General features: G+C 39.0%; 3 protein-coding genes, 1 long non-coding RNA gene and 1 pseudogene across 11 annotated transcripts in view; 2 read left to right on the top strand and 3 right to left on the bottom strand.

The window, feature by feature from the left end:
* Positions 1-27,194, top strand: part of chsy1 (chondroitin sulfate synthase 1) — a 42,181-nt gene extending 14,987 nt beyond the window's left edge. The window contains exon 3 of the mRNA XM_067493959.1: positions 24,171-27,194. Within this exon, the coding sequence (XP_067350060.1) occupies positions 24,171-25,763 (1,593 nt within the window). The 3' untranslated portion in view covers positions 25,764-27,194. The remainder of the gene's footprint in view (positions 1-24,170) is intronic.
* A 9,735-nt stretch (positions 27,195-36,929) lies between these two features.
* Positions 36,930-113,926, bottom strand: lrrk1 (leucine-rich repeat kinase 1). 5 transcript variants are annotated; one of them, XM_067493937.1, is made up of 39 exons: positions 113,776-113,922; positions 109,558-109,669; positions 109,061-109,206; positions 96,775-96,965; positions 93,814-93,985; positions 92,350-92,529; positions 91,563-91,696; positions 90,981-91,207; positions 88,095-88,222; positions 86,812-86,975; positions 85,309-85,446; positions 84,892-85,004; positions 83,668-83,738; positions 82,418-82,547; positions 80,909-81,021; positions 79,026-79,240; positions 73,345-73,509; positions 71,602-71,774; positions 70,461-70,581; positions 70,200-70,359; positions 68,894-69,072; positions 68,646-68,743; positions 68,196-68,367; positions 67,930-68,099; positions 66,654-66,793; positions 65,864-66,164; positions 60,456-60,625; positions 58,429-58,632; positions 58,201-58,340; positions 57,847-57,984; positions 49,354-49,548; positions 48,480-48,631; positions 47,506-47,623; positions 47,150-47,266; positions 46,074-46,271; positions 45,748-45,962; positions 43,589-44,038; positions 42,931-43,032; positions 36,930-41,411 (listed from the first exon to the last, which is right to left on the bottom strand). In XM_067493937.1, the coding sequence occupies exons 3-39, from the start codon at positions 109,128-109,130 to the stop codon at positions 41,234-41,236; spliced, it is 6,102 nt and encodes a 2,033-aa protein (XP_067350038.1). In that variant the 5' UTR covers positions 109,131-109,206; positions 109,558-109,669; positions 113,776-113,922; the 3' UTR covers positions 36,930-41,233. The 5 variants fall into 5 exon arrangements, with proteins under 5 accessions (XP_067350038.1, XP_067350044.1, XP_067350031.1 ...); XM_067493943.1 differs by lacking the exon at positions 113,776-113,922 and adding an exon at positions 113,275-113,635; XM_067493930.1 differs by lacking the exon at positions 109,558-109,669 and having other exon boundaries at positions 109,061-109,205; positions 113,776-113,926.
* LOC137108918 (uncharacterized) lies at positions 74,502-79,180 on the top strand. The gene is made up of 3 exons (XR_010912253.1): positions 74,502-76,519; positions 78,426-78,517; positions 79,056-79,180. It is a non-coding gene; the product is annotated as an uncharacterized lncRNA (long non-coding RNA).
* A 2,424-nt stretch (positions 113,927-116,350) lies between the features above and the next one.
* Positions 116,351-135,549, bottom strand: aldh1a3 (aldehyde dehydrogenase 1 family, member A3). 4 transcript variants are annotated; one of them, XM_067493971.1, is made up of 13 exons: positions 135,317-135,543; positions 135,067-135,171; positions 134,344-134,484; positions 132,530-132,659; positions 129,051-129,112; positions 123,350-123,478; positions 122,072-122,185; positions 120,043-120,145; positions 119,600-119,784; positions 119,019-119,183; positions 117,975-118,132; positions 117,068-117,142; positions 116,354-116,967 (listed from the first exon to the last, which is right to left on the bottom strand). In XM_067493971.1, exons 1-13 carry the CDS (start codon positions 135,413-135,415, stop codon positions 116,898-116,900), a joined length of 1,536 nt encoding a protein of 511 aa, XP_067350072.1. In that variant the 5' UTR covers positions 135,416-135,543; the 3' UTR covers positions 116,354-116,897. The 4 variants fall into 4 exon arrangements, with proteins under 4 accessions (XP_067350099.1, XP_067350089.1, XP_067350072.1 ...); XM_067493998.1 differs by lacking the exon at positions 134,344-134,484 and having other exon boundaries at positions 116,351-116,967; positions 135,317-135,549; XM_067493988.1 differs by lacking the exon at positions 123,350-123,478 and having other exon boundaries at positions 116,353-116,967; positions 135,317-135,546.
* LOC137108269 (uncharacterized) lies at positions 123,487-125,881 on the bottom strand (annotated as a pseudogene).
* Positions 135,550-144,179: the final 8,630 nt, after the last annotated feature.

Genomic DNA, 144,179 nt, shown 5'->3' with positions numbered 1-144,179 from the left:
GCTCCCGGTGAGTGTTGGCCAGCTGAATAGCAGCTCCCCCATCGGTGTATGAGTGTGTGTGAATGGGTGAATAAGAAGCAGTGTTTATGCGCTTTGAGTGCCAATAGGTAGAATAGCACTATATAAGTGCAGAACATTTATCATTACCCTGCTTTATTTGATTGTATCTTATCTTATTCTAAAGATAAACACTGAACCCCATGTAAGTCGCTTTGGATAAAATCTTCTGCTAAATGACTTATTGGAATCGTACATAATTAAACTGATAGTAGATGCAAAAATTATGTAATTAATTCTTGTAGAGTCCTGATAGTTCACATAAGATTACATGCATGCATATATCATAATTCATGTTCCTTTCAAATTAAGTGTTTTATTTAACAATCAGGAGTATTTGGTCTGCATTAGTGTAACGTGTGTATCTCTGTTGTTGTGAAGGACTCACCAACTGGTGGAGAGGCTTGTGTATTTTTCAGACATTCTGTGGTCACCGCTTTGTGTGCTTCTACTCAGTCTGTCCCCACCAGTGACTTCGCATCATTCTAAATGTAAGCCCCAAAAGTAAGGACCTTTGCGCAAATGTTTACATTCACAATACAAAAATGAAGAGAAATGGAAGGCAAGAGTTCTGAATTAGCTGGAATTATAGTTCGGTATAGCTCAGTTGGTAAAGGCAGTTGCTTACGGACCACAGGGTGAGTGGTTCGATCCCTGGCTATATGTCGAAGTGTCCCTGGGCAAGACCCTGAACCCCTAACAGCCCATTCCCCCTCCCCAGCGATGCAGTGCCGGTCCAAGCCCGGTAGAAATTGGGGAGGGTTGTGTCAGGAAGGGCATCCGGCGTAAAAACTGTGCCAAATCAACATGCGGACAATGATCCGCTGTGGCGACCCCGAACTCACGGGATAAAGCCGAAAGGAGAGTAGTAGATAGTTCGGTATGAAGTGCTGGCTGTAGCAGGAGTCAGTGGGTATGCAGGAAGGTGACATTTTGAAAGGGTATTGCGGATCTAGCAACTTTGCATTGATTACTTTGGCTATTCTTTTCTAATCAAGATCTAATTTCTGTCATGATTTCTCATTCTGCAAAAGATTTGTCCTCTCTGAAGTCTAGAGAGGAGGTGTCTACTTTCTCTTACAGAGATGAAACAACAGTCCACATCACCTTCGTTGTCTAAATATTTCTCTTAATGGTCAAGCAAATGTTACATCAGGCCTCTTGTCAGAGCTCTGCTGCTGCACAGACCAGGTTCTGTTGATTTTTGCATCTACACTGATTTTCACTGGTGATGGTCAGATCAGCTGTCACTAACTAACCTTAATTCCACAACTGATGGCAAAACAAATAAAAATGTGCTGTTGTGGGTAGGTAAGTGTGTGCCCTCTTTGGGGAAACAGACTTCAACAGAAGACAGCTGTGTTTAAAGGTGAAGATTGTCACAGAGTCACAAGGCCTCTCTTTGTAACACAAATGGAAAATCCGAGTGGAGTCTTTTTGTAGTTATAACAAATAATGAGACATCTTTTCTATTAAAAAGATCAGCTGGTCTAACATCTGTTTGCCAGTTGTTGTTAAAATTTATTTTATTCTTATTATTTCATTAAATCCATCAGACAAACCTATTCTGAATCAGGACCTCTAGTATTTGAAACAAAAAGCTTTCGGAAAAAAAGATGTGGCAGAGTCTGTAGGGTGTTAATGTATAAACATTTATAATCAACATGTATATCCACTCTGCTGACACATATATACTAAGCATATTTGACACACAACATCTTTGAGTATGAATTAAGTTCAGGTTGGTCTAATGTCCAGGTTGTTCAGGTTTTGGAAAATCTGGCTGACTTTCCATATATTCTCTGTGACTGTCCCAATTTATTACATTATCAGATGAAATCATTAAATCACTTTTCTTTAAATAATTGGAGAACAGAGCGTTGGTGAATTGTTTTTGGACCTAACACTTCTCCAATCTAATGCAGCATTTAAAACTGAATATATATATTCTAGACTGTGAATATATCAGTAGAAGGATGCTGAGGTTGGAGCTGCCAGGCAGGAGGTCTAGAGGAAGAGCAAAGAGGAGATTTATGGATGTAGTGAGGGAGGACATGAAGTTAGTTGGTGTGAGAGAAGAGGATGCAGAGGACAGGGTTAGATGGAGGCACATGATTCACTGTGGAGACCCCTGAAAGGGAACAGCTGAAAGGAAAAGATGCATGTGCCTAGTTATACAAATCTGATTATTTTTGCAGAATGAATTTCTTGTTTTTAGTGTGCATGTAAACATTTGGTTTAAATGCACCAACAGAGTTTTTTAATTGAGGCCCCAGGTGGTGCATTAGTTTGGTCAAAATCAAAACCTTCTTTATATGGCCCCTTAATAAGAATTTGTGCAATCCAAATTAATTTTCAAATAATTAAAAAAGAAACAAAATACATGTGGACATGTGTACAAACTAAATTTAAAGCACTGTGAGAGAAATAGAGGCAAGGATCTGAAATTAACTTTATGACTGAAGGACTGAGGTGGGCTGTACCTGGAGCAGTAATTCACTGAAATAATTAAGTATTATGATAAATCCAAATGCAAAGTCACCACAGCAAAATATAACACAAAGCTATTTTTTATAAATTGTTCTGTGGTTAATAAAAGTATTAAATTTGGATGGAGTGGAGTATAAGTATATAAGAGGTGGGCACCTCAGTCATCTTCAATATGAATTATTTCCATACATTGATACTTGGTCATACTTTAATCAAACATATGGAGTCTTTGTTGGATTTTGACAACTGATATTTCAATGTTTCGTCTGGCATTGGGAAATTTTACTCTCACACCCCATTGTTTCAATATCAGGTTTCCATTGTGTTAAATAGTTGTTTAAAAAAGTTAAAAAGTGTCTTTAAACGTTGATCTTTGAGACTCAAAGCCAATTCTGTATTCATGCTGTCATGCATGTGTCTAACAGGACAGAAAGTTAAACATGCTACTGTAAATGAGGATCAACATCACTGCTACTTCCCCCGTCACCCAATTGTCAATCAGTAGTATTGTAGTTCACATTAAGCTGTGCTTGCTGGCTGGTTTGATGGTTAGTGGGTCTTTCCAACCCAGCACCAGCGTCTGGCTGTCTGATGTAGAGGAGTTCAATGTAGGAAAATATTTGGAAAGCATGAAGGCATTAACAGCTTTCCTTTGGCTTCATGCCAGAACAACTCCAACACAAATTTGTTCTTCAGTGGTAGATTGCAAAACTAGAAATTGTAGCATTTAAAACAAATTATAGCCTACTAAGAATTATGTATTATGAGTAACAGAAACTTACAAGGGGTCCTGACCTGTTTCACATGGCCTACAGATAACTTTGTTGTCACCTTGTACAAAACAAGCTATAGGTTTGCCTACAGTCATTATGGCTTAATTAAGCAAACCCACCGAACCAACATAAACAAACCAAATTAAATACAATAAACATAAACCTTTGATTAATAAAATGAATACTCTGTGAAAAAACTATTTCACTCTGGGTGTTAATGAAGGCCCCATTTTATTGTCTTACTTTATTGCAATAAAAAATTTAACATGACCTACTGTATGCTACAATCCATCTATAATCCATCTAATATCACTGCGATGGTCTAATATTAGTAGGAATTTGTCTCCTAATGTATTAAAACTACTACTCTTAACGATACTCATATGCAATCAAGTACTTTATTGACACTCTTATTTCCCCGGTTTTATTACTCTTTAGAAAAATAATCAATTTAGAAGAAGATTTAAATTATGCATATTTTTATATACTTTCAGTTTAGTAAATATGTGACTTAGTTTACCCTTGTGTCATTTCTCCTCCTTGGCCTCTTTGTTGTACTGTCCAGCCCCACATGAACTGTGAACGCTGATCTCCTAATTTCACTTACTAGGTCTTAAAAATACTCTGGGTTTTACATAGTTTACAATTGATTACAATTTTGTAGTAGCATTAGATTTAAAAATATGATTTTTTATTGTCAGACCCTTTATTTTTATTTCATGTGACAGTAAAGCTCTTTACAGCTTTAATATTAAAATTGTATAATTTGTCCTGCTCTTTAATTATGAGTATGGACACTTGCTTACCCTTATGTGGCAATTGTAGTTGCATCTATTGTACTATAGACAAGTCACATAGATAGTTATCTGGCTGAAACAGTTGATTGAAAAGTCAGTCTACTTTGATGAATCTGATACTTATCCTTTCAAACTTCACAGAAAAGTGAAAGTGAGTTTAAGAAAGAAGATCATTGTTTTTTTCATAAGGCCTAATGTCTCTGGTACTTCTTGAAAGGCCTTGCAGCAGTCCAGTTTGCCAGGCTCAGGTTAACCCTGCTGGGCTGGCCTGTCCCAGTCAATGCAGTCAAAGAGAGGGAGCTGCAGGCTCCTCCTCTGTGTCAGCCCACTGCCAACTCATGCTCCTGGTTTTACAACACCGCCTTTTTTTCTCTAATTATATGCTTACTAATTCTGCCAGGACTAAAGAAGCAAAAAGCTTTTTTTTAACTTGTGCACAAAGCTAACGTTTTTATAGTTCTGGTTAACTAATTTAGGGGGAAGTGGAATATAGCTGAGACATGTGGAAAACATGGAGACAGATTAAATGTGACTATTAAAAAACATTATTAAAATAGTGATGTGACACATGGAACAAATATGAATAGTGCCTTTGTCATATTTATATTCATGGGCTATTAGCATATATGCTCCCTCTAGGGGAGACTTTTGAAAGGTGTTCTAGACCACATTTAATGAATGTTGACCATTTATTCATTCATGTATTTATCCTTTCGGCTTAATCCATGAGTTCACGGTCGCCACAGCGGATCATTGTCCACATGTTGATTTGGTAGTTTTTATGCCGGATGCTCCAGACGCAACCCTCCCTAATTTCTACCAGGCTTGGACCAGCACTATACAGCTGGGGATGGTAAGGGGCTGCAGTGTCTTGCCCAGAGACACTTCGACATATAGCCGGGAATGGGGATCGAACCACTGACCCTGTGGTCCGTGGACAGTCAGACTGCCTTACCAACTGATATTCATTTATATTATTCAATATTGATTTTAAATTATATGCAGCAGTGTTGGAACATCCTTTTACACCCCGTTTATACATCCCTCTTTCCGCGAGACCTTTGTTCTCTTCCAGGGTATTGTCTGCTCTCTCCTCCTGCTCTTTTGTAGTCTGTCTTGCAAGCAGCCTCTTCTCCCGTCTGTTTGGCCAAAGCTGCTGGCATTTTCAGGCACTCTGAAGCTCTCCAAAGCTCTAAATGTAAAACTAACTGTAAGCCTTTGTCATAGGCCTGGCCTCCTCTCATCCTTCCAAATATTTTCCTTTCTGCCTTCTTCAACCATAGGGAAAGCACTGACTGCTGGGAAACCTAGGAGAATGATGGATAATGTAAAGACAACAGACGTGAAATTGTGACTCTATAGTCCATAGTTTAATTCTAAACATTACTATTATTATTAGTATTAGGATTAGTGTTATTGCTATTATTATAATTATTATTATAATTATTATTATGTTTAGAACAGTAGACAGAATGGAGACATTTGGAGTAATATGCATTTCGCTCATCACAACATCAGCAAGTTTAGCTCAGGATCAAGTTGCACTCTGGTAAATTAGCTTGTTAAAACCCTGGCCAGTAGCCCAGTTGGAGGGCCAGCCATCTGCTGACTGCATAGTCATTCTGTGCCCAGAGCCAGGTTTGTTGCAAGGGTGGAGAGTGTATGTGCTCTGTTCTTTCCATATTCCTGTATTCAAAATGAAGATGAAGAAAGTAAGAAAGTTGTGTTTGAATAGGGCTGAAATTTTTAGTAAAATTATTATGTTGCCTTTTTTTATGAGTAATAATGCATTTGTAATTTAACATGCTTATTCAGGCACTGAGGGAGAGATCTTCATATGTAAAGTTATTATTGTGATGTAAAAAGAACATTTTATTCCCAGCTTTTGTGATTTTAAAGTTGCATTCTGTTAAATTGCAGCTGTAAATCAATTTAAAAATAATCAATTTAATAAACGATTTCCTACATTAAGCAGGGGATAAAAGATTAAAAGATAATACTGGTTATTTTAGCAATCGGTCACTATAGTTGGTATAGTCTAGTTGTTGCACTAGTAGAAAAGCAAGAAAACCCTGCCGAAAAATCCCCTTCAACAAACACTAGGCAACAGTGGAGAGGAAAAACTGCCCTCATGGAAGAATCTACTGACAGAACCAGGCTCAAGATGGGCGTCCATCTGCCTTAAGCGCTTGGTGAAGCAACAGAAAATATCGTGGGCAGGTTAAGAGAGCCACTAACAGCACATTAGAAACACACAGCTTCAAAATGAGGATGGCTGCTGCAGGACGGTACACAGAGAGGAAGAAGCACTTGTTAATCAAATGTATGTTTTAACGTACTTTGCAGACTTGTTAGTCACAGCTGGTTATCAATTATCATTTACATACACTAGTTGTTGGTCATGATAATACTAACTGTGGCATTGGAAAAAGATCCCTAGCATGTGCCACTCATGTTTTACTTACACTTCAATCACAGCCCTCACAGTTGTTGGTTCAATCCCCGGCTCCTCCGGTCACATGCTGAAGTGTCCTTGAATAAGACACTGAACGCCAACTTAGTTGCTCCCAGTGAGTGTTGGCCAGCTGCATAGCAGCTCCCCCATTGGTGTGTGAGTGATTGTGAGTGTGAATGGGTGAATAAGAAGCAGTGTAAAGTGCTTTGAGTGCCAATAGGTAGAAAAGTGCTATATAAGTGCTGAACATTAACCATTTACCTCTGGTGTGTAGGGGACAATTAGCCCATTCAGTTTGGTTAATTGGGCTGAGCAGCTAACAGCTTCCTGTTGGCTTAGCCTGGCTATCATTACTTCTCATCATGTGTTTTTCATTCTTTTAATGACCATGGCTAAAAGAATATAGAGCACCCACAGCAAGAACCAAACCACATCCAAAGCCAAACTTTTTTTAACAGAATATTTTTTATTGAACGAATCCAGAAATAGTATAAATACATATGTACATACAATATCATCACCCCCAGTGCCACATTCTCCGTATCAAGAAAATATTAGCCAGAGAATAGAGTACAGAATAGGTAGCATAATAAACAATATCATAATCACCATAAGGTAAATGAAATAGAAGAATGAAAAGAATAGAGAATAGAATTTTAGCACAAGCTTGTGGATATTATAATAATAACAATAATAATAATAGCTTTACTTATAAAGCACTTATCAAACAAAGTACAAAGTGCTGTACAGTAAAAGGGAAAATAAATAAAATCAGGTTAAATATAATATTAACACCTGCATGAGTCCTGCTTGCCACGGAAGTTGAAGAGATTTGTTGCTGATGCAGTTTGGTTAAGGTACACATCCGGTCTCTGCTGGTGTTAATAGCTGTTTTTAACACTTACTTATAGTTCTTTTTTTTAACTGAGGCAGGAAGCTTGATGGTTACTGAATGACATCAAAGGATGTTGGACTGTTAATCGATATTGTGTGGGAAAGCTTCCAGGTGTCAGCAATGAGAAGTCACCCCCACCTCCCTGTCCTAATGGGGGAAAAACAAAGTAAAAGTAAAAAAAGTATAATTTAAGGAGTGTGCAGCTGGGGTAATGTTCTGTAAGGGAAATCAAAGGTTTCAGTGTCAGTAGCTATCAAGCCACTTGCTCCCACTACCACAGACGTTTAGGAAAAAAGCACTGCTCAGGTTCAGATTGGGAAGCCCATTCCTACCAGTCACTACCCTTGAGCGCTTTCCATCATTGCCATTTCTTTAACAATTCACTAGCAGAACTACGGAGTCTCCAGATGTGTCTTTTCCAGGGCTCCACTTAGAATCTCTGGATGTTCTGAATTGCTTTTTTGCACATAAGCACAGACAACAGTAAGAACCTTATTTCCAGCAACGTTTAGTTGCAGTGAGGTAACACTCAACAATGTACAGCACAGTATATATGAGCCATTGCTTCCTGTCATCCTCCATGTTTCTTCTTCTTGTTTTTCTTCTGCTAGCCAAAAGCTTACGTTAGCACTAACCTCACCACCTCACACCTTTCAGGTGTGAGAAGCCTAATAAGCATCATTAATATATAAATAAATATATTGCATATATTTTAAATGCAGCATTGGAGCTTTGGATATAAACTTAAGTCGTTTTTAAGATTTATACCAGCAGCCTCCTAGAGCCTGCGGCAGGATCACTGGAAACTTGCCAGTTTGAATTCTGTCTGGAATATCTGGCCAAGGAAAGTGAAACAAAATACTCCCGCTCCTACAAGTAGTGGAACAAGCTTTAGATCAAAGCAGGATGTGTATAGTTGTCCTGGCTGTGTGGAGGTGAGGTACAGATAGGCACATTAGTGGTGGCAGCATCACACTTAGGGCACACTTCTCTGCAGCTTTCCCTGGAAGGCTTGTAAAGGTAGAGGGTAAAATTGATAGCAGCCAAAATAAGAAGAATTTCTGGAAGAAAACCCAATGCAGTCTGCAAATTATCTGTGAGTTGGGAAACAATTTGTTTTCCTGCAAGACATTGACCCCAAGCATAGAGTAGAAGCGCCACAGAAATGGTTTAAAGACAACAAGGTCAATGTTGTTCAATGGCAGATTCAGAGTCCAAAACGCAATGTAAATTGCTATTTACCAATTATTATTATTATTACTTTTCTACCTATTGGCAACAACACAACAAAAACAACAACAATTGGCACCAATGGGGGAGCTGCTATGCAGCTGCCCAACAGCAGCTAAGTTGGGCTTCAGTGTCTTGCTCAAGGACACTTTGACATGTGACTGGAGGAGCCAGGGATTGAACCAACCACTGCACAATTGGTGGATGACTGCGCTACCTTTCTGTGCCACAGTTTTGCAAAAAATCATTTGGAAAAATTGCAGTGTGCAGACGTTCAAAGCAGATTGAGACCAGCATTTTGTTATTTTTGCCAAAGGTGATTTAATGTAGTGATTTTTAAAATTAATGTACATTACTTAGGTTACTTCCAAATTTTTTAATTGTTGAATGAAGGAGACATTTTATGTATATTTTTCCAACAAGTCAAGGTTTTTAAGCAAGTACTTTGGAGGGGAATGAATACTTGAATTTATAGGCACATATTTTTTTCTTCCTATTAGAGGAGCAGCTACCCATCTTCGCAGCAGATAACGCAGATTTAGGCCCTGCTCCTGATGTTGGTCTACAGTGGGCCACTCAGCAGCAAGCCATAATGTTTAATCCTCCATGCCAGGATGTATTTGTATTAAAAATTTAAAGTAAACCTAAGGGTCAAAGACCGGCTTTTAACAACCTTAAGTGCTGATAATGATATATTTTTGATTTCATAATATATTTTTCAAAAACATATCATGGATTTAGATTAATCCACCATTTGTTGATGAAATTGTGGCTGATCGCTGTACATGTACTTAAGTTAGCCTACATGATAACAATACATCTGTTTTGTAAAGAAATGCATTATAAGCATAGACAGCTGTCAAACTGCATTAAAACCTAAAACTGATTGTCTGCATGGAAGGACAACAAGTGTTCTGTGTCCTGTGAAAACCTGTGCACAACTAGTAGAAATTACTTGTTTTCTCAAAATTTGTAAGAGTATCAGCTTTAATTTTAATATATGTATTTAAAAATAGCGTACTGTGTGTGTTATACACAATTTTTGTATTTAGATTTGCCTTGCTGACTGATGCTTCTGCCACATGAGCTCTAGTATTCTCCTGTATTCCTTTAGCAGCCTGAAATTCTACTTTCACAGGTGAATCTCTCACAGCAGATTTGAGTTCATTTTGTTTCTCTCCCTTACGTAAATACCTGTGTTGGTTGAGGTTGCGGTGCAGGCTTGTTTTTGTTGTCTTCAAACTGGGATGAACATTAGTGCATGTTAGTTGTGTGGCCAGGATTTCAAGTTTTTGTTTCTGCGATGTCTTAGTCTCATCAACGTAAAATTTAAAATAAATCCAAACTTGCAGAATTAGCAAACTTATGAAGATGATCTCTCTCTTTTTTTGTTCTGCCATTTTTTAGTATTTCTTCTTTGCTGGCATTTGCAATTAACATTCATCTGACAGTCTATATTAATTTAAGCACCTCCAAAAGGCTCCATGGATAGTGACCACTTTGGTTTGGCACAATGCTTAGTAGTCTTTGCTTTACTTTGGATCAGTTGTATGCTCAAATAAAATTGATAGCTGATGGCAGCGTAATTGATGTCATAAAAGTAGGAACATATTGATCAACATATTGATTTCGTGTCCCACTCCAAATGATAATGTTACAGTAAATGATAATGTTGATATTTAACAAGTCACTAACTGAATCCCCAAAACTCTGGATTCAACTTCAGGTTAGTGGTGCGATATGCATGTATGTGTATATGCGACGACTGTGGCGCAGGAGGTAGCGCGGTCGTCCACCAATCCCGCACTTGTTGGTTCAATCCCCGGCTCCTCCGGTCACATGTTGAAGTGTCCTTGAGCAAGACACTGAACCCCAACTTAGCTGCTACCGGTGAGTGTTGGCATAGCAGCTCCACCATCGGGGTGTGAGTTTGTGTGATTGTGAGTGTGAATGGGTGAATAAGAAGCAGTGTAAAGTGCCAATAGGTAGAAAAGTGCTATATAGGTGCAGAGCATTTACCATTGTGGCTGCTTAATTAAGTAAAAATAATAAGTAGTATTATCTGCTGAAACGTCATTTGCAGTACAACATAGATTGTGTCACTAACGTGTGCTTTTATTTCAGAGGAGACTTCTAGATTTTGTTGGGTTGCTTAGGAACAGGTCCTCTTACAGGAAATCAGAGACATAACCTTGTCAGATGTTTATTTTATTATACCAAATACACCAGTTAAAAAAATAAAAAGAAACGTTGCAGACTCACTGACTCTCTCACTGTTAGTCCCTTTGACTTTTCACTGCTTTATACACGAAAGCAGCTTTATATTAACTCTGACTCACTGTGAAAAGGTTTAAGTTACTACAATGAGGATGATTTAAGTATAGTTCTTATCGTTTACATAAGTAGTTTTTTCCATCAAATAACTTCACACAGAATTGAACAGAAAACGTTTATTCAGCGGTACAATTGCAAAAACATTTTCAAGCCACTAGGAACAGACTTTGTTGAACTGCTGCTGTCCTAAGCATCTTAAAAAACCACAGTTCTTGTGTAGATTTAGTCCTCCGCGTCTTCTTCATGTAATCTCAGACTGACTTGAGATCAGGGCTCTGTGGGGGGGCTACCATATGTTGTGGGACTGTTTTTTCTGGTTGTCTCTGAATATAGTTCTATACCTTTGCACAGAACTGTGCATTTTAAATAGTATTCAACATAAAGGAACGTTTTGGTTTAACGTGTAAAAATTCCTTTTTAGTGGTGCTATTTTCTGCTCTGCTTGGGTCCATTAGATTGGCTCTATTTTTTCTAGGATTAGTTTGGACAAGCTGCAACTGTCTGCCTTTATAAGGGTTTATAACCCTTTATTAGGGTTTTTAATAGTTCATGGGCATCAGATAAGAGTAAAAATTTTTACATTCTGTGTGAGAACATTGCTATTTTAAGTTGAATTGAGAAATTAAACAATAAAAAGGACTTGCTGCATCTTCTCAGTATTCGAACAATGTTACATGCAGAAAGCAAGCAGCTGGAGGCCTGAGGCTGGTTCATTCACCATGCTCAATCCATCATGGCACCCATCACAGTCAATCACATTTGTGCTGTTAAGCCTCAAGCATCCAATTAGAGGTGATTAGTTTCTAATAACCCTACAATGGCCGTGCAGATCCTCACCACGTGTTTCTTCCTATTACATGGATCACAGAGGAGCTGGCACAGGTACTATTTATGTTATTTATGTTAACATCACTCTGTCCTTTTTGCCTGCGTGCTATTTCGCTAACTTGGATGTTTAATGCAGAGAGGATTAAACATGGATTTAGCATGGATGATGTATCAGACATGTTTGATCTAATGGTCATGTCCGTATGGGTAAAAAAATCTCTAACATATTTCACAAGCATAAACTTGCAACCAGTAGTAATTATTAAAGCTTTATCAACAGTTTTCCATTTTTAGCCAGTATGTGTGCATTTAGTACATGGTTTCAGGAACCCATACCAATAAATGGTGAAAATGTGAATTGAATGTGTTCCACCAACTTCAACACAACTGTCTAGACAAGTAGGCAGGTAATCATGATGGGCTAGATTTGCTCTTGAATCTAAAGATGACTGGAATAGTTCCAGAATATTTTCAATATAGCCTTTAATAGGTTTAGGTTAAAAATTGTAATTTTGCTGTATGGGAGCAAAACTGTGAGTGAGTACTAAGTGATGCTCAGGATGAGTCTGTAAACATAGGCTATTGACCACCTATGCTAAAGAAACCAATACTGGCAAATCGAGTGCTCTGCAGAGCAGCATCAACACATTTAAATCATTTTTTCGGTCACTTATGTTGAGTTTTATATTTTATTAATTTAGACAACTTTGTAGAGATCTGTTTTCACTTTGACGTGAGTGTTTTTGAAGCCAAATTAAATCAACCATAAATCAATGTTGTAAAAGAATAAAAGGTGAAAAGTTCCAAGCATATCTGAACTTGTTTAATTCAGTTTTACTGTATTTTGGTTTGTTTGTTTGTTTTTTTTTCGAAAATGACTAAGTTTGGAACTTGGCAATGGCAAAGACAATGCGAATGGGAAAGAAACTCGTGCACTAACCATACTTCAATAAATTAAAACAGGTGAGGTGTTAATGGAAGGCACTTGAAGAAGAAGGAATTCCTGGCTACTTGTGCAGAGTGGTGTGTGCGCTGTGGCATTAGAAAGCAGCCTTTGTCTGATGGCTACACCAGGTTGGCTCAGGTTACTGTTGGAGAAAGGACTGGGAACTGGGGGAAGTCGAGGATGCCTCTGTAGGGGTGGGTTGGGGATCAGAGCCCACAGACAAGAGGATGATTGTCCAACATTATTAAGCAAGTTAGAAGATATGTACTGCTGTTTAAATTATAATGCATTATTTTATATTTCTGTGTTTCACTTTTCACTCTAAAACTACAAGTTATTTGGCTGTAGAGTGTGAGGCCATTTGAAAAAACTAGCCAATGCAGCAACAGTGGCAGCATATGGCCAAACATATTTTATTAGATTCATTACTTTGTTTTTGATGTGAAAGATATGAACACAAACATTGTGTAGCTGGAGTTGCAGGACTAAAGCTACCAAAGCTGCAGTTAGCTATAGAGGGAGAAAAAGGTGAGGCAGTGATCACTGGGACACAGCACCATGTTTTGCTGTCCCTCCCTGTTGTTTTTTGTCTTGCAGGCAGTCTCCCTGCCTTTTTTTAGCTCACTCCCTTTCTCTCTGTTGTTTCATATTTAGTTACAGGCTTAAAGCACAGTACTGTTACCTTCCTGCTATACCCAAATACTGCATACCCCATAAAGTCAATTATACCTTTTATGGGAACATTGTTGGGCAGAATTACAGCACACTTACAGTTGAAATGTGACATTGTGAACAAAAATCTATTAAAAATTAAAAACTTGAAATTATTATAGAATTAAATATATTAAAACAAATTAAATATAGATTCTTAGATATAACTGTCGAGTAATAGTAAGCCACATGACAAGAGGGACATGTAGACATGCCTGGAACTGTGTTATCTGTTTCCAATAGTTTCAATCCAAAATGTCTTAAAATTAGTGGAGGATTAGCTAGTGATCCTCCTCCAGCAATGATTGAAGTGACGAAATATGGCAATTAGCTCTGCTGCAGTTTAACATGGCTCATGTATTCAACAAATCTTCTCATATCTGGTGACTGTTTTTGTGGACTAGATCGCAATGTGAGTAAATGTGAATTTAGTGACTGTGGAGCTTTACTTTCTTTGTGCAGGGTTTTGAGAAAATCGTCGCTGTGGGCAGTGCATATTTTTCTACTAATCTCGTTCAAATCAAGATACTTTTAATTAGATGAGGAGATGAATATGATTGCCATGGGAGCAGAGGCCTTTTTTATTAGGAAACTGGCAACTAATTGACTAATCTGAACCATTCAAACATTGTTACCATTTAAGGTTTTTTCACATCAGGAAAAAGTGTTGGTAACAAAAACATCCAATTTATTTGGATGGATATTAGTTACTGGGGCTGGGACTTTGAGCAGCTTGTGCTCTAAAGCATGGACCAAAACCTGCAGTAAGATTGTTCCTATGTTGTGTTATTATCTTCTTCTTTTTGTAAGGCCTATTATTTATTTTCAAAGCCACAAGCACAAAACAGACTCCCCCTCTCGCTCTGTGCATGTTTCTGTGTGGGAGAGGCTTGAAAGAATTCATGCTTAACAGCAAAGGATATCACTTGAAATGCTGCTCACTGTAATTTGTACATTTTGAATGGACTACTTAAATTGACTGCTACCAAAACATATTTAAAAACAATATCCATACTTTCTCTTTCTCTTTCACACACACACACACACACACACACACACACACACACACACACACACACACACACACACACACACACACACGTCTGCACTCCTATGACATAATCTGGGAACAGAGTTTACATGACCTTAAGAAACCTAGATCCTGGAAATATACATTTACATGCAGCAGACAAGTGAACTCATTTCTCTCCAACCTGTGGAAGCATGACTTATACAATTTAACTGTATAATGACTTAAAATGCTCCTTCATGACGTTCTTTTTGTTTTTGCTGTGCTCATGCTGCTACAGAGTGACAGCACTGGGTAAAAGAGGAAAAGAAATGAAGGAGACACACACAGCTGATCCACAGCACAAACTGAAATTTTTAATTACCTGCAGGGGATAGTGATTTGTTTAGGCTTAGAAAATGTGAAAGAAAAAATGTCTTGTATGTCTGATTTTGTCTGAGGACAAAAGCGTATATTAGTGGCCATTTACATGCAGTGTTGGACAAATATGATTGGAAACGTGGTTCCACATATACATGGGAGATGAATTTGGTTCTCCAGGAGAAATTGTTCTAGGGAAATCAGGTTTCCCTAATCCTCTACCCTAATTTTGCAAATCAGCTTTTCCAAAAAGGCAGCTGTAACCTGGTTGCTTAAAACAATGTACAAACACTGCATGTAAATGCACTGAATATGGTTTCTTGTAGACTGTGTTCCATTGGCCCCATTTTACATATTGCGTCTCCCCCCTCTCTATGATCGCAGACATCAGTAAATCGTAAATAATCTGCACTTATAAAGCGCTTTTCTACCTATTGGTACTCAAAGCACTTTACACTGCTTCTTATTCACCCATTCGCACTAACAACCACACAACGGTGAGCTGCTTTGTAGCTTGCCTACACTTACCTGGAGCAACTAAGTTGGGGTTCAGTGTTTTGATTAAAGATACTTCAACGTGTGATAGGAGGAAGCAGTAATCAAAACAACAGTCCTGGGAGTGGTGGATGTTGGCTCTACCTTCTGAGCTACAGTAACCCACATGAGTAGCGATTGCACGTGTTTGGAATCAGGTGCCAGTTTGAGAGGCTTTCACAACAGGAATTATTACAGAGAGAGCTTATTGTCTTTTGAAATTCATAGGCTAGGACTTTAAACGTCTGCATGAAATGGATCTGGCTTGATTGGCTGTAGTTCTCACCTGAGTTTCTAGGAAAACAAAACTTTTTGTAATTTTGTTGAAAAAAATTAAACTTCTTGGTTAGGCACTAACCGCACTATTTAAGGCTATTTAAGACATTATCGAAATTACTGTATATCATTTACATTGTAGTAACAACTTGTCCTGAAAAACTTGACATTCAGATTCAGATGTAACCAAGAAGGCAAGACGCTGAGAACATGACAGTGATACCTGTTGGGTTATTTGACAGTGGTGGTTCGAGGACTTTAAAGTGATCTGAAATGTTTCCAGGCCTACTGTTTGTGTCAACAGTGACATCTGGATCATGAGCCATAACTATCAACATGCAGCTGTTACCCCATCTACCTGGGGGTCAAACGGACACATTAATTGTAGGATCAAACAGGGACAGTCTGTAATTAGTACACTTTTCAGGCCACCCCCTCCAGGGCAGGCTACAGGGTTTGGGAAACCCTCCTGGATCTCACAAACATCGATCATCACATTGCTCTGCAGTTTTACACGTCTGACATGTCTCCTGTGTTCATACTGAGAAGAAGCACAAAGCTGTTTGTACCTTGCTGCATAGAAACACTTTTGTGTGGCGAGACACACTGCTAACTTAACATCAGCTGTGAATGTGTGGGCATCTCATCATCAGTTACAGTCATTATGAAAAATCATTAGGAGTAGTGATATAAATATTTACCAGGGATTAGAATTAATAAACATTAGAAAAGCTATGATGATTGACAGATTGTATCTGCAGGATTTTGTTTTCTGATTAATCTATAATGCATTTAATGTCCTCCTTGTTATGATTAGAAGATAATTGTGACAGTTTCCAATAGTTAGACCATGTTTTATATTCTATCTACCACCAGCAGATAACCATGGCCATTATCCACCTCTAACTTCAATTTGAATTAATACGTTCTAGCATCCTTTCTATAACCAACAATTAGACAGTGCCATTTCCTGGTCTTCCTCACATCATGTCATAGGAGCTATAAATACGGCAGAGTAAGGAAAAAAGGAGTTTAGCTTTTAGAATTGTCTAGTGCAGGGACTGAGGTGCAGATTACATGCATGCGAAACCATATTCACTTTCAGTTGTCGACGTGTGTGGAGAAACACTTGTTTTCGAGCTTTTCTAAACCCACATCTCAGTTCCTGTTCTTCCTCCAGCTTCCTTGGGTGGTGCTCTCTAAATGCTAGCTTCATGGACCACCAGGACTCCACAACTATGTTGCTGCCCACTTCACAGCTACAATTACCTTCAACAATAAAAAAAAGACCAATATTTGGAAGTTTTTCCACTTCATTTTAATGGAAGGTTTTAATTTACCCTTTCGCCTTGATGTCAGAAAACAGTTCATGCTTTGGATCCACGCATGCTTCTCTGCTCTTCAGGCAGACGAACAGAAATTTAGAAGCTTTCAGTTGTTGCCTACTTGAACTGACTTTATCTGCTGTGGTCCTGAGGTAAAAGAACAAATTTTTCTTCAACTAGTGAGTAACTTAAATACTTTTAGGTGAGTAGTCAACTGGCAGCACTTTGTGTTTCACCCTGTATTGATGTCAGTTTTCTGGTCTGTTCAATATTACTTTCATTGACTAGTGACTGTGATTCATGCATATAGGAGAGCAGTCTCAGAAGGAGAATAATCATCTTCAAACCATTAACGAATTGAATGATCCTGGTGCCACAGTGCAGTCTCAAACATGCATATTCCAGTGGCTTCAGGCCAACCTGCCCTCTGCCACATGCTGTATAGCCTTTAGTCCTCAACATTACTGTCCACCATACTACACTTAAGACATATTCACTGAAATGATGGATTACACAATTGGTTGTGGAGGAAAGAACAGTGATTCCTACAGAATGTGACTATATTTACAGTGGTGTGTGGAGGAGGTCAGGCTGCTTACTTAGTCTGAGTTTATCAAGTATGTCTGCCAAAGATACCAAGGGTAAATTATACAAATATTGTTTCTGTGCTATTAATCTTTATTTATAGACTTAAGAGCTTACTGAGCTAGGAACACCGACCTAATTTAGAACCACGATTTGATTTATTATTTTTTTATTTATATATAAAATGTTCATTTTATATGTCATTTTATTAAACTGTACGTTTCTGAAACTGATCAGCTGATCTCAGTCAGATTTATAAGATTGGGCGAAAACAATGACATTTAGTTCACTCTGGATGTTCAGAGTCTCACTGCATATATAGAATCTTTCTGTTTGTCCTGAATGAGTGCAGCCTGTGCTATGGCAAGATAATACTCACTGTCCTATTAACACCCCCTCCTCCTTTTAGCATTTGGCTTTGCACGCAATGTTTTTTTTCTAATTCTTTAGTGTCACTTCTAACGCTGCCTAGTAACAAGATCATTAAGCAGACGTTTTCTGCTATACTGACTGCACACCTGTACAATGAGAAGCAGTAATTCTATATATCCCTATAGTATGTCATTTGACAGTGGTGATTAGACACTGGAATGGTTTTGTGTGGTTGACAGTAGTTGATTCTGGACAAAAGCATGTGAACACCGAACATTAAATATTAAACTATTTAATGTTCTTTACAAGTTGAATCTTCTTTGGTTGTTTAGTACAATTAATGTAGATTTAATCTTTTATTAAATTTTAGTTTAATGTGTGGTTAAAAGGTGATATGGGATGAGAGGAAAGAGGCTCAGTGACAAGATTTGCTCCAGTCCTTACGATCCTTGTCCTAATGCTAAATTCTGATTTTCCTGTCAGGTAAAATCTTTTGTGTTGATAGTTCACATTCGTGTTTGTATTGACATGTATCTAGCACCAGTGTGAACAATTATAACTGCCATATATGTGCAGATTAAATTTTTGTGACAGTCAAATCATATAATTTTCTATATAATAATTTAATTTTATAATATTCCTTCCCCCCCGAACACACACACACGCACACCACCCCCCTTGTTGTTATTTCCCTGTTTATTTGTACTTTGATGGCAACAGCCAATAATTTGCATATCCAATCTGACTTTTCTGATAGCAGTTGCACATCTAGGTCACTGGGTTGCAAAAATTGGGAATTGGGCTATTTCATCTGTACTTGAATGTAGCTGCAGTCAGTTGGACTAAGAGTATGAGGAATAGAAGCAGCTGTTGTTATTTAGAATTTTCTGTTTTGAACTTTTTAGTGCCATGTGATTTAGACTTCAGTCGCCATTAGTAATGGTGAATATTGTGGTAACAGATGGTAATTTAGATACCCTGCTAAGAGAACTGGGGTTCTGTCAAAATAAAGTCTTATCTAGATAGTGGTGAAGCAAACTACTAGTTCTGCTTTTGCCTATGGGTTTTACCAAACAGCTTTACACATCCTTGCTATGCTCAGCATGGAATATTAAATATGAGGTTTTAAAAAAGAAGCAGAACGCTTTCAATTTACATTCGACCATTTTAGTTTGAAGAGTGATTTGCACAAGTATGATGCAAACTGTGGCAACGTTTAAGGTTGTTTGCACAGAAGAAACTGAACTTTAAAAAGTTGTGTAAAAAATGAAAAAGACAGGACATAAGAAATGTTCAGACCAGGTCTCCTCCCTCAAGTCAGCACAGGTGAACAATTAAGGAGTCACATTTAGTATAGTATTAGTCACTATCACTCAATCATGCTCTGTCATCCTTTCTCTGAATGTTCAGAAAGTCCAAAAAAACTCAAGTGAACTCAAGTGTTAAGATACAGCATATTATATACACTAACCAGTTACAAAAGGCTAAACAAAGCCAGGGTTGTCTTTAGTGTCTTTGTCCATTAGTTAACAAGCTGGCTATAAAGAAAACATGCCGGTGGTGGATCGGACACTGCAAGCAAAGCTATACTTTTATCCTTATTTAACGTGTTTTTATTTACAAATTGCTTCTATTGGCTTTTTAGTGAGCTTTTATTTTACACATGGTAACAAGCAGAGCCTAATTTTTTTCACCTCACCTGCAACTAATTTCTCTTCTGTAAATTTTCAGAGGATAGAGCTCAGCTCCTCCGTTAATAGAGTGGACAGAGGACAAACACAGGCATAGACAGACCAATAGAAGACACGTTTAGGTTGCACCAGATCCCAGGCTCCTCCAGTATCCTTGAAAAAGAGACTCACCCCAATTGTTAGTCAGTTTGGATAAGAACATCTGGTAAATCACTAAAGTGTGAGGAATATATAGTGTTGGACATGTACATATATGGGAAGTAGGGTGCGGCAGCTTGCATAGTGCTGGATAATGTAATGGTGGTTTGTCAGATACTACTCAGATAATGCTGGTGGTGTTGCAGTGAACAGGAACAACTCAGTGCTTGTACTGGATCTCTGAGAACACAGGCTGCTTACTGTCACTCCTGCTAGGTTATGGAAAATTAGTATGGATGTGTGTATGTGTTAATCTCCAAATGAAAGAAAAGCAAAATAATTGTAAAAAATGTCTTTTTTAGCAGTTTGCAGCCAGTGACCCTGCTGATGTTATTCTAAGCATACAATAAAGAAAAGAATGCATTTGAACCAATGTTTTTTATTCATGTGTTAAATTAGTGAAACTGACTGGGTTAGGACAGCTCTAGAGCTGCTGGAGGAGGAAGAACATTAAAACTATGGAGAAACATTGAAATGTGGCAGCTATGAGCCCAGAATAAAGCTCTCTTGTCTGTGTTTGGCAGTGATGCCTCTCTTCTCTTATCATATCCTGCCTGCTGTCTTTCAATATCCTGGTCTGGTCCTGTTCAGACTGCACCTTTTCTTTGTCTGGCTTCTCATCAAATTAATTTAGGCTATAGCCTTCCGTTCATCTGTTGACCAATTCATTTCTACTGAATCTTTCCTCTTAATATATTTTAATAGTCAGATTTTGTTGCCTTGCTTAAACTAGTCTGACCCTCTTTATCTTTCTTGTTCGAACTGAATTTGTCATCACAGTTACTTGACATCTAAGGCATTTGTGTAGAATTCACAGCAACATCTGCTAGTCTAATTCCACAGTATTTATTTTTTATGTCAGTAAATGAATGCATCTGTAACGTATCTAGTTAGAAATATAAACACTTTATGATTGAAAAACAAACACATATGAAATAACACCTGCTAAAGTTCTCTAGTAAATAAGGTTTAAATGGTTTGTGCTGTAGCCACAGCTCTTCCAAAGCTCAGTATAAAAAATTACTGTATTTTTAGCATTATCATACTATTATAGAAAACACTGTCATAAAGTTAAATTGTTTTTACTTGGTGGTGAAAGTTTTTTCTTTCACCTAATTAGCAAACTTGATCTAGGATTTGTTTGTAATGTTGGTTTTCTATCATCTTTAGTCTTTCACTCTATGTGCATGCATTACTCCCCAGCTTGTAATATAAATAGTTTTATAATCATATGGAGTTGTGCTTTTTAACATTTACATGAACAGTAAAAATGGTAGGAGTGTAGATGTATAGATTTTTTTAGCTGAACGCTGGTATCATGCTGTGAATTGTATAACTGTTTTCTCATCACACAGGAGCTGTCTTAACTTTGGGAAGATTTTCCATTAGTTCATAAATTAGTTTGGACAGACCACCCTTGTTTATAAAAGACCAATTACAGCAGTATAATGCTGTCTCAAATTAGATTTGCATGGCCTCCTCATAGGCAGGCACTGCCTATTGTCCTGCAGATTAAACCTAACCAGAGCAGCAGCCACACTGCCTGCTTGGCCCCCTCACACTGATCTGCTACTTGAATACACACTTTACTGCACCGGGCCTTCCTGCATCACAATACCAAAGCTATAGGATGCATCTACATCTAAGCATGCAGTCTGTTGTACAGATAGGGGATACATTCACTCTGTTAACACCGTTTAGGAGCTTGCTAAAGATTTTCTTTTTCAGTAGAAGAAACATATGTAGTTTTCAACTTTAAACATCAGCAAATTAGTGACAGATGAATCACTTCAATGCAAAATGACTTGTCACCAATGTCCCAGGTCAAGTACTTCAAGTAAAGCACAGACCTTTCCTTATTCCTTGGTCTAATATACTGAGTTAATAGTGCTTTAAATGAATTCTGATGAGATCTTAGAGCAGTCATTCTGCTTTCCACCAGCTCCCAGAGTAGCTATGTCCTCAGCTTCCATCACTTAGGAAATACCTTTGCCTTCATTAGAGAATCCTTATAGTTGATTACTAGATGGGAATGTTGTGAGCTCAACGGCTGTGAAGAAATCCCACTAATAAGTCTTAAGTTGCAATTGTGAGCACAAAAGTGGAAGTCATGTAATTAGGAAGTGGGCTACTGAAAGTGAAGCCACGGGAGAGAGACATAACCACCCCGTCAAGTAGGCTGTCAGCTGATGACCACTGGTGTTACCCTGCTGGATACAGTCTGAGCCGACCAACCTCTGTCCTCCAGCCTCATTATCAAATGAACTACTGGGAAAAAGAAAAATACTAATCCCGAGGCTTGTCAGGGCCAATCTGGGCATATGTTAAAGCATCCATATTAATTTTTACTCTGCAGGTCAGGTACCTAACCTGTGGTTCTTCCTATTCATGTTCTGTAAAAAGAGTATGGGCAGCAGTCTAGTTGGTTCGCAAAACCTTTTGCAAGAATTGTATATTGGTAACCAGGGTTTCATGTTCTATGCAAACATAATGATCCTTGCCAGAATAAATCATTGTTCCAAATAGTATCTTAGTTTGTGTGCAGGTGTGTCAATAACTCCTCATGTAGTTACTGAATCAATAAAGAAGGTTTAATAAAACAAAGCCTACTATGACAAACACTAAGGTCACACTAGAATAATATAATGTTCTCCATTTCTTGAGCCAGTTGATGAAGGTGCAAGCTAAAAATCAAAGTGTTTGATTCTGGAATGATTTAAAAAAAAAAACCACACATTTGTTTAATTTCTTACAATAGCAGTGAGCAGCTGGTTATTTGCATCTGTTTCAGTGAATGGCAGTGAGACAACATCAATAGAGGTACATGAATAAATCTCTACATTTGGTTCACACTGCTGGTCTACTACTACTAATATGGGTAGTAACAAAGACAGTCTTTTTTTTTTTCGTTGGCTTTATGGTGCAACCAAGACAAATGTTTAAAACCCTTAAACAGCTATAATAACGATCTTTTTTATAATGAGTCTCTTCCTATAATGTCAGTGTTTAGTCATATCAGCTGACTTGGTCATTATGTTTTACATAGAAGATGTGTGTGAACAGGGATCAAAGAACTTGCATTCTACCGTTCACACCTGCACCGTGGAATAAAACTGGAAGCAGAATGTCTTGTTTAGAGTAATAACATTAAACCATGTGTCTTAATGTTGCAGAATTCTTGTCTGGAGAGGTATCTACATAAATATATATAATGGCACAAAATAATGTAGGAATACTACATACACTGGTTTGTAATATAGCAAAGTCATAGATTAGCTAAAAAATTGCATTAATGATCAGGATCAAGTGCATTTTGCTTAGCCGGCTTCCCTGTCTAAGGTGCAAAGGAAGACAAGGTGAAGCTATGGAAAAGTAAAAAGTTACTGTAAACATATTCAGCATCAGGTGTCATTTCCCACAGCTCTTAGGTCTGTCTTGTCTATATGGTTTTTCCCTAGGGATCAGGCTTGAGGCTCTTGGAGACATTCCACAGCCTTCCTCTCAAATTAGACTTTCTGGGGGCTGTAGCCATTCTGATGCTCCTTTCATTGGCAGTCAGTGACACAAACCCTGCCTTCTTGACCACAGTGGAGATCTTGCCAGTGGCTGCAAAACAGCTGTCCCAGTGTTTACACATTTAGCCTCCTGCAATTTGAGGAATAGTAGGTTTGTAAAGCCTTCGCAGGTCTGCAGTAAACACTTACCCACTTGACAGCAGGGGACTGTGCACTATGTGCTGTACAGCAAACTCTTTTAGGCCCATCTCTTGGATTTTGCATTAGCAGACACTCCACACTCCGGAAAACCCTGTAAGGGAGGGGGTCAAGTCTTTTAGGGAAAAAAAGGCTCACAGCCCTGGGTCACGATTCATCCTCATCTATGTTCTTCCTGTCTGCATGATATACTCTCTGCTGTTTCCTACTGTGTGTGTGTGTGTGTGTGTGTGTGTGTGTGTGTGTGTGTGTGTGTGTAATGAATGATTTCAGAGACACACAACAGAAGCACTGTGCAAAATTCGGTTGAGTTTGGTTCTAAGTTGCATCCTTATCTGGGTTAAGATGGGTTAACAATATTGAATGGAAATAGTGACTGAAGTTCATTAATCGACACCACAACAATAATCACCATTACGGGCCCTGAGGGCAGGTGAAAGAGAAACAGCCAGTCCACCCTGTATCTTACTGGTTCTTGTAGGCAGACATGGAAAATGTGATTTACATCTAATGCTCCACGTGTTTATAGTCTTAGTGGCACTAACACAAATCTGTCTCCTGTCTCTACAGATGCAGCAGCTCTTCTATGAAAACTATGAACCAAATAAGAAGGGCTACATACGAGATCTCCACAACAGCAAGATCCGCCGAGCCATCACTCTCCACCCCAATAAGAACCCTCCCTACCAGTATCGACTACACAGTTACATGCTGAGCCGCAAGATCGCAGACCTGCGCCACCGAACCATTCAGCTGCACCGTGAGATTGTTCAGATGGGACGCTATGGAGCTCCTGAACCCAGCCGAGAGGACCTCCAGCTCGGCATGCCACCCTCATTTATGCGATTCCACCCAAGGCAGAGAGAAGAGGTTCTGGAGTGGGAGTACTTAACAGGGAAGTACCTGTTCTCAGCATCTGATGGTCAGCCGCCTCGTCGCGGGATGGATTCCTCTCAGAGACAGGCCTTAGATGATATCATCATGCAAGTAATGGAAATGATCAACGCCAATGCCAAAACTAGGGGAAGAGTCATTGATTTCAAAGAAATCCAGTATGGCTACCGAAGAGTCAATCCCTTATATGGGGCAGAGTATGTTCTGGATCTGCTACTGCTCTATAAGAAGCACAAAGGTAAGACGATGACAGTTCCCGTGAGGAGGCATGCGTACCTGCAGCAGACTTTCAGCCAGATCCAGTTCAGAGAGGAGGAGGAGATGGATGCTAGAGTTCTGGCCAGCCACATCAACAAAGAGTCAGACTCCCTCTCATTTCTGTCCAACTCCCTCAAGATGCTGGTGCCCTTTAAACTGGCCACCTCTGGTCAGGACACAAGAGAACCAAAAGAGAAGAAAGTCAACATATTGGTACCTTTGTCAGGACGTTATGACAGTTTTGTGCGCTTCATGGCCAACTTTGAACGGGTTTGTCTGATCCCCAACCAGAACGTAAAACTGCTGATCCTGCTATTCAGCACAGACAACAACACAGAACGGGTCAAGCAGGTGGAGCTGATGAGGGAGTATCACATGAAGTATCCCCGGGCTGAGATGGAGATAAAGCCTGTTGCTGGTTCCTTTTCCAGGGCTCTGGCACTGGATGTGGGCTCCTTACACTTTTCTAATGATTCACTGCTCTTCTACTGTGATGTGGATCTGCTCTTTTCCAGCGACTTCCTCAAAAGATGTCGGACCAATACTGTCCTAGGGGAGCAGACCTACTTCCCCATCATCTTCAGCCAGTATGACCCTAAGGTGGTGTACGCTGGGAAGGTTCCTAGCAACAACCACTACGTCTTCACCTCCAAGACAGGTCTATGGAGAAACTATGGCTTTGGAATAGTCTGTGTCTACAAAGGAGACTTGGTCCGAGCTGGAGGCTTTGATACCTCCATAAAGGGATGGGGATCAGAGGATGTGGACCTTTTTAATAAATTTGTCCAGTCAGGAATGAAGTTGTTCAGAAGCACAGACACAGGGATAGTACATGTCCACCACACGGTCACATGCGATCCCACCCTGGAGGTAAAGCAATATAAGATGTGCCTGGGCTCCAAAGCCTCATCGCACGGCTCCACCCAGCAGCTGGCTGAGCTGTGGCTGGAGAAGAACGACCACAGCTTCAGGAGACTGGCCAGCAATAACGGCTCAGTTAGGACAGTGTGAAAAAAGCCAGGCTGCAGACTGTCAGAAACTAAACCTGCTCTGTGCTCACTTCCTCCTCTTAGTGGTCTTTTCACTACCTAATTTATTTTTTACTGAAATCGAAGACTTTACATGGATATATTTTGAAAATATGACTTTTTTTTTAAAAAAGTAAGTCTTAAGAAACAACATAATGAGCAATTCAGTGGCACAGCCTGGGCCCTAGTATGGACGTACATGCCTTGGTCCATGACGGAAAGAATATCGACCAATATTCTTTTGTGAGCCTGACTTTACCAGGTGCTCTTCTAGCCTGTTCCATGCTATCTGTCAGGAGAGTGGGAGGTAAGGCAGGGATTATTAATGTGTACCTCAGTGAAGTACATCGTCACAATCCGCAAATATTCCATTTGTCTTTTGTGCAGAAAACAGACTGGTGTCCATGTTCTGTCAGACCAACATTGCTCCAAACATAATTTAACTCTTGATTGTGAATGTTTACAACTGATTCAAAACATTTCATCGTTGAAACTGAAATTACTAAAGGCCATTTGATTAGATTTCTTTACCAGGCTTTCTTTTTTGCTTGCTTTTATGGTTTTGGTATTAAAATATAACACTGTTTTTTTTTTGTTTGTTTGTTTTTTGTTTTGTATTATTCTTTAGTTCTAATTTCTGTGAACTCAACTGCTGGATTTAATATCTTCAATTCATCTTTTGCTGTCTAATTTATTGAACTTGCAGGCTCCATTTTCTACTCTAAAATATGTATATTGAAAAGATTGTACAACCATGCCAGTCACGGGATGATATTTGTTTCACGTCCTTTTCCCTAAATTCATTATCACCAAAGAGTTTTGCACAGTCTGTTTAAGGTTATTGTGTTGCCTGGGTGCGTGCGTGTGTGTCTGTTTGTGTGTGTGCTTCTTCTATCTTGCAGGCACAAACATGAAACTAGCTGTATAATGAAAGTAAACATAAGTATTCCGTCTGTCCCAGGCCTTAAAGGGTGTAGTGAGAACCAGCCTGGCCTTTATTCCAGTGGGATGAACTAGAGCATCTCTCTAGTCAGACAGCGTTTCTTTTTTTTTTTTAAACTAACTTTCTTTAATGCTGAAATAAACCTGTTGTGGCTGGTCCCAGTCTGCAGAAGTGTGGTCTTTTGATCTGAGATATGAAAACCCACTTTGGCAGATCATATCCTCATATCAGGCCTGAATTAGTGCTCCTGCCTGTGCTGCCTGTATGAAGGTGCTGTATGCTGTAGCACTCCATTGGGTTAATGGTCCTCTGATTTTTTTAAGACTGTGCTGTCATAGTGTTTTCTTATTTTTCTTTGACTTTTTTTTGTAATTTTGGTTCTTTCAACTCTGTCTGGAAACGGTTTTCTATTTAAAAAGAAATAAAATTGAGCGAAAACGTAATCTACTGCACTTGTAGTATTATTTATATTCTTTGGTTCAGCGCATCAAATAAAGCTGTCTCACTAACAGTTATGAGAAAACCTGTCAATAAAGGTATGTGCTTCGCATCTGGGTCATCTCTGCGTCACAATAATCCTATTACAACTCAGCAACCTGGGTTACGTGGCTGACACATGAGGAAAACGCTCACATCACACAAGCTCACAAAGGGTTTGGTGCAGCATAATCTGCTGGAAGATATTCAGAAGGGCAACCTGACTCAAGACACGAACCCAGAGGACAGAAACTTAGTCTGCTAACAAACGAGAATCTTGTAAAGTTGCTACTGTGAGCATTTTCTTACTCAGTGTAGGAGCCTAAAGAGAAGTGGACGCTGTTGGATATTTTATAGTTAAAGACATGATAGCGGACAGTGGACCAACTGGGTTTTAAAAACTAATGAAAGGTAATGGACTTGCAAAATGCAGTAGAAACGCTGGAAGGGCAGCTACACATTTCCACCAATACTGACACGTAGCTTATGAGCTGTATAATCAGGGAAGTTACACCATGTTCATGCCAAGACTGTAGTTACTACAGAAACAACAGGTAAATGCCGGAGGCCTGTTGGTGCCTTAAGCATTTACATCTTTAACTGTAACCATGAGTAGAGTTAGGGGCCACTACTTTTCATGGGACCTGTGTCTGTTACTTTTCTAACTCTCCTTTCACTACGCCCATTAAAATGCTCTACATCCAGCTCTATCACATTTTATGGCATGAAGGACTTTGTACACTGGGTTAGAAATTCTTATGCTTACAGCTGATGACAAACCTAAAAGACTTTCAGTTTTTATCTGCATATTGGGACATATGGGGATAAAATACTGTGTATTCCACCTTTTCCCTCCCGCTGACTGTGTGGCTTCTCTAATAAACACTTCATATCCATTGTAGAACTTCCATTATAGTCCAGCACAATTCAGACTCTCCTGGTCTCTAAAGTGGTTTATCTGCCAAGCAAATGAGGGTGTGGGCCTTGGACTAATTGTCCAATATCCTTTGTTAGTAAGCCAGCCTTCGGGACATTCCTGTGCTGGCTGGAAAGAATCATTTCATAACACAACTAATTGCAAAGCCACTACACAAATTGGAATGAATTAATTGCAATTTATTTTTATGATTCAATAATTAAAACAATCATAAATAAATATGAAAAATACGTCTCTTCACTCAGTAGCTTTGAGTACATTCTGATATAAGCTGAAGCTTAGTGTTGTTCTGTGATCTCTGTTTGCAATCTCGTTCTTTAGAAGTGAGACACTTCTGCTGGACGCAGTGCTGAGGGAGAGGCTGAGGGCAGGACGGCGCTTGCAGTAGGACCACTATTAAAAAACCCCTGCAGGGGCAGTAAAGCAGGGCCTCTAAATGCATCTCCAGAGAGGTGGGGTTGGGGGATCAGTAGATCGTTAACTCGCAGCTTCAACTTATCTGATCAGCCACACATGTTTGTGATAACTGTGTTGGAGACTGAAGTCATCACTTGGTCATTTACTACATATGCACAGTGAGCACATTAGAAGCTGAAGATCACAGCCACATGTTTTCTGACTTCCGAGATGTCAAGCACAGTTTTATTATGTTTTATGATCTGTTAATTAGGGAACATGTAAAGAACAATTGGACAAATGTTTGTTAGTCAAAATATGATATTTAATTATATTTATTATTAAAAGTTTTTTACTAACTAAATACACTGTTATGCAAAACTAGTTCCAACTTAACCTATTAGAAGGTTTTTTAAATATTCATCCTACCTCATAGATGAAGGAGCAAATAAATTCAAACGCCTGTCAGACACTTGTCCAACATAGCCTCAATAATAATCTTAAATTATACGTTTGATGTAACCAGATTATGATTCTGTCTGAAATACCTTCAGTTACATTTCCTAGAAGTTCCTACTTTCCTGCTCACTCAGTGTATTATCAGCACATGTGGGCCAGGATAATAACTGGCACGTAATTTTAAAATGATTAACCACGTTATCTATTTAGCTTCAGTTTTCTATCTTTAACTTGAAAACAGCATAGACATCAGTTGTCATGTCAGTATAAAACAGATAATAACCAGCTCTGTAATAAACAACAAGCAACACAATAGTTCAGCGAACCCATGAAAATGTTCTCATTCTGCTGGATACTCACATAATGCAGCCCTGGTCTGTGGATATGTCTTGGCATTTTTTCTAAAGGCACACTAAGGAACAGCTGGGACCCTCTGACATTTTGCCTCCCGTAAGATGTGTGTTGGCAGTGGAGCCAACATGAGACTTTTACTATCGGTTTCCAGTTTAAAGCAGTCAGCAGGACTCTGTAGTCAGTAATGGATTTACTGACACATGCAGCATCACGTGGCACTGAACATCTATACATTATCTGTAACCATTTATCCTGTTTAGGGTCAAGGGGGGACTGGAGTCTGTCCCAGCAGTCATTGGACAAGAGGTGGGGTCCACCCTGGACAGGTCACCAAAGCACTTTACAACTTTGCTTCACATTCACTCATTTTCCACATACAATGATGATGGCAGCTGTAGCTCAGTTGGTAGTGAAGTTGCCCCTGAACCACCGGATCAGTGGTTTGACTCCAGGTCCAAGTGTCCATAGTGTCTGCTGCTTAGTTATGAGTTGCTTTGGAAATGACTAATTGTAATTGATGGTGGCTGCTATGAGAGATGCTCCATCTTGGCCTGTTAAAAGTCTCTGGATTATATGCAGTATAAAAACAGGTGAAGTCAGTTCTTATTTCTCTTTTATAAACTGAAAACACATAAAGCTACATACAGTGAGGGCACATTATTAACATCATTATTCACTGACCCCCACCTATAGAGCTATGGGGGTACTGGCATCCTGCATTTGAACTCATTTGTTTAGTCTTTTCTTTACTGTGCTTTGTGTGTGTGTGTGTGTGTGTGTGTGTGTGTGTGTGTGTGTGTGTGTGTGTGTGTGTGGCAAATGTGCTGTAATACATCAAATACATACAAGGTATGTATTTTAAGGTTTATGGCACCACGTGTTCTAAAGTACTTTATTACACATAGTTAAACCTTATTGGGTCATATTTATGCAGAAATACAGAATAATAATTGACAATAATTCACATGAATTTATATTTATATTTGAATTAAAGATTAAATTCTCATTGAGAGGTAAAAATTAAAGTTTGCCTTCAAATACATGTTTAATGATTTGATTTGATGACATGCAGGTATTATATAAAAAACATAACATAATATACAGTAATATTTATCCCAATATAAATGCATTGTGACACTTTAATAAGAGTTGGCCCTAAAAATGTTTTTTTTGTAGTTTTGATCAATTTTTCAATGAATACAAAATGAATAACTCAGACAAAACTGAAGTCATAGTATTTGTGCCCAAAAATCTCAGAGATATGATGTCCAACCATATTGTTACTCTAGATGGCATAAGTCTGGCCTCCAGTACTACTGCAAGGAACCTTGGAGTTATTTTTGACCAGGATTTGTCCTTTAACTCACATATACAACAAATCTCTAGAACCTTCTTCCACCTACGGAACATTGCCAAAATTAGAAGCATCCTGTCTCAAAGTGATGCCGAAAAACTGGTCCATGCATTTGTTACCTCTAGGTTGCACTACTGTAATTCCCTACTTTCAGGATGCCCCAGTAACTCCCTAAAGAGCCTGCAATTAATCCAAAATGCTGCAGCAAGAGTGCTGACTGGAACTAGCAAGAGAGATCATATTTCACCTTCACTAGCTTCTCTCCATTGGCTTCCCATTAAATCTAGAATAGAATTTAAAACCCTGGTTCTTACATATAAAGCTCTGAATGGTCAGGCTCCATCATATATAGAAGACCTCATAGCACCACATCATCCCAGTAGACCACTTCCATCTCAGAATGCAGGCCTACTTGTGGTTCCCAGAATCTCCAAAGGTAGAATGGGAGGCAGAGCCTTTAGCTATCAAGCTCCTCTCCTGTGGAACCAGCTCCCAGTTCAGATTCAGGAAGCAGACACCCTCTCTACTTTTAAGTCTAGGCTTAAAACCTTCCTCTTTAATAAAGCATATAGTTAGTTATAGTTATGCTGCCATAGGCTTAGACTGCTGGGGGACCCACCCCCCAATGCACTGAGCTCCTTTCCTCCTCTTGTCCCTCTCTCCTCTCACCCCACAATTGTCACCACTGTATGATATTAACTCTGTGTGTTCTCTCCCGTAGTTGTCTTTGTCCTCCTCTGTCCCCCATTCTCTGTCCCTTTCTGCAGGTGTCCCCAGCTTTGAAGCTGTGTGTCTTCCAGTGTGCAGCTACTGATCCTACCAATCTGCCCGATGTTTTGTTGTTGCTTTTTGTTGCTCTGTTCTTTTCTCTCTCCACTTTCCACTCACCCCAACCGGTCGAGGCAGATGGCCGTCCACCCTGAGCCTGGTTCTGCTGGAGGTTTCTTCCGTTAAAGGGAGTTTTTCCTCTCCACTGTTGCCTATGGCTTGCTCCAGGGGGAATTGTTGGGTTCTCTTTATATATCTTTATAATCTTGACTTTATTCTGTAAAGTGCCCTGAGATGACTTTGTTGTGAATTGGCGCTATATAAATAAAGTTGAATTGAATTGAATTGAATAATACAATATCACCATACTATATTTTGACACACTAATATTGTGTTAGTCATTTTATTGGGAAGTTTGTTCATTTTAAGGTAGAAATGTATTGCAGACATAGAACAATACCCCAGTGTTTCTTCATATGTGAACTAGATTAAAGAAAAGAGGAAATGATTTTTGTAACACTTCACAATGACAGTGGAGGTTGATTCTGCCTTTCTCAATTATTATAATATGGGTTCATGTGTTACATATTCACAGTTAAGGTTTTTTTGTGTTTTTAGTGTTTAAAGGAAAAGCTTTAATTTAATTCATCTATGTCTTACATTCTATATTGACTTGTAGGAATTTCACGACAATGCTTCCAAACTTTATTTGAAATGTAATGATGTTTTCTGAATAACTGACTATACAATGTAAGTTCCCCCTTTCATTTCTTCAAACCTGTACATTAGAATAGGACAGTTATAAACAAGAACCAAACTGTATTTTGAACTGTGCAACGGCATCATAACTGGTGAGGATACACTGATAAATAATAATTTAAATTTTTCGGCAAGCATTTATTAAAAGGGATTAATACATAAAGATATGCAAACTACAGTGTCCCTTGTAGTGCACCAATAGAAAACTTCAGACAACAAAAAAATCTGGCAACAAAGGCCCTGGACTGTTGAGCAGCTAAAATCCTGCATCAGACAAGAATGGGACAACATTCCTCTCCTAAAACTCTAGAAACTGGTCTCCTCACTTCTGAGTCATTAACAGACAGTTGTTAAAAGAAGAGGAGATGCTACACAATGGTAAACAAAACCCTTTTCAACTTTTTTGAGACGTGTTGCTGCCATTAAATTCAAAATGAGCTAATATTTTCAATGAAATGATACGTCTCAGTTTTAACATCTGATATTCTCTGATATGTTCTTTAGTCAACAAAATATTACTTTGCAAATCTTAACATTATGTTTTTATTTATATTTTACACACAACTTTTTCGAATTGGGGTTGTAAGAAAAGAAACCAATGAACAGCTTTGTCAGAGTCAAATCATGCCTGTCTGTTTACTTTACTTAAGCAAAAGTAATTGTGGCTACTTTGACTTTTACTCCACTCCATTGATGAACGAATATCTATACGTAGTACTCTATACTTTATACATTTCTAAGTAAAGTCGCATGAAACATTATAATCACATTACTTTATACATTTCACAATACAGCACTTTTTTTAATGCTGAGGGCTGCAGGTGATGATGATGATTCCTTGATTTATTGGATTGTTTCCGTGTGTGTGCTCTGAAAAGTGGAAATCTGTTTCAGTGTAAGAAGTCTTTCCAAACAGCAAAATGTTTTCATCTAACTGACAAGTTCCTAAAATCCCCCAGATTCCAATTAGAGCTTTGTCTTTTACAGAGCACAGCAGGGTGGGGAAGTGAAATCTAACTGATCAGACTGATCAGAAGCCAGATAAGATCACATGGTGCTTAGTGACCTTCCTGCAGATCACTTTCAGCTTTCATGCTTAGCTTCAGATTCACAGATGGGTTTGTCAAATATTATCAGGCCATATCGTTCTTTACACAGCAGAGTCTCACACATATTTTCAGGAAGTTATTGGTCAGAGTTAGATTTGATAGAATGGCTCTTTATGGCTCTAACAGACTGCAAGTACCAAACATGAACAGGTCAGCTGCTACACAATAACTTCAGTTCCTGTAGGTCAAAAGAATTCTGCAGAAAAGGACTTAGGTGCCATGTGACACTCCCAAACCCAGGCTGTGCCCTGGACAGACAAACGGCTGCATGGACCATGAGGTGACTGCTTTATCCATTCTTCCTGTGCTGCTCTGTCCAGCTACACACTGTTTTCATTAGGTGCAACTCTGCTGCTCCCTGAGGGCAAACGGAGCTGAAAACAATTTGGGGGCTCATGACAGAATGTGCGGGTTTGAATCTGTTGCAGAGTAGGTTCCTAAACCTTAAACCAATCTGTAGAAACACACACTCCTCATACTTATCCAGCTTTAAGAGTGTAGAGCTTATCACCTTCACTACAAAAGCATTTAGCCTAACTAAGGTTCAAGGCCCACTGTGCTCGCTCAGCCTGCTCCTGGCCTTTGGGAGCCACATGGACCTGGTAAAAAGTGGCCTGAGAGACTGAGGCTGATTTTGAAATCTATATTCATTAATAGATGCTGCTAAAACTCTTGAATCTCCATATTATGAAAAATGAACTAATGACTAACCAAAGAGAGGATCATAGATATCAAGTGAGAATCCTGGTTTCCTGGTTTGGACAGTGATACCAGTAAAATAAGCAAATTCTGTCGGCTCCCTTCACTGTGAAAAATGAGTATTAACTAGGTGGTCGTGCTATGTCTCCTTTAGAATGTTGGACGATCATTAACTTTAGTCAAATAGATAATTTGCTGGTTTTCTGTTCTGTAGTACTGTTATTTGATAAAGACGTGAAATATAAAGCTTCTAAAATTAAAATGAGATTTACAGACACAGCTTTAAGTTAAAAGTAAAAGCTAATATGTCGACTTTTTAAATTTGGAATGTGCTCAGTGACTGTGAACACCTCTTTTTGCGTACTGCTTGTTGGCTTAGCTACAGAAATGGCAAACGTCACTGTTACATAAAGTTCCATTCAGTAAAAGTCCGATGTTTGTACATGTTGGTGTAGCCAGCAGCTGTGAGTGACACACGCATATATTTATACTCAGCTGACTGGGCTATTGTATAGTCCTCCTCTCCGGCCTACTGGTTCTTCTTCTTGTGCATTACTACACAGGTGCTTTTAGCAATACAGCAAACTGGGTTTAAAGTTATGTTGTAATATTTACAGTACATTTATATTGTTTAAATGAAGTGCACACATTTTTACAGTGCAGGGCAGAAACAGCCAAGCACAAACTGATTATCCGCTGTGTCCAGTCAGCCATGAGCCATGAGCTGGAAGGTAAGTCTATAGTTTCTTTGTACTGATTTTTGTTTTTTTGGTAAAGTAAAACCCTCTTTAGTACAACTCTGGTCCCTATGGTCCCACAGCAGTGGTAGCCTCAGGCTCTGAGGCTGTTTTGTTGCCAGTGAACCTAGTACATTGGATATAGTTGGATGGAATAATAAAGGAGGATTATCTCCGAATTCTTATTCATAACCTCAAACTATTAGCTACTGAAATGGTTAAAACAATGAGTCCAAACACACATCAAAGCCAGTTATGGATCGGATAAAGCAGACTTACATTATGCATCTCAGAGTTCTGATTTCAACCTGATTGAAAATATCTGGACGTTTTCTCATGAATGTAAGTAAAATATATCAAAAATTATATAACAAATACATATACATATGCACATTAAGGGACATTTGGGGATGGGCTGAGTTTGTTTCCACCCTGTTTGTATTATGTTGTTCCTGTTCAATGTCAGAAAACCCCAAATAAATTAAAGCCTGTGTGGCAAATTATTTGGGTTTTTGTTTGTTAAGATATGAAAACAATTGTATCATTGATGATGGTTGTGGTTATAACAAATACATTTTCCTGGTTATTCATTTGTTCTTTTTCATACACCTACTTTTTTTTCTACATTCCACATACATGTGTTCTCTGCTGTTGTTTGTCATTAAAAAAAGAAAGAAAAACATCTAAGCTGCCCAACCTCCTCTCAACACTAACTTCCTTTTCTCTTTTTTGCAAGACAGTTTCACAGCAACATACTAAAAAAAGTACAGCAGTGAAACACCAGTGCCTAAGGATAACATATTTAAATTAATAGTATGTTTTGCTGTAGTAGCAGTAAAAATGTTACCAACAGCACATACTTAGTTGCAGCCTTCAATTTCAACTGTGACACACTAAGGTCTTTTTTTTCCTTCAGTTTTTGAACATATGAAACTCCTGTGAAACCTCTGTGCTGTGCTATCTTTGCAGTAAATTCACAAAAATATAGTAATTAGCAAGAAATGCTTTAAAAACATTGAAATATTAGCTATTAAGCCTAGAAACTCTTAGAGAGACGCTATGTTTAAAGGAAAAACAAAGACCCTGCTCGTATCAGTTCAAGTAAAAACAACAAAGCATCTTTAGTGTTGGTGTAAACTCAGAGCAGATTAAATGGCAGCGTCAGCAGATTCACATGCTTACACCTGCACTTTTTAATGTAAGTCAGAACACTGAGAACATTTATTTTCAGAATATTAATCCTCTTTCAGTTTGTTACATGTCAGGACTTATTGTTTAAATTCAGATTTAAAATACAAAGCTAAATGAATCTCCTTTCACTCCATGTGGTGCCAGACATTCAAAAGTATTTGAACACGTCATTACTTTATATACCTTATTATAATTTGGCTAAATATGGCGGCAGCAGAATGTGAAAGCTTGATGATCCAGGTAAGGAGCAACGTCACTATATTTGAAGGTTTGAGTCACTACTCTCTACACCACATCTGAAAAGTACTTTGGAGGAAGTAACAAGTCTTACATTAATTCACTTCCTGTTGTTTGGCTTCCTGTCAGATAAAGCAGAGGGAGTCATCGGCCTTCAGCCGTCCTGTTGAAATGTGTCTACACAGTCGGTGAAAATGAATTAAAATAATTCTGAGCAAGTTCTGAGGACCAGGAGGACGTCTATAACTTTTTAAAGTTGTCTATTATGACTTAATTTAATTACATTATAATAGTAAAAATCTTGAAATACTTCATTAATATTACATTAGCTGATTGATGATAATGGTAGAATTTTCAACAACAACAAAAAACAAATATGAATGGACATGACTCATGTTCACAGTTGTTGGTTCAATCCCCAGCTCCTCCAGGTACATGTCGAAGTGTCTTTGAGCAAGACACTGAACCCCAACTGCATAGCAGTTCCTCTATCGGTGTATGAATGTGTGTGTGATTGTGACTGTGAATGGGTGAATAAGAAGCAGTGTAAAGTGCTTTGAGTGCCAATAGGTAGAAAAGTGCTATATAAGTGCAGAACATTTACCATTAATCATTAAAGAGTAACAGATTCATGTGAAATGTAGAGAAAAAAACCTGCTCTCCAAACACACAGGTTTCACTGTATTTCTGCCCAGAGAAGACATGAGAGTGATAAAACAAGACACCATCCTTCATGGACTTTTTATTGGACAGTCACACTACCTCTATGATGGAACTATAATGGGATCAGAACAGCAACATCATTTGCATTGTTATGGCTGTTCATCAAATAAATGTGGGTTTCAGATAAAACAAATGGATACAATGTACACATAAATACATAAAAGATGAAGAGAGAGTAAGGCACAGAGGGAGAAAGTTGACAAAGTTGCAGAGGGAGAGGAGAGGAAAGAGGGGAGAAGCTCAGTGCATCATCATCACCTTTTAGCAGCATAAGTAAATCTGGTTGACTGAGTCAGCTCTAACTAAAAGCTTTATCAATAAGATATGTTTCGAGTCTTCTCTTGAAAGTAGAAAGCGTATCTGCCTCCTGATCTGAGCTGGTTCCACAGGAAAGGAGCTTGATAGCTAAAGGCTCTGCCTCCCATTCTACCTTTGGAAATTCTGGGAACCACAACTAGGCCTGCATTCTGAGATCAAGGTGGTCTATTGGGATGATATTGTGCTATGAGGTCTTCTATATATGATGGAGCCTGACCATTCAGAGCTTTATATGTAAGAAGCAGGGTTTTAAAAATATATTGTAGATTTAACGGGAAGCCAATGGAGAGAAGCTAGTGAAGGTGAAATATGATCTCTCTTGCTAATTTGTCAGCACTCTCTCTCCATCTTGGGCATCAAGGAACAGTTGTTCCAACACCTTTGCGCACTTTATTTACCATATGAAACTGATTTAGCCTTGCTGAGGGGACTTTATTCAACAAATGTATAATATCGCCACCAGGTTTTGATGTGTTTTTTTGACTTATAATTTGGGTTAAAAGATTGGATTCATGTAAACTGTAAGTCAGAATAAAATGAAGAGATAAATGATTTATTTTAATCTGCATAATTTGTCAGAGAATATAAGTTTACTTTCTTTTAGCAGGTAAAACACTGTAGTAGCTAAAAAAAAACCTCTTAGGTAGGAAGAAAAATATTTGTATTTGGGGTGTTTACAATAATTTGTACTTTCACTACCGGGCTGTTAAACCATTTCTAAAATTGTAAACAAACTTCCTCATAACCTGGATAATTACTGTGGATAATGGATTTACCATAATGTTAATAAATGATGAGGCAGCTAATTCCATAACTGTGTGTTATCAGTTCAAAATAAAGACAAGATACAATTTTTTATAAATGTTCAGCTGCTTGTCAAAGGGTTTATTTGAGAGCACACGTGCAGAAATAGTTCAAATTCACTTTTTGACATCACCAGACTGCTATGCTGGAAGTAGCTACTTTCTGGACATTATATCATGAGCAAAAACTAACAGCTGCAGATTGACATCTTATCCAGCTGTGTGTCATCACTTCATGTAACTGCTTGGAAGAAACAATGCCTCATTTTCAAAGTGTGTTTCCTCAAGTCTTCTCCACTCACTTCTTCTCCTTGCAAATTCTCGGACATGGGACAGACTTAGATACGAGGATAGGACACAGGTGAGGGGAATGAAGATATATTTTAGGCTAATGTGAATCAGTTCTGACAGCAGCAGTGCATAAAGACCATGTATCAAGTGTGACCTTCTCTACTGCCCTCTGCAGAAACTCCAAAGAAGAAACGTAAAAAAAAGTATTAATTTGACAAACGTAAAATGAGTCTAATCTGTCTGTTAGAAATGGTGAATTCCAGAGAATTAACGTGAAGAATAAACATTAACCTGAGTAGTGCTGGTTGAGTAAAGGAGCAGAGAGGCTGCTCGTCAGGTGTTCTACTGGGCCTAGAAGCCCAGACTGCTGTGGGGATTTTTTTCCTGAGCAGAAGTGAAATGAGAGTATCCGAGGACTAAGCATGATTTATTCATATCAGTCCAACAGAAGGCCGAGTCTTTTCAAATGACAAGAACATCATTCATGATATTTGCAGTGCCACCATGTTGACTGCTGAGTAAACTCCTGGCACCAACAGATGGTGTTTACACAGGTAAACCAAAGAAAATCTACATAGCCTCTGTCTTTTCAAGACTCTAAATAATTTAGGGTGAAATATATTACAACAGCACAGCTGAAAGATCAATATATCCAACCAGAAATTATTTTTCAATCCTCATTAAAAAACTCAAACTTGGAACAGAAACCTGTAAGTAGAACAGTTCCCATGCAACTATCTACTGATTTACCTGCACAATGATACTGTCATTGTCTAAGACTCAGTTTGTCAGTTCAAACAAAATCCAGTGTTTTATGTGATGGAGTCATACTGCTGGGTTTTCAACATGCTTAACAAAAGTCAACACCGATCTATGACATCTGCCATCTGTCATCATCACTTCATCAGAGGAGGAGGGATACTCTCCCTCCATGTCCAAGAATGTGTGGTTGATAAATGCAGGACAGATTTGTGCCTACACGAGTGAAGCTTTCATCTGGCTAGAAGAAAAATAATTTCCGAATATTTTTATTTTTTATTTATTTATTTTTTAAACGGGGCAACACGGCGGTGTAGTGATTAATATAGTTGCTTTATTCCAGTTTCCTGCCACATTTTAAAGACACTCATGTTCTTTAGTGATTTCAAAAGGTCTGTCAATGTTAATGTGAGTGTGAACTGTGCAGGGTGTAACTGGAGTATCGGGCCTCTTGACAGTGACAACGACAGAGAACTTTATCTCAACTCCCCAACAAAAGGAAGATATAGGTTAATGATACATTCGGATAAATTAGCTAAGACAGTTTATTGGTCACTTTTGAGCTGTGACTTAAAGGCATATTTGACTGGGAAAAAAAAACAAAAGTAAAACACTGTGAGACCAATGGTCCCCTGCAGTGTCCTTCACACTGACGGCTTTTCCTTTTAACCCCACAGGGTGCTTCGGTTAAGCCCCACGCTCAGTGGTACCCTGTATTTTAAAACCTTGATGAATTTGCCATGTCTGTACCCTGTCGTGTAATAATGAGCTTGCAAATGAAAATGAATCCTTCAGCAAATGGAATTCATCTAATAATCAGTCCTATGTGAGTCAGTATCTGACTCATTTAGCTTAATTCTACCTCACATTTTCACCTCTTCTTGCATTGCTTTCTTGCAGACAGGTTATGGGCCCAACGGAGTAAATATTTTAGTCATCTAAAAAATCTTTAGTCATCTTTGGTGAGAATCCTGGAGTTTCTGACATTAACAAGTGAATGAAACATCCCATGACAGGACATACATTGTGGTGCCCTTCTATGTGAATAGACCAGGGAGCGTGTGTACACACACTGAGGGCTGTGTGTGTACACATGAACTGAATTTTAACTCAGTGGGTTACATAGTTGGTCTATACTGGCCCAGGCCCCCAAACTCAATTTAGCGAAAAGCCATATCCCAGCATGGTTATACTGAACGTATGAGCCGATGCTGTTTTCACTTTTATGTAAAATATGCTTATTTCTGTACTTTGCCTCTGTATCCTGAGCAAACACAATATTTGCTGAAAATGATGCTAGAGAGTCCAAACCCGAGTTTCATGCGGACTTTTGTTTAAAAGAACCTGCCACAAACCTCAGGTTTCGACAGCAAAAGCTGAAAACAACTGGCCTGTTGCCTAATGTTGCAAAAGCACAGATGTTTGTTGCCTACATGCCGCTCTGGGAACAGTGGCAGCTGGGGCTGGCATGCAGGTTGCCATGGCATGACTCAGACTTCAAATGTACTGGAAAACAGAGGAACACAAAGCTCTGAGAGTGTGTAAGTGTCATTACCGTCCCACTCACTGCCACTCATCTACAATCTGAAGTGTGTTTTCTACACAAATGTTTCCCTGCAGCAAATGCAACCACAAGGGGGCACATGCCAGTGTCTTCCTGTGCCAGTTCCAAGTCTGGATAAATGCAGAGGGTTAAGTCAGGGAGGTTATCTTGACATACAACACATGTGAAATTAAACATGCAAATCATGACTTCCAAAAAAAAAAAGTTTCCCAGCAGTGTCAGTTTCACTCCAATAGCAACTCAGTCAATTCATACGGCACAAAATATGTAAATACAATCAACATTACAAGTAACATCAAATAGCAAATCTCAACCTTGATCTGTGACTCAGCTTCATGGCTTTACTGATATCTTAGATATCTTACACCTTATTATTAGTGCTACCATATGTAGTAAGGGGACATAACCGCTGAGCGTGCACAGCAGACCTCACCCCCTCCTACAGCATGGTACCCTGATGTCAATGTTCCGAACCCCCCCTCGCCGAACACTGGCAGTCTGTTAGTGGGTATTCACCTCTGGCTTACACTCCATACAGAGCTGTGATTCTGCACCCCACCATTGCAGCACAACAGCTACCTTCTTTTCCTCATGCTGGTCTCCAAGCGGCCCAACTCTTCGTAGGACTGGTAGAAGACTTCCAGTTCATGGGAGCCCCAGCCCCTCCAGACACACAGGCACCAGTCCATGTTTTTCTTATGAAAGCCACATACAACTGTGTCCTTTGCCACTAGTGCTGCCTCCTCAAGGATCCTGAGAGAAAGGGAGAGAAGAGGGAAGAGGGAGGGAGTGAGGGACACAAGAAAAAGATCGATCTGCGAGGAAAAGACAGGAATGTAGTGCCGGAAAAGAGCCAAAGTTGGTGGTACATCTCTGTGCACTGTAATTAGCTCTTCCTAGAAGCTAGTGGGCAGTCCTAGGAAGTGGTTCCTTGCAAAACTACTGAGGATACTGGATGCACTGTTAGCACAGAAGGAACTATTTGTCAAAGTTCTGGTAAGGAACTGGATTCCTGCACTTCTCTTTTCTAAAACTTCTTTCCAAAGCACAGTGTCTGATGAAAACTGATGAAAAGCCTTTTAGGAGGGATCGAAAGCTTCTCATGAGCATGTGTCCTGAGCCACCCATGTATCATGCAGAACAACCCCGAATTATCTTCTTCTATTGTTGTTTCATCTTCCTGACATGTATTATTATCCTCTCCTGATGTTAGTTTATATTCTGTGATGTGCAACCTCATGATTACAATAACAGGCTGCAGCAGTATGTGAGGCAGCAGGATCTATGAGGCCTTCATAGATCAATCATCACATGTGCAGTGAAGTGAAACCTCGGAGTGGCAGGCAGTGTTAGGTTTCTCCTCAGTACATCTAAAGAACACCGACAGCTACAGAACTGACAACTCCGCCCCTGACCTCAGCCATGACCTCCTAAAGTTACAGGTGCACCATATAATAACTGCTTATTAAGGATGCTGTTTTGAAAGGCCTTTTATTGCCTGTTGCTAAAATGCCAGGCCCCTTAATGGAAGCTCATACAGAAGCCCTTCTCTGCAAAGGACCAGCTGGTGGCTTCTTCACAGAAATAATTACAGACTCGGCCAACCACCATAAGTACATGATGAAGGATGTCACTAAGCTTTATTGAGGCTGCATCACTGAATTAATATATAGCCCTTCAGCTTGTCCTCCCCCAGGTTTCAATCATAGCTGAAAAACGGCTTAATGCAGTTGGAAAGAATCCCAAATAAAAACTTATGTGAGAAAGCATTTACTCCTGAGCCTGTTTAAATACACAAATAAGACAAGGCCTATTTAATATTAAACAACATATTTTTTTCATGAAAGAGAAAATAATTAAAGAAAAAAATAAAGCTTTCTTAAGGGATTTTTGATCCAGCCAAGTAAAGCACAGGCTTTTCACATAATTCCATGGAAACATTTTTAACAACTGTGGCGCCAATTGCCCCGAATCACCACAACTTTGTACAGCAGTCCGAAGTAAAGCTTTTAACATTTACAAAATTTCTGCCATAAAACTATGGAAGAATGGTCATGTGTTGCAAAAACGAAATAGAGAGAAAACAAAAGAGATTCTGCTCTGACAAGTAAAAAAGCTTTTTTTTTTCAATGTTTATAGCAGTTTGAACTGTTCATATTAGCTGAAAAGATGCAAGCCAAAGATTGTTTCAGTTGTTCACACTGTACAAGTTAGATGCTCACGGATCAATTTAGCCAAACGTTTTACAACAAAAACAGGAAAATGAACTCACCCCAGAGAAGAACATCCAGGCGGACTGAGGACAGCGATGACACGCCCCCTCAACTGACTTCCATGTGACTGCATGTCAATCACAAGCAGGTCTCCTCCACGCCTGCCAACAACACAACAAACACACCACCCACCCCATGTGATTCAGTCGATTTTTGGAGACAGGTGCCGGCAAGCTGGTATGGCTAAAGAGCACCATACCAGCAAGCTGTGATATGTTCAGACACCCAGCAATATGGACAGTGTTCTTTTTTTTTTTTTTTTGTACGAATGCCCACAGAGTGAGGTGCAGAGAATTACGGGTCTCCAAACATATCCATCAAAATCATAACACGCAATGCTGCTCTTCACCAACTGACCAAACTTTATTCCCCAGACATTTTTATCTGGCAGCTATCCCCAGGTTGTTTCTGGCATCCTTACCTGCTATCATGTGATCAACCTGTCATCATAGGTATCATTTCTTCAGATCATAAGGATCATCACAGCCTGGTAAGTAAAGTTTGGTACACTGGAAAAAGTGCTACAAGCTTAGATTTGGACAGCATGAAGTTTTTCCCCCACTGACCCTTGTCCACGAAAATGTTGAGGCTGATCAGTGTAGGTGTGACTACATGGACATAAATGTGGTGTTCAGTTGGTGTGTGCAGCATTTCTACCTGGGGATCCACAGAGTTTCATTCACTGGCAGCACAGTGAAGGCCTGCAGCTGTGGCACTGTGGAGTTCACAGTCCCTGCTGAGTGCAGAGCAGATTCCAGGTTGGTGGATGTGTGCTGGTCCTGGTCCTTGTTTGTTTCATTTTGGTGTGCTGGCGACCGGAAACTACTGTGGCTGTCTAATGAGCTGAGACCTTCAATGCTGGAACAGTGTGACTCCTGCGGCTCCAGGGAGTCGCTGGATGATATGGAGCAGTAGTCAGTTAGTGAATCCTGGTGCTGGATGATCTGAGTGCCTGCGTCCTCACTGTAGATCAGTGTCACTTCTGCATTAGTCCATTCCAGCTTCTCTTCAGGGTCACTGCTCTTAAGGTCCAGCGTTGTCACTTTGGTTACTCCTGCAGGACGCTGCACAGTGAAGACGTCCCGTAGAGGATTGCTGTCTCCACAGCTGAAACCATAACATGAACTGAAAACCAACTACTGAAATCAAAATTCAAATACGTTTTATGTTTGACACCAGCAACTCTGCATTGTGAGTGTCTCACAATGTGGAACTAATTTGCATTAGTTGAAATAACAAAGTTGTAATGCTGCCTCAAATAATCAAGTGCAGGAAGATCGGAGGAAGCTAAGAGCAGGTTAACCATGTCAAACAACAGGTCTGATCAGCTCTCGCTAACTAGTATTAATTTAATGGCAGGACTTAAACTGATGACAGTCAAAACTGAAACTGTGGTTGGGTGTGTTTTCTCTTTGCAAGGAGGTGGTGGTAAAAAAAATTCTATTTATGCAGCTTTGGTACAAAAATCTAATGGATTAAATTTAACAATCCAGTGCTTCAGGCTGAATAAATAAATTAACATTTACTAAGTTGCCCAAAATGTGGGAAAAACTGTCCCCCACACCATTACACCACCACCAGCCTCAACCAGTGATACAGGATGGATTCATACTTTTATATTGTTTACACCAAATTCTGACCACAAATGTTGCAGCAGAAATCAAGACTTATCAGACCAGACAAGGTTTTTCTTCCGTTAATCTTGTCCAAGTTTGGAGAGTCTTTGCAAATTTCCTCACTTTACAGTTTTTTTGTCAGGAGTGACATCTGCCTCACAGTTTGACATGTGCATTCAGAGATCGTTTCATCGTAACGACTCATTGTATCAGCTCAAACCAGTCCAGCCCAACAAATATGCCACATTCAAAGCAATTTAAATCACCTTTCTGCACTATTCTGATGCAGGGTTTGAATTTCAGCAGATTGTAGGAACATGCTACACCACATTTCATGACCATGTCAGTGATGTTACATAAAGTTAGTGTAGTGTTTCTCCTCTTTAAGGATGCAGTGTCCATAATTTCATAAAAGAATGGCTTGTTTAAAATTGTGTGTAATAATAGTAATGGTGTCTACACAATAAAGTCAGTCACTGCTATAAAAACCTATAAACAGGTTAGTGAATGAAAAGAGGGAGCAGCGTTAGTTAGAACACATACCTAAGTCAGAGAAATCTAGTCTTTTACACAAAGGCTATGTTCTAAAACACAAACAAACATGGTCTCACTGCTATACAACCATGCAGAAAGGACTTTGAAACACAACTAAAGTGTGTGCGACCTGAAACTGGATGCAAGTTTACAATGCAGAGGAGTGACATTAAGTCAGACAATATGATTTTGTGGGGATGTTTATGTTTAAATCTGATTTATCACACTACCCTAGTTTAAGTTCTAGTTTGTTGGCCTCATAAGGATAAAACAAAGTTTTAAATAGAAAAGTGTTAAACTTAAAAAGCAATATTTATGAAAATAGCCCACTTAAACATTGTATTTCATAACTGGCAGGACTGAGCGTGTTAGAAAAACATCCCCCATAATTGATGCCCCCAGTGAGACAGGAGAAATTATTTGCATGCAATAAAAAGATCTTATTAATACTCACTTTGTTTTACTTGACCCTTAACAAGACATTTACCAACCAAAGGTGCTGCTTAAAAAAAAAATATCAGAAAGTTTTTTGTGTGTGTGCCCAATATCTCTATTCTTATTCCACTGTGCCTGAAAATCTTTTAGGGGAAACACTGAATATGTTTTGTTAAACACAAATCCTCCACTATGGATTAATTACACTTTGTGTGGCAATCCTGTGCTTACCAGTACTTGGCACAAAGTTCATAGGAGGCAGCGTGGTAGAGCAGCAGAGTGTTGATGTGGTCATCCAGGATCCACACTGCCTCCTCTCCCCACAGACTGAAGCTGGTTGCCATGGATATGATGGAAGATGGTGGGCTGTAGGGCTCCAGCCTTCGAACTGCCTGAAGACTCTGACAGTCGATGACCAGCACACCAGGCCCGTTTGAGAACCACAACTGATAAACACACAAACAGGGACAGGGAAACCCAATGAGAATGGGTGTTAACTGTTAGCTGACTTGATGAGTTGATAGTAATCAGTATGTTCTTACTGACTATCTGCTCACCTGGGAGCCATTGCTGACCAGAGCCATGCTCCTGACCGGGTAGGGTCTCTGCCTGGGATCAGAGTCCTTCAGACCAAACACTGTCTTGTTAAGAGTGTGAGAACACAGGTAGGTTTCCCCGTCAAGAGGAAGGTCCTCCAACAAGCTGTACACTGCCACCAGGCCGTCAAACATCCCTGCAAACATTCTGGCCAGGCTCTTAAGAGGTGAGGAAGAGAGATTTTTTTAAAGATTCTTTGTTCACATTTTCAGAAATGTTCGATCAACAGTGTAGAATTTAGGAATGCACCCAAATAATCGAATGTTCAACAATTTGAACTAAGGTCTCTTCGGTCCAAGCTGTGTTAGTTAACTCTTTCCTGCAGCCTGGGCTAATCCACAAACTTTATCATTAGCTTAAGTAATGTGACTGCTTTTTATGGCACACACTTATCCAAATGATTACTATCATTTATTTTATTTAGTGTTTTAATTGTTTGTTTTGAGTCAAAGTGGTTAGTACAGTCGTACTAGAGCGCATTTAAAGAAGAGGTGGCTCTAATATTTTGGCCGCCTCATTTATTTAAAAGAGGGTGGTATGAGATTGTGCAGGTGTACCTAATAAAGTGGCCAATGAGTGCATTTAAACATCACCGCGCAGTACAAAACAGTATCCCATTATTGCTATCAACTGAGATGCGGTAGCTCTGTGTTATTAGTTGACATAACACAGTGGATGAAGGTTTCGAGCACAAAGTTTCCGTTTCGAGCACACAAATTATTAATTGAGCAGCAGAAATGAATAATTTAGGTGACAATAACAAATACAACAACATAATGATAATCAGTTATCCCATTAACTGCTGTATTCTGTAGAATCTTGAGTGTACAGACTAGGGCACATTACTGATGCAACCTTAACGGGTTCTTTGGAAATGTAATCCCCGCTGACCAACATTAATCCTGACCCACTTTCTTAACCATCCAGGGATTCAAACAGATGACTTTCCGGTCACAAAATCCAGCTTCTCTGCCACTCATTAACAAAACACTGATAAATGACAAAATAGACATGAACGTTCGAGACATGGGCTGACCTGTTCTCCTGCTGGAACAGGCAACAGACAGGTGATGATGGCTGGAGAGGAAAGCTGTTTCTGGGGTTGACTGAGTGGACACATGTCATTCAGACTGTAGATGAACACCTCTTGTTCCTATGATACAAGCAAGATCCCAATAATAAATACATGTTGTGTACAATGTCAACATGTCATAGACCTTATAACTTATAACTTAAAATAACATTTCCTTTGTGCATTCAGTAGGGAAATGTACTGTAAAGTACATGGTTTGAATTACTTATACTATGCAGTTCCTAACATGACACATATTCATTGTATCTTTGAGCAAAAGCACTACTGATCTCAGACGGTGTTGGCTGGGTGTTAAGTACCTCAGTGGCCATCCACAGCGTGTTACACATCTTCATTTGACAGCTAATCCTGCTGCCTGGACAGGACATCCTCTTTACCTCCACCTGGCCCTTCTCCACATTCACTACACTGTAGTTCCTATTTAAGACACACAACACCACACAGGTATATACCCAAAAATTACAAATACACACAAGCACATATTCTGCTTTGGATAACATCCAGTTATATGATAGAGTCACATAAATTTAAAGACTTTTTTTGTTTGTTACAGCAGAGCTCTTATTTTTGGACTTTTGTTGTAATTTGGAAGTGAAATTGAAGTAGAATATACAATTTATGACATCTACAGAGCACTGCAAATATAATACTTCAACTAATACTACAACTGTGTACCCACACAGTTCAAGAGTGCATTGGACAATTGTAGAAGTCATTTTGGGTGTGTGTTGATGGTCTGTGTGAATCTTTGTCATCTGACAATTTGTGCCCATGAATCATGTGGGAATCATTCATTCTGACATAGTGTTTATTTCAGATAGCTGTAACTTTCAGTGCTGAGATTTTTCAAATGGCGTCATTGGGTCACAAGAAACCTTGGTTTTGCCAAGAAAATGCAGAACAATGATATTCAATTTTGACACTTTTATTAACTAACAAGGACATTTAAAAAACACTTTGCTTTATGCTTTTTAACATTTTAAAATAAAGGGGCCACAAACATTTGCACCCAATTGTAGTGAAGTGAAAAGTACATTTCTCTGTAATGGTATAAAAATGGTCCTTTAATATAACGTTTACGTGTACAAATCTGAAGCAACACCGATCCCTAAAAATGACCCAAATCAGGGGCAAACAAAGACACGAATGCAGAAGAAATATTATCATAATGAGATATTATGTGTGCAGAGAAGTTTTGTTAAAACAATGTCTGAAACATAAAGATGTTTTTCACGCAAACAAGCAATTAGCAGAATGAAGAGTTAATACCAACCTGTTCTCCTTCTCTCCGCTCCAGAACACTGCACTGTATCGCTGCAGCTGGGACAGGAAGAGCTGTGAGTGGCTGCCACAGGACAAGACATATCTGAGGCAGGGAAAGCTGGGATCCTGCATCTGCCTCACACACTGCATGGCCACTGGCCTCTGTACGAACACACACACACACAGGGTCTAGGGCAGTTAGTCAACACTTTATTCCACTAATTGTGTGATTTGATTTGTTACATTAAAAAGGGTAAATCTTTGTGCAGTCACTAATTTTTGTTTTATAGTTTTAAAGCATTTAAGGTAATTAATACTAATAAAACTAATTAAGGAATTAAACAGACTATGATCCAATACTGGAAAAAACTAAAGTTGAAGAGGGGGTGATTCTTTCCAATACCCACTGTATGAGGCACATGTTGACTAAATCTGGCCAAGACTTGTACATGCATGTTTTCACCACCATCAAGCTGTCATAAAGTGAACAGCAGTGTTGAATCCAAGAGAAACGTCCGCAAGGGGACAATAAAGTATCTTGATGGTAATTGGTCTGCATTTCAACTCTGCAACACCTTATCTGTACCCAAAGTGCTTAACACTGCTTCTCATTTATCTATTCACAAAATCACACGCAGATGGGAGACCTCCCCAACTAACTTTGGGTTCAGTGATTTGCTCAAGAACACTTCTAATGAGATGTGGTATTGCACCAGGCAGCTACCCAGCAGTCATCCTCATCAGTGAGGTCTCCTTCAACCTTTCTCCTTTAGCTTTATTGTTTTTAGCATATTTCAGTGTGAGTACTTAAAGTGGAGGAAATATGTTTTTTTAAACATTCTGTTGTCCAAATATCACTCTGTCAACTCTGAAGGTGGATTAACCTTTTCAGGCTTGGTGTCCCAGCAATCAGTCAGCAGGTGGTGAAGGCAGTGAAACTGAACCTCCTCTGGGCTGCCCAGTACTGGCCGGATGCCTTTGGAAAGCTTTTTTGCTATCTGAAGTTGGTGTTGTCCAAATACTGGCCTTCGCCCAGAGAGCAGCTCGTACAACACCATCCCATAGGAGAACATGTCCACCTTTAACACAAGAAACAGGGAACATCAAGGTCAAGTTTCATTACAGTTACATCTTCTGTTTTACTATTTTATTGAAACACATAACTTAAAAACAATGTGATACATACAACAGACGAAAAAACAAACACCAGGGGGTTTGAAGGGAGAAAGAGAAAAAAATCTGGGGAGAAGGGTCAGTTAACTATAAGTAGGATATAAAGGGGCAAAATTAATTAAATAAATAAGTTACATCTGAGGAGGTTTTTATGACATCCAGTCAGATCTGTGAGCAGTCTTTTTACAAACAAATTGTCATCACATCACATCACATCACAAACAATACGTTATCCCCAACTCTGACTGAGGATGACGTATCCACCCTCCTTCTCTCTAACCATCCGACCACCTGCACTCTGGATCCAATCCCTTCCACTCTTCGTCAAACAGTTGCACCCACTCTAATGCCAGCTATTACACAAATCATCAACACATCTCTCACAACAGGGACTTTTCCAACCTCTTTCAAACAGGCCTTGATTACCCCGCTGCTCAAGAAGCCTTCTCTTGATCCCTCTGTAGTGGAGAACTAACGACCTTTCTCCCTCCTTTTTGTGGCCAAGACAATGGAACGAGCAGTCTTCAACCAACTCTCAGACTTTGTTTCCAAGAACAACTTCCTCGAATTCAACCAGCTTCAAGAGGGGTCACTCCACAGAAACGGCACTTCTGACAGCAAAAGCCACAGGTCAGTCTTCTGTCTTAATTCTACTTGATCTATCTTCAGCGTTTGACACTGTGAACCATCAGATCCTCTTGTCCACACTCTCTGACTTATGCATCTCTGGATCAGCTCTAGACTGGCTTTGTTCTTACCTATCGGGACGAACCTTCAAGGAATCCTGGCGGGGGAATCTTTCTCACGCTCATAGCCTCTCTACCGGTGTGCCGCAGGGCTCAGTTCTTGGTCCTCTTCTTTTTTCTGTCTATACTGCATCCCTGGGTGCCATCATTCACTAACATGGTCTCTCCTATCACTGCTACGCTGATGAAACACAGCTCTTCCTGTTCTTTCCACCGGACGACTCCACTGTTTCATCGCGCATTTCTGCTTCTCTCAGACATCTCAGCCTGGATGAGAGAGAGACATTTTCAACTCAACCTCTCCAAGACAGAAGTCCTTGTCTTCCCAGCCAGACCTTCAATGCAACAAAACATCAGCATCAACATTGGATCTACAGTGATTGTCCCCACTAAGTCAGCCCGCCTGCTGCGCTCTGTCAGCAAACGACGTCTGGTGGTCCCAGCACCGCACAGAAGACACCAAGCAAAAATTTTTAGTGCAATGATCCCACGATGGTGGAACGAGCTACCAAACTCTGCACACTCAGCACACTCTCTCCCAATATTCAAAAAACTGCAGAAAACAGAATTATTCCGCATCTTTCTATGCATTTAAATCTATAAAAAAAAAACTAAAAAAAACAACTTCCTTTCTGCTCTTTCTCGCACTTGCATCTCGTGAACTGAACACTTTTCTGAAAGGACTTTGCTTTGATGTTTTCTCCTTGACTTAGATTTTTGCTGCCTTGTACCTCACTTGTAAGTCGCTTTGGATAAAAGCGTCTGCTAAATGACTAAATGTAAATGTAAACAAATCAATTAAAAGTCCATATTTAGGATTCAGCTGCAGGAAATATCTGTATGCCCTTGGTTAGTACAATTTAGAGGTGTACCAATGATGAAATCATCGCTTGATCCCCAAACCGATGTTTAGAATATATTTTTAGTCTTCATACTCAATATAACTGCTTTAAAGTCTTTCTGCACTTCATCACACCATCTTTGAGCAAAATTTCAATAAAACAACATTTAATATTTATTTGTGTTTTGTGGTGGTGGTAGGTTGTTGCACATCACATTCCTTAAAACAGTCAACTAATAAAATAATAATTCTACATCTCTGTGTGTTTGTGCTGATGTGATGCTATTCTCCTTCAATAAACAAAAAAAGTGATGCACTGTGTGGTAAACACTAGATTAAATTACGATGTGCTGCCACAATCTAGGTAATTGACGGGAAGCACAGTAAATCCTTTTTTGTGAAAAATTACCATTTGAAAAATGAACAAAACAAACTACAATCAAACAAACTAAATGTCGTACAGCTGGAGGTTTTGGTTTATAAATACAATGATTATACACTTATTACACTTTCCAAGCGCCTGGTGGTTTTAATGTTGTGGTGACCAAAAGTCAGCATGAGCACCATTTAAAGCTGACCCTGGTGCCATGTGTCAGAACACAAAGTGCATCACAGCTGGGGCTGTGTAGCTGCATACTGGTCAAAGCACCCATGTTGACCTGTGTCAAGCCTTTAGGTGGTTTTAATTTTGTGGCTGACCAATATAAAGTTTAATGCATAGTTGACATGATGGAGCAGGTGAAAGCTTGACTAACTGATTGATAATGACAACAGAGGGATTGACACATAACACAACTCTGGTGTCTCTTATCCCCTGCAGCTCTTAGATTTTGGTTCCCAGAGTTTCCAAAAGTAGAACAGGAGGCAGAGTATTTAGTTATCAAGCTCATTTCCTGTGGAACCAGCTCCCAGTTCAGATTCAGGAGGCAGACACCCTCTCTATTTTAGGACTAGGCTTAAAGTTCCCTTTTTGATAAAGCTTTTAGTTAGATGTGCTCACTGACTCACAACCAGCTCTTAGTTATGTTGCTAAAGACTACCGGGGGACGCCTCTGGATGCACTGAGCTTCTCCCCTACCATCCTCCCCTGCATTTATAGTATATTTCATCACTGTATGACATTAACTTTGTGTCATCTTACTTCTATAGTTCTCTTTTCTTTCCCTCTCCACTCTCCCTAAACGAGCTGAGGCAAGTGGTCACAACCCTGAGCCTGGTTCTGCTGGAGGTTTCTTCTGTTAAAAGAGGTTTTTCCTCTCCACAGTCACCTAGGAATTGCTCAAGGGGGATTTGTTGGGTTACATATCGATATAGTCTTGTCTTTATTATATGTAAAGTCCCTTGAGATGACTCTGCTGTGAATTGGTGCTAGACAGACAGATGAGTTTAATCAAATACTCAGGAACAAAATGTCTTGGATTTTTTACATTTTGTTTGGAATAGCTCCACATTTTTTTGCTCCTCTCTTCATTGATGCTTGAAAGTCTTATCTGAGAACAAAAATACCTGAGTGGATACCTGTCTCTGAATGGTCATGGATGGAGATTGGGGGTGTCAGCTACTGTGGGAATTCCCAGAATAACTATAGCTGTAAACGATTATCCTAAGAACACTCAGCTACTGTCATATCACCAATGTTTCCAGATATACTTGATACATTTACACAATACAATACTTGTGGAGTATGCCATGTTGTCACAGGGTCTATGTAAAACAATGCTGTATTCATTCACATCTTTTACATCTCCCTGACCTCATCTTGAGAAGTCTAGCAAATTCTCATTCTACATTTTGTCTACAGACTGCATCTTGTTAGACAAACAAAGGAGCTGCAACCTCATCAAACTGCATATTTGAAATTCATGTCCTACATGAACCTTGTTCAGAATATGCCAGCTGCATATTTTGTACCAATACCAATGAATTTATTATCTCATATAGAGAGATGCAGTAAGCTACCATAAACAGACGACAAATTACTGTAAAGGAAAATGCTGAAGAGAACAGTGGAGCGAATGGTAATAATTACAGCAACCAGTAACTCTTGTAACATACGTGCAGCACAAGTATGAAACCTGAAACAGCAGGTGCCATCTCAGCAAGTCATGAGCACAATTATGTGATCAGCACTGGGCCAACCAAATAATGTTAACTGCTTTAACATCTTTTTTTTTTGGTCCTTTCGGCTTATTCCCTGAGTTCAGGGTCACCACAGCGGATCATTGTCCACATGTTGATTTTATTTTACAATAATTGCAAAGCTTTCATAAACTGTTCAATAACAACTAAAAAACATCAGAATTTGCAGACATCAGACATCTGTGTCCAAATATGTTCAATAATAAAGATCTGTTGTTTTTTTTTCTTTTCACTACATTCTAATTATTAGGGACAATCCATTATGTGGATTACTAACCTTGTCGCTAAGTAATGTTGTTATTATCCAGGCACACTCTATAAAAATGCTCTGATTGGCTGAGGTCAGCAAACTCTGTGGGAGAGGGGCTGACGAATAGATGTAGAGGGTTACAGAATTTTTTTCTCTGTTCCTTGAAAGCTTTTTTTAAAGCATACAGAGTCAGGAAGCAGTAGAACTGCCAAACTAGAGAATGGGGGGAAACACAGCCTTATCACAGTATCACACTGCTGTGTGCTGTCTGGAAGTCGTCAGAGTGTCAACCCTATTTGTCGGCCGGCAGCAACAGTGTCTACATTCAAAATAATTGCACTGTTTCCCAAATTAAGCAATCAATAGAATACACAACCAACACTGAGCTACAAACACAACTGTTTAATGTAACACTGCCAGAATCTAGTTGGGTGATATGTGCAAGGATTCAAAAGCAAATGACGTAAAATTACCCAACGTAGACCAATGTTAGATCAGCTTGAGTAAGTTTTCTGCTTCAACAATCCGCTGATTCCTTGATTTAGTTAAGATGTTATTAATGTCACCATTGTGAAAATAAATAGTTTGTTTAATCATTGTAAAATGATACAGTTGGTCTGACATTTACAATACTCCCCCATACTGTGCATTCATAATAGATTTAAAAATTTTGGTGATCACCCTCTAATATTAATTCAACAGCTGCTCTGTTTTATGAACAAGTGCCCTTATAAAGACTCATATATGATTGAGAAGAAGGTAAAAAGCAGAGTGGAGAATGGTGGCTGTGGAGGCGATGAAAAGCATTCCATGTCCCTTGTTGTGTGAGATAATTCTTCTGTCTTCTGCTTGGCATGCAAACCATGAGAGGCATGAAAATAAAGTAAATAAAACATCTTAAGGGGGACAGACACCCCTTTTTCGATACAGTCATTAATTTTAAACATTTTTGACATTACTATTAAAGTGTCTCAACTATGGTCTCATTCTTTAAGTCAAAGCAAAGATTCTATCTTCTGAGCAATGTTGACATCAGAAGAAAAGCCACGGAGGATCTAAAGACAATAAGGCTAAAACCTTAGAACAGGGGTGCCCAATACATCGATCGCAAAGGTAGTGAAGGTAGATCGCATGGAATAACCAAAGTAGATGTCAGCCGATCATCTGTCCTCACTATGCAATTTGTCACTTGATTGATGTACGGGGCAGCCAATCTGACATCGGATTTGTTTTCTGACACATGGCTCAAAGCGTAAGCATACAACGGCACCAAGTGTTGCAAAACTCTAGCAAGCTAGCGAGATAGCCTCCCGATAGCCTCCCGACTATGCATCCCTGACTGATTCACTTCAGTGCAAGTCATCAGAGTAAGGTAATGACAAAAGATGTACAGAGTTGTATTGTGCAATATGGGTTCATGTAGTTATGCAAGCTAAACCAACATATATTGTGCATATAAAGAAATTCTCAATATATTAATAAATAAATACATGTTTTGTATTTTTATAGTTGGCAGATCATTTTTGACTTGGTCATTTTATAGGTATATCACAAGCCAAAAAAGTGTGGGTACCCCTGCCTTAGAAGATATGTGTTGAATAAAGGTCAATACAATCTGCCTGTTATAGTTTAAACTGTTGACTTGTGTATAAAAAAATTGTGCCTAATGGCAGAGGATTCGTTCCTGTATTTATCAGGTTATAATTATTAATAGCGACAATATCTTTAATATTATTTTATACCTGCAATTATATTGTTGCCTTAACAGGAAGTGGGTACATTATTGTAAAATGTTCTATGCACAGTTAATTCTGTGGACCAACCCCCTGAATCCTGTGGAATACGTTGATAAACAATGGCAAATGGTCCAGGTCCAGAGGCAGCAAAGCAGCATCGTGACTTCACTGTGGATCAGGAATCAGGATTAACTTTTTGCTCACCAGCCACTGTGGATAATTGATTTCCAAACCTAATACTTAGCATTTTCACTAGCCACATTTGGCTAACTCCCCACATAGTAGTGCTGTGTGCTGTCACCTTTGTTATGTGTCAAAGCAGACATCACATCAAAAATGAATTATTGTTGTTAGTCTGCTTCACAAAATTGGGATCAGCCATGGTCAAGTCATTGATGCTGCTGATGTAGAGTGGTGTGAGGAGTCTTTTCTCCAGCTACAAATATCGAAAACTAAAGATATGCCAATTGATTTCAGGAAGAAACCACCAGTAAAAGGTCAGACTGGTGAAGAGGTGCAGTTTTATAAAAACCTTGGGACTATTACTGATTCAAAAATGGATTTGAAGGCAAACCTAGAAGCAGCAGGTAAGGAACTGTCTTATTTTCATTGATCAAACCTTAATGACCATTTTTTTTAGTGCTGGTAAAAAACTCAACTAAACTGTGAAAAATGAATTTTGGCTGACCAGTGGGAAAATACTTTATCCAGCATCCTTGCATATGAATCAGTTACAAATGAAAACTTCCTACTCTGAGGCACTTGCAGTGCCTCAGAACCAGTGAGGTTATCGTAACAGAACCTGCACAAACAAATAATCAGGCCCCGAAAAAAAAGGAATGATCAATGTGACAGTCCTATTCAACCTGCCAAAGTGACTTATGGGACTAATTGTGTTACCTGCTACTGCTGAAATTCACCAGCATTTGGCTGGTATGCGGGTAGTAATGTAATGCCCTGGTTGGGCTGATGTTTTCATGTTGTTAATGGGTTCACAATGTTACCTTTTTGGACTTCCAGTATATTGGCTACACAGAATGTCTATGCATGTGCAGTGTTTCCCCCAGTAAATTTTACAGGCATAGTGGTAAGAGAATAATAGTAAGAGGTTTTGTGCGCGCACACAAAGATTTTGGGATATTTATTTTTCATGCAGCATATTTTCTTAGTAAATTCCATATAAGGGTCAAGTAAAACAATAAGTGAATAAATCCCCCGTGAATAAAAATAAGTTTTTATTGCACGCAAACAATTTCTCCTGTATGTCTCACTGGGGGCCTCAATTAGCCCTCTGGTATGTTCCTCTTCTAACAGGCTGTTTATGCTGATGGTGTATACAACAAAATATTCCTGCCAATTATGAAAGACAATGTTTAACCATGGTACTTTCGTAAATATACTTAAACAGAATTGCAATAAAAACAAGTAATTTAATAAGTTAATTTAATTTAAGTTTAATTTTCTATCATATTCAAACTTAAATATCCCCACAAAACCACATTGTCTGACTTAATGTCACTGGTCTGCATTATAAACTTCCAGTTTCAGGTTGCACACATTTTAGTTGTGCCTGAAGTCCTTCCTGCAGGGAACATCCCATCAATATAATTTATTTTGGCTTATGAGTGCACTTGGTTTAACAGCACAAAATCACACTGTCAGATGTAATGCCACTGCTCTGCACCGTAACCATTACATGCATCCAGTATCAGGTCATGCGTACACACACCTGCAGAACAAAGATGCCACAGAGGAGAGCAGAAAAGAGAAATGTGCACTTCATACAAAGTTCTTATTTTAGGGTTGTGTGGAGATGTGATCATGTTTGTTTGTGTTTTAGAACGTAACCGTGTGTAAGGATCAGAAAGGACCATTGGATTTCTCTGATTTAGGAATTTGTTCTTGCTAACACTGCTCCCTCTATTCATGTACTCACTCTGCTGCTGCTCTCACTCTCACCGAGCTGGGGAGGTGGTGGGGGGGACAATTAAATGGTGATCTTAAGGACAACAAGGGACAAATCATTTTAGTAAGTCAACAACATCCATCTCTCTGCAATGGCTGGTTCTGATTCTTTAAGTTGAAAAGCAAGTGTAGTGGATGTAGGAGAGGCAGCGAAATTTGGGCACGTTAACAAGAATGGCTCTCGGATCCCTTCATACCTACCCGCGAGACATAAAAAAAAAGTGGATTGGTCGTGAACGCAACATTTTTTGTTTTTTACCTGTCGTTTAAGCATGGAGGGGGGGGGTCTCGTTGTACCAGTGTAGGGGAAACACTGCATGTGGCATACCATTGTAGAGTAATAAAACATTAATTTTCGTCCATACTTCAATGAATGAAAATCTAACAAGGAACTGTTGAGAAATGTTGTTGAATCTATTTAAATCAATATGCACAAATTGCATCATTATGAGCCTACAAAAGACATGATCCATAAAATGCTGCATATACTGTATCACTTCGTGGGAGCTAGAAGAGGGAGTGAGTACCTTTTCATCATACACAATGCCGGGTCGGATCTCAGGAGCTTGGTAACCTGGTGTGCCCTCAACCCCTAATGCCCCCTCATGGAAGGATTGTCGAGAAATTCCATAGTCAGAGAGTTTAATATTAAGATGATCCTTCACCTGACAGAAGACAGGAATTAGTGAACAAGGTAAATTAGATGGTATAAAAATCAAGTCTGTCTGTTTCTTTATTCTTTATGTCCTTGATAAAGTTTCTTATTTTATGTAATATTTAGAGGTCCTGCCTTTGTATTGTAATAAATTTTCAATAAAATCTGTACACTAGAGCAATATTTTTAAATAGCAAGGCTTCCTTACAGTACTACACATACAGACCTCCAGAGACCACACGAGGATGTTGTCAGATTTGAGGTCACAGAAAATAATGTTCTTCTTGTGAAGGTATGCCAGTCCTGATGCAATCTGATATGCTACTTTAAAGGTTAGCATGTGACCAAGGGGCATGTATCTGGAGTCTAGGAAGAAAAATAACCCATGTTCAAAAAAACTTAAACACAGTCCAACATTAAGCAGAAACCAAACAATTAATATCTGTCTTTATACCTTTGCCTTTGCACTTCTCCTCCAGCACAGTGTTGAGGCTGCCCAGGGGGGCTAACTGCAGGGCAAAACAGAGTGGGTGGATGCTGATGCCCACCAGACAAACTATGCAGGGATGCTGAAGAGAGTGCAGCATACTGGCCTCCTGGCGAAATTCAGAGAAGCTCCGACACGCATTTACAGACTGCAGGTGTTTTACCATGGTGTCTATAGATATGAACAGAGCAATGTGAGGGGGCACAATGGTTAGGAAACGATTCTCACATATGGGAAATGCGGAGGCAAGATCTGTGTCAAGAAGGAACTTTCATTGATATAAAGGTTTTACCTTTACCAAGTCTACACAACTCTATCCATCTGTGTCCTTCTTAGGGTCACTGATGTGTGAAAAGACGAGGTGAGGAATGTGTGATCAAATATTCCCAACTTAAGGGCCACTGACCATCACAGCAGGAAAAGCACAGATTCAACAAAAAACACTGTATGACATTAACTGTGTCAAGCAGTGCACCTTTCTGCAGGTGTGCCCGGCTTTGGAACTGGCGTCACGGACCTGCCCAAAGTTTCGTTTGTTGTTGCACTTTTCCTTTCTCTCTCCGCTTTCCTCTCCCACTAACAAATTGAGGGAGATGGTCATTCACCCTGTCCTGTGCTTGGTTCAAAGCTTTCTTCGTTAAAACAAGTTTGTTCTCTACATTGTCACCTAGTGTTTGCATAAGGGGGATTTATTGACTTTCCTGTATAAGCCTTTAAAGTCTTGGCCTTACTATGTAAAGTAGCTTGAAAGGAGTCTGTTTTAGAATCAGGGCTACACACCGATCAGTCACAACATTGATACTATCTAGTGGAACCTTCTTTAGGCTAGTACTTACTACTGTTACTACTTACTACTTACTACTGTGTGCTGACAGTGGCCATGCTGACCCTGGTCCTGCATGACATTATTTAAGATCAGCAGTGGAAATGTTGACGCTGACCGGAATATAAATAATAACGAATTTAATTATCTACATACTAATAATAAGGCCATCAATAAGATTGTTAGTTTAACTTTGGTATGACAAATTACAATTATGTTGTATATATCCCCAAAAATGGCAGGCCGGTGGTGGAGTGGTTAGCACTGCCACCTCGCAGCTAGAAGGTCCCCAGTTTGAATCCCCGACAATCTGCAGCCTTTCTATGTGGAGTTTCCATATTCTCCCCGTGCTAGCGTAGGGTTTCCTCTGGGTACTCCAGTTTCCAAGACTTGCATGTTAGGTTAATGCTGACTCTGTAGGTGTGAATGGGAGTGTGAATGGTTGTCTGTCTGTAGATGTCTCTCAAGCATTAACAAAATATGGTACCAAATATAACAATGTTCCAAACAGCATCATTTAATGAATATCTTTCTCCAATCAAATTATGATTTTTCCGATACCTACATGCCAACCAGCCAACCAACCATGAAGCTAAACAGCATCACCGCCACACTAAAACATTAAATGGCACCAAAATACAGTATTTTATTTATAGGCATCTGTTGCACACACAGACATTTTTAAAGATGTAATGATACCTCACAATTCTTCTACATGTGTTACACATGAGACAAAAGTATTCAAGTCAATGATGTGTTGTAGTGTTGCAGTCCCAGTCTCTACTGGTTGCTTTAATATTTATGAGCCACCAGCTGAACTTTCCTTGTCACAGAAATTTCGTAAGGCTTCATCCGCCCAACAATGTAGGACACAGCATCCTAAAAATGCATAATAATCAGCCTCCCACCTCTGATGTTCAGTAGATACAGTCCAGCTTGAATGCTGGTGTCCTTAAGAAAACTCTGCACAAGCAGTTTAGGGACACTTAAATATAATTACGTTCATTAGTAGTTATATTGGCCATGTAATCCTGGTGTTCCATGCACAGGTCATCTAAAGCTGACACTGTTGCCCTTTAGCAGCTTCTAATATAGTGCAATAATCCATTCATCAAACTATGTAAAACAAAATCAGACACATAGCCCTAAAAAGATGAAAATGTCTCTGTACCTGTTTCACTGCTGACTGTCTGCTGTCGACACTTCTTGATGTGGAAACGTTTGACAGCCACGGGCTGATTACGATACCGGGCTCGGTAGATGATGGTTCCACTGCCACCCTGGCCAAGGATATTATTCGACTCTTCAGAGTATTCCAAGTCGGTCTTGTCCAAAAAGAGCCTAACACATGTAAACAAAAGCACACTCTTGTAAGTCTGACTGATCCCTGACATTTCAGGTAACTTGCTTCTTTGCTGTCATACCCAGAGTCATGTAAGGAAATATCAGTTTCAACTGTGAAGGATATTACGTACTAATGAGGTTTAAAAGCCCTGATTTAACATCCAACACATCTAAAAAAAAAAAAGTGTAAAAATGTTTCAAGTAGTGTTTAGATACTCATTTGTTCTTTATTAAAATAATTGTCTACAGCGTAAAGTGGTGATGTATTTCTGTGGCTAACCTCCATAGAGGTAGCCAGGTGACTAAATGCTGAACGCTTACTGAAAATTAAAAATGTAAAAGAGCAAAACACTACAGAATTTAAGCTGGTTAACATCCATATTTGTGAATCTACTATATGCAAATATATGCATGGTTGCTTTATTATGTATGCAGAGGCTACCTTGACACAACAACACACAATTGACCAATGATGAACAAGATGCAATCTAGATCCTGCAATCCAAGAGGTTTTACACCAGACTGTGTTTTACAACACATGACCCCCCCATGACAGTGCACACAAACGGCATAGGTAGGACAGATGTCACAAATCAAAGAGGCTGAAGATCCCAGCTCACAGAGTGAAAACTGATGTGAGTTCTGGAAGCACAGGTAATTGCCATCAGCAACCCCATCACATCCAAAACAGAATTGGAGAGATAATCTTTTGAAAGCCGTACATATCTTCAATTTAGTCTTCATTTATTCTTTTACATATTGTCAGATCAATAGACTCTCTTTATGAATGCACAATCTGAAGCCGCACACATGAATTTACACTGACTTACTGATTCCCAAATAAAGGTAATCTGACTAAATTTACAAATCCAGATCAGGACTTAAATTTAATCTATGTCCGGCTAACTTTTTCCATACGACCATCCTCATCTCAGGTCATCAGCTGGCAGTCCACCGACACATATGGAGAAGCAGCATTTAGAAAGAAATCTGCCCGAACTCTGAATGGTTTTTAATCCAGGTTAAATCTTTCATATTCTCCATGGCCTTTGACTGAACCCCTAGACTCTTGAAGACTGTGAGATGTAGTTCTAAGTAGTTCTAAATCTGTGGGAAAATCTAATTATGTAGAATTATAGTTAGTTAGTTAATTAAAATCAAACATTCAGCTTGATTCCAGACAACAGTTTCACCACCAGTAATCAGTGCTTAAATTGCATGCAACTCTGGAAACAATAATAATAATAATAATAATTTTCTATGATTAACTTACTGTAGTAGTACTTAAAAACGTGTGAGGTGGAAGGCTATGTCACGTGGCATAAATAAAAAGGGAACATCTGCACTCACGGCCAGGGATTTACTACAATATGACAACATTTCACACTAATTTACTGTATTTTGACCTCAGTCACAATATTTCAAATTTGTCATATTTAAATTAATCTTTAGTTTAGAGATGGTGCATACATTTTAAGTAACTTACAATATTTCAACCTTTAGTTATAGTGACCAAAAACACACCTAAACACATACAACTAGAAAATAAGTCAAACATCTCCTGTCATTGCCATTACAAAGGTATGATAATGCACCCTGAGGTGCCCTAACATTTAGAAAGAAATGAACTCAAAGCAGTGATGTTGTCTAATGTCATATCTTAGTGCTGCATGCAGTTAACATATTTTTAATACTTAGCTAATTTTGACCTAAATTCTAGATGTACGTAGTCTGTAACTGTACCATCAAGCCACTCAAGTGTAAAAACAGATGATGTTACTGCATATGTTTAGACTAAAATCCACTTGACAAGCTGTAAGCCTGAGCGTAACACATCTGCAGTTTCATAAATATTTAGAGGAGCTGATTAACTGCTGCAGCAAACACTTCCATGGGCCGGTGATATTTTACAGAGACAGAGATAGGCTTGCGCAACTGACCGCCCCCAATCCCCAACCCCACATTCACACATTGTTTTTGTGTGAGTATGGGCGCATATATTCTCGAACTTGTAAGCTTTTTCTGCAAGGACTGCTTTGAGTTTTAGAGTTTATGGATGAGGACAGTCCTCAGTTTCAAACTCACTTGCAAAGGGCTTTTTGTGGGGTTTGGGGTTTGGTTTGGGATTTAAGTAAAATTTTGGGGTGGTCACAGGTAAAGGCAGTGCTGGGGTTAAGCTTATTCCGACAGTAATGTGCCAGGGAATGCATTATGTGTCTTAACGCAAACTGTAGTATATTCAAGCGCGCTCGTGTGTGTGTGTGTGTGTGTGTGTGTGAGGACACAGGGACAGACTGAGTGTTGATTCCAGTAGTCAAGGAGTGGTGGTTCCTCTGAGCCCTAACAGATGTTGTCACAGGATACAAATCAGCTCAAACTCATTGTACAGACAAATCCCTAGAGAGTGTCTGACTATAACTTCGTGTCTATGTATGTGTGCTTGTGCTTGCTACCTAGATAGGACCAAACAAAGTTTTATCCTAACTGAGTTAGGACATTTCGGTGAAGTGAGGACATTTTGCGGGTCCTAAACAATTTAAAGGCATGATTGAGGGTTTAGATTAGGGTTCAGGTTAGGGTTTGGTATTTAGCTGTGATGGTAAGGATTAGGGCTAGGGGCCATGGAATGCATTTTGTCACCAACATAAATAGAAGGGATAGGGTTAGGAAACGTGTGGGTGTGAGAGTGAGCGTGCAGCAGTCAGTATCTACTGGGTGAATCACCCAGCTGCTTTGGAATGTGTCTGGGGAAAGGAGTCACACACTGACGTCCACTGGCCGGCCGTGAATGGTGACGTCACAACTGCCATTAACCCTTAGATAATGGTGTCTTTGATGTTCAGTTAGTATTCTGCATACTCCCTTTGTCCAAAGGGTCCAAAATTACCTGCTTTCACTTAAGCCCTAAGTGAAGCACACAATCAATCTGAATTACCTATTGTGTGTTGAAGAGACTCAATGTTTGTGTGTCTGTCTTTGCAGTTTTTGTTTTGTTTTTTAGCCTTAGGTCAACGTAAGGGTTAAAGAAAATTAGTAAGTGTTGTGTGAGCATTTCTTGCTCTTTATACAATAAACCATTTCTCAAGTGAGAGTCTGTGGACCCCTAACGGTCTAAAGATGTACTGCAGTGGGTTTGTCAAAGACTAATCTAATTTACTGACTTGCTGTATACCCATACTTTATATGGAATTTCTTTACTGTCCAGTATTGTATCTAACAATTATTACCAAACAGGCAATCACCACTAAATTTAGATAAATCTGGAGCAGTCTGACATTAATAGTGTTAATGTACTCAATGAAAATTACAACAAATAATATTTGATAATTGAAACAACCACTACATTTTAAAAGACAGATGGGCCATAAAAAGCCCCAATTTTTAATTTACTGCAATTAAGTTTTTGATGACTTTTTTCCCCAACAACTTGCATCACACACACTTTTGTAGAAGAATTTGTATTTTACTAATTTCTATTTAAAGTTTTAACTCATTGAGATAAAATTTAACCCCAAAACGTTGGAACGATGTGTAAAACCTAAACAAAAACAGAATGCAATGATTTACAAATCTCATCTCATATTTAATTCATAATAGAACATTAACAACATATCAGATGTTGAAACAGTAAAATATTAGCTCATTTTGAATTTGATGGCAGGCAGCAAATCTCAAAAAAGTTGGAAAAGGGGCAATATTTACCATTGTTTAGCATTGTCTTGCTGAAATATGCTAGACCTTCGCTGAAAGAGACATCTGGATGCGATCATATGTTGCTCTAAAACCTATGTACTTTTCAGCATTGATTGTGCTTTTCCATGGTGATGGTGTAAACTGCCCACGGCATAGGCACTAATGCACCTACATACCATCAGGGATGCAGGCTTCTGAACTGTCACCTTCACCTTTCAAATTTCTAATTTTGATTCAACTGACCACAAAACAGTTTTCAATTTTGCCTCAGACCATTTTAAATGAGCTTTGGCCATGAGAACCAGCTGGCGTTTCTGAATCGTTATGTCTTCTTCTTTGGATGATACAGCTTTAAATTACATTTGTGGATTGCACGGTGAACAGTGTACACATACAGTGATTTCTGGAAGTGTTCCCGAGCCCATGCACTATTGTCCGGTAAAGAATAATGCCTGTTTTTAAGGCTGTGCTGCCTCAGGGTCCAAAAATCACATGCATCTAGTTTTAACCTTTAGCCTTGTCCCTTGCGCACAGAGATTCCTCCTGATTCCCTGAATATTTTGATGATATTATATTCTGTAGATGGTGGGATCTTCAAAGTCAAATTTTACATTGAAGAACATTTTTTCTGAAATTGTTCCACAACTTAGACGCAGTTTGTTACAGATTGTTGAACCTCTGCCCATAATTACATTCGAGAGGCTATATCTGGTTCAACATTTGATTTATTGTTTATGTTCCAATGTGAATAAAATATGGGTTGATGAGATTTGCAAATCATTGCATTCTGTTTTTATTTATGTTTTACCCATTGTCCCCACTTCTTTGGAATTAGGATTGTATTAGCATTTAGCATAATATACTTTACAGATCAAGGTCAGTATAATGCTTTAATGCTATAATGAGTAATTTTTCATATAAAAAATGTTAACAAAACTGAATTCAGTTGCTTTATAAAGCAAATTGGGTTACTTATTATTGTTAATTTTTATATTTGAAACATTTTTGTTTTCAATTTCTTTCTCTGGAATGTTAGAAAAGAAGAGAACAGAAATCCCATTGCTCTTGTTTTAATTCATGCCTTGGTTGGCTTAAAAGGCAATGTCAAATTATAACTGACTGATCAGTATTCACATACATACACCATTAGGTCTGAGTTGCCTGGTAAAGAGACACAAAGAAAAAGACCAAGATTTACCAGTGTACCATCATTTTACACTGCCCAGATTTCTTAGCAACTTTGTATGGGACTGGGTTTAGAGCTGGGGTTAAAAGCAGGGAAGCCATGTAGTACAGGGACTCTGGTACACTAAAAGTAGCTAGATAGCTGCATCAAAATGCATAATAATAGAATAATCTTGAATATTTGACTTTTTACCATGAACATTAACTAATTCTCCAGAAAGGTTCAGCCGACAGTGTTATCATAATTGACCAAAGAATGGCCAATACTCCAATTAATATCATCTTGTATTTAAGCACAAGTAACTTTTGGCTGATTTAGTAGCACCAAGACAAAGCTTAAAGAAGGTGAGAGTTTACCGTGCTGGGAAGTCAGTCATGAAGAGTTCTGGGACCAGCTCCTGAAGGGGGACAGGCTGGTCAGGATGCTGAGGACAGACGATGTGGTCCTTCTCCACTGCGGCCAACACACAGTCCTCCATATTAAAGTAATGAAGCCCTGTTTCTACTCTGTCATCTCCTCTGTGTCCTCCACTTTCTCCAGCCTGGTCAAACTGGCTGGATGAAAGCTTGCTCTTCTGTTGGCCCAGTGAATCACAGAGTGAACATGGAGCATACTGCTCTATGAGGAGACTCCCATCACTCTCACTGGCTGTCAAAGCTGCAAGAGACAAGACACACGTATATGATGTATATTCACTCTACAGTGAATGAGGGACCTGCTCATTTTCTAACAACAAACACAGGTCATGTTTGAGTTTGTGCTTTATTTGAAGACTACACAATTTCGTTCTTTAATTATATATTTAGAAGCACATATGAGACATGAATGGGGCGACTGTGGCACATGACGCAGAACAGTTGTTGATTCGATCCCTGGCACCTCCGGCCACATGTCAAAGTGTCCTTGAGCAAGACACTGAACCCCAACTTAACAGTGAGTGTTGGCCAGCTGCATAGCAGCTCCCCCACTGGTGTGCGAGTGTGTGTGTGAATGGGTGGATGAGAAGCAGTGTAAAATGCTTCTAGTAGCAATAGGTTGTGCAGACCAAAGGAACCATCAAATAACACATGATCTAGTGATGTTAATTGACTATGAACTGATTAGGTCTTGTAATCGACTGAAAATAATAATAATCTTTGCACTGACCAGGAAACCACTGCTCAATCAGGGAGTTGACATGGTCTGTGATGAAAGCCATGGCAGAGAAATCTCTCATCGCTGACTGGCAGCTGATCTTTATGCCTCCACTCTTCTTCTTCTTCCAGTTGACATCTGATGACTCAACACTGCAGAGACAAATAAATGTCACTACCTCATTTTGTCTATAAACACACCTGATGATGTTGGGCAGCAGGAGCAGCAAAAAACAGTCCTTTGAAAAAAGAACTCCTTCCTTTTAATAGTTGCCTTTATTTAAGATTCTCTCTTTACATTGATGATATTTGAATGTATGAAACAAAACGTAATAATAACAGTATACTTCAAAATAAATTATGGCACCAGGATTGGTGGGTACAATAATCAGTCCTTGCAATGGTGATGTTGTGGCTATCTGGTGTATGGAATATGGAAGGGTTTACTGGAAGGGTTGTGTATATTAGGTTTATAACCAAAAGTAACTAAAATGGAACAACAGGCAGCACGGTGGTGCAGTGGATAGTGCTGCTGGCCACCTCACAGCTGGAATGTCCCCGGTTCAAATACATGGCCAGCTGCAGCCTTTCTGTGTGAACCTTTTGCATGTTCTCCCCCCGCTTACGCCGGTTTGCATGTTAGCTTAATTAGTGACTCTTAGTTGCCCTTAGGTGTAAATGTGTCTCTCTGTGTAAGTCTTTCTGTGTTTGCCCTGAGATAGACAGTTGGGAAAGGCTGCATCCCCCCGCAGATCATTTTGACAATGCCATGCTATTGGCTGATTAGATAGTTGCAATTACATGCAGTTAAACATGCGTACTTAATAAACTAGCTGGTGAGTTTAGTTTGTGTATGTGCCACAGGGATAATGATGATACCGCAAGTCGTGAGTTTGTGATCATTCAGTGTTTAGTTTAAACTAAATAAAGTTCATAGTCTAATGGACAGAAAGATGTCTAGCTTAGATTTTATAACACCCTGTGTTTGAGGACAGTCTGCTCTAAGCAGATTTGTATATGTACTATTATCCTTCCATTTTTAATGATGAATTTAACTTTGCTTTCAAAACTTACTAATCAAGCAATAATAATTTGTTTTCTCTAATCAGTAGTGTAAGCTTTACACAAAATGTGCTAAGAAGTCACAGTTCATCTCTTTTACCTCTCCTCTCTACACTAACAGAGCGTTGGAGCAGGTTTCTGTTTAAAATAATTTGTAAAATGTGCCAAAGTTCAACTTTACGCATTTGTCTCATTATTACCCATACCCCTCTTGTCCAACCTCTGACCTTAGATAACCACCATCAAAAGTGACCAGCAGTCCTTCCTTCCAGTAAATGGTCTGGCTGCGTCGCACTCTAAAGGTGCTGCAGCGATTCCTCGGCTGGGTTGGAGCAAAACTGTAGATAACAGAATTCCTGTTGTTCCGGCTTCTGCACTTTCTGCTGGGCTCAAATGACTGCACAAATACAACATTTTCTGTTCATGTAAAAAGCTGGAAGTGTGCAACTGGTGAATGATGGGAATCTCAGACAGGGTGAGTTGGTTTCAGTACCTGCAGGTCCATCTCTGTGAGGCTGATGAGCATCCTGGCGATAAAACGCTCCCAAAATCCAGCAGGAACAAAGCTCATCTTGAAAATGCGATGCAAGGTGTTGTTGGTCTCTTGGCGGATGCCATGGATGTCCATGGCTGGCTTGGGGGGAAGGAGGTGGGGCAGTAGATATCTACAGAAGGAGGAAAACATATAAGAACATCTAGTTTAGAAGAAGAAACTTCAGGTTCACTGTACCTGCTGCTAGTCTCTGCCACAATTGTGTTTCTCCTAATTAGGTTGCTCTTACATTGGCTAATATTTCATCTTTTTTTAAAGTATCATTTATTTGCTGCTACCTGTGGAGACAGAGCTAACAGGAATGTTGCATTAAGACTCTAAGATGTTTGTGATGGTTGATATGGTGATTTGGCTGTTTGCTAGGTGGGTGTAAGGGATTACATAGTTTACCTGTTCTTGGCCACAGGCAGAGCGATCTCAAACTTAGCTAGAAACTGGAAATACTGTTCCTCTGTCTGCTCGGTGAACCCAGTTCCTACCAGCAGCATCTGTACAACAGATATCATCATACACATCACTACAGAAAGTCCAGAATCATTACCACACAAAACCACTCAAACAAAGACAAGTTCTGTTCTGAAGTTTTTGCAGCTTGTTCTACAATTTTTCCATGTTACCAGTTGCTTCCTCATTCTCACCCTGAGGTCCTCAGCTCGGATCACTCCATTTCTGGCTACAGAGCGAGAGGACTTCAGGTGCATGATCCTCTCCAGGCATTCAGACAGCCACACAGGACACAGGAAATAAAGGGTACACAGGCCATGGCTGGTGTCATGGAAGTGAAGCAGGGTCCCCGTCTCTATCAGGAAGCTGATGGCTGGATAAAAAAGAATAGAAACATTTTGTACATGATGTTCCTTCAAAACTAATGGCCAATGTTGCAGACACGGGAAATTAGGAGAATATTTTGTTACATCAGCAAGTCTACTTGGCTCAATTACCAGTCAATCATCCTGTCATTAGTATCCAAATGTGCATACGCACACAAGATCTTTCTAAGAGTTTGTTATTGAGCACCTGTTTATATTTTATTTCAATTTCTATGGGAATGTCCCCACATGCCTATGAGGGTTTCCTCAGATATTCTGATTTTGCTCCTACAGTCCATGTTAGATTTTTTTTGGTGGCTCTAAATTGCCAATAGGTTTGAACTTGAATGACTGATGTCAGCTCTGCTTCTCAACCAATAACAGCTTGGGATGGGCTCCAGCACTCGTTACCCCTGTTTTTTTTAACCTATATTCCAATTTGACTGCTTCAATATTTGGCATTTCCTGATGCAAAGTGTGATCCAGTACATTTCCATAAAATATGTAGTTATATCTGACACATGGAAATAGCAGCTGATCTCACAGTCACTTGTGCCCAAGTCATTTTTTCACTCTGATCTTCAGTCGGCCATGCAGCAAAAAGGTGCACTGCAGCACTCTGACGGAGAGCAGCTGGCATCAGCTCGGTGAGACTAACATGTTAGAGTTGAATAAAGAAAGGATTATATTTTAATTGCCTTCATTTTTTAGCTGATACTTTTACATTTTACCCAGTAAAACACAGCCTACAGGGTGATAAGGACCACATGGTTACCACAAGGTTAAAGTGGCAAAACTGGAGATTGAGTGTGTTATGGAGTCAGTTTAAATTTAACAACAGCACATTCAAATCTTTTTAGATTTCTGGAGAGATCCGATGATGGTCAACAGTGGACACTTAATAGCGTGTTATTGTGATATTTTTTTGTGTAGTGAGTAATGGAGGAGATTACACTTTGAAATTCAGTATTACTTTTGCAGTTAAAAATCCCAGTAAAAATACAGTCCCAGCCAATCAGGGACAATGACAGGGCTATTTATGTACTGTAAATCGGGAGCTTCTTATTTTAGGTACATTCAACTGGTTGACAAGTCAACTTCACATTTTAGGTGTTTGCTGAACAAGTCCCAGTACCAGTCTGTAGGTCCTCATAATCTCTGATGTCACTTTCTGGATTCTGTTCGATGATGCAGTCCAGCTGAGTATCAGTCAGGTACTGGACCTCTCCTTCAGCTTCACGCCTCTTCTTCTCTGTAATCACTGCTTCTTGAAGAGTCAGGTAGCTCTTGGGGATCTGGTGGAGACGAAAAGGTGAAAATCTGTTTTCACATAAAGACAATTTTATCAACTTCATCAATTTGAAAGGTTTACAATCTACTCTTTTGACCAACTCACCAGCCGGCCTAGTAATTTACTGCCAAAAGCTGAGCTGCTGCTGTCTTTCATGGAGAGAGCCACCTGGTAGATCAGCTTCTTTAGCACATCCAAACCCTCCAGGGACTTACAGGACACTTCACTGAGTATCACAAAACACACTCATATATAGACTCAGTGTTTCCCCTACATTGGTAGAAGCATAGCGGCCCACCATACCAGAGAGACCCCCTACCATGCTTACACGACAGGCACGTTCGAGGGGAAGGTATAAAGGGATCCGTGAGCCCTTCTTGTTAATGTTGTGCCCACATTTGACTGCCTGTCCTACATCCATTCTATTCCATTTTTTATTTAAAGAATGAGAACCAGCCATTGTAAAGAGGCAGACGTTGTGTACAACTGAAGTACACATTTCTCATGTCTTCTCCTCTGTGGCGTCTTTGCTCTACAAGTGTGTTTAATATGCAGAGCAGAGACATTAGGTCTGACAATATGATTTTGTGCTTTTGAAGTTCACACATAAGTGAAAATAAATTATATTAATTGGATGTTTAAGTTGGTATCTGATTTATCGGAATATCCATGTTTAATTCCAGTTTGTTGGCCTCAAATTTAAAACAAAGTTTTAAATAGAAAAGTGTTGAACTTATTTTTATTTACTTTATGTTTTTAATGTAATTTGTTTTTTTAAAAGCAATATTTATGAAAATAGCACGGTTAAACATTATCTTCCATAACTGGCAGGATTGGTAGGAATATTCTGTTGTATATGCCATCAGCATAAACAGTCTGTTAGAAGAGGAACATCCCAGGGAGCTTTAACTGAGACCCCCAGTGAGACATGCAGGAGAAATTATTTGCATGCAATAAATACATCTAATTAATATTCACTCCATTTTACTTGACCCTTACATGGAGTTTACCAACCAAAGGTGCTGCATGAGAAATAAATACCCCAAATTTCTTTGTGTGCATATTCAAAACCTCTATTTCCCTCCTGCCACCATGCCTCAAAAATGTTCTAGGGGAAACACTGACTCTATCAGCTAATAGACATTCTGTAAGACAGACTTCCACAGTGCGCAGGCAACATACTCAAAGAATGCGGCTGTTTCTTTTCAACATAAACAAAGACACAAAAGGCAAAATGTGTGCTTACTGCAGGTGTTTCCAGGTGATGTCAGGATAGCCCTTGGCTCGAGCCCCTGATGGGGACCGGCACAGGGCCAGAATATAAGCTCGAAGTGTGGCCAGTCTCTCAGTTCGAAATTTGGTGTCGATGAGGTCCAAATGTGTTCCAACAACCACCACTGCAGAGTTGGGTGCTCGTGCCTACAGACATCAACACAGAGAAATTATTTTTAAGCATTTTAGTTTATTGTGTTTTCGTTGAGAAATATTCGATAAATATAAGCAAAAAAAAAGACCAAAAACTGTATTTAAGTAAAAACTCAACTATTTCCCTCCAACAAATAATTTACAACAATTAGTTTTTGAAGTTGAAGTAATGCACTTCGTGTATACAGAAAACATGTCAAAATGTACTTAATACATTTTAAAGATCACTAAATTTGATGCGAATTGATAACAAAGTTTACACACTTTAAAAGATATAGAAATCAAAGAAAATATGGGTAAATTATCTGTTTGATATACAGTACTGTAGCAGCAACTAACAGCAGCAGGAAGTCACAGTTTAAATTGGAGGCAGAGGAATGTAAGTTCCACTTCTACTGTGCTATATTCTATAAGAGCTAAACTACTGCAAAAGTGGTAGAAAACAATCTGGAGCCTAATTGACAGACACAAACCGATGCCTTTCCCACCCCTGAGCTGCGCCAGTCATGCAGATCCATAACAACAACAACCACCAAAACTGGGGGTTTTCATGGTTTCATGTGCTTGTTGTTACAGCTTGACATCATAAGTACATGTAGGGACCACAGGGTCAGTGGTTCGATTCCCTCCTGGCTATGTATCAAATGCTGTCCTTGGGCAAGACACTGAATCATTGGTGAGCACCTTGCAGCCACCTTTCATGGAGGCCACCACTATCGGTGTGTGAGTGTGAATGGGTGAATGAGAAGCAACATTGTAAAGCGCTTTGGTTAAAAGCGCTATATAAGCAGCCATTTACCATGTAACAGCTTCAACATGACTAGTCATAGCAAACCTAGAGAATAAATACAATTTGTGAGTTGAGTTTTGCATATTCCCAGATTTGATTCTCTTTTTATGGCCAGTTAGTTTCTCCTGCTTTGTCTTTCCGTGCACACAGAGCTGTGAACACCAACCTGTGAGGGAAAGGAGTTGCTAAAGTATTTATTATTGTGTGGACAGACAAGTGAGATAGAGAGGATGGATATCTATCCAAAACTTCACACAATACCAACAACATGCTTAGAAAAGCAACACAAAGTAAGTAATTTGTATGTTTAGATTTTCTTTTCTGTTTCGCAGTAAGCAGTAAACAGCAGGTGAGTTAAAATCCTTCATCCTACATGTCATACTGTTCATCTTGATGTGATTTCCCCATGTTTGATTTGAAAATAAACACATGATACATCTGTTAAATGTTTATTCTGTAGTTTCTATTTGTCACATAGTTTCTTGTTCTCGATCACCTAAATGACCCAAGATGTATTAACTTTCCAAATGTGCATTATCTAACACCCATCACACTGTGGATGGATTTTGTGATTTAGACAAGCACATGGTTTTCCTTTAAAAGAGATCACTGCTATCTCCCACGAGAAACACAAACCCATCACTTTGTTCACAGATCTTAGTCATCCCCACTCTAATCCACTCACTATTCAGGTGCAGTTGCAGAAGTGTGTGTGTGTGTGTGTGTGTGTGTGTGTGCGAGAGTGTGACAGAGACAGAAAGAACAACATTTCACCTCTATGTTGAGCAGCCATGTCTGCAAGTTGGCCACAGCCTCCTCTCCCAGAGCCAGGTTCCAGATCACCACATAGAGGGCCTTATCAGTGAAGAAACACTGGTTCACTGTCGACATGCTGGCTTGACCACCAATCTCCCACACGTTGAACGCCACCGAATCTTTCTATGTGTCAGAGATGAGAGCTAAGTCAGTTGTAAAGAAGGAGCTGGAGTCACTCAGTCTTTTAAAAAGATGAGAGTCTTTTTTAAAGATCTAATACGTGATTTGTTATAGTTTTAAACAGACCTTAGTGGGAGTACTATTGATTTAAAGTATTTTGATGAAAAAAATGGTTGCTATGAAACAGTTGGTTGAAAATTGGTTTGTGGATAATGCAGATAAATAGGGTCACTGTTTGTCTCTGCCTGGGAGAAGGTTTTGATATTCAAATGTATACATTTTAACTGTCAAGAACCCCCAAAGCAAAATTCCTTGAAACTCCCTATGTCTCCACTTTGTTCCATTTCTGAAAACCTTGGTGTATTAGAACACAGCCACATGGCTACAGACATATTAATAATGTTTAGGCTTTAAAGATGAAAATTCTGTCAGTGACATTCACATACTTTAATGTGAACATCACAACAGCAGTTGCACTCATTTATTGTCACTGCTATCATGTCTTGTGCACTGTATCAGATTTAAAAAACAAGGAAACACTGTAAAAGATACATTTGTCAGTACATCTGCATTGTGACGTGGACAAACATTGTGATCTGGAAAGGTAAATAGGAAGCGTATCTGGAAACGTACTGATGACATCATCAATGACATCACATAACTGCCTTTGTGTATGCCTTTGAAGTTTGCCTAACAAGTTGTCAAGGAAACGATTATGGGCTCCAAACAGGGTAAAAAGCAATAAGGCATTAGTAGAAAATTGAGTGTGTAGCTGTAGGGGTACATGGTTTAATTATTTTGAGGAATGTGTTAGTGGATCGTTTGGTTATTATGAGTTTTCTATGGAATTAATTCGTTATCACCTCAGTTGTGGAACGTGGAATTAGATAAATGTTCAGGGTTTTTGTCATACAACGACTTCATGACTGGATAATTGTTGGACCACTGGACACGAGTAAGACTGCCTCTACATTTGTATGTAACCAACAATACATGGACTAAACACATGGATTAACCTTGGAAGGAGTACTAACAATAATAATAATAATAATAATAATGGAAGGAGAGGTTGATTCTCCTATAGTGGAAACATGACAGGTAAAGCCTACTCTTAAGGCCATGGGGAATGCTTTGCAAAGTCAGATGAATGCAAGAAAGGCCGAATTAGGCCAGATGACAGAAAAAAAGAACAAGATACTTTGTTTAATAGATGAAGACTGCTGCGTGGAGGTGGTGGATATCTCAGTTAAAGAGGTACTCCCCAAGTTTAAATCAGAAGAAGAAATGAAATTAGATCAGTGGAATGGTCAGGCTCCATCATATTCAGAAGATCTCATAGCACCATATCACCCCAGTAGACCACTTCGATCTCATACAGGCCTACTTGTGGTTCCCAGAATTTCCAAAGGTAGAATGGGAGGTAGAGCCTTTAGCAATCAAGCTTCTCTCCTGTGGAACCAGCTCCCAGTTCAAATTCAGGAAGCAGACACCCTCTCTACTTTAAAGTCTAGGCTTAAAACCTTCCTCTTTAATAAAGCTTATAGTTAGTTATAGTTATGCTGCTATAGGCTTAGACTGCTGGGGGACCCTATCTCCTCTCCTCTCACCCCACAATTGTCACCACTGTATGACATTAACTCTCTGTGTTTTCTCCCGTAGCTGTCTTTGTCCTTCTCTGTCCCCCTCTCTCTGTCTCCCTCTCTCTCTGTTTCTGTGGGTGTCCCCGGCTTTGAAGCTGTGTGTTTTCCAGTGTGCAGCTACTGGTCCTACCAACCTGCCCGATGTTTTGTTGTTGCTTTTTGTTGCTCTGTTCTTTTCTCTCTTCACTTTCCACTAACCCCAACCGGTCAAGGCAGATGGCCGTCCACCCTGAGTCTGGTTTTGTTGGAGGTTTCTTCCATTAAAGGGAGTTTTTCCTCTCCACTGTTGCCTAGGGCTTGCTCCATGGGGAATTGTTGGGTTCTCTCTATACATCTTTATAGTCTTGACTTTATTCTGTAAAGTGCCCTGAGATGACTTTGTTGTGAATTGGCGCTATATAAATAAAGTTGAATTGAATTGAATCAGCATTGCTGGTTTGAGCCAAGGGCAAATTCAATAAAAAAAAAATTTGTTACGATGTTGCTCGCTGGATTAAAGAGGCACATCAGCGCATAAAGGAAGCAAATAAAAAAAGTGAGGATGTAAGTCCTGAAGACAGTGTGTCTGTCGCGTCCTTTCGGAGATCCAGGAAATCAAAAACAAGTTCTGAGCCATCTGTACCATCTTCAGCTTCATCAGTAAACCTTAAGGCTGAACTAGAAAAGGCAGCTTTATTAGCGATGGTTGAGGCATTAAGGCAAAGATACACTTTAGAGGAACAAGAAGGGAAACTTGATGCAGAAAAAGGAAGGATTGGTTACCAATGCTGCTAAACAGTGTGAGGAAGCAAACAATGAGCCTCCTCAAAATATTACTGGACTATAGACTCTTCATAAGAGCATTTGAACAAGGCCTGGCATGTAAAACAGAGAATGACAGTGATCAGCTCTATTTTTTAGACCAGTATACAAGTGGGCAACCTAGAGAGATTGAGTGCGAAGTTGTTTTCACGTGGAACAGGACCAAGGATACAAAAAGGCCAACACTTAAAGGACCATTTTGGCAATGAATATTAAGTTAATTTTGGCAATGAATAAAGGATCTTGTATAAGACTCTTTTGGGAATCCATGAGGGGGACCCCTTCAGCTTCAGACAGTTCTCCTTTGTTTACACAAAGGACCAGTTTTTAGCTCTACATGGCCGCTCACGAAGAAGCAGGAGATTCCAACTGAACTACGGAGGAAAAGGAGGGGCTGTAGAGTGGGGCCGAATATCCAGGAGAGATCTTGTCTCAGAGTTATAGACCATATTTAAACCCTGTTATTATGGGAAATGACCGTTCCCTCTCTAATAAGATGGACAAGCTTTCGGCGTTGATCCGGGTGCAGCGGGGGTATGGAGAGTGCAGCCTCATGAGATTGAAAGAGTGTGGTAAGTAAAAAGGAGGGGGACTGGTGGTGTTTATTAATGAGAGATGGTGCAACAAAGTGGACATCTCTTTTAAGGAACAACTCTGCATGAAGGACGTTGAGTTACTTGCTATCGGTATAAGAGCTTATTACGTCCCGAGGTAGTTTTGGCATTTCATTGTGTTTAATGTATACATCCCTCCCTCTGCCAATGGAGCAGCTGCATATAAATTACTGCTTGAAGCGGTGACTCGCTTGTTGACTCAACATACACTGTCCCTTCTTCTGATCAGTGGGGACTTTAATTACACCTTGCTCTCTTCTCTCAGTCTCGCGTTTTTTTATTTAGTATGTTGAAGTAACATACCAGGACGAACAAGATGCTGGACTTGCTGTATGCTAATGTCAAAGACGCATACACTTCTGTCCCTCTCCCCCCACTTGGTCGCTCTGATCACAACCTGATTTGCTTGCTGAATGCACAACTAGGGTAAGAAGAGACCCTGCACAGAAGAAGTCTGTGAAAGTGTTGACTGAGCCTCATCAGTCAGTGAGAGACTTAGAGACTTTTTCCAGACCAAAGACCGGAAGACACTGTGCAGCTCTCATGGTGATGACAAACAGTGTGACCAACTGCATAACGGACTACATTAACTTCTCTGTGAAGAACACTGTGCCAACACGGAGGGTATGGTGTTTGTCCAATAACACAATGAGTGACCCCTGAACCTAAAGCCCTACAGAACAAGACGAAGAGGGCTTTTATCTCATGGGACAGAGAGTTTTTTTTTTTCGGGTTTTTGTTTCTGTTATAAATGCTTTTGCATACACACAATATACTCTATTTTAAATTTTTGTAAAGACTTGAAAAACTGCTTTTTTGCACTGTACATCGTCCCTGTGAGCTGCTTAACAAGTGAATGTCAATAATCAAGTGAATGTCAATAAGTGAACGTCAATAATCATTAGGTTTGATCTATTCATCTATCTAAAATAAATTAAATGATTTTATCATTTTATGTTAAAGTGTAATATTTTGATCTTAATTATAAAGAATAATCTAGACAGACTATGTTGAAAATATTGGACTTAAAGTAGAACCTCAACAAAAGTCAGTTTACCAGTTTACCAGTTTACCGGCTCTTCCGCTCACATGTCGAAGTGTCCTTGAGCAAGACACTGAACCGCTGAGTGTTGCCAGGTGCATAGCAGCTCCCCCACTGGTCTATGAGTGTGCGTGTGTGATTGTGAGTGTGAATGGGTGAATAAGAAGTAGTGTAAAGTGCTTTGAGTGCCAATAGGTAGAAATGCACTATATAAGTGCAGAACATTTACCATAAGAAATTACAGCATGTTTGGAGCAGCCAGAGCTGCCACATTGACTGCATAGAGCTGCTGGATGTGAACAATAGCGGTAAAAAGTTTAGGTGAGCTAACATTTACACATCAATCTAAGCCTCAAGAAGCTCAGCTGGGGCATTTCCCAACATTACAATAATGTCAGACACATTGGAGCTAACGACCAACCAAAAAAATAAAATAAAACTAACACCATTGAACCTAATACAATTTCAGTATATTTTAAAGTAGTTTAGTGTGTGTGTAGAGCGATACAACGAAACCACACAGGCTGACATACACAGTATGTAAAAAAACAATAAATGATTATCTCTAATAAAAGCTGTGTAGAGTTTTTGTGGTTAGTTTTAAAACCATCTACAGTTACAGTTACAGTTTCATTGGTCAAACAATGTATTAATTACAGAACAACCGAACTGCTTTTCCTGTTAAGGGTTGGAGTGATTTTGGAGCCAGTTCCAGCTGCTTTTGGATGACAGGCACGTGCACCCGGGACAGTTTGCTGGTCTATCACACATAAATACCTCCTTTCTTCCTCCTGACCTTCTCTCCTTTCCTCTCCCCCCTAGGCAACAGTGGACAGGAAAAAGTCCCTTTAACCGAAGAAACCTCCAGCACAACCAGGCTCAGGGTGGGCAGTCATCTGCCTTGAACGGTTGGGGTGAGTGGAAAGTGGAGAGACAAAAGAAAAGAGCAACAAAAGCAAGCGGGATGGAGGCTGACGGTTCAGAGCTTTATATGTAAGAAGCAGGCCTAGTTCTGCTGGAGGTTTCTTACAGGGAATGTTTCCTCTCCACTCTTGCCTAGGGCTTGCTCAACAGGGAGTTGTTAGGTTCTCTCTATACATCTTTATAGTGCCTAAGTGCCCTGAGATGACTTTGTTGTGAATTGGTGCTGTATAAATAAAGTTGAACTGAATTGAATTGCATTGAAAGACCGACAACAATTTAAACCCATGGGAAATTTTGAGTCACCAATTAACCTAAATACATGCCTTTGGAATGTAGGAGAAAAGTGCGGAACAGGAATGAAACCCAATTACAGGCAGAACATGACCACAGACCATGTTTTTTAGAGTAAATAAAATATTGTAATATGATTATGATCTGTAATTTACAATCGTGATATTGACCAGTGGTTACTGTGTATGTGCTCTGTATTTTTCTCACGCTGTTTTTCCCTCCACTGGCTTTGTCCAGCTCCCAGGTGGAGGTGGAGATACTGCAATCTGCTGGGGTAAAGGGGGATGCTCTGCCAGTCTGAAGAGCCTCTAGAAGGGCTGTTTTCCCCTGTCTTGGTGGACCAATCACAAGCATCTTCAGCAGTTTACAAGGCTCTGACTTTCTAAGGTGTGCCTTGAGGAAGGCCAGGACAGATGCAGGGCCTGATAAACCAGAGAGACAAAGAATTTATTGAGAATTGGGAATTTACAAGAAGTTACAAAGAAACTCCAAACAGATGCCACCACTGAAACAAAAAACAAACTACAGTAGTTAGATTTATTCAAGTACTATACATTTTTACATGTAAAATAAAGCACTTTATATTTGCACTTTACATTTCAGTGAATAAAATGAGACCTGGCCACAATTACTGGTTTTGTTTCTAGATCTTGGACAAAATTTAAAGTGATAAACAGTCCATGAAGCACTTGGCCAGGTGACGAAACACAAGCAGTCTGATAACCTGAGGTTAGACACATGATCCTGGAAAAAAGACTGGTGAAATTATAAAACTACATTCTACCCTATAAATTATCCCTCACAGTTTGCAGACACACTTCCTGATTCAACTTTGAGAGAGACTCTGCTTTCTGTGAGTATTTTCCTGTGCAGATTGATTTTTCATAAAAGATAAACATATGAACTATAGATTTTCTTATTTTATGTTTTGAGACTTCCTACAAAAAAATGATTAAATATATGTACAATACAAATAATAAAACCTGTACTGTTTAACATAAGAAGTTTTCCTTCAAAGAACAAGTCCACAGTGTGCAAGCTTACTGTTTTCTAATTAGCAGCCAAGCAACCATATGAAAACTGAAAAGTATTTCACTCCTTTCCCCCCCATCACTTCCAGTGGTAGAGCATTGGGTTGGATACAGAAGGCCACAGGTTCAAATCCCCCCCCCACCAGGTGTGGCCACCCCCAGCCACCAAGTGTGACCTTGGTAATCGGGACAAAAAAAATGGGAGGGTTACAGCAGGAAAGGCATCCTGCATAAAAACACGTCTCAAATCAACATGCCGAACACGTTCCACTGTGGCGACTCCTGAAGGGACAAGGCGAAAGCCGTTGATCTTTTGACTTATTTCATAATATTTAAACTTTCCATTATTTAGTACACCCCAGTTCACATTTCTTTTTTATATCACTAATCACACCAAAAATAAGAAAATAAAATGTAAAAATCTTTTAGTTTTGAACTTTTAGTTTTTCACATAGCAGATGCCCCATTTCAAATAGCCCAGTTGTAAAGATATCTAATTGTATTGTATATTTTGACCTTCTCTAACTTTTTCTATAAATTTCTTTCCCTCCAAGGTTGTGGCTACAGCAATAGGACTTTCAGCTATTACACGTGATATACATTTTTCAACACAATTCACTAAAGGGGTTACTAAACTATATGGCTTTGGACAAAAATGTAAAGTTTCTTAATAAGCGTTCAGTGTATGTTGATCTGAAGTTACAAGGAGCCTTTAGCAGTCTGAGTTAGACAGGTATAGTCTCTCTGTTTGACTATCCCTCGACCTTACCAAAGCATGTCACCACTGTCCAGGGAGCTGTGCAGATATTTTTGCACACAACCAAATTCACCATCCTGTCCCACTTAACTTAAATTTAAAGTCCATTAGATACGGATCTCCTAATGGATTTTATGACCAGGATATAGGATTACATTAAGAAAAAACAGTTTAAATCTCTGGTTAAAGACAAATGGAAACATGTTTCTTTTCAAAGATTAAATTCAAGCATTAACACATTTTAGCAAAACTTCTTTTTGAATAGCTACTCGACAATGACTTTGAAGACATTTCAACTGTACCTTCTTTTGCTACATCTTGAGGGACGTTAGTAATGTTGAGGTCTTCAATGTCCAGCTGCCAGAGGTTGGAGAGCTGACCCAGCTCTGTTGGAAGTTCTCGTATTCCAGGATTACTGTCCCCAGAAAAAAGTATACAATTCAGATTAAAAGACAAGATATATAAACCTACCTATCAATTAAATGAAAAGGTGCCTTTTATATGACTTAAAATACTACTATTTTCACCAAATTGCACTTTTTAAACCTCAAGGACTTTCACTGAGCCTTTGAAGAGACAGTCTTATATGGAAACATGTGTTGCCAAAGTCATTTTTGGCAGCGACAGCAAATGTAGATTCATGACTTCCCAAAGAATTCAGTAAGTCTAGGAATGTGTTGTATAAAACAGCTGTAGCAGAAGACCACATAACAGCAGTGCTTCTCAGTAACTGCACTGATCCAAGTAGAAAGCCCATAAAAATGTGTTACTTTATATTTTTTTCCATAACATTTTACACAAAATGATATCCAACATCAGAAAGTTTTCCTCAGAGTCAATAACCAAAAGAGAAACCTTTAATTATCCACAGCAGTTCAGCTCCTCGTACTACCATCTGCAACAAATTTAACTGAAAATTGATGATGGCAGTTGTCTAAAACTAAAGCTCATGTGTAAGACCTTTGAAGTTTGAACCATCAACATTTATTTCTGTATACTTTATGAAAACTAAAGGTTTTTGGTTTACGTAGTGCAGGTGCTAAATATTAGCAGCAGTGTTGCCTATATAAATTATAATATTGATGATTTTATTATGTATTTCAATAAAGCTAATAAAGTAAAATTTAATCTTGTTTTTGTCAATCAATCAAAAAATCTAACACAGTTGGACAGAAAATAGCACCTTTCAAAATAATACTACAATCCTATTCACCAGTTGGTCCAAAGGTTTGGAAATAGGAGTAAGCGGATCTTACACTTCTGGCATCAATGCTCAGTCTGACCAAGAAAACAGTGAATTACCTCTAGTCGCTCTAACTATGGCTAAGGACACCAAAACTGAGCTACATTCTACATTTGTTTTTCAGACAAAGTCGTTAAAGCCACAAAATTTAATCAAAAATGCCAATGTTGTGATGCTTAAAGCGATGGAACTTTGCTGTGGCTGGGCCAGGAGGTAGAGCACAGTGCTGGTGCGGGACAGCCCAATTTATCCCTGGGATATCTATAAGGTTATAAAGTTAAATCTACAATATATCTTAGGAGCTTGAGTTATCATTATCTACAGAATTGTTGTGAGTATGGCTTCTGGTGTCAGGACTGCCTACGTTAAACCTTGGATTACACTATGGGAAACTATTCTAGCACCCAGAAATGTGTTTTACATTTGGATTTTAAGAACTGACTGAGACAAAAGTGTCCCCTAGAGACAAAATGACCCTAAGAAGAGACAAAAGACACAGACACATATATTATCAGTGTTCGGAGGACAGTGTGCAGGTGAAGGTTGGCAGACAGGGACAGCCACTCACTTGGAGAGGTAGAGCTCAGTGAGGCTTTGTAGACCACACACTGATTGGGGAACACTCTCCAGCAGGTTGTCATTTAGGAGAAGCACTTCCAGTGAATCTCGAAGAATCATGGGAAACTCTATGGGACACACTGCCAAGACAGCAATGCATGCACATTTAAACACACACACAGCAAGTACAAGTGGATACAGAGCCTAATCACTTCTACCGAGAATGGTTTATGGAGGTTGGGTGCATTTGTCCCGAACAGTTCCAAAGAAAAAGAAAAACTAAGCAGCAACTTCCACAGAATTAGACTGGAATTAGTGTTACATAATATATTTTGTAACAATTAACAACTAAATTCAAATGCTCTGCAAATAGGAAGTATAACTGAATCCTTTCCATTATATCAGAAAGAACTATACTTATGGAGCCACCAATTACTCCAGTAATTAGTAGTATTGTGTGACCTGAGGAATACGAGCAATTATGCTAATATGTTACCAGACCCAATGGGGTATAAATGATCCTTGATATTCAAGTTTGAAAGGTCAATACGACATAGCACGAAGGCAGACTGTTCACCAGGATGTTGAACACAATTTAAAAGAAATAGTTTGGAATATTTTAAGATTGTTTAAATTTTATACAATTGACTACAACTACTAATACTTTGCATCCTCTTTTGCTGAAATGGCAAAGAAAGTAAAATAAAGAATGTGACCAGAGTGACCTGTGAAGTTTCATATGATTTCACATATGATTTTCCCCCTCTTTTTCTGTGCAATAACTGAATTCTTTCACTTCTTTCAGTTATACAAACTAAACGATAGTAATTGGTCTAACTAACAAGTATTTTTCTTTTTCCATTTGTGTAGAAACATATGTTCTTGCACATCATGAAGTCTGAAGTAGAGCAGTGAGCTGGGAAGAAAAGTCCTGCACGCGGTTACTTATTGTAAAATGTAAGTAAAATGTTTAATCTAAAAAATATTAATGAAGTCTTTCCAATGTATGCCACTTATAAATGCACACACTCTATATAGACAAGGTTAATTAACAACTACATAAACAGTGCTAACTAAACTAGAATAAACACTGCTCAAAAAAAGTTAGTGAATAGCAAAAATGGAGAACAATGAAGGAGGCTATTGCAATAAGCAATAGCATTTACCAACTGAGATAATGAATAGAAACCAAACGCTGCTACATAACAACTCTACTGGGTTTTTGGTTCAAACTGTTTTATATAGATAAAGCAGATTTACCAGGGTCTGGGTCCCTCCTGTTCCATGTAGTCAGAAAGGCCAGTCTCCTTAATCTTGGCCCTTCTTCGGTTCTAAAAAACAAACAAAAAAAAAACACAAATACATACACAGGGGAAAGATAAATTGTTAAAAAAGGTAAACTGCTTGTGTTTATAAAGTGTACAAAAAAGAGAAGAAATATTACATAATATACATAATAATACAACATATTAGACAGAAGAAACAGAAACTCCATCTTAGGGAAATTATGACATAGTATGTAACATTTTAGAAAATATTAAGCATCATTTATTTTAGTTTTAAGCAACAACAAGTACTTCTACTCAAAAGGGATGTAATGATTCTTAAAATAAGCTTTGCACAGATATTTCAGCACTAAGTCAAAATATCTGACCAATTAATAATGAGAACATATTAGTCCCTTTAAATTTGTATGTAATTAAGTGATGGAGGTTAAACAAAAAGCTTGTCTGTCACTTTTGAAAGAATTCACACTCCTCCAATTTTCTGCAGACTTAACACCATCCAAATTAACATAACCCATTAAAACTAAGCTAAAACATTATTAAAAAATATTTTTTTTTTAATTCTGTAAACAAACCCTCCTATACTAAAGTATTTGGAATGAGGAACAGATCAGGGCTAAACACAGCATAAACAGCCCTGAGCTTTCTGCAGAGATAGGAGTAGCTGGCAAAAGGATGACCATCAATCAGACCTTTACAACAGAGTTGTTAGACTGAAGCCACAGCCCATGTGGAGTTTGCAAAATGGCATTTACAGACTGAGAGCTCCGGTCTGGTCACAAACTTAAGTGGGAATTACACCCTTAATTATTGTTTTATAGTAAGTGGATTTGAAAATGAAAGTGATTAACATCTCCACATCACAGCATTCAAACATAAACACAAACACACAATAGTTTTCTTCTGCTTCCTGATATTACTTATCCTTTACTGTGTTTGCTTCTGGATATCATAAATGAATATTATCTGTTGCATATTACATTTACAGTTGTAGCTACATGATATACAGTATGTAAGCTATGTATCATGTATCACAAACTTTCCCTAAAGCTGACTGACATACTTTAAAAGTGCATAAGAGGTTTACAAATAAGGCTATAGAACTCCAGTGGAGTTGATCAGTAGCTAATTCTAATAGCTAACTCAAGCAGATCATGTATAGACACACTAAAGCAAGTATCTGTGTGTGTGGACTTACTTGCCCAGCTGGTTTCTGGAAAGATCAAGGGTCCTGAGCTGAGAGCATTTCCACTTGCTCGGAGGGGGAAGTGTTACAATTTGATTCCCACACAATTTCAATGAGACCAAAGCCTGATGAAACCAGAGTTAGATAGAGATGTAAAAGACAATTTTATACTTTTCTTCGGTGCCCTATGAGGTGCTTGCTGAGTTGTGCCCTCACTGGGAAAACAATACTCAAAATATGTAAAAATGGGTGAACGTGTTAAATTCTCTGAATGATGTTTCTTGCAGTAGAGCCAGTTGTACCAATTATCCTTACAGTTTTATTCTTTTCCAAGTTCAAGTTTGGGTCTTTTTCTCTGGCGTGTTGGTACAGTATGCTGTACTGATTTAACATTTCTAAAGAATAACAGATCCAGGTGATGGTTCCTACCTCTAGCTCAAATATGTATGAGGGAAGTTCCGTCAGGTTGTTTTCTGAGAAGTCAACTTCCTGCAGCTGAGTCTTCCAGAAGATGGAAATAGTGTTTGGAAGATTCTCAATCGCATTGAAAGAAGCTTTACATTGCTTCTGTAAGGAAGGAGAAAGAAAAAACATTTATACTGTGTATTGAGTGTGTTTGTGTGTGTGTGTCTGCGCACGCGCGTATCTTTTGCCTACTGAAGACCTTTTGGTAAAGTTTGGGGGTGTCTAAATGTGAAAGCCTTTTTAAGGATTAAGGCTAAAGCCTGTTTCACATATAAACTATGGACAATGTCAGAATAAAACACACTAATGTTGAGGTTAAAGACAGCCCCCACGAGGCCCTGAGACAGCTGTTTGTTGAGGTGGTAGAGGTAGGCATTTTTCTCGACTGGTTAGGGTTAGGAAAAGATACTGGTCAGGGCTATTGTAGTTTTGGTTAGCAAAAAATGTAGGAGTTTTTGAGAGATAGTTTATAGTTTGTGAGACGCATCATCATTAGTGTACCTCATGATCATTGGGTGATTCAGCCATTACCACCAGACAACCTTACCCGAGGAAGGCCCAGCTGGGGTTGATCAAGTCCCTGGGCGTGTCTCATAGCCAATTAGGTAATAGTTTAGATCCAGTAGGCTGAGATTAGACTTTTCACTTAGAGTTTTGAGTTTTGGAAATAGCTTGTCTCTAGTATTTCCAGATGGTGACCCAGATGTGAGTTAAGGGTCCCCACAGTGGATCATCGTCCGCATGCTGATTTGGCACAGTTTTTATGCCGGATCCTTCCTGACGCAACCCTTCCCAATTTCTACAGGGCTTGGACCAGCACTGCACAGCTGGGGAGAGGAATGGGCTGTTCAGTGTCCAGTGGGTTTAGTGTCTTGCCCAGAGACACTTCGACCGAGGATCGAACCACTGACCCTGTGGTCCGTAAACCACCAACTGAGCTACAGCCGTGTAAGTACCTTTATTTTTCATTTTATTATTTAATTTCATTATACATATACAACTACATTAATAAGTGGAAGTTCTCAGATGATGTAGTAAGTGTACTTTAGCAGAAAGTTAAAAAGTCCTAAAGTCAATTCTAGAGGGGCTTAATGGGAAGAAAAGGTCAACTTAATTGGAGGAAGAGGTTTTAAGGTAAATTGTTCAGGAGTAACATGGTAATAACTGCATCCTTTTCATCACAATGTGCCAGTGCCATGTAGACCCATGTAGTCATCTCAAGGTACTTAATTAAGTAAAGACCATATTTTCTTTATAAATGATAAAGAAAATCTCGGACTCTTTAAAATCAGAACACAGTAACACAGACCTGACAATATTTTAAGACAATTTATACATTAAGTACAGGTAATTCCAAAAGGTTCACATACTTTTTCTTTAAGTATATAGTTAAAAGTATATTAAACTCTGTAATCGAAAAAACTCAATATAGTAATACTAATACAACAGCAACACCAGGGTTCTTACCAGTGGACAAGCCCAGGGTTCAGGGAAGGTGCTCAGTTTGTTCCTGCAAACATTGAGGATGCTCAGGGATTTCAAACAGTGCATGACTCTTATGGGCAGACTGCTCAAACTGTTATCAGACACATCCAGCTCTTTCAACTTACGAAGACCAATCCAGTTAGTAGCTGACAGAATGGAAGAAAGAAAGAACACAAGTCAAAATTAGACCCAAACATATGACAAACAACCTGTTCATTTTACAGGCAAAAAATTCTCTAATGTCCTATTCTTTTGCTTTTTAAGACAGCATTTCATTTATAGGGAGCTTTCAGAATTCCGTGTCAAACTGATGTGATGTAGCTACTCCCCATTTTCCTATTCTTCAATTTTCTGCATAAATTGGGGTCATGAGATGTGATTTGATCATCAACAAAGTCACAGATATCAACTAACACAATATTTCTAAGCTAATGAAACATAAACATTTACATAATAATATTTTATGTCTTTATTAAACGCACCCATTAAAAACAGAGTGATGGTGGAAAATGTAATGTCAACAGTGCTTTATTTGCTGGTTGAAGCATCTTTAGCATAATCACTTTAGGTTCTATTGATAATAGAACACACACACTGTTAAAGTCTCAAGAAGTCAAGAAGATAGTTCTAAATCACACCTCCATCCTCGTTTTATTGATTGGACTTTGATTGGTTTTTGATCTTTTTGTATGTTTAATTGCTATGTTGAATCAAGATCATTGCTGTCTTTTTTTGGCTTTGAAATATTTTTGTTAATATCTGTGCCTTTGTTAAAAGATCAGATCACATTTCATGACCAATTTATGCAAAAAAAATAAAATAAAATAACAGTTAAATTAAAAAAGTGAAAAATGAAAACGTGATACATGGTCTGCACTTATACAGCGGTTTTCTACCTACTCAATGAACGTTGAATGAAATGATGAATGGTAGTCAATGAACATCATTAGATCATGTGTCGTTTGATGGTTCCTTTGGTCTGCACTACCTAAAAGCGCTTTACACTACTTCTCATTCACCCATTCGTACTCACAATCACACACACACTCACACACCAATGGGGGTTAACATTGACCAGGAGCAACTAACTTGGGGTTCAGTGTCTTGCTCAAGGACACTTCAACATGTGAATGGAGAAGCCAGGGATCATATCAACAACTGAGGGATTAGTGGACGACCACTCTACCTTCCTGCGCCACAGTTGCCCCAGTTGAAGTACATATGCTTTACAGTAATATTTGAGCATAGGTTAAGTTGGAACGTACTGGTAGGAATGTCAAACAGGACTGTGAGCTGGTTCTTGGCAGCGTAAAGTCTCTGGATGTGGGTTAGATGGAGCAGTCCAGAGGGCAAACTGGTGAGCTGGTTCTGGGAGAGATTTGCTTCCAGTAAACTAAAGCACAGGAAAGAGACAGGCTGAAAGGGTGAGAACTGACAGTACAATCTTAATCAGACAGAGTTATATCAGTCCTTTGTAGTGACCCGCTGGTCTGCAACAGTTGGTCATAAAATGCGATCTGACCATCATCTCACTCACAAACATAGACAAACACAAACCCAAATCAGTTCATTATAAACTGGTGAAACATCCCACAGCAAGAACTGTGATTCATGCCTGCACCTGTCTGAAGCTCTAACTGATCTATGAGGTTTTACCTTTTTACTCTAAGCCATAACTACGAGTAGGACTGGCAGAGCTAGATAAAAAAAGATGATCTCAAGAATAGCATAATCTGATATACATTGTTGGGCACAGATAGGATAGGTCAAAACTAATATAATATAATATAATATAATATAATATAATATAATATAATATAATATAATATACAGCATACTAATACAGGGCTTTTAACAGGGGATAGATAATTGCCATTATGCTAAACATACTTACCGGTTTACCAACTCTGATACTTGACACATTTATGTTTCAATAACATTTTGAGGCCTGATTAACTAAATCTAGATTAAGAGGAGTTGGGAATTGATGTCCCAAGGAGAAACATCCTTCAGCCAGACAGCATTCATAAAAAGAGATTCATAGTTCTGAAACACTCTTCCACTAAATAAACCACATAAGTGAGTCTTACCATTTCTTTACACACAACCTTCAAACCAAGACGTAACCAGACCTGCTATCACACCTAGTCAGTGACTGCTTTGCCTGGCTTTTTGTCTTTGTAATGGGATTTGATGCTATTTTAACAACCTGTTCTGGCCGTTCACTTTAAATAGTTGTCTCTGCTTTTATGGTTATGGCTTAGTAGCTAAAAACTTCACAGTTCCTTGTGGAACATTGTTGGAGTTAAACTTGTATCTCTGGTATTAAAGTGCAGTGCTTGCCACTATCCTACTGTTATACAACTCTCTCCATGTCTGTGGATCTCTGTATCACATCATTCATTCTCAAAACCAGTTTCAGGGGCTATAATCCAAACATCAAATGTTTAGTTGTATGAAAAAGTCATATAATCACTTTACGACCCACTTTAGAGACAGAGACACAATCAATAATAAAAAAAAATCTTATGTTCATCACATCATCTGACAAAGTCAACATAAACACAGGGTTATGACAGGAGTTGTGTGATAGATCAGATCAAAACTAGCGTTCACCAAAAAAGCTGTTAATGCATCCACAAACAGGAGGATTCACTACTGTGGACTGAGGATGGGAAAGCTATTGTGCAAAGCCTGGTGGCTGAAATGAGAACTACAGGTTGGATTTTATGACCCTGGTGCATCGTTCAAACACACTGCATTGACGGAACACCTGTACTAGGTTACCTGGAACATACTGTAATGATATAGTACATTAGTTTAAAGTCCTACATCTGTAAACCCTTCTGCTTTTACTACAATGTTTGTCTTTACCATTTTAGGCTTTTTATTTAGCCTTTTGTTTTATTTATTTTTCTCATATCTTATCTTACTCATAAATAAAAATAAATAAAAATAAAATACTGATGCATTATAATAATATAATTATAAAATTGTTCAGCAATCTACAAGTATTGCTGGTATTTTAAACTTTTCCTATTCCTCATCTATGTCCCTTTATAGCAGGTAAAGTTGTGCTTGGAAGTTCTTAACACTGCTACACTACTAACCACTATTACTGTGATAATTAATGTGTGATTTATCTGAAATTTAAAAAAAAATGATTATAATTTGCTGAGTTGTCTGAATCCATAGTGTTAGAAGTAACTATATTTCTAGAGATAAATAATAAGATAAATTTAGGTCAGAATTGTACTTTTTTGCTTTTGACTACTACTGTTTTTAATACTACTACTAAGAATACCAATGGTAATATTAATACTACTAATACAATTAATAATACTGGTAATTCCTAGCAGAAGCAGCCAGTTTCTTTCTACATCTGGCCTGTGAGTTTAGTGCAGCTTGTGTATGGACCTGTAAAGATCAGTCAGAGTGTAAAGACCTCTTTATTATTTAATAGTATAGTGTACTACCAAGCACTTGATACTGAGGAAGTTCCTTTGTTTTAAAAGGACAATTTGACTTCTGAAACTTTGCTACTTAGTAAACAATGCTTGGCTGGAACAAATGACATAGCTTTGACCTCCAGTAATTTTTGACGAGGACACAGTATGTGCTTTAATTCACACTGCGAGGGCTGGGAGGCTGCAGACCAGGCAGTGTCCATGCTCACTCCTGTCCAGGAGTATTTTTCACAGCTGCAACTAGACCAATTAAGGATCAATGAGTAATAGTGATTGATTTCTATAATCATTGTAAACTTCACTCAGTGATTAATATCAGGACTATTTTACAATATAGTTTAGGTAGTTAAAAGGATAAGAGACCTATTATATATGACTTTGTTATTGTAGAAGTAAATTATGAATTTTAACTGTGTTTTCACTTCATTAGTTTCACCACATCAGTACCATGTGTCCACTCCCATGTCGATAGTATTAAAAGTTGAAAAATGTCCCTTAACATCGGCGATTACAAATTGTAATCGATTGACCACATTTAACAACAAATGAACAACACACAACTAATGTAATTAACTAGAAGACCTCATTACCAAAATGGAGGGGACATATTAGCAGGCAATGTGTGGTAATGTATTTATCACAGCTGCATCTAGATTTGACAAAGTCCTGCCATGCTTGCTGTACCTGGTGCAGATAACTTCCTGGGAGTTGTAAGCAGAAGGAAGCTCATTGAGCAGATTGTCGGAAAGATCGAGAGTTTGCAGACGCAGGAGACCCCAGGGAACCACAGATGGCAGAGAAGAAAGGCTGTTGGATGACAAATCCAGGTGTGTGATACGTGAAGAGAAATCCATAAACCAGTCTAGCTCCAACCAGGGCAGCTGCAGACCACTCCAACACACACTGAAAGACTGCACACACAGAAGGTAGATCAAGAAAATAAACTCCCAGGTCTATCTTTAACAACTTAGACTCTCTCTCTCTCTCTCTCTCTCTCTCTCTCTCTCTCTCTCTCTCTCTCTCTCTCTCTCTCTCTCTCTCTCTCTCTCTCTCTCTCTCTCTCTCTCTCTCTCTCTCTCTCTCTCTCTCTCTCTCTCTCTCTCTCTCTCTCTCTCTGTGTGTGTGTGTGTGTGTGTGTGTGTGTGTGTGTGTGTGTGTGTGTGTGTGTATATATAATTCCTGTTTAACAATAATGCTCTCATCTGACAGACTTACATTTACTGGTTCACATGTACAGAAAAACATCTTTGTTTTCAGAGCACTGACCTCTTTTCCTTCTATGTTGGTGTCCTGTAATCTGAGTCTCAGGAGTTGTTTGCTGAAATCTGCATGGTCCATCAAGGTGTACGAGGAGAAACCTGCACCGTTTTGCAGCAGGAACTGGGCTATATCCACATTGCCTGGAACACAAGACACTTTACACTTTACACTTTTGTTATACATCACAAAGTATACTTTTTATGAGTACTGCCCAAGAACTACTGGATATGAAATGTTTTGCATGTTTTTAAAATGTGTCAAACAAAGACTCTGTCATGGCTCACTGAACTGTTATTGGTCAGCCTGAGCTAGTCCCATTTTCCAAAACAAGTGAGGACTATAGACACTAGGGTCCCTAGAAAAACAATAACTGGTGACTAAATGCTAATAGTGTTTCATTCTGTGAGATGAGACAAGGTTTATCAACATTATTGTGTGTCACAAAGTAAATGATGAGTACACACGCATGATGCATCTTTATTGTTTATGCGTGGTATTATCCAGTTAAAGGAGTTTTTCCTTCCACTTTTGCCCAATGCTTATTGGTATCTTATCTGGTATTGTTTTTTCTGCTTTCTGCTGACAGTCTACACTTATTCATTGTAAATTTTAACCATTATGTTGGTGTACAGAGACAAAATCATTGAAATTATGGCATTGTCCAAATATATATGGACCTGCCTGTATCTATGAAACACAAATGCAAATGTTTTTGAGGGCAATGTATCTATAAAGCAACTAGTCCAAAATTTAGTCCTCGTGTTCCTGTTGTCTGCTGTGTATTCATGTCCACCTGCTTGTGCAGCAGCATAAAGTGGCAGCCCAGTGATGATGGCAAACTCATCGCTGTGGACGGCACAGTCCTTGGCATCAGCATCGTAACTGTTGACCAGCAGCTGGACGACATTCAGGTGACCCTGCTGGCAAGATGTGGCCAGCATCCAGTTTAACAAGTCTCTTCTCAGACATGGACCTGAGAAGCAGCCCAAGATAAAACATCAGTGACAGGAGATGCTTTTCACTATTAACTCCTACACTTTGACACGCTCAGAAAGGAACTGTAAAAATACTGTATATAACTTTTCATTATGACCTTCAATCAGTGCGCTGGGTCTTAGCTAAGAGTCCAAGACGTTTTGTTTTGACTTTTTTATTTTCTCATTTATTATTCATTACTGATAGGATGGTCAAACCTATAGAAAAGGTATTCTATTTAATATATACACTATATACATGTTTAGCATAGAGGGATTATAAAGAGTAAATAGTGTAACAACAGTTATTAGAGAGGATAGAGAAGACAGTATTTTACAAAAAACTAAATTTATCATTGTAAATATATGCATTTAGATTCAGTTGAGTATCAAACATAACTCTATAATATGAACAAAATAAGCAAGTTTCATAATTCAAGAAGCTCAGGGAAATAATCAGAAATCACAAGCGTATTGTGCTTGTGCGGTAAGCGTATTGCATCACTTCCTGTTTCTGCACAAATCCTGTGATTTGGGATCCAACATTCATAGGTTTGCAGGCGTCACAAGAGAAAGATTTTTTGCTGTATTTTCCAAATTTAAAGCAGCAGAGGCTCAGATATTTTTACATTTACTCCCTACATGGTTTTAAGATCCAAAAACGGTGAACCATAAAGTCCACATCCTAATGCAAAGTTTTTGTAATTCTTTTTTTTCTCCTAATCCAGACCAATTCTGAGGACAGTATATATCATTAGTACTACTTTGTCAGACAGACTTGATAGTTGCTCCTATAGTACAGTATACAGTACATGCTTAGTGCTTAGCACAACTAGTTAACACTGAAAAAGCCACTATCTACTCTGAATAGAGTAAAACGTTGACTTGGACTGACTTTTTTTAGATGCTGTGTTTCCCACTACTGCTGGAAAGTTACACCACAGCTATATTTATACCAGGTGAACAATGGCTATATGGTTATTTACTTAAACAACCCATAACCCATCACGTAACTGCAGCGTGCTCTGGTTAGCGTCCATCTAATAAAGATTTCCAGTAAATTGGAAAATTCCACTGGAGCGTATTGTGCTTTAAGTAAAGGGATGAAAGGGCTCTGACCTTCTATAAAACGGAGTAACATGGTCAACATCATAATTTTGTTTAAGTTTGATTTTGACTTAGAAATAGTTCAGAATGTAAGAATGAAAATATCACATATAATCTGCTTCCTGTTTGTCCTACTCCAAATGCTGTAAATACTGAACTGTTTCTTTTAATATTACCAGGTATTGAATCCAGTAGCTCTTTGACCAGGTCGGCATGCCCACAGTTTGCTGCTAGGATGGCTGGGTGGCTGCTGGATGGCTCCTGGGGCACAGGGATACGGGCTTCTTTTATGAGGTAACACACACTCTCCAGATCACCATGCTGAGTGGCCACAGACAGGAGACGCACCTATAACAACACACACACACACACTATGAAAAAAATCTGTGACTAGCAAAAATAGGCAAAGAATAGTTTTTTAGTCTTACTGGTTAGATTTGGTGAGGATACTGTTGTTCCAGGTATAGATATGTTTATACTACAATCCTTTAAACACATTCACTGCACTCAGGTGACCTCCATTTAAATAACCGTGTGTCTGTAAATACAAACTGGCTGCACCAGTGATGATTTAGGTGACTTGCTGAATAACAGCCAAATTAAATTGATTGATTCAATGTTGTATAAAAAAAACTTAAGTGAAAACTTCCAAGGGGGTTCAGACGATTACCCATCAAAACTTTATTTCTTTGGAGAAAAAAAAAGGTTTTATCTTAAATATAAGAAGTGTTTATAAAATCTCTCCTCTGTCCCCACTTCACTACAGACCTTTTTTAATATCTATATACAAAGGTATTTTGGGATTTGGCCTCTTATTAGATAAGTTCCTGTGGAGAGCAGACAGGAAATGTAACGGAAGAGAGGGGGGATGACCTGCAGCAGGTCACCTGAATCTGGGACGCTGCAGCCATGTGGCAAGTGCTCAAACTATCTGGCTTTCCAAGTCCTTAACACAAAACAGATTCTTAAGAATGAATTGATTCCTAGCATTCCTAACACTAACAAATAACATAAAAAACTCTAGCACAGTAACATATGCAGTAACACAAGATATACATATTAAAACTAACTGATGATGGATAAAAAAAACACTGCATATGCATATTACAGCCTATGTGAGAGCCTAATAGGAGCCTTTTATACTTTTGCTGGCCGGCTGGCTGAATGGCTGTTGCACCTATCAAACATTCAGGTGCCTCCATGAGAAGAGTTTTAGGTTTAAACAGTAGGAGTCATTGATGTAAATGAAGACATAGGTTGTTGTACACAGTAGTTTTGGTAACTATTTCAGCACACTGATCACAATTGTGAGGGACTGGTTTTTCTGGTTGTACAGAAGTAAAGTCCCATGTTTCTTCCTCTAACACTGCCAATTTCCATAAATATTTCAATAATGACAGAGAAGTTGCCTTTATCAAAATACAGATAATGCCACAGTATGTCAAACTATGTCAAAATCCTTTAACATCAAGACAAAATCCCAACTTGTCCTAGCGCCTGCAATAGCTTTTCAGCCACTATTGCTGTCTCCTAATGTTAATAATAAAGACAATACATCATTCACCAAGGCTGATAATGTTGAATGTTGACAAGTGCATGAAGAAAGCAGATTTATTTTACAGACATGCCTTCAGTTTGTTAAATGGTAAATGGCCGCTTAGCGCTTTTATCCAAAGCTTTATAATGGTTCTTCTCATTCACACACAAACACAAACACAAACACAAACTGATGACAGTGGCTGACCTTGTACTCAGGTGCTCACCCTGGTAGGTCAGGTTCTGCCTCCTGCCAGGAGGAAGCCACGAGGGACCGGGGATCGAACCACTGACCCTGTGGTGCATGGACAACTGCCTCACAAGCTGAGCTACCTCTGTTTGCCAATGTTAAAGCACAGAGTCCTTTACCAATTGTTTCTGTGAGACAGCTCCGGGACTGTCTCATATGCAGTGAGAAGACAGTCCCAAAAGGGGGGCATGAGACTGCAAGACATTACATACTGTGCAGTATCTCAGTTCGATGCTGCGCTGTTCAAATGTGTGGTCAGATTTGCAGCTAATTAGCTTCACACATGCATTTCACTTTGTCTCGTCGTTGTCTTTTTTGAAGCCTCACTTTTCAGTGTTCACTGGGGTCAGACCATGTTGTACGTTATAATGTTAGCCATCAGGGTTGAATATTTAATATTTAAAAAAAAAAAGGAATTGTTTTACTTCACAGTAAAGCAGAAGTAATGTTAAGATGTTGTTTCCCTGTGCACAGGTCGGCAGGAGATGTGTGATTTTGTGACAATGCAGTGTTTCTGTCACAGTGTTTGTGTTTCACTTGTTGGCTTTTACATCAGTTTATCTGTAGATGTGTGAAAAACTATACATGTAATTTCTGCCTGCCCCAATTTCCAGAAGGTTTACCAAAATACGAACCCATTTTTGGCTGTAAGTATTACAAAGATATCAAATATCTAAATGTAAGCTCAGACACTGGATTGTACTTTTGATTGTAATTTTGAAAAATTCATTTTTTCATTGGATTCAACCCAATGTCCCAACTTTTCTGAAAATTGGGTTTTTATGGCTGGTTTATGGATTTTAAAACCATGTAGGGAGTAAATGTTAACGAATAATGCAACCATATTAGCAATAAAGAAAAGAAACACTTATGAGAGTCAAGAGAATTTACATGGTTCTGTTCTTTAGTATAAAATGTATCAAACAAACTCATCGAAGTGCATGATGGGATGGAGCCCAATGTGATGCTGCATTAGCACAAATCTACTGATTATTGCACTATTTGACATAGTATGCATCCTCACCGACATGGTCGTGGTAAAAAAAATAAATAGAAATTTGGAAACACATTAAACACATTATTTACATATCACAATACAATTTACTAACAGCATCAAGTGGCCAAACTAAACCTGCACTTTCATCTATCACCTTCATGAAGGAGGACTAATTGTAGGACTGATGTCTTAGACAGAATTAGCTCTATCATGGTGCACCTACTTGATAAACTGGTATTTGTTGAAAATGTTCGTAAAATAAAAGCAGCATATCACTAAAACCTTAGATTCTACTCTGCATAACAGAATCTGCATTCAACAGTATGATGGTCTGTATATGTTGGGTGTACTCACCCTGTCAATGTGGGGCATCCCTGCGCTGCACTCCACGCAGCAGGCCTGTTGGATCAGCTCTTTTGCAACATCCTCATTTCCGCTGTCATACGCTGCCTGGATGTTCTCCAGTGTGGGAGAAGGAACCACCGTGGACCCGTGCCCCATGCCCTCCACCATTGATGCCTTTGCTCCCATTTCCTCCCCGCTGCCTAAAAGCAGAGGACAGGCCCAGAGGAAAAACATTGGTCAAAGGGCGATTAAAAAGAATATTTGTCTGAAAGAATGGGATCACGTAGCAGTATGCTGCAAGAAGAACACATTGTGTCTTGCTACCAGTCTACAGCCTGCTACTAAGATTTACCATCTCATTAAAGAATGCTTTCACGGCATGAACTACAGTACAGCTGAATGAATATTTGCACACTGAAGTATTAGACTCTGGTTGCAGGTAAACTGAAGATTTGACGCTGAACTTGCATCACACACATAGTTTTTTAAAAGAAAAAACTAATACTAAAGCTCTCCGTGATGCCAGAACAGCATATTATTCATCATTAATAGAAGAAAACAAGAACAACCCCCGGTTTCTGTTCAGCACTGTAGCCAGGCTGATTAAGAGCCATAGTTCTGTTGAGCCTAGGTTTACCTTAACTTTGAGCAGCAATGACCTATGACTTTCTTTACTAGTAAAATTGTAGCCATTAGGGAAAAGATTCACCAGATCCTCCCTACAAATATTACAGATAGATCTTCATGTACAACAGCTCTAGAATCCTCAATAAGGCTGCAATCCATCTTAGACTGCTTTTCACCCATAGATCTCACTGAGCTAAGTTCAACTATCGCCTCCTCAAAACTAACAACATGTCTTTTAGACCCTGTTCCAACCAAATTGCTTAAAGATGTTCTACCTTTAATAGACACGTTCATATTAGATTTGATTAATCTATCTTTAGAAACTGGCTATGTACCAAAGGCCTATAAAGTTGCTGTAATCAAACCATTACTTAAAAAACCTTGTCTTGATTTAGCCAACTATACACCAATATCAAATCTCCCGTTTATTTCTAAAATCCTTGAAAAAGTAGTTGCAAAACAATTATGTGATCACCTTTACAGGAATAATTTGTATGAAGATTTTCAGTCAGGATTTAGAGTTCATCACAGTACAGAAACAGCACTGATAAAAGTCTCCAATGATCTTCTCCTGGCTTCAGATAATGGACTTGTGTCCGTACTCGTCTTACTAGACATTAGTGCCGCATTTGACACCATTGACCACAACATTTTATTACAGAGACTAGAACATGGATTTGGGATTAAAGGAACCACATTACATTGGTTTAAATCTTATCTGTCAGACAGATTCCAACTTGTTCATGTTAATGATGACTCCTCTTTATGCACCGAAGTTAGCTATGGAGTTCCACAGGGCTCTATGTTAGGACCAATACTTTTTAATATGTACATGTCACCTTTAGGCAAAATTATTAGGAAACATTCCATAAACTTCCACTGCTATGCAGATGATACCCAGCTCTATTTATCTGTGAAACCAGAACATACTAACCAATTAGTCAAACTTGAAGCATTTCTAAAAGACATAAAGACCTGGATGTCCTACAATTTCCTACTTCTAAATTCAGACAAAACTGAAATCATCCTCTTTGGGCCTAAAAACATGAGAAATATGCTGTCTAACAATATAGTTACTTTAGATGACATAACTTTGGCCTCCAGTACTGCGGTGACTCTCTAAAAAGCCTTCAATTAATCCAAAATGCTGCAGCAAGAGTGCTGACTGGATAAGGAAAGAGAGATCATATTTCACCTTCACTAGCTTCTCTTCAATGGCTTCCCATTAAATCTAGAATAGAGTTCAAAACCCTCCTCCTTACATACAAAGCTCTTAATGGTCAAGCTCCATCATATTTAAAAGATCTCATAGTTCTGTATCGCCCGATTAGGCCAATTCGATCCCAAAATACAGGCCTACTTGTGATTCCCAGAGTTTGCAAAAGTAGAATGGGAGGCAGAGCCTTTAGCTATCAAGCTCCTCTCCTGTGGAACCAGCTTCCAATCCAAATTCGGGGAGCAGACACCCTCTCTACTTTTAAGACTAGGCTTAAAACTTTCCTTTTTGATAAAGTTTATAGTTAAAACTGCTCACTCAACCCTAACTAGCTTTTCTCTATACATTTATTTGTCACCACTGTATGCCATTAATTCTGTGTCCTACAACCTGTACAATGCTTTGTTGTTGCTTTTTCATTGTTTTGTTGTTGCTTTTCTTGTTGTTGTTTTGTTGTTGCTTTTTTCTTTTCTTTCTCCACTTTCCACTCACCCCAACCGGTCAAGGCAGAGGGCCGCCCACCCTGAGCCTGGTTCTGCTGGAGGTTTCTCCCATTAAAGGGAGTTTTTCCTCTCCACTGTTGCCTAGGGCTTGCTCAAGGGGGATTTGTTGGGTTGCTTCTACATACTTGTGTAGTCTGGACTTTATTCTGTAAAGTGCCTTGAGATGACTTTGTTGTAAATTGGCGCTATATAAATAAATTTGAATTGAATTGAATACTTGTCTAAAAAAATGGTTACATTCAATATTTAGCTATTATGCAATGAAGTAGTCAACTTTGTCAGAGCTGTTGAGAGAAAGGTTAAAGAGCACAAATATTTGAATTTACTAGTATTTTTTAATTTACAGGTTTGGAGGCCATCTTGAAGACATGAAATGAAAGAAGAAAAAGAAAGAAAGAAAAACATGCAACAGAAAGTTTTAAGAAGCTTATTTTTGAACACATGTTCTGGCCGCTTTTTCCCAGACCGAGTACTAATACTCACATTTTAGTTCTTACCAAAACTGTGGTGTACTAAAGTACTGAACTTTTGTGCATCTAGTATAAGTTGTTGGACAGTAAAATCCTCAACCCAGAATAGAATAAACTATTCTAAAACCTCCAAATTAGATCTGATTAAAAATAATGCCAAGTCCTGGATACCAATGACAAACTTTAGTTCATCTTATCAGTTTCCAACAAAGGCTACATACAGTATCTGCATGGATTCACGTAACTATTTGCCAGGACATGAAAATGGGGTCATCAAGACAACAGCAAATGTAATTTGTTTACATACAAGTTTGGATGCAGGGCCAACAATATAACCAACAAAATGTTGTGACTGCAGCAAATAACCAAATGTATGGATGGCTTTACTCAAGACACAATAAGGAGACATTAGCTTTTTAATTAGCTGAATGCACATAAAATCTGACTAAATTAAAGCAGCAAACCGTTCAGAAAGACAGTATTTGATGTCTTGCAGTCTCCTACAGCTAGGACTGTCTTCTCACTGCATAGGAGACAGGATAGCTCTTCATTTTAACATGCGCAGGCAAAGATCTAACTTCTACAGAACTAACCCATAAGTCATAAGTTTTAAAAAAAAAGGTTAAAAATTCTCTCAGTAATGCAAAAATCTCACATTCGTGTGGTATAACTCAACAAAAACAACAACAAAAAAAAGATATATTTGTTATTTAATCATCAGACCCTTTTAAAAACCTTAACCATTTTGGTTAAATAGGGAATTGATAAGAACCAGAACCAATAAGCAGAACCAGAGTCAGAACTGATAACATTTAAAAATAATAACCAACTAAGACCTTTAAAGACTGGACAGGTCACCATTAAACACAAAATTCTAGTTTTCTAGTCTCTGACAGTCTGGAAGCAGCTGATGACTAGCAGCTCTTAGTTAGACAACCCCGCAAATCTTTTGAGAAAGATTAATCTGCCAAAACAAACATGGTGCCAACCAGGGTTTTATAAATGAAGCAGCTTTTGCTGAAAAGAACAAAAAGAAACCAAAAAAAGACATATAACTCAAGATTTAAAATTAAAAAGAAAACTTCATGTACTGTAAAGCTCTAGGTACTGTAGGATCTATGATCAACCGATGTCACCTATAATTATTAAACATGTTTAAAATAATGGCAATGGGAATTACTGTTAATAGAGCTTTCATTCGGCTTTACTTTGCCACTTATCTTAAAACAGCTTAAACTTTGCAGGTAATGTGAGATTAGTGTAGTATTGGGTGCGGTTAAAGTAAATAAGAGCAGTAATGGACCGGATAACTAATAATGGTACTTGGACATCCCTACATCTTGGTGACCAAGCACAACCATAGAACCGTCTACAGGTGGTTTGGCTCATTTGAGGACCAAAGATGACATGAGAGAACAAAAACAATCTCTCCTCACTGAGGAAGCCTTGTGGCAAAGCTCTGCAAGCAGTTCAACAATGGAAACTGGATTGGAAAATGGAAAATGGATTTTAAGCAAACCGCTAATGGAGGCGAAGGCTGAGGACAGTGAATGAGGAGCTTATCGAGCTAGAAACAAATTACTTTGACAAGTAGTTAAAAAGTGATGTACAAATTGCAAAAGAGCACTGAGGTTGGTGGCGATTATGTGATTTTAGATTGAATTGCTGTTTCTCCATTATTTTGTTATATAGAGCATATTTTGGAATCCAAATTGTCAAATAAAAATTCTGTTAATATAAATTAGAAAAGAACTTGCGTGCACCTTATCAATGTCAAGGGGGGTGTCACGGCCATGAGTCTTAGTCTTGTTGCCTTGGTGATTGGTACTTCCTCACTCTGTTTTCCTCTCCTCTCCTCTCCCTGCCCATCTGCAATTAGTCTCATACTGTCTCGGTGAATAATCTGTCTCTGATCCTGAAAAGCCGCACCTAAGAGAATAAGGTCCTGTTCTAGTTTATGTTTGTTTTTTCTCCTGAGAATTCCTTTGCTAATTTTCAAATAACCTATGTCTCTGTTGCTACTTTGTTTGCTCACTGCCAGCGTTTAACTTGCTACTTTGTTTGCTCGCTAACAACGTTGAAGAAATTATTATTCTGTTGCTACTTTATGTTGCTCATTGTTTAATTTCAGCATCTGTTTAGATTTTGTTTTTTTTGTTTTTTTTTAGCACTAGTTATTGAACTACTGTTTTTTCCCTCCTACTTGGGGTTCTTTTGTTTTTGGAACAAGCGTTTTTTGTGTTTACCTTTTTTAGGCAGGGTTTGAGTTGGAGTCCGCTCCCCTGCGCTTTTTCTTTGCTACTTGTGTTCTGTTTATGTTGGTACTTTACTCGAGTCTGCCTGTTTTTGCTCCCTGGTTGTTTTTCTGCCAGCCGCCTTTAGTTCATCCCTTCCTCCTGTTCTGGTCTCCTGCCCAACCTGGTCTCCGCTCTACTTCAAACCTCCACCCGCAGTAAGATATCTGGTTCTGCCAATATATTCCCCGTGCCATAGTTTGTCATTCACCTCTGTCTCTTTTTCCCTTCAGAGTTCCCTACCATCTTCTGGCCATCCCCGCCTTCCTCTCCGGTCCCGAGTCCCCTTCTCCGATTAACTTAAACTGTTTGCCTTCCAAGTCCTCTGTGATCTGCTCATTTCTGGGTCCAATTCATACTTCATTTTATGATGCGGGGGGGAGACGACATATCTTCAACAACTTTTTTTTAAAGTTTAGTTTTTAGCCCAGCGCTACTGCTATACTGCAACCTTAGCTTATCTATGCACATTGTGGCTGACTAAAATAAAGCTTATGGTAAGTGTGTGTTTTGTTTTTTTAAGATGATGGTTCATGTGTAAAATTAAGCTGTTATTGATGTACAAAAGGTGATCTCCATGGTATAGTTCGCAAACACGCAACTTAAAACAGGCAACATGAAAGTTAGAAAGGAAGTGGTGTTATAGAAATTTAGAAGAATCTCATTTAGCCTGGAAAAATAGTTTAAAAATGTACAAAAAAGCTCTTCATGATGCCAGAACAACATATTATTCATCATTAATAGAAGAAAACAAAAACAAACTCCTGTTTCTGTTCAGCACTGTAGCCAGGCTGACTAAGAGCCATAGTTCTGTTGAGCCTAGTTTTCGCTTAACTTTGAGCAGCAATGACTTCATGACTTTCTTTATGAATAAAATTGTAGCTATTAGAGAAAGAATTCACCAGATCCTCCCCCCAAATATTACAGATAGATCTTCACATACAACAGTGCTAGAATCATCAATAAGGCCCCAATCCCTGTTAGACTGCTTTTTACCCATAGATCTCTCTGAGCTAACTTCAATTATTACCTCATCTAAACCAACAACCTGTCTGCTAGACCCTATTCCAACTAAGCTGCTCAAGGAAGCTTTACCCTTAATAGATACGTTCGTATTAGATATCATCAATCTATCTTTAGAAACAGGCTATGTACCACAGGCCTATAAGGTAGCTGTAATTAAACCATTACTTAAAAAACCCTGTCTTGACCCAGGTGTTTTAGCCAATTACAGACCAATATCTAATCTCCCCTTTATTTCTAAAATAATTGAAAAAGTAGTCGCAAAACAATTATGTGATCACCTTCATAGGAATAATTTGTATGAAGACTTTCAGTCAGGATTTAGAGTTCATCATAGTACAGAAACAGCACTGGTAAAAGTCACCAACGATCTTCTCATGGCCTCATTTGATACCATTGATCACAACATTTTATTACAGAGACTGGAACATGAAATTGGGATTAAAGGAACTGAACTAGGTTGGTTTAAATCTTATCTATCTGATAGATTTCAATTTGTTCATGTTAATTATGAATCCTCCATGCACACAAAGGTTAGCTATGGAGTTCCACAAGACTCTGTGTTAGGACCAATACTTTTTACTTTATATATGTCTCCTTTAGGCAAATGTATTAGAAAATACTTCATAAATTTCGATTGCTATGCTGATGATACCCCAGGTTATCTATGGAACCAGACGGAAATAATCAGTTAATAAAGCTTCAAGCCTACAAGACATAAAGGCCTGGATGTCCCATAATTTTTTACTTCTAAACTGAAGTCAGTATTTGGGCCCAAAAATGGTTGGAAATATAATGTCCAACCATATTGTTACTCTAAATGGCATAAGTCTGGCCTCCAGTACTACTGCAAGGAAATGCAGCAATTAATCCAAAATGCTGCAGCAAGAGTGCTGACTGGAACTAGCAAGAGAGATCATATTTCACATTCACTAACTTCTCTCCATTGACTTCCCATTAAATCTAGAATAGAATTTAAAACCCTTCTTCTTACATATAAAGCTCTGAATGGTCAGGCTCCATCATATAGAGAAAACCTCATAGCACCATTTCATCCCAGTAGACCACTTCGATCTCAGAATGCAGGCCTACTTGTGATTCCCAGAATTTCTAAAGGTAGAATGGGAGGCAGAGCCCTTAGCTATCAAGTTCCTCTCCTGTGGAACCAGCTCCCAGTTCAGATTCAGGAAGCAGGCACCCTCTCTACTTTTAAGTCTAGGCTCAAAACCTTCCTCTTTGATAAAGATTATAGTTAGTTATAGTTATGCTGCTATAGGCTTAGACTGCTGGGGGACACACCCCCCAATGCACTGAGCTCCTTTCCTCCTCTTGACCCTCTCTCCTCTCCTCTCACCCCGCAATTGTCACCACTGTATGTCAACTAACTATGTCATTTTCCTCTCCACTGTTGCCTATGGCTTGCTCCAGGGGGAATTGTTGGGTTCTCTCTATACATCTTTATAATCTTGACTTTATTCTGTAAAGTGCCCTGAGATGACTTTGTTGTAAATTGACACTATATAAATAAAGTTTAATTGAATTGTGCAGTAGAAGCTAAAATTCAACTGTCATCTGATATCCATCTTTTTATCTTAAACCCAAAAGACTTCAGTACAAAAGACTACAGCAAAAACAAATGAATTCCCCTTGATGTTCCAATACTAGAACAGTTAAGTGTATATAAAGGTTAGTAGTTTTCACGTTTGCTGGAGTGGTTATTCTTTTTTACAGCAAATACATCGGTTTCCTCTTTTAGCTCTGCCTGAGCTGCATGTGTCTGCTTCCTGCAGCCCAGAGAGTTTGCTATGAATAATTAAAACAGAAAGAGTCTGACTAGCCTGCTGAGGTTATCGGAGAAGCCTAAGGGAGTGAAACCATTAGACCTACATAAGCCTCTCATCCTCCATGACAATTCGTCTTTTACAGCCTTCCCTGACCTGTGTAGGAGAGCTGAAAGAAGACCTCGAAAGGGATCAGGCTAGCAACATCTCTTCCATTACTGAATCTCCCCTTTGACTGTGATTTCAAGATCAAAAGAGGCCCTCAGTGCTTATGTCTGCTACTGGACATAAATTAAGTACTGTATAGCAGAGGCTAAACATCAGTAGTAATTTGAATTGAAAAGAGCAGAGGAGAGAGGACCTGACAAGTTGAGGATCGCCTTCACATCATGAAGACATGAAATAAAATGATCACAAAATGCTTAAAAATCAGCTTTAACTGTCTGGTTTAAAAAACACTGAAAGAACTATGGAAGAACCATGATACTGTTTGTGATTTAGATGTATGCTGCTTATTTTTCCACTAAAAAATGATAATCTGAAACAACAGCAATTGATTTGCTGCTTGTATTGCCCTCACTCTCATCCCACATTTTCACTCTACTGTCATCTATGGAATAAAAGCCAAAATCCTACAAAACTCACCAAAAATGAACCTTCTATCAAGGATTGTGAAACTTTAATTAGGTGAATTTCAACAGAGATGTCTCTCTTTCTAGAAAATTATTATTCATCTACAATCCTTTGTAGAGATCTGTAATTTCTTGTAATTTTTACCATTATTCAATGTTGTAAAAGAATAGTTTTAATAGGCACTGTTCATGCTGATTCAGCACATTTCTGTTTTTATTTTTTTACAAAATGACATATCAGTTGGCTTTCCTATCAGTTTCTGTATGAAGCTTTCAGGGAATTTCCACCTTGCTTCTCCTAACACCAGACATTAATCGACCGTTTCACTTTCCCTCTGTATTAAAACAAAGTTAATGCTGGAGGAAGAAACCAGTTTCACATCCACTGTGGAGAGTCTTCAGGCCCAAGAGGCTAATCGTACAGTACACTGATGGCAATGTTTTATTTTTTGGTTTCAAGCCATCAGACAGTTATGACATTAACAGTTAACTGTTAGCAGTTGATAAACTATTCGTTTTCTTTTTCTCCACCAATCAGCGGGACAGTATAATCTGCTATAGGTGAATTACAGTCAATACTCAATAAAATGACTGGACCTTAAATGAGTATTGTCACTGTCAATATACTGATAAGGTAATATCTATAAAGAAATACTTCAATTGGCAATACACATTTTTTTGTATTGAAAGGTATACTTATGGTATGTTACTAGTTTTATAAAGTCAGATGATTATCTTTGCCACTTTTAATTAGTTTATATTTATGCCAATAACCTAAAAGGCCTCCGGACAACCACACTACAGACTTCCTCTTTTTAAGAAAGGCTGTAATTAGGAACAGATTACTATGTAGTTCTCTAAAAGGAAAGACTTAGTTTCAGATCAATAATATGTGCAAAATATGTTTTAATCCTCCTCATACAATCTAAGCCTTTTCAAACCTTGCATTTTTAGAGACTTCAGTGGAACAATGGATGTTGTTCACTCTTTGAATGCTGAATCAGACCTTCATGTCAAGGAGGCTGATTGATAAAGCGGATTGGGTTTAAAATGCAAATTTTTCACATTCATTCTGCTAAGGTACATGAAATTTTTGTACTGTAGGTAAATCGAGACCATGCCTATCACATGAAGTTTAATTCCTGGAAGCTCTCCCACTAGCACAGTCACCAGACAAAAATGCAAATTATCTAAGAGAATAGGAACAAATTCCTTTGAAATCCTGATGAAAACCTGACATGTCATCAGCATGTGAAGAATTCTCATAAACAACCAATGATGCATTAATGAGCTTTACAGTAGAGAAGTAATTCGATCATTCGATCACATGAATGTGCAGATCCACATCTGTCATCAGTAAACTGCAATCAGAGCTCATGTGCAGAGTAGCTTTAAGGCTCAGTCAGTCCTACATGTGTAGCATACAAACCAGCCTTTAGTCAGAATCTAGCTCTGCTGCTCTGGTCCTCTCTCGTACTAACCTGCTCATAGCGAGGCAGAAAATCCTCCTCTTCGTCCTGCCTCCATCAAATCTAAAGCTGTCTGCTGTCTTTTCTTGGCTTTCCTTCCACTGCTTTGTTGCTTTTACTCAGCATCCTCAACCATCTTGGCTGTGTTCCCTGAATGATCTCTTTCCTCTCTAACCAGAGGCAGGATGGGAGAGGCAGTGAAGGTTGTGGAACAGATGGGGGTGGCTGGGAGAGGGAAGAGGGAATGTGCTCCTTTGTGTATGAGCCATGCCTGCTTCTGATCTTCTTGTCTCCCTCTCCCTCGCTCTGCCTCTGCCCTGGTCTCCTGTAATATCCTGCTCTCCAGTGAAGATGACACCATTATAAGTCTTGCTCTATCTGACTAACACCCAAAAAAAAACAATGTTTCTGAACACTAGATTTACTATATTAGAAAAGGGAGAAAAGTGAAAAGTCTACAACACTGAAGAAGCAGGCCACAGCACTTGGGTGAAAAAGTTTGCTCCTTATTTTGAAATGGCAAAGAAATAAATAAAACTACAACAAGTTTTCTTTTGTTGTACAGTTTTTCTTCTAAACTTTGGGGTAGATTAAGGTGGTGGTGGGGACCTGCTGCACTGCAAAGTAATGAAATGTACTGAAACGTTATCAGAGCTGTTTTTAAGTTATTTGAATGTTTGAATCTTCTATTATTCAGGAAATACAGTATGCTGGTTTTAAAGATAACTAGCTACTTGTTGCTACATTTGAAAAAACTGACTGGTTTGGAGACTAAGACATAATCCTACTGTTCTGAAAGATCATAGTATATCTCAATTATGCAACAGCAGGTTCTTCCCATTCAAAATCCAGTTTACAGATCGCTTCAACTACTGTTTTAATCCATTTTCTACTGGCTGTGACTAACCCTGGAGGCTGCATGTCCAGTCAATCACAGTACAGGATCCTAAATACAGCAAATATTATGTTAATAACTTCCAGCTGAAAGCAGTAACTTTAATCAGCCAGCTGAAGAGAGTTGTGGGATTTTGGCTGTTTGTGAAGAAAGATTTAGAGGAATCGAAATAACTTTGCTTGGACACAGATATATTTAAACTCCACTAAATACTCATAAAAAAACTAAAATGTATATTATTATAGGTCAAACTGACTTATAATACCAGCTCCTTAACACAAAGAAGAATTGGGTGCTGTATATACAATTGTAAATTGTAATTAAGCAATATTCATCTACAGTCAATCATTGATGAGAATGAGCGAATGTTAGACTGTTTTGCAGTTACACTCTGTGGTAGAAATCGCAACTTTAGAAAATGGCAAATTAATGGCCTAAAACAACATGTCAAATGAATGATTGAATATATCTCAGTATTAAAAGCCTCAGCTAAAAGTAGTACATATGCAAAAAAGTCATAACATGTTTGAAAGCGTTTGTTTGTGTCAGACATGCAAACTTCCTTCCTTGATAAATCGTTCAATCATTAATAATGGAAGAGGAGGTTGGCAGCTTATCACAGGCTTAATTGTTTTATGCCTGGCTCCTCCTCCTCCACGTTGAAGTGTGCTTGGGCAAAACACCTAACCCCAGCTTACCCCAGCTTACCCCAGCTTGCCCCGCCACTTGAAATAGCAACTACATCAATGTCTCCTGGGTTTCTGCACAGGAATCATACTGGTGGAAATTTACCAACAGTGAGGGACACACTCTAAAATCTAGGCTGATGGATGCCTTGTTGCCAAACAGTGGCCTACAACTGACCGTGGGCTTAGTGTGTCATAGCCTTTACAGTTTCGCTGCAAACTGCTTAAATGTTAACATACAGGCACAAGCAGAACAAGCCAACCAACCAACACAAGCAGACAAGTCTCCACTTCTGACATAGACAGGAAGTTACAAGATAAAACAGATGCCAACAGCTTCCTTTTCACTGGTTAAATAAGAAGAAAGTCTAATGTCTTTCCTGCAATAAGCATCTAACATTGATAACTTTGCAATGCAATCCAGTCTGCTAGTAGTTTACCAAATGTTTCTCCCCATGTCCAGTGAGTACAGTCTGCTTCACAAACACAGTTATAAACTAAGAGATAAGGCGTGGGGCCCACACACATACAGTTTCAGTTCTCCTTTTGCTAATTTTAGGACCCATAGATTGATGCATTTCAGTTAGCAGTCACATCTTTTCTAAACCTGCCTGATGCCTTTAACAACTTGACAACAAAACAACACCATATGCATATTGTTGTGACTTTATTTGGAGATGACCAATTAGGATCACTCACTGCTTTGTTGCTCCATGTTGCTGGGGATTTCTCCAGAGTCCTGGGGAAGGCCAACAGTCCAGTAGGACATCACTACTGGAGTCACTGGTTATCCGCTATCAAAGAAGAGTTCCTTTACAGAGGAGGCCTGGATTCAGCAGTCACCCTGCAAAAACATGAAGAAGAGTCATTCACAGCTCCTTGGAGTGGTACAAAAATGCTATCTATGCTATCAATTACATAGGCACAAATTAGCTGAGTGGTACAATGATACATTTAAAAGGCTTAAGCATGACTTTTGACTAAATAAGTGTTTTGCATAAATGCAAAATATATATTTTTTCCTAATATTTTCTTGTATATAGAAAAGTGTCTTAAAGACACTGAAAATTAAGAAAAGATTTAAGTTTACAAAATTGTAAAACTTAAAAAAATTCCAGTACACAATATTAGTCATATTTTGTCCATTATATCACTATTATAAGCAATAACAAATAAGTATTAGTATTTAAAATCCCCAGCATCCAGTCTATGTCCAACAGCATACTAATGAAGTCTGCCAATGGCACCTTTCAGATACAAGTATTATGGATGTTGTTTTGAGGAAACAGGCTCCACATGGCATTCAAGCTATCAAAGGCAGAGATGCAAAAGGACAGAGAAATAAACCGACAGGTCACTTAATAAGATAATAAACACATTACAGTTCTCACCTGATAGTTTCAACTCAAAGCTGAGAAATTATAAACTTGTAAAAGTTGAATTTATGACAGAGCTGATTACATTAAATTGTACAGAGGTACCTTACATATTGTGTACTGTAAAACTCATTGTGCAGGGATTGTCTTAAGAGGTTATGATGAAATTCCAGGGGCAACTTTCTAGTGAATGTGCCATTGCCTAACCAAAATGATGGCATGTTTTGATAATGTCAAAGAAAAGCACTTATAACTAGTGTCTTTCCTTCGTAGCAGAAGTCAGAATGACTTTAGAAAATGTGGGGCTACATATGTGAAACAGGTCATATAGAAAGAAGTGTGGAAAGTCTAAATGTTCTCCATTTGGTATTATTCCTTGGTGAGTGGTGTTACACATTGGACTCACAATTTTCACAAAGCTGCGCTTTATGAGCATACAAAAGTGTTTCTTTTAGCTTCTTTTAGAAATTTTCTGTGATCAACATGGAAAGTTGGTGATGAATAGGAATGTACTGATACCAGGTTTTGCCATGCTGAGTAAGAGTACAAGTACTAAAATTTCAGTACTTACATTTGAGTGCTTGCCAATACTGTGTACTGATAAGACTATCGAACACCTGTTCTTCCAGTACGACTTGCTAGACAGTAAAATCATCAATCTACGACACAGTAAAGTTAAGGACGCACTGTAAGTCCAAATAGTAGTAGGACATACCTGAAGATTAAGTCTTTCAAAGAATGGACAGTTCACACTGAAACAATGTTTCCACCAGCTCTCACAGATTTAGTCTCTGACAGTCTGGAAGGAGCAAACACCTGATGACTGGAAGTTCTGAGTTAATCAAACAAAACCCCAGGAGAACAGAAATGGTCTTACACAATCCTCTATCCAAACAAGTATGGCAGGGACAAAAAGAGCAAAAAGAAAAAATGTACAAATTCTCTTTCAGGGTGAGATCTTGGATGGAGAGTCATGGACAACATGGGCTTTAGAACCTATAGAGGAATATGGAGGTAAAATAACTCAAACTAATACAAAGTTAACTTTAGGTAAAATTTACTGTAGCTCTCCCTCATTTTTTTTGCCAAAGTCAGTCGTAGATGTTTTTCCAATTGTATTTACTTTTGTCATTGTCACAGCTCCAAACCACAGGCACTATTCCACCTCCAACTACCTGCTTAACTAGTGTAAGGCATCAACAACCAGTATCAGCATCCAAAATAAAGTAAAGGTACACAAGGATAGTATTGGACCTCATCTCAATACTGGAATTGATATCGGGACATCCCTACTGATTAATGTAGTAACTTAAAAGAATTGAAAAGAAAAAGATACCCACGGCCAGGGCGACAGCGCCTGTAACAGCTCTCACCCCCCCTTGGAAGTTTTCACCTTTTATCTTTAACAAAACGGAACCAGGGCTGGTTTACTTGTCCTTTTTTATTTTTATAAAATATAATCAAAATTGACTAATAGAAATAATACTGGTGCAGCTAATTAGTTAAGTCACACAGTTGGTAAAATAAAACCAGACAACAATTGAAAGAAACTTTTGACTTGTATGGAAATTTTTTTTTCACAATGCATTTTGTATTTAAAACAATATCTTATTTAATCTCAATACAACCTGCTGTTGTGTGACTTAACCTCTGCATGTTTAGCACTGACTGTCGACAGTTTAAGCCAATTTCCTAAATAAATAAAAATCTGTAGGTTAAGAACAGTGATTTTTTTTGTGATTCTTTTAGCAGCAGCGCTGCTGTTTATAACCTGAAGCTAAGACCTGTTGATGAGGTAAGACTGAATATAATTTGTTCTAAATGTTTGTGCCACAGATGCTCAGTATAGATAGTAAAAATAAATATACTGTATACATTGTAGCAGAAACCAGGCAGAGAGCAGATATAATCAGATATAGATTAAACATGCATTTACAAACTAAGTACCTGCTGAATTTGACACATCTTATTTTTATCTTATTTTCCAACAGATTTTTGCTTAGAAATTCTGAAGGTTTCAGATAAGATCTGATTGATTTATTGATATAATAAAACTGACTGGTGAAGCAGATATCAAACCAGCTGATGGATTTAGTCTCTGTAGAAAGTCTACTCTGATTTTCCATCTGTCTTACAAAGTGATGCCCCTTTCGTCATAAACAATCTGCCTTTATACACAACAGTGTTGTGATGAAACCTGTTTCAACACAGTAGATGTTAGTTCCTAAGGCTCGGTAGTAGTGAATCATGTCACAAACTTTGTCCATTCAATATCTAAGATTCAAAGCTTGGTGTAAACTCTGCTTTCTGTAATAATAAATGCATTTAGAGTCAGAGCCGCCGAAAATCACAACGCTTAATCTGATGTCTGATCTTTATCTGAAAAGTCACTAGTACCTAGAAGTAAGTAACTAGAATCAATTAATTTTAATAAATGTAATAGATTAATAAGTAAATAAAAGTAAAAGTACAATACTTCCCAGTCAAGTAAAAATATCACACATTCTGATGAGAATGTGTTGAAGTGTGATGAAAATATTAAATACAAAAAGTTCCTTAATCCTCATCACATCAACATTTTAGTAAGCATCTACATCAAAATTGATACTGCATTGCAATTGAATTACAATCAGCATAGAAAGGTTTGTCATTCAATTAGTAAACTATCAAATAAAACATAGGATGTTGGACCCATTGGATCTACTATCAGTGCAGCAGATACAGACTACATGTGCAGCAAGGAGAACTCATCCCTGTGGTTTGGCAGCAGGCAGACATTAATGTGAGAATGTAGAGTCATCTGCCAGATCTTGCCACGGATAACCACTCTCAAGCTGCATGGGCAGCAAAGAGGGCTCGTGGCATGACATCACTACTCCCAAGCTTTAGTAACTTACATCTACCATTTCAAAACTGGTTTACAGAGAGTCTATAGACTTCACTATAGTGGATAGTGAAGTCATACTGTGTAATATGTTAACTAATGTATTGGCCCCCTCATTCATCTTAAAAAGGGTGGCCAAAAAAATAAATAAGGAGAGACCCACAAATCATCATATCTGTGTCGACAACAATCATGATCAGCATGGATCCTGAAATTATTTTGAAAAACTCTAAAGCCAGTTTGAAGAAACACTCTTGGATCCATTTTGTTGCCTATGATGAGGACACCCTCTTTATAAAACATAAGGTCATCCAGATCTTCCAGGTCAAGGTTTCCAGTAAAAAAATTAAATAATATCCAAAATCCAGCATAAAACTCTACATGCACAAAAAACAAAGACGATGGCATGAATAGGAGGCAGGCACATCATAAATAGAGGACAATCGTTTCTAAATGTAAATATCGATAAATGCAATCAACTGACAAACTAATATTTGCTGTTGTTGCTTGACTGAGTGAGTAACAGTTGTCACTTTTAAACATACTGCATCTGTGCTCACAAGCATGTGTGTGTGTGTGTGTATGTGTGTATTTAAGCACACTGTGCCAACATTAGGAGGAGGCATGACAGTAAAGCAGGGGTCTTCCATTACCATTAAATCTCTCATCAAACCCCCCTTATTTTGATCTTGTTGACATGAGACATCCTTTCTTCTGGATCGCAGCTGGACCCTCTTTCAGTCTCTGCAGGTGCCCCCTGCCTGTAGTCCATCGGTTTCATTTAAACATCCCATCATTTCTAAAACCAGCTTTAATAGTTCATTGAAAACGCATTAGCCAGAGATGTAGCTGAGCAGGCGCCACTGTGGAACTTCACTTGTGCTTATAATTCACAGCTTCTTTGCACAGGAAACGAAAAGTTTGTCTAGAAAACCCCGGTGCCTCGTATGTCACGGTAAAAGATACGTACAAATATGTATTGTAATGACATCAATAAAAAGACTTTGTTTTTCTTTAGCAACAACGTCACAAAGTGTTACACACTGTCACACACTTAATCTAATCACGTAAACCGCGAGCACGCGTAGCGGCGTCACTTTGACCAAAAACAGGAGACATGAAAAAAGGTGTCCACCTGGTCCCAGTGAACTCACCGCATGGCTGAAGTCCAGCGAGCATCACCGAACGCTTCTACAGCTTCACGGTCCTCCGCAGTAGGAGACGCAGTTTACTGGCTGACACCACCACTGTGCTGAACTTCCTGATTCCACGGGGCAAAATTTCCAAGCTGTTCACGGGCTGTGTCAATGTCACAGTGTGGATAACCCAGGGACTTCCGGTGAGATCTTTCAAAATAATGCCCAGTCGTTACTTTTACCAGTGACAGCGCGTTCGAATCAAACATGTTGGCCACAGCAACATTTTAACAGCCACAATAATATTTCATATAGTTGAAGTAAAGTCAGTTTTGAGGGAAAAAAATACAGCTTAGAATAAACACACAGACTAATCGAAATAATAGATCACAAAAAGAAAGGTTGCTGTGGTATTGCTCTCCAAATGATATAACCTAAGTGTAGTAAAGTAAAATATTTAATAACTTTACAGCTGCTCTAGAAAGTTTTAAGGCTCTGTTATTTTTGAACATTTTACATTGCTGCTTAATTTCAAAGACGTTAATTAATGGTGTCATTTAAACTGCAATGATTGGTTCTCAATGTATTTTTTTGCTCACTAGTCCAACAGTTTTTCATAGGACCCTTTTCAAATTTCCGAACATGTGTCTTCCCTGCAATTACTTTTCTCTTTGTTGTATTCTATTTCAACTTTGTTTTGAATTTACGTGCTCCACCTTAACGGAAGTCCAAAAAAGTAACAATGGTCATGAAATTACTTCAGTATAATTTATGGTTTGTATTCTTGCCCATTTTGCAAGACACCCTTTGCCCCAGTTTTCTGCTCTTTTTCTTACACACACACCAACATTAAAGTTGAACACCTGCGCTGCCTTGATCACCCATGTCTCCTCTGTCTCTTTATGAACAGTTTATTACTGAGCTTCTGCTCAGGCGTTTGTTAAAAAAGCAGTATTTCTATACATTTCTCCCCCCATCCATACCTTTCTTCAATCCATCTATGCATCTCTCTCTCTCTCTCCTTCCATCTGTTCTATCATCCAAAAACATGTGCAGATTCATTTCTCTATATCCCATCATCCTTCTTCTTTATGCCCAATTTTTGCCTTTTCTTCTTACTACCCGCCAGTTCAATTGAAACCAAGCAATATTCTGTTTTGAATGATTTCCTTCTTGATTTAAGATCAGCTAGTACTTCTGGATATTACTGTTTGTTAGGTGGACCCATGCATAGGCGGAGGCAAGAAGTTAGGATACTAAAGAGAATAAAAGGGTTTTAGATAACAAGAAAACAATGGACAAACTGAAAGTCACTCCATAAAGGAGGTCAAAAACCAGCACTAACAAAACCAAAGCAGAGAAACTAAACTCGAAAGTAGGGGAGAGAGTTGGGAAACTAAACAAGGTTGAGACCGAGTGGAAATAGGGAAACTAAAAATGAGCAAGAGAATAGAGCTAGAGAGGATGAACACAAGCAGGAAACATGAGAAGTGTGAAAAGAAAAACAAACAAAACCTCAGTCCAGAGCCAACTTGTAACAGTGAGGACAGGGGAGACACATGAGGAAAATGGCATCAAAGCAGCTGAAACTCTGACAACAATAGGCCAGGGAGTGTTTGGTGACTGAAGGCTTAAATAGAGTCCTTGATTAAGTGATGCAGAACAGGGCGGAGAACCTGGAGGGAAAATGAAACATTGGAATGGACCTGAGTGAGTGAGTGACAGAGCAGGCTTAGGGCTAGTGTATGAGGAAGAGGACGTCAGGGCAAAAACAAACACAACCTAGTGGACAAGAGGTGGGAGTCAGACTGAAGCTGCAAATTCGAGGCCTTGAGATTTGCTTGACTAACACTGATAGAAGACTTTGACTTAGCAAAGATGACTTGAAATGACTTGACAGTTATCATTAAATGTATATATTTTTCTAGATCTAGTGAAGTTCTGCTTTCAACACATTATTAGGTGATTATTAGAGTAGTGCAGGCAACCGCAACCTAGACTGATTAGTGATAGACCCTCACAGGGGTTTCTTCATCACATTACAAATATGGATAGCTAACTTATTCCATTTAAGACATAACCTCATATAACTGCATTCAATAAATAACAAATCATACATTTCCTGAAGTAAACTAGTTAGCCTGGTGAAAAGGTCACTCTCTTCCCTTTTTCAGTCGGCCCTGTATTCCTTAATATTAACTATGTTTTGTTATGTTATTTGCAATATAATTGTTGAGTTATTTGGATTAGTTCTGTTTTGATAAGTGCTATGTGTTTTTTTTTTTTTTTTCTTGTTCAAAGGAATTTCCGCTGTGTTTCTGTTGGGTGTTGTTTCTGCTATGAATGTAGAGTGGATCAGTAGTTAAATCAAGCAGAGTGGAGATAGGTTTGCATCATTACACCTTCTCAGCCCTGAGAGCCTGGGTGCTACCAAGCTGAAGGAGGATATGTAGAATGGATCTAAGGGAGGTTATATTTTATTAAAAAGGGTGCATTTACCCAAAATCCTTGTGTCTGTGTGTGATAAATTCCTGTATATTAGGAACAACAAATTAAAGAATTACACACAATGTATATATGACTTTATTTATTCAGAATTTCTATTTAAATACAAATCTAATGCAAGAAAAAGGCAGACTTGCTTTCCATATGTGGTATTAAACAAATTGTCAAACATACAAATTTTAAAAAAGTTAAATTTGACGCTATGCAATGATAATATTGTTGTTACTAGAATGTTGCTGGCAAGGTAAATATTACCTTATTTCAAAAGAAAACTTAGTTCTCTTTTTAGCTGAAAGAACATTTAAGATCATGCCAGATTAGAATCAGCACTTGGAACTACAGACAAAACATCAGCTACAGTACTTAGACTTTTGAATGTGGTACTGTAATACCAAATCAGATACAGGGAAACTTTAGATCAGCATTTATTATTGGAAATTATGAACCTCTAGAATAGAGTTTTATAGACTAAAATAACTGCAGCTATCAGTGCCTACAGTACGGTACAGATGGTGGTGTTTGCCAGTTAACATGAGCATGATTACAGACAAAAGAGAGCGTGTGCAGGATGTCGAGCCTTGTGGTGTAGACTTCTGTGAGAGGAATTACAGAGCACTGGGGTTTCTCAGTTCTTGTCACAGGGTTTCACTCAGTTTAATTGTCACTGCTTTCACCTCTGAGTACTCAGCCAGAGCATACTCACCACTGATTGGACAAAGACAGCACACATGGCCAGTTAGGGAATATACAGCAAACCGGTACAATTAAAAAATGTAAAATGTGTAGAAACGGTTATGATTCTTACAGTTCTCTTCCATTGCCTGACATCTTATACCCTCCAAAGGGGGCCTGGACATGAAGGGCATTATAGCAGTTTATCCTTGAAAAAAAGACAGACAGATCATCACTAATGTCTGGACATGATTATCTTTGCATAGAGATAAAGACAAAAAAAGTCTAACATTACTAACACCTCTACAAAATAAAGCTGGGCAATAAAAGTCATATGGATCATCTTGATCTCTCATGGGTTTTGACCAAACTAGAGGAAGAAAGACAGAAGACAGCAAAAGACAACAAAAATGATAAGATAAGACAACTCAGTTTTTGTGTTGGTTTTTTTGGATTTCTAAGATTAGTGCTGATCAACATAATATCAAATGAAGTATTAAGTGAATTTCCGCAACATGCACCTCCAAGGTGGCCATGATTTGTATTTGATTCCGTCATGGCGTTAGGAGGAAGTTCATAGTTTAACTTCTCATTCCCTTAACTTCTCAACTTTCTCATTTTTAGGGCAGCACAGTTGTGGAGTGGTTAGCGTTGCCTCTTCACAGTTAGAAGATTACGGGTTTGTGTTTCATGTTCTCATCGTGCTTTCGTGGGTTTCCTCCCAAAGTCCAAAGACAAGTATGTAATTTTAAATTGCCTGTATGTGTGAATGTGTGTGAGTGGTTGTTTGTCTATGTATGTCTCTATGTTGTCCCTGAGGCAGACTGGAAACCTGTTCAGTGTGGACCCTGCCTCTTGTTCTATGACAGTGGGGATAGCCTCCAGCCCCCCATGACCCTAAACAGGATAAACAGTTACAGATAATGGATGGGTATATATTTTTTAATTTTGAGGGTTTAATTTTAATGTTGTGGCTGATTGGTGTAAATGCCCAGTCCAGACATTTCTTTACAGTGTCAGTAATATGAACAGGGACATACCAGACTGTACCCGTCTCCAGGGATGCAGACACAGACAGGGCTCTGTCCATGCTTCTTGTGAAGATTGCTGACACCAGGCCATATTGTGAGCTGTTCGCTCTCTCTATGACCTCTTGCTGACTCTTAAAGCTGAGTATACACTGCACTGGACCAAAGATCTGAGAAGGGGAAAATCAGCGTTATCTAACACAGACAAATTATTTACTTTCACTATTGGTAAATCTCAAGCACAGTACAGATTAGCAACAACATTAACACCACCTGGTGGTGTTAATGTTGTTGCAAATAATGTTAATAATGTTTTTTGACCGTCACTAAAGTTACCTTTCAAGAAAAGTGAGTGTGTTCAGGTTTGTACAGTATGTAATGGACAGGATTCACATTTTGCTATTTAAATTATTGGAGTATATTGATTGATTGATCACAGCCACAGCAGAACAGAAATGCCACCAAGCTATAAGTTTACTCGTAAGCAAAGGAGGAAAGTCTATTTGTAGTTTGTCAATATTATACTGGATCTAATTGACAGGATAAACACACTATCATTATTTTAAGAATAATTATATGCTCTACACACTATTCTTAACATTTTTACCTGATGTAATCTAGTCTGTGTGTCACTGTGAAGAAAAGAAACACTCACATTTTCACTCACATGTAGGCACTGATAGCACATTTTCATGGTAATGCGGCTCCCGCACAAAGTAGCTGGATCATTATTGTTTACAGGTAATAAGATAAGTTGCTCAAGATAATAACATCTGCCAAATGACTACATGTGCATATGTACTAGGTAATATACAGTATGTACTGCATGTCATAAAATCTAATATTGAGTTAATTGATGTGAGATGACATATGTAACTGCTCAGACTGTCTCTCTGCACCATCTGTGGTGTAATTTAAGCAAATTTCCACTTGGTGTTACTTGACCTTCACATTGATACTAACCCCCCCCCCCCCCCCCCCCCCCCCCCCCGCCCGCCCCCCCCCCCCCCTTGTATGTGCCAGGTTCATTTGTAATGTGCTGAAACACGTTGTAACCTCTTCCTTGGCGATGCGCATATGATCTTTGACCCCAGAGAAGATGGTGGGTTGAATGAAGAGACTCTTTTCGCCCACAGCTGCTCCTCCATACTCCAGCCTGGCTCCCTCTTTCTTCCCACTTTCTATGAGATCCATAATCTTGTCAAACTGTTGATGGTCAATCTGGAGCCAGAATAAAGCAGACAAATGAAGAAGGGAACAATCTCAAATTGTGGAACATTTACTACATTGATTTTTTTTTTATACTACTGGACAAAGTGCTCTACAATGTTGCATCTCATTCACCCATTCACACATTAATGAGCAGAACTGCCATGCAAGGCCCTACCCTGATCCATCAGGAGCAATTTGGGGTTCAGTGTCTTGCACAAAGTTTGCTTGGACATGTGAACAGGGAGAGCTGGGAATCAAAGTGCTGACCATACAATGGTGGATGAGTGCTCTACCTCTTAACAGTCTCTCAGATCAAATGAGTGAAACAAAATAAAGTACATTTTCGAGTTGGTGGTATTAAGACACACACCGTTCAAATGCTACTTGTTAGTTAGTAGTTGATGATGCTGAGTGTGTGTTCCTACCTGTGGCCCATGTGATGTCTGGGGGTCTAATGGGTCTCCTATGACAATTCTCTTGGCATTTTCTATGCTGCAACGCACAAACTCTTCGTAAATACTTTCCTCCACAAACACACGTGATGCAGCTGTGCAGCACTGACCCTGGTTATAAAAAGCTCCTTTCTGGGTTTCTTCCACAGCCAGCTGCACTGCAGACACACATACAGAGTCACATGACCCTTTTACTATTACGTACCATGAGTCTGTCATCATAATTACATTCCAAGAGCTGATAGTGAGCTGATATTTCTACTATATTCTAACTTGTTATGTCTTTGTTGTAGTATCTACAATCACCATTTAAGCATATTCTGACTGCATGATAAAAATCAATATACTATATATTTTGATGTTGCATTTGAATATTCATAATGGGAGAAACAGAGTTCCAGGGCAGGTTTACTTACAGTCACAGTCAGCAAACACGATACAGGGGTTCTTTCCTCCCAACTCCAGAGTCACTCTCTTTAAATTACTTTTAGCTGCTGCTTCTTTTATCAGCTGGCCTACCTGCATTGAGAGCACATGGCAATTAACAATAATGCTAAGAATAAAACCTCTTATGTTAAGTATAGTTTTTATTAGCAATAGGGCTTTTGTAGTGTTTAGTTTTATAGTGTTCCAGGCAAAGAATCCAGGATGTCCCTGGTCTCTGCCTCTGTCCCTGTCATCCCCCCTCCAGCCACCAGAGGTCTCTGTCACATTCCTTTTACTTGGTCACATTGTCTCTTGATATCACTCGATCACCATCTACTCCACCTACAGCTACACACACCATTTCAATGTTGAACTCCTCAGCATATACTCTTGTCTGTTTGACTTAGCGTTTAACTAACAGACTTCTTCTAGTTCAATGCCCTTTATACCCATGGAAATATTATCTATTTTATGATCTATTGCTTTTTTCAGTTTACTTTATAAACTCCTCATGTTGGACCATCATACAGTGACAGTTTCGTAACAGCTCTGTAATTTTAAGAATAAAACACTGATACAACAATTGAGAAAATGTCCAGAGAGCTGGAAAATAACGTGACGACAGACAGAATTAAAGAGCCACAGAATTCTTTTAACAAGAACATGCTTCTCTTGGAGCATTAGTTTGTTCTTTGCACATGTGGCTACCTTCCTTCAGAAGGAGAGTAGAACATAAAGTGGCTTCAGTCCATCAATCATATTAATGTCTGAATCAGCAGGGACCACTCTGTCCCAGTTCTCATGCATTAACACCAAGAATTGGCTTGGTGCTGGCACACAGAGAAGAAGGGGGAGGCAATGCCAAGTTCAAGTTCAGTTTGATGGACTTTTACATGACAGAGGATGTATGACACTGCATTCAATGATCCCCATTCGAAGACACATTTGACCATTAATTCAGCAGCTTTATACGAAAAAAAAAAAAAGATTACTCCAGGGGTTTTCACTTCAGCTGTGTGTGCTTCTGTCCATTGAATGCAGATCTCTGTACTCAGGCCAAACTCACAACACACCAAATAATAAAATTACTGCATACTGGCTCACTTTGAATACTGCTAATAGGTCAAATACGTCTTTTATATAAGGCCATGGAAGGAAGGACTGACACTATGTCTGAGACTGGTTTAGTGATTCCTGTCTCACTAGTGATTTGTTTTCATCGACTAAAAAGCCTTCAGAAAAGTGAAAAAGTAATGTGATTGTAACCTGTAACACAACTCTGTAGTGGAGTAAAAATTGTAGATATTTGCTCTTAGAGGTAGTTGAATAAAAGTCAATGAAGCCATAAGTAAATCTACTTAAGTAAAGTACAGATACATGAAAAATTTACAGTAACGTACAGTAATAAAGTACTTTGTTATTTTCTCCACTGTGCACTTGGCAGAGAACAAGAGCATGACATGGTTTTCAAACTATTGTTACTCAATTGTTGATACGAAAACATCTTCATAATTGCATATGTAGAACAGTGAAATAACATTTTTTCTAGCAAGCTTAGTTATTGGACTTCAGTATTTCCGATACCCTGCCTATGGCTGTGTTCCTGAGCCAGCTTCACAGGCTTCCTCAACCTTGTATGTCCTGGTAGATGTATCTAAAAAGGAAACAAGATCCTGTAGACCCCCATAGCCCAAACCCTGTCTTAGTACTTTCAGAGTTGTTGGACTATCTCAGACTGACCTGAGCCTGAATATAATTACTTTACAATAGTTCCAGGAATAAAGGTTCCTGCTCAGGGCTTAGTACTTTTAGATGGTTTAGAATTTTCAAAGCAGAGTATGTAGCTCTGTGCATCACTAATTGGTCAGACAAACACCATGGTTATGTACTGAATTGTCTTAATAAATTAAATATTTTGTTGTCATTGTGCTAAACCTAGCGCTGCACCACTCAAATGGTAGCTGAATATTATGTGAGTATGTGAGATTGCTCTGTAAGAATGATGATACACTCACAAACCTCTGTAGAGCCAGTGAAGGCCACTTTGTCGATTTCCATGTGGCTGGCGATGGCTGCTCCTGCTGTGGGACCAAACCCTGGAATGATGTTAACAACTCCAGGAGGGAAGCCCGCCTGAAAGGACAGCCCAGACAGGATGTCAGTGCGGGGGAAAAATAAATGAGTCAAAGTAATATCCCAGAGTGGAAAACAAATAATCTGACCTCATATCAGCCTTCATCACATATACACCAATCAGTCACAAAAATGTAAGCACCTGGTGGTTTTAATGCTGTGGTGGACAAGGATCAGCAAAGGGAACAGTCTGTGGTCAGACAGGCCTTTTTGAAGTGTTAAATGTTCTGCACTTGTATAGTGCTTTTCTACCTGCTGGCACTCAAAGTGCTTTACACTGCTTCGTATTCACCCATTTGCACTCACAAGCTAATGGGGGAGCAAGTAAGCTGGGGTTCAGTGTCTTGAGGAGCTGGGGATTAAACCAGCAACTGTGAGATTGGTGGACAACAGCTCTACATTCCTGCGCCACAGTCACGAGCATCAACTGTCTAAAAATGTTTCTCTGGGTAAAGTTGGGGATTTTATCTTTAAATCCTTAAGTTAAATTATTCAGAGAATCTGGAGAAATGCCTGCACACAGTGGACAAGGCCAACAATTTGTATTGATTGGTTGTGATCATCAGGCCTCAGGCAGCACTACATTAAAAGCAGACATGATATTGTACTGGAAATCAGTACATGGACTCAGGAACAGACCCCTTCAAAAAAACTAAAAAAAAAAAACACTATCAGTGAACACACTTTGCAACTGCTCCTACAAGTTCAAGGTAAAACTCTACCATGTACTAAAACACAAACCTATTTAAACATGATCCAAAAATAGAGTTGCCTTCTCTGAGCTCATTTAAGAAGCTCATTGTACTGTTTTAAATTAAATATACATTTAAAAGATGTGTTGAAATAAATCTGATAATTTTGCACGACAACATTTGCTCTATTCAGACGTAAGAAGTGATAGTTTGCTAGAGAGTTGCAAGCTTTACTGTTTTTTAAGAAAAAAGATCAGGAAGAGGACATAAACAAAGAAAATACACTTTACAGTTTATTTAAATTGCTTATAACCCTTTCTTAAATTACGATTATAACTAGTGAACCTTTGGAAGACCCCTTAACCACACTTTGGAACTCCTGAATGGGTTCCCTGCTGGGAACATAAGAAGCACACCGGTCTAATTACAGCTTGAGTCAACTTCCCTGTGCATACTAAAACTAACATCAGACCTCTTTGATGAGTGATCCCAGGTGGAGGGCCGAGAGAGGAGTCTGTTCAGCTGGCTTGATGACCACAGTGTTTCCACAGCTCAGGGCCGGTGCTATCTTCCACATAAACATCAGCAGAGGAAAATTCCACTAGCATAGATATGAGAGCAGATGTTAGGAGACTGACTTTAATACATATTGCAAAAGTCAACTTAAACAAATGGCATATCCAAGTTTTACTAAAGGCTAAAACAAATCCATTAGACTGATAAGAAGCAATTTTACAATGTGTTTCTTTTAACCAAAACACTATTAAATACCTAATATTATTTTATGTAATATACTGATTTCTTGAATTCCCTCTGAGAATAAAGTCACGACATGTAAAACTTTTCTTTTATGTGCCCCACCCACAGCAACCGCAAGATCACATTCTCTAAAGGCAATGTTAAGCAATTTCAAAATATTAATGTTTCAAAAGGCTTTTAAGGTTTGCTGTAATTAGCATTTTGAATATTTTGTACTTTTTGAGCTTTTTCAGGTTTTCAGAACTGAGGACAGGCCACACTAAACACATGTAGGTATAAACCTTTTTGTGGACCAAGGGGGAGGTTACTATGTGTAACCAATAGTCACACAGACTCACAAACGAGCTGATGTGTACATCTCAAACATCTCAACAAGACATTGTGTAGACCTTCCCATCGAATAAACTGATCTGTTGATCTAAATTGATGTCAGAAGGCAGGTTTAAAATGGAAGTCTTGGGACATTTCCTGTATAGACCAACTGTAACAAGGCAACACGATTTCCCTATGGGAAATAAAGGAGCGTCCACCAGATGAGGTTGGAAATAATTTGCAGTTTTTAAGTCTGACATTCCACCTAGTGGACACACACAGCAACGGTATAAAGGATGCAAATATCTCTTTTTCCACCACATTTCCACCTTTATGCTTCATTGATGATGCTAGGCTGGCATTTATTATTTATTATCTTTTGTCTTGTGCTCTGTCTCTGACAGTGTGTCTATGTCTCGTCAGTCATCAAAACTTTGTTCCAGTCATCTGAAGTCCACATCTTGGCCAACTGCAACCTGTTCTTCTGATTTGCCAACCTTAGTAAGGGATTTTTCTTGACAACTCTGTCTATGAGGGCACTTGACCTGAGTCTCCTACATACAGTGTCTATACACACAGGTTTCTCTCTGATTTTATTTCCCAATGCAGCCAATTAAGGAGCAGTGAGGCATCTGTTTTTTTAAGGAGGACTCTCATAAGTACATTTACATTTACATTTAGTCATTTAGCAGACGCTTTTATCCAAAGCGACTTACAAGTGAGGTACAAGGCAGCAAAAATCTAAGTCAAGGAGAAAACATTAAAGTAAAGTCCTATCAGAAAAGTGTTCAAAGGTCACGAGACCTTTTTCTTGCAAGTGTGAGAAACAGGAGAAAGGAATTATTATTATTATTATTATTTTATGTGCATAGGAAGATGTGGAAGAGTTCTGTTTTCAGCAGTTTTTTTGGAATACTGGGAGAGAGTCTGCTGAGCGTGCAGTGTTTGGTAGCTCGTTCCACCATTGTGGGATCATTGCGCTAAAAAGTTTTGCTTGGTGTCTTCTGTGCAGTGCTGGGACCACCAGACGTCGTTAGTTGGTAGACCGCAGCGGGCGGGAAGGATTGTAGACTTGAATGAGTGAGTTGAGGTAAGCAGGAGCTGTTGAGTTAACAACCCTGTGAGCAAGAGACAGAGCTTTGAACCTGATGCGAGCAGCTACAGGAAGCCAGTGTAGAGATCTAAAAAGTGGTGTGACATGGGTCTTTTTTGGCTGATTAAAAATGAGGCGAGCTGCTGCATTTTGGATCATTTGCAAGGGTTTGATTGTGGATATCGGTAACAAAGCGTTGCAGTAATCAAGACGAGATATGACCAGCATCTGTACAATGAGTTGGGTTGTATATTCCGTGATGTATGGTCTGATCTTCCCGATGTTGTAGAGAGCAAATCTGCTGCCCTAGAGACTGAGGAGATGTGGTCCTTAAAGCTCAGTTGGTCGTCGATTATGACCCTGAGATTTTTGGCCGATTTATTGGGGACAATCACTGTAGATCCAATGTTGATGCTGATGTTGTGTTGAAGGCTGGGAAGACAAGGACTTCGGTCTTGGAGAGGTTGAGTTGAAGATGTCTCTCACTTATCCAGGCTGAGATGTCTGAGAGACAGGCAGAAATGCGTGATGAGACAGTGATGAGAGTCGTCTGGTTGAAAGGACAGGAAGAGCTGTGTGTCATCAGCGTAGCAGTGATAGGAAAGACCATGTGAGTGAGTGATGGCACCTAGGGATGAAGTATAGATAGAAAAAAGAAGAGCACCAAGAACTGAGCCCTGCGGCACACTGGTATAGGCTATGAGAGTGAGAAAGATGCCCCCGTGAGGATACCTTGAAGGTTCGTCCCGATAGGTAAGAACGAAGCCAGTGTAGATCTGATCCAGAGATGTTATAGTTGGTTCTTGTCTCTTTGGGTAGATGTGCTGTTGGGCCTTCCATGGTTTTTTATCCTGACTGGATCTAGTTGCAGCATGTTTCTGGAGACTATAGTTTACACTTTTTAAATAAATGTTTAATTTCTTGGCTATATCTCATAGAGACTTCCTTTCTCAAGACAAGTGCAGGCTGACGAGTTTCTATGAAAGTGTCTGGATGGGGTATGGACTGATGGATGAACGCATTCCTGCAACAATACTCATATGAATTAGAGTACTGAGAAGAGTTGTAACAACACTGAGGGTGACAGCTGACACTAATCTGACACCATTGACTAAATCAGGTTGTGGATTTACAGACCTTATGATGGTTATAGTTGGTGGTTACAGTTCATTGATGGTGTTGGTGGCTTTATGAGATTTAGCCACAAGTATGAAAAAATCATCAGCCTTACTCCTAAACATGAGAACTGCATTGATGCGAGTACATGTAATAAACAATGCTCTACTACCTGGGATGTATGTTGTATCATGACAGCAGCAGAAATAAGAGATTAAATATTTTTGACAGTATTATAAGTAATCAAGTATAAGTATAGGCATAAAAAAATTTGTTGTTTGTTTGTTTTTTTTGTTTTTGGCCCCTACTTGCATCCACAGTAATATTGCTATTCTACTGAAATGAGGTAATCGATACAAAGGGCCAGAATTTCCTTCCTAGGGGGCCCAAGGTTTTCTGGCCATATGTACTGTAATTAGCAGGAGAGTGCAGTGCAGACCCAGAATATACTGAAGAGATTACATATCCAATCAGGCCTCGGAGCCTCTTGGGAAGGAAACTGTGCCCATAGCTCAGATTAGCAGTGTGAAGTAGATGGATTGATTGATGTGACACGTTACCATATTTACACAATCCTAGTCTTGGCTTTAAGACGTATTACACCCAAATACTACAATATATTATGTGCACACGGAGGATAAAAGTCTTTTCAAATGACCCGATGTTTCTATTAAAGGATATCATGTAAGCAGTAGCTTACTCTATGTTTCCTGACTCAGATGCAATTATCACTGCAGTGGCCTCTAATGGAAATAATAGCTACATAAGAGGCAACATGCACAGATGCACACACAGCATCACTACTTTTCTTTTTTCCAGCTTTGAAATTCACTTCATCGCTTGGATGTAGTCTGGAGAAAATATACAAGATAATAAAAGAAACTCTAAATCATCAGGTGAAAAAATGTATTTTTCAGTTGCTCGTTTCCATGTTTGAAATGAGTGGATAAATAATTGGGAACTCAAACCCAAATTAGACAACAATATATGTGAGCGGTGCAAGTTTCTTGTTTAGGCATTATTAATTTTTACTAGTTTGGAAACCCTCAGCTCCATTAAAGGACCTTGGGATCACAAGTCAGGAGAAAGGTTTTCCTGTTTTCTTCTGACAATGATTCATGCAGAGTGTGTGTGCGCCAGCAGTACTTTCAGTAATTACATGTTCTTCAGTATAAATTTCACTTTTATGATATAATCTCCCATGTCGAACAACAGCTGTTTTGTTCTTTTGTTGCCAAAGCAACATTAGAGGTTATGCTCAAAGATAAAAACTGAATGGCTGTATTCTGCAATGATTTGGAAATCATACTCATGTCTGTTTGGATCTATGACAAAGTGCAACACAATACAGTGAAAGACCAAAAACTGCCCCACCCTGAATCTAATGAAATTATTATCAAAAGAAAAAATTCACATATTCCAATGTGTGAAAGTAAATCCATGCAGCACAGGGCTAGGGTTGTGTCTTCCTGTAAGAATAGCCCTAAAGGGATTAGCTGAGACAAGGTCATGTTTAGGGAGAGCAAGATTAAGATAAGGTTTCTGGTACACTTAGCAGGCTTTCGTTTCATCCTCACATCCAGACTGGGGTTTTATATTGAGTGCAGTTTCCCTCACATGCACTACGCTTTTATGATCACTACTTTTCTGGAAAGTTATGCTCAGGCTTCAGAGTTTTTAATTAAAGCAAAAATATAGTTCCAGGAAAATCAGAGTGCAATCATATAAATATTGTGTAAATGACTTACTGTAGCCTTTAGGGTCCAATTAGAGGCAGGTTACGGAAGTACAGTGTGTGTTATTGAAGTTCTAGATAAAATAGTATGTAAATTAATGTGTCTGTTCCAATGCTACGATTCACCAGGCAGGAGAAAGCTAAAAACAAAGTCCACTGTTTCTCATTGTCTTCAAAAATTAACACAACAGTTAAAAATGAGTCACATGTTTTTGTTACCCAACTCTTTTTTTCAGTTGACTCTGTGGTTAGGTTTTGGCTGTGTTTAGGCAAAGTACATGTACTTGTTTATCTTGTCGGCCACAAGATTAACACTGGTGGTTTTAATAAAGTCATTATATACTCGAATAACAAGTCAAGTACCACTTAAGTTTACTTGCACTAAGCAGATTCTCTACATTATCTTCAAGTAGAAAAGTAAAAGTGCTCCACTAAGAAAATGCTGTATTTTAAACAATAGTTGTTATGTAATTATGATAAACCGTACAGTAATTAAAGAAACAATAGGTCAAAGGTCGCTGTTGGTAAAGGTGTGGCTGATTTTAACCACCTTTAGTGCTGACAGATGATTAATCCATAAAGACACATCAGCATTCACAAGTTCAGAAAATCTTTACAAAAACATTTAGTATTTTCTTATCATCCATCAGATGCTGTTAATGCTGTCAAGTTAAGACTGAAGTCGTACATTTGTCAGATTTTTTCCACACATTTCCATCTGAAGTTTAATCATTCCAAATAATTCTATTAATATTCCATATCTGCCTGAGCCAAAACTTCTAATATTACTGCTGCAGCTTGCTTCAAATTTGATCATGGTGAGGCAGATTTATTTAGCATTGGATGAGTACAGCAAAAAACATTTTCTGGGTCCCATGGTGTCATGTGACCATGATTGTGCCAAAATTGTCACACATCCCAGCTCTGTTCCTGGGGGCTTAGATCTATCTCTATACAGTCTACACAATGTAATAAAGACATGCACGTGTACACACACACACACACACACACAGTTAACAAAGTTGCTAATAGTAAATCAACTTGTGGGATTTTGTGTGTTTGTAGACAGAAAATCTTTTCACATCAAGCCAAGTAAGAATTCCTATTATACTGCACGGTATTGGTAATAAATTCAAACCAAATATAGCCTGGACTTACAGGAATGATGGCTCCACACACACCGACAGGCTCGTGTTTAGTAAAACACACAAAGTTTTCATCTGGAAAACAGAAAGAGAAGTTTGATCTTTTTAGAGGTAGAAATATTTTAGAATGTCAAGTCAACACTCCCTGTCTATGAGTTAGCAAACATGTCAAAAAGGGCTCAGCAGACGACTGGTCAAACCTGGCCTTCCATTCTGCAACGTGACCTTCTCCAGTTTCTAGTGTGAAAGATCCCAGACTGGGAAACTTCACCTACAACTGGCCTATCTTTTCTCACTTTATCTTCATCACTCAGTGAGAGCATGTTCAACTGCACTTTCCTGTGAGCAAACCACTCGGCTACTAGTTTAACACACCATTCAGACGGGCAGTTTCAGACGTACACTAGCACACACTGACTCAGGCCCTGTCCTTTATTAGAGCAGTGTAAACAGCAAATTACACCGAGCTTCAGCCTAAAATGTCGCTGAAGGTTTTACTTCCGAGGACATGACACCTGCTGAGAAGAGAAGCATTCTGGATTTATACTCAAAATACACTAGAACATAGATAAATAGACAGATAGACAACGGGAAATTCAGAAGCATTACATAGATTTGGGGTATTTTTTATTTATATTTATAATAAGTACAAGTGTTTTATTATTTTCTTATTGATGATACTAAAGGGAAGCTTTTAGACCCACAACTACTGCATATCATTAACCCGCGTGCCTGCAGAAGCTCACAGACGAGTTTGTGCATGTTTATTAATAAACTGAATATCTAATGGTCCTGAGTGCACTGGAATTTTGTATATTCAGTATTCTGTATTTTCCAGCTCCAGTTGGGTTCTTTTTATACCCCCATCTTAATAGGTGCCCTGTCCAGGGTGGACCCCACCTCTCACCCTATGACAGCTGGGATGGGCTACAGCTCCCTGTGACCCTACACAGATAATGGATATTTATTTTACTGGGAGTTTGCCATCACAGTGATTTCTGCATCACTACTCTGCCCTAACTTGACTATCATCATCTGACATTTTCTAGTGCTGATGTTCAGTTGCTAATATGAAATAAACACATTTTTGTAAACTAAACTAAACTAAACTAAACTCACTGATACCATAGTATTGTTGTTGTTCTTTGAGGGTGAGATGTCTAGTTTTGCCTAGTAAGCAAACCTGCACAGTGTGGCTGGGCTGCCCCCAAAGGCTATAAACATTTAGATGTAAAATAGAAACTAAAATCAGTTGAACAGACATTTCTTGTGTCTGCAGTCTTAGTGATTCAGCTACTGCTCACATGACAAATATGATAAGAACAATGGGCTTCGTTTACCAAGATCGCATTTCTTCCTAAAACCTACTTACACATTCTGACGTTCAGCAATGTTTTCTTATAAGAACAAATAGGCTGTTTGTGAAAACACCCCCTACTCACCGATCGCCTACTTCCTATAAATTGTACACTAAGAATCTCAATGAATAGTGAGCAGTCGATTGACACATTGTGAGTTTGTTAGTAGAAAGTAGTGTATATGTCATGTATACTACCTTTAGTGTTGCCATATATATACCTATATAGATATAGATAGATAGATAATAGTGCTCCATGCAACTTTTTGTGTGTGCATGTGCCTGTGTGCGTAGTGACACATCTCTACTGTCTTTACATTTTGAGTAGCTGGTGTTGACTTCCTTCCAGGTTTTTTGTGTAACAGGTCTGCCTGTGCACAAGGCCCCGCAGTCTCATGCCCTTTTTAGGGGTTTACCTAAATAGTACCAACTAGAACATGCTTCCAACTTATGAGGACAATTGCATTTATAATCGATGAAAGACAGGTGAGATGTGTGTAGTTGTGCCAATAACGGTCTGGTGGAGCCTAGTAATCCAGATACTTTTACACTCTCAGAAATAAGGGCACAGTATGAGTCCAGTTCTGTCCCCCAAAGTACAGTTTACAGAGTACTAATGTTCCTCCTAGGTCTAATTGTTGGACCTCAAGGTAACTTTTTGTACCTTTGAGGACCAAAAACCTACATTTTGTTCCTACACAGTAAAAGTACATAGATGTACCATTTATGCAGCTAAGGTACAATTTCAGGACACTGTCTGTTTTTCAGTAGATTTGTGGTTATGAAAATTATCAATTCAAAATCACAATTATCACTGAGTAAGTTAAATGAAAAGCAATGACATATATGCACTCAAGTGGCAACGTGCTGAATGATGAGTACTGCTAGTGTGAAGGGTACAAATGTGACATACCAGGGTGTGCAGCCTCAGTGACATACAATACCGTCACTTATTTTCTAAGAGTGTAGTTTTATTTGCCAAGGTTTCCACTGTCTCAATCATTATGAATAAGAACACTGACAGTCTGTAATAAGAACACAAAAAACTCTTATGCTTTTTGTAGTTCTACTGCTACACTCGAGGTGGTAAACACATGCCAGGTACATTCTCTCAGCTTTCCTACATATACATTGCATAAGTCAGTAAATTTTTGTTTAGCTAGTTCAGAATTAATTAGAAAGTTTCGACCATTATTAAAGTTTCTCCTACATAACTATGGTAACTTCAGCTCTTCCCATTACGTATGCTTGCAAAAATCCACATGTCAGTTTGTAATGTAGGCTATAATTGTGCATTTTTCATATCAAACCACAAGTCAAACTATGTCTCATTGTGATGCTGTGTAGTGTGATTTCTCTGGCTGCTGGTTTGGGAGGCGGTGAGCCAACACTAATCCTCTGTTGCACCTCACTGATTACTATCTCAGCCTCTTCCTCTTCCTTTTGTCCTGCCATGCCCTTCATCTCTCTGCTCCGTATTAGGATCTAATCGGGAGGAAAAGTCCAGCATGTTTTGTCTATCTGCTGTCCTGCGGAGGCAGAGAAGATGCAAAGTAGGATCTGACAAGAGGAGGAAGAATTAAGGGGGCTGAATGAAATACCACCCACAGCCGAGGACAATTCTGGGGGAGGCCAAGTCACTTGCTTGATACTAATTACCTTGTGTCCCAACGGTTCACTGTTTATGAAGTCCCCTGAGGGGTCATGTGCAAAACATTCCCCCATGTTAATGGTGCACTCTGGTAACTCATCTTCCACTACTATTTATTATGGCCACAATTCTTTTCAAATGTACAAATGTCCATTATTTTGTATTGAGCTAATAAAAATCTTGTTTTTACTCTAGTTTCCAGTCCACACAAACTGAGTGCACAACATGGTGTGTCTGTATATTAATCAATTCATATTTAAACCAACCACATGAGGATTTAAATTAAACTCTCCCACACAAACACACAACTGGGAATCTAAAGAATCTAGGTTTAGATTTAGGTTCGGTGAGACGTCTTTTCACATCTTCATGTGAAAAACACACGACAAAATCCGACTGGTCAAACCTTACAGATACCACACGTGACCTGTGTTTTCCGACCATGATGCTTTTGTTTGTCGAGTTCCTGATGAATGATACTCACCTACAGGCAGACTCTTGCCATGGATCTTGTCTGCCCAGCCTGCGTAGTAATGCATGGTTTTGATGCAGCCATCCAGGTCAATGAAAAAGGACTGCAGAAAGGGCTTCCCTGTGTCCAGAGTCTCCAGGGTCTAAGGAAATAGAAAAGGTCACTTTTAAAAATGGTTTCTTCACCTTATGCATGCTAAGTTGAAATTATAGCAATGTAATGATGTGTAAGTGGAAATGATGAGTGATGTTAGCGGGGACCCTGACAGCCATTATTATTAGAAACAAACTTAAAGCTTAGTTTTTTTTTATTTCAGTTTGACCCACAAATTATTAAAACAATCTGTGTTGCTCAGATTTCATTGGAAAAATGTGGTACAGATCTGAGCAGTAGATAGGGAAGGTTGAACAAAAATAGAAGCAAATTTGTAATGAATCCCAGTAATTCTTCAACAAATATCTAGAATCCCTGGCTGTGTCCTGGCCTCATGTAACGTGCAGGTCAACCATGAATTTACTGCTGGACATCTAAACTGTTTGATTTCTCATCATACAAACCACACCAGGAATTTATATTATAATAATGCTACGTTATAACAACAACAACTATACCACAACTAGTACTACTACTACTATTAATAATAATAATAATGAATTAATCTAGGGCCTAACAAAGGCAGTGAGTTAAGGCTCAAATTGCTGGAAGGATATTTTCTCTGTGGAGTCAAGAGATACAGTATTTGAAAAATACATGGTAATAAGCCAAGCATGTAAAACTGAGTGTCTAAATCATTTTGTCGACACATAATAATGATTATGTTTGAATGTGTAAGTGTACCCAGCTCCTTTCCATCATAAAGTAGTGTGTACTGTATGTTGCCTTTACTGGACTTGTTTTATTGTAGTGTGCAAATAAGAACAAGGCTGTGAAGCACTAGCAGATACTGGGACCTTAGTGTAATTAGTCATGCACACTACCACTGCAGAGCATGTTTGCAATTAGCAGTCACATGCAATCTGGTGTTGTTACAGTACTTCACCCACATCCGTATGGGTTCATTTAAAAATCGAAGTCTAAATCAAAGCTGGCAGTTAAACAGAGTGAAAAGACGGAGCAACAGTATGTTTGATTCAAAACAATATGTGAAAGAAATTAACATCCAACGATCATTACACACACACACACACACACACACACACACACACACACAAAGTAAGACTGGGGTGGGGGCAAAGTGTCATGATGTCAGGCCACATTAGGCCAATAGCTGATAGGAGTGTTTGCGTCTTCTTAACCACTTCAGTAAAGCTGAGGTCCATCTTTCGGTTTAGTGTCTGCCACACATCAAATTAAAGGAAAATAAAAGGTTCATTTAACCTCAGCAGTGATGGAAAAATGTACTTTTTATTCCACTTCACAGCCAACGTTACTTGGCAGACTAAGATTTAAAAATCGGCCATAAACATGAATATAATGAGTTCGTACACAGTAAAATAAATTACCCGAAACTCAAAAAACAAAATGAATCACTGACAGGTGCTATTGTGCTGCGCAACGACCACTAATACTTTCCATATCCACAGTACTTAATGTTTCCTCGTTTCCTGCTATTTATTCATCTCAGTATGATTATAAACAGTCTGCTGTGTATCATAGTGATCATATATTAATATGTGGTGCTTCAGGTTTGGCAAGTTCCGTTTTGGTCGGAGCTGGTGTTTTCTACTGAGTAGCGATGAGTACAGTCCGAACAAAGTAGAAGCTGTCTGTAAAAACCAGTAAACTGCTGCAGCCTCCCATAATTAAAGTAGTGGAAAGGAGCCCACCGCTAAGAGGAGCCGGTCTCTCTCCATCAGCTCGGCCAGTTTGCGCAGCAGCCTGCCACGGCTGGACGCGTCCATTCGCCTCCACGGAGAGCCTCGGCGCTGGGCCGCCTTGGCTGCGTCCACCGCTTTGTCCACATCCTCCTAGCAAGAAACAATAAGCACCTTACGCGGGCTCTGAACCCTCATTTAAGAACGACACTGGACCTCAACGAAACGCGTGTCGAAACATTTGGGGTCACGGTTTTCAGTTCTTCAGTATGTGAGCAAGGCGAGGTGCAAGAGCGAGGCCAGCTTATCTTTAGACGTGGTTAGTTAAAGACACTGACTGACTATATAACCACTGTTCTTAAAAGCTGTAATTTGCTGACAACATGGTCTGGTGGTTCTAATATTGTGGTGGACAGGGGTCACATAACGAGCCCTGATGTGTTCAGACACCTGCTGATTATAGCAGACATTAAATTGTTTCCTGCTGACCCCAGATATATAGATTATCAATGATATCAATCCCCACTACAAACATAATACACAGAAAAGTCTGAAATGAACAAATATTTAAATTAAGTTTGTCAAAGAACAAGGAAAAACTACTGTATTTAGAGATGAAACAACAAGGTAGTGAACAAGATTTAACATTTAATGATTAGGTTTAAGTCATTTGGTGTATTGAATACTGTTTTTCTGCCTCTATCATACTTGAAAATATGTGGGGCTGATTCTTACTTTGTCCGCTTCCTCCACATCACAGATTTTGACACCTGTGGCTGGGTTGAAGGTTGGAAATGTCCGTCCTCTGATGGATGTGTGCCATTCATTGTTGATAAAAATCTGTGGAAAAGGGGTTGCAACGCCTTTGGTTTTGGCTTAATCTGAGCCCTAAACAGTCATATCACCAAAACTGAAATGCTATCACATGTCACTTGGGAACCCTGCCTGCAGCAGCTGAGCTTGCTCTCTGTTTAGAGCGCCTTACCTTGGTGTGTCTGATCTCCTTCACTTTGACAGGCTGAGGTAAGGGCAAAGCTGGGATTCCTTCGGCCACTCCGTTCTCTGTTGTGCCATTCTGTGCCATTCTAGGTCAGCAGTATAGTCCAGAGCCAGTCTGTGTGCTCCGTCTACTCAACACCGTCAAACCATCCACTGGCTTTTTATAAGAATGTGGAGTTCCTCCCTCCTCACACAGCAGTCGTGAAGAGCCCAACTCCGCCCCTATCAAAAATCAAGGGCCCTTATCTGAAAAGAATCTTGTTTAGTCAGCATCTTTGAAACTGCAACATGGATCATTTCATCTGGGAATAGTGTGGAAGTTGGAGGACGTGTGGCACCACTACTGTACATGTAGGTTTACTTGCTGTTGCCTTTTCACTACATATACATTAAACAGGACTCTCATGTCCATCATGATGATGGTGAGTAAATGCAGTGCATTCGTATTTTCCTTCTAAGCGGTGGAATGACAGTGGACATGCATGTGTAAGCTGTGCGTGTGAGACCTGTCATGCAGCAAAAGGAGAGTCAAGAGTCCAATTTCACAGCTGAGTTATTTGGCAGTTTCTATTAATCCGGGCAATGAAAGTAATGAGAGTGAATTCATTATGCTGTGGAATGTTTACATCGCAACTCAACAGCTTTGATCTGCTTCTGTCGTTGAATTTGGAGCGACTGCAGGCAGTTCATCAACTGTGCCAAGGTGTTATGAGTTGTGATGTTTCCTCGCAATGTTGGTTTTTGCACCTGGGCCTGGTGAAGTTGAATAGAGTTGAACACATGCAAACAAATGCTTTTGTTCTTGAGGACAAAGCAGCCTGCCTGCTCCACACTGCACTCATACACAGTCTGCTATTGTTTCCCCTTCATCGCTTCTTGTCACTCTTTATGTCAAAGTTTAATTAGGACAACGAGCTTTCACAGGCTCATTTCTCACTTGAGCAAGTTTCTAACACTTCATAATGAGAGAGAGAGAGACTCAAAGGGATTGACTGAAAGCAGGGAGAGACCCAGAGAGAGAGAGAGACAGAGTAAGGGAGCAGAGCATGTGCATGGATGTGTGTGTTGTTATGATTGTGTGGCATGGTGCTGGGGTGGGGGAGGCCTTTGCAGGATAAGTCAGGGGAAACAATATGAAATGCAAAACATGGGCCCCGACTCATGCAAATAAGCAGGAACCTGCTCCGTAGGGGATGACTTGGTCTCTCAGACAGTTGGAAGGATTAAAAGCGAGAGAGAAGTCAACAGGGTCACAAAACACTTTCCTCAGAGATAAGAAAAAAAAGTAGAGGCTTAGATTATTCAAAGGGGGAGATACAAAGCATTTGTTGAGATATGCTTTGTTTACAAAAATATTTGGAGCTCTAGTGAATCTTTTGCGGTTTGGACAATGTACAAGTATGCAGTGAATATGCTCTGTGCAACAGTTTGGTTTATATTTTTAAAGTTTTTGGACAGTGATGCATCTGTACAGCACAGAGGCAGGTTCTGTGTAATATTTAAGGATCTCATTATTACACCAGATCAATTTCAGTAACAGGCTTTTATACCAGATACAAGTTTTAAAATTGGGCACATTGTGATGGATAAAATCCGAAATTTGCTGAAGGCACCTGACATGGCCCATCCATAACACACCAACCATGGGAGAAGCAGACATGAACCTGAGACAGTGAATATACATAGTAAAATAAATGTTAATGGACAGGAGTGCATCCTGTCGTGGGAAAGTGGAGTTAAGTGACCTCTTCCTGCAGGCTTGGCTGCCCGGCCTAATTGGCAGTGCACACCGTCTGATGAAGGTCAAGTCTCCTCCCATCACCAGGCTTCAAGGCCAATTAGAATTACTATCCAGAAAGCTAATTGCAGCATTGTGTCTCGTTAAGCGCTTGTCACTGTTAAGTAGCATTTCAAAGTAAAGACAAAGTCCCACTTATTATCTACAATTGTGCTTGTTATGGAACACTTTGATTTTTTTTCTATTTGAGCTTAAATTGTCCAAAAAGGAATCCAATGAAACCAGTTAGACAAAAATGACATGTATTCCATCCGAAAAAATGGTCCGATCATAAATATTTTTTAGTCCATTTCTTCTTACACAACAGATATGAACATTTTCAAAATTAGCTTGAACACCAATCTGTCCTGATTCAGATGCAGCAAAGCAGGTTTAAATTAAACTTGATGTTAGAATGGAGTGTGTGGTTGTCACTCAACTCAAAGCTTCTCTATTTAGCTAAAACATAGTAGTTCAGTCTCGTCCGTCTACAGAACATTCTTCTAACAGCCTGCTGGCATTGAATAAAATGTAGACTGAGCAGTGACACACACTTTGTAAGTTGTAATGTGTTCCAACAAAATAAAACCAGTAAATAATCATATCATTGTGAATTTTGTAATTCTTCAATTGACATTTTCTTAGAGAGGTTTGGCTATTTGTTGTGGTGTTGTACTGTCACATTTTCACATATAATTTCTATAATATAAAATATTATATATCAACCAATTATTTAATTACCTGATAAGTATTATAATTTATTATCTGAGAAAATTAAGTAAGGCACAAATGAAACCTCCTTATCTGATTGATCAAAAATTTAACTCATGATGTAGCTGAAAGAACAAGGAGTAAACTGCCTTCATGGTTAATAAAGTCTATATTAAAGCCTTGAGTACAATGCAACTCAAGCGAGTTGACCTGAAACTCTCCTGGACCTGGTCTAGAGAAGCTCCTGTCCTTCAGATATGTCCCCTTAAACGGCCTTGACTTTTTAACCTCACACTACTTTCCCTTTAAACCTAAAGCATTTTCCCATGCCTGTCTGTTATTTGTATGGACTTTGAGTCACACTGCTGCAGTTGGACACACACAGACAGAGGCTAAAGCAGAGAGAGGGGAGGGCAGAAAGGGAGAACAATTCAGATTGAGAAAGAATGACAGATAGAGAAAAGATAGAGAGTGAGAGAAAGAAGGCAGGAGGGAGGGAGAGTCTGAACCTCTGAGATAACTCTGTCCAGGTGTTCTCAGCCAAACAAAGACTCTTTTTAGACCCTGATGAGAACTCACTTGTTGCAAAATATACAACATAGGAGAAAAAAAAGAAACAGCACAACTCTGGCAGAAGCTGATATTCCATTTTAGTACCAAAATATGGACCAGGGAAGGTTGTAACCCATTACATGAGCTCCATTGCTGCCAGTAAACAAGAGTACTGGGAGAGAAAATTGCTGAGGTCACAAGGGCAACCTGCGCTTACAATGCATTTGCAGTATCATTTGTTTGAACCTTCTCCATCATAAAGGTTTATAATATAATAATAATATATTGAGCAGAATCCTGTATAATTATGTCTATACACAACTAATTTGCATCAGCAAATATGTTTGCTAGAAAATGTAATGTTGAGCTGATTACATTTTGAATCAATATCATGAGGAAATGTTCAACGTATTGTATCTGGCAAGTCAGAAAGCTGGTGGTTTGATCCTCAGCTCCTCCTGGTCCAAGCTGAATTTCATTAGTACTCAACAACAAACATCCCCACAGCATATATAAAGTACTTTTAAAAATACCATCGGTCTTATTGTTTCTATGAACACTATTTGACTAATATATATTAATCTCTGATCACAGATGGGATGCAAGGATGTGTACTGTATACATTCTTGAATACAGCAGTATTGAAATAATTACAATGTGGGAGCATAGGTGTGTTTAATTGTGGGGATGCTGCTTTCACTCAGACCCAAATGCAGCATGCTAGACCATAAGGTCAGTTTAAGTAGTTTAATGCGGACAGAGAAAAGGACGCAGGCTTCATCATGGTAAGTAGGATACAATGAACTAACTGACTTGAAACTTTTCAATCTGTCTGAGGTCTGTGGTTATTCTTAACTTAAACTTTAACAGTCAACAGAGGCAGAGTAATGTGGAGCCAAAGCAGTGGGTAAGTATTTAAAAGGCAAGGCAGCACTATCCAGTGCCTGAATAGAACCAGGTAGAAGAACAGGTAGACCAGGACATGAGGCTGAGCAGTCACAGCAGAAACGAAGTGGGCCAATGCAACACAGTACAGCACTGAAAAGTGGACACTATGCTGTAACTATGGAAGAACCAAAAATGCTAAAACATTGCAAGATAACTAATTTTGGAGAATATGGCCATGATATTTGTTTTTGTTCAATTTGTTCATGTTAATGATGAATCCTCCATGCATAGGAAACACTCACAAACACATAAATTTCCATTGCTATGCTGACTATACCCAGCTATATCTATCTATGGAACCAAAGGAAAACTACTCTCCTTTCGGCTTATCCCGAGAGTTCAGGGTCACCACAGCGGGTCATTGTCCACATGTTGATTTGGCACATTTTTTACGCTGGATGCCCTTCCTGATGCAACCTTCCCCAATTTCTACCGGGCTTGGACCGGCACAGTCAAAGAGCACAGCTGGGGAGGGGAATGGACTGTTAGGGGTTCAGTGTCTTGCCCAGGGACACTTCGACATATAGCCAGGGCCGGGGATCAATGCATCACCCTGTGGTCCGTAAGCAACTGCCTTTACCAACTGAGCTATAGCCAGCTATTTGTATTTGGGCTTTAAAATCTCAGAGACATGATGTCCAACCATATCATTACTCTAGATGGTATAGCTTTGTCCTCCAGTACGACTGCAAGGAACCTTGGAGTGACCAGAATCTGTCCTTTACCTCACATATAAAACAAATCTCTAGAACCTTCTTCCACCTACGGAACATCGCCAAAATTAGGAGCATCCTGTCTCAAAGTGATGCCGAAAAACTGGTCCATGCATTTGTTACCTCTAGGTTGGACTACTGTAATTCCCTACTTTCAGGATGCCCCAGTACCTCCCTAAAGAGCCTGCAATTAATCCAAAATGCTGCAGCAAGAGTGCTGACTGGAACTAGCAAGAGAGATCAGATTTCACCTTCACTAGCTTCTCTCCATTGGCTTCCCATTAAATCTAGACTAGAATTTAAAACCCTGCTTCTTAAATATAAAGCTCTGAATGGTCAGGCTCCATCATGTGACTAGCACTGCTCTGGCCCCTGTGTTCTGTGCACAGCCCCCCAACACACACCTTTTGAGCTGCACAAGCCACTGGGTTAAAAGCAAAAAAGTGGAATTTCTTTCTAGCCAGACTAGTCACAATTTCTGTAATTTTGAATAAGGGCTGGATAAGGGTTGAAGAATCTTTTGACGGGTCCTCACAATCTCAAATCAAATGCAAAAATGTCCCTAGTCTGCTTTTTAAACAAGTTGGGGTCACACTTCGCCTCTCCACTGCTAATGAGATGACCCCTTTCTCATTACAATATCTCATGTCAGGTTATGTCAGGTTATGAATGGGACCATGGGGGCTTTAGCTCAGTTGGTAAGGGCAGTCATCCACGGGCCATGAGGTGAGTGGTTCGATCCTGGCTATATGTCAAAGTGTCCCTGGGCAAGACACTGAGCCCATTCCCCTCCCCAGCTGTGTAGTGTCGGTCCAAGCCCAGTAGAAATTGGGGAGGGTTGCGTCAGGAAGGGGTAAAAACTGTGCCAAATCAACATGTGGCGACCCTGATCTTGGAATAAGCCGAAAGGAGAGTAGTAGTAGGTTATGAATGGGACTATGATAGTGAGCGTGGGGGAGATATATATATATATATATATATATATATATATAAATATATAATCTTCTAATATTAAGTTTAATTTTATTTTACATGCTGTAAAATCACATCAGGAATTTCACAGAATTAATGAGCCACAAGGTCAATCTCCCATATAAAAAAGAGAAGATTGATTTCTAACCCTCCAGTCTGATGTAGAGATGAGGTCAGAGATGAATGTGGTTATTTCCAATCCTTTTTATGTCATTTGTGTCTGATTTAATAAAGAATAAAAATGATTGCACATAATTTCACTGTGCTTTAGTTCAAGTCTCTATCTGGAGAAAGGCGGGAGACTCTTTTGAACATACCTACAGTCCCAAATCAGCGCCAGTCCTCAGCAGTATTTCCGGTGGAACCCATTGCTGATAAACTTCTGGAAGCGATTCAACCCACCAACTAGGAAGCATTTGCCTCAGTATGAAGCCATGCACAGATGTAACAAAACAGATGCAACGTTACAGACCTGGACTGGGTGGAGTTACAAGGTTATTCTGTTCTTTCTATGCAGTTGTTACTATGGATTTTTGCTCTTTATAAGATCTTCAAGTGCCATCAGAGGGACGTTGCTTCAGAAACGTTCTGTTTTTTGTTTTTTTTGCAAAGCTTTATCCAATAAAACATATAGTCTGTTCGATTCACTTGTACCTGTGCATCATGCATACTCCACTTTGCATCAAATGCATATACAAAGTGAATTTCAAGGTCAGGCAACAGTTTAAAATCATCTCTCTATAATAGTTCCTCTATTGCTTGTTCTTTCTTCCTCTCTCTAGCTCCCTCTCATTCACTAAAATGACCCGTGTTATCCCCCCACAAAACACAAATCACAAGCAACAAAGCCGATATTTCACTATCTGAATAGAACTGCCTATTGGCAGGAGTAAAGACTATGTCATATACTTGGGTGCAAAAGTTTCATCCCCTTATTTTGAAATAGCAAAAAGGTCAAACAAAGAATTTAATATTTACTGCACATTGAACTACAAGGAATGTTTCTTCATCAGAAATTAGTTAAAGTTAAGATAATTTTTTGCGAACTTTTGTACCCATCTGTATTCATACAAACATGATAAAAAGATGTACCAGCACTAATGCAGTTTGTAGTAAATGTGTGGCTGAATGTCACAGACAGCTATTATCAAAGCTGATTTCCAGCTTTGATAATAGCTGTGAGCTGTGATAATGAAATGTGAGGCTTATTTGATCCCTCTAAGTAAAAAGGCAGAAACAGGCAGAGGGTGAAGTAGAGAAATTCAACCCTACAAGCACAACATGTCACATTATGATAAAACTGTTTCAACACTGGTGTAGGCCTGTGCATCAACATCCATTCAATGGAGTTCTCTGTGGGCTCAGTTTGCAGAGGGATATGTGTCTGCCCAGCGGCCCTCTCATCACTCTCAGCCTGAGCTGACAGAAGTGAAACGGCACTCTTTTGATGTCAGGAAGAGATTCTTACTCCTGCTTGTTTCTCATCAGTTCACATCAGTCCAGCCACTTACCTCGTCTGTTATAAGAACTGTGTAAGTGCTTTGTGTTTCTCAGATCAGAGCAATTTGCAAGTTCATTCACAAACCACATTAAACAAAGGAGCTAGAGCTAGTCATTTCTCATCACTTTTTATCCAGTAAATTGACTTACGTCCCTGGAATCTCAGTTATGTGACTGCATAGCTCGGGAAGTAGGTTATACCTGCTTTTCCAGTTGGTTACAGTAAAGTAAGTATATTTCACTGTGTAGAAGAAACATGGCAACATGGCAGACAAAGGAAAATCCAACGGTGCACTTTGGCATCGTTGCCATTGTTGGCAAGTGTTTGCTGAAAAGATAAAACTCCATTCTTCATAAAGAGATTCCCTCACAGTGTTTTGATTCATATGTTGAGAGTTCTGTCTACAATGTTGATCCAAAATCTCTCATAATTATTATCAGAATAATTTTCATTTTCTCAGCATTTTTATATATGCCATGGGTGGATATTATTGCTCAATTGTATCCCACAGTGCACTTCCAAAAAGGATCTGCAGTTATCTGCAAACAGATGATTTTAATATTAGAACATGCAGCAAGAGCAAGGAAGCAACATCATTATGCATTTTGTCTAGATAAGATTAATTTGTTGACTGTACTGAAGTTTAAAAGCCTCTTACAATGCATGGACAGTACATATTTCCAAAAAATTATCATTATCAACTTGTTTCATATGTGTATCTGGCCCTGCTTTTCTTTCATCTCTTTTGGTTAGTCCTTATCTTCCAGCTTCTTAATAAGTGAACACACCTGATCCAGGCCTCCTTTATCATTGTCCAGATTCCTTTCATAATAAGTGGAAGCACACTTTTTCACCTAACCTGGCGATCACAAAACATCTCAGTTTTTTCAACGTTAAACTTCCCAGAGGTCAAATATGTATCTATATATTTTGTATATTTGTTAATTGAACCACAAGGGGACACAATCCAGTGTCTTCTTGTGCCAGTCCCAAGTCTGGATAAATGCAGAGGGTCGTGTCAGGAAGGGCATCCGCCATAAAACACGTGCTAAATTAAACATCCAAATCATGACTTTCACAATAAAACTGACTTCCATACTGGATTAGTTGTAGCCCAGGTTACCAATGGCCGCCACCGGTGCTATTGACCTACAGGCTGTGGAAATTGGTTCAAAGAAGGAGAAGAGGAAGGCGAAGGGAAAACCCAGGAGTGTAGGACTTTGAATGTTGGGACTATGACAGGGAAGGCTAGAGAGTTGGTTAACATGATGCAGAGAAGGACATAGGAAGGATATACTGTGTGTCCAGGAGAACAGGTGGAAAGGTAGCAAGGTTGGAAGGAGCAGGGTTCAAGTTGTTCTACCATGGGTCAGATAGGAGGAGAAATGGAGTAGGAGTTATCCTGAAAGAGGAGTTTGTGAGGAATGTTCTAGAGGTGAAAAGAGTATCAGACATGTTGATGAGTCTGAAGCTGGAACATGAAGGCATGATGTTGAATGTTGTGAGTGGTTATCCAGCACAGGTAGAATGCTAGTTAGAAGAGAGAGAGAAATTCTGGAGTGAGTTAGATGAAGTGATTCAGAACATCCCCAGAGGTGAGAGAGTGGTGATTGGTGCAGATTTCAATGAGCATGTAGGTGAAGGGAACAGAGGTGATGAGAATGTGATGGGCAGG

The sequence above is a fragment of the Channa argus genome, chromosome 2, assembly GCF_033026475.1.
Source record: "Channa argus isolate prfri chromosome 2, Channa argus male v1.0, whole genome shotgun sequence".
Classification (NCBI taxonomy): Eukaryota; Metazoa; Chordata; class Actinopteri; order Anabantiformes; family Channidae; genus Channa; species Channa argus.
Note: the sequence above shows the minus strand (reverse complement) of the source record. Positions and strands in the feature narration are given on the sequence as shown.

Excerpts from the sequence above, each read along its gene's own strand:
- aldh1a3 (XM_067493971.1), bottom strand. The coding sequence starts at position 135,415 with ATGGCACAGAATGGCACAACAGAGAACGGAGTGGCCGAAGGAATCCCA. Across the intron at positions 129,113-132,529 it reads TGGCAAGAGTCTGCCTGTAG|ATGAAAACTTTGTGTGTTTT; the intron begins GTGAGTATCATT and ends TCTGTTTTCCAG. Across the intron at positions 122,186-123,349 it reads TGGGATCACTCATCAAAGAG|GCGGGCTTCCCTCCTGGAGT; the intron begins GTCTGATGTTAG and ends CTGTCCTTTCAG.
- lrrk1 (XM_067493930.1), bottom strand. The coding sequence starts at position 109,130 with ATGTCCTACTGGACTGTTGGCCTTCCCCAGGACTCTGGAGAAATCCCC. Across the intron at positions 81,022-82,417 it reads ACTGAGCTCTACCTCTCCAA|TAATCCTGGAATACGAGAAC; the intron begins GTGAGTGGCTGT and ends TTCTGGGGACAG. Across the intron at positions 46,272-47,149 it reads CTGTTCCAGCAGGAGAACAG|AGCCTGGCCAGAATGTTTGC; the intron begins GTCAGCCCATGT and ends TCACCTCTTAAG.